Consider the following 131,462-nt stretch of genomic DNA (forward strand, 5'->3'; position numbering starts at 1 on the left):
GTGTGAACAGAATGCTGGACTAGATGAACCTTGGTCTGATGCAGCACATCTCTTCTTATGTTCTTAAATATAGCGTGCCTCTAAGCATGTGCAGAATGTTTTTATTTCACCACTGAGCACTTACATTCTCCCCCTACCAATTCTGTTCCCCTCCATGCAACCATCCCTCCTCATCCTACCATTCTCCAGCAACTCTTCATCAAAACAGATGTTTTGTGCAACTCCTTTCTACCTCCTCCTTCTTATGCACAAGCTCTCATTGTATCTTCCTCCCCATAACTTCATTTGTGCCAAGACTTCACCAGGATTCAGCCAGTGAGTCTGTTTTCAAAACTAGGGCTAAGTTATGGAGAAACTCTGAGCATGTACTAAGTGCCTTTCCCTCACCACTGAAGCTGACATTCATGAAAAAACAAACAAACCCACAAATGACAAAACATGCACAGGACTGAGCTGAAGGGGTAGTCGATCCATTATCTACCGAGAGTCCTTGGTCTTCACCAGACCCCCTCTCCGGGAGACCAAGGTTGTTGAGTGCATGTACTGGAGGTTGGGCCCGAAGGGCACTCTGGGGATTCTGCTCGTGTACCGTCCACCCCGCTGCACGACTGACTCCCTGGCCGAGGTGCTTGAGGTGGTCTCTGATGTGCGTGTACAGTCCCCTAACTTACTGGTGTTGGGGGACTTCAACGTACATTCGGAGGCCATCCTCACAGGAGCAACTCGGGACTTCATGGAGACCATGGCCTCCTGGGAGCTGCACCATATTCTAACTGGGCCCACCCATGTAGCCGGTCATGCACTAGACCTTGTGTTTGTTTCTGGAGAAGCGGGGAGTGATCTGGAAGTCGGGGGTATATCCACCACCCCCTTGTCATGGTCAGATCACTATCTGGTGATGTTGGACTTCTCGGTTCCACAACCCCTCCGCAGGGGTGGAGGACCCATTAAAATGGTCCGCCCCAGGCGTCTTATGGATCCAAATGGATTCCTGCACGCGCTTGGGGATTCTCTGGGGCATGCCAACGGCCACTCGGTCGAGACCCTGGTGGGTGGCTGGAATGCCGCAATCACTGGGGCATTAGATCGGGTGGCTCCGAAACGCCCTCTCCCCCTGAACAGGGCTCAGACTGCACCATGGTTCAATCCGCGGTTATGAGCTCTGAAACAGGAGGTGAGACGGCTAGAGCGCCGGTGGCGGAAGTCTCGCTCCAAAGACGATCAGACACGGGCTAGAGCTATATCTTCAGCCTATCACGTGGCGGTGAAGGCAGCAAAAAAGGAATATTATGCTGCCTCCATCGCGTCTGCAGAGTGCTGCCCCAGGAGGCTGTTCCAAGTGGTCCGGAGCCTGGTTGGTCCTGTGGCTCCGGAACCACTGGAGCATTCTAAGGCCTCCTGTGAGGCTTTGGCAAGGCACTTTGCAGATAAAATTGATCAGATTAGGTGTGTTACTCTGCACACTGTGGATACAGTTAGTGAGCAAGAGGCGGCCTGTGGCAAACGGGTTTTGTGGGATCGGTTCCAGCTTCTTCCTCCTGATGAAGTGGACAAGGTGCTTTCATCTGTAAGGCCGACCACCTGCTTACTTGATCCTTGCCCATCTTGGCTCATTATGAGCTTCAGAGAGAGACTGGGTGAGGGGATCAAGGCAGTGGTGAACGCCTCCCTTGAGGAGGGAGTGATGCCATCAGCCCTCAAGGAGGCAGTGATAAGACCGCTCTTAAAGAAGCCCTCCTTGGATCCTCAAGTTCTGAACAACTTTCGCCCAGTCTCAAATCTGCCATTTTTGGGCAAGGTGATTGAGTGGGTGGTGGCGGTGCAGTTGAAGGCACACTTGGAAGAAACTGATTATCTAGATCCATTTCAGTCGGGCTTCAGGCCTGGGCATGGGACAGAAACGGCCTTGGTCGCCTTGGTGGATGATATGAGGAGGGCTCTGGATAGGGGTGAATGCTCCTTCCTTGTTCTCCTCGACCTCTCAGCGGCTTTTGATACCGTTGACCACGGTATCCTCCTGGACTGCCTGGAGGGGTTGGGCATTGGAAACACTGTATTGCGGTGGTTCCGGTCCTTCCTCTCCGGCAGGTACCAGAGGGTAGCACTGGGAGAGGAGGTTTCGGACCCGTGGCCACTTACTTGTGGGGTGCCACAGGGTTCCATTCTCTCCCCGATGCTATTTAACATCTATGTGAAGCCACTGGGGGCTATCATCAGGAGGTTTGGGGTGCAGTGTCATCAATATGCGGATGACACGCAGCTCTACCTCTCATTCAAATCTTCACCAAGGTTGGCCGTAGAATCCCTGTCCAAATGTCTGGAGACGGTGAGTGGCTGGATGGGGAGGAATAAGCTGAAGCTCAACCCTGACAAGACCGAGGTACTTTTGGTGGGAGACAAGAGGAGGCTGGGGGATGTTGAATGGGGTACAGCTACCCTTGAAAGACCAGGTCCGCAGCCAGGGGGTCATTTTGGACTCCCAGCTGTCCATGGAGGCTCAGGTGTCAGCTGTGAGCCGGACAGCGCTGTATCAACTCCATCTGATACGGCGGCTGCGCCCCTTCCTTCCCGACCATCTGCTCCCATCGGTAGTACATGCCCTGGTCTCCTCTCATTTAGACTACTGTAATGCGCTCTACGTGGGGTTACCCTTGAAGATGGTTCGGAAACTGCAGCTGGTACAGAACGCGGCGGCTCGCCTGATTAAAGGCAGCCGCCGGCGAGATCACATCACTCCAGTGCTGAAGGAGTTGCACTGGTTACCAGTTGTTTTCCGGGCCAAATTCAAGGTGTTGGTTTTGACCTTTAAAACCCTATATGGTTCCGGCCCAGCCTATCTTAAGGAGCGCCTCCAGCAACACCAGACAGGCCGCTTAACAAGATCAGCCTCGGATGGCCTTCTCTCTGTCCCATCAGCCAGGACAGCTAGACTGGTGGGGACGAGGGAGAGGGCCTTCTCTGTGGTGGCCCCCACTCTGTGGAACTCCCTCCCTAGGGAACTCCGTCATGCCCCCTCTTTAATGAGCTTCCGTCGTGCATTAAAAACGTGGTTGTTCAGGCAGGCATTTGGGGTGGGTTAGGGTATTTAAAAAAAAAATATGGTAAAATTTTATTGTTTTAAATTGTTTTATGGTGGGTTGTACATCGCCCAGAGTGGCTGGGTGACCAGTCAGATGGGCGATTAATAAATTTAATAAATAAATAAATAAATAAATTAGACAGAATTGGGTAGGCACTGTATTAAGCCTTCAGAACCATGCTCACAACTCAGGACTTATTTCTGAGTAAACATGCAGAACATCAGTGTGCAAACCTCCCTGCAAAAGTAACTTGTGCTGGAATCTTTTGCACACTTTCCTGAGGGTAAGCCTCATTAAACATAATGGGACTTCTGAGTAGGCATACATAGGATTGCATAAATTAGCAATATTTGTGTCCTCTCCACTTAAAAAACAAACCAAAAACTCCTATTCTACTAAAGCTTTCTGTTCATAGGAACATAGGAAGCTGCCTTATAATGAGTGAGACCCTGGGTCCATCTAGCGCAGTATTGCTGACACTGACTGGCAGCAGTGGCTCTCCAGAGTTTCAGGCAGGATTCTTTCCTAGCCTTAACTGGAGATGTTGGGGATTGAACCCGGGACCTTCCGCATGCCAAGCATGTGCTCTACCACTGAGCTACAGCCCTTCCCATTGCTGGATGATGGCAACGGACAAACAAAACAGCCCCAGATTTGTTTCTCTGCAACCATGTGAACCCACTCTTCTCAAAGACTTGAGTGAGGAGAAGGAGAAAAAAAAACCCTCTTTTCTGTTTGTACAAAGTCAAATACAGTTCAGAACTTCTCTTGCCCACCAAAAATAATTCTCTTTAAGAATTCCCCAAGATATGCTCTGGGTGGCATAAAGAAGAGAAAGAAAGAACAGGATAGGGGAGGGAAGAAAAGAATGGTGATTGGAAATGCATGGGGTGGGGTGGGGGTAGAGAGAATCCCCTAAGCCAAGTGGCTCTTTCAGAGAGGTAGTACTTTAGAGGAATTTAGGAGACTGTGGAGGGCTTGTAAGGATTGCATGTACTTACATTAACTTTATGAGGTGAGGTGGCTGAGGGCTTTTTCTAGCTTTTTAGAAAAACTGTAGACCCTATTTAAAACCCTAGCAGTTTCTTGATCATGATGCCACATAGTTCTAACCCTCCCTTTGGAATAATTTGAGTTCTACAGCTATTTAGGAGAAATGAAAGTAGAGGGGGAGAAAGGAGTTTGTGGAGGCTGATTGGATCCTTTGCTGTACTGAAGCTACTAAACTTCTGCTGAATCCAAAGGTTCCAGTTTGGGGCAGTAAAATCAGATGCTGTGTGAAATACCAGTATCTCACATGGAGCACTTCCTTCCCTTCCTTCTCCGTCTTCAAAAGTTCATTGCAGGCAAGCTCCCAACAGTGGGCATGTAAGAGCAGAAAAGTAGGGGGAGGGAGGTTTTTTGCACCTCAGAAACAAAAACAAACAAACAAACAAAACCTACACCAGAGATTAGGAATAGTGACCTCTTAATGGTCACCTTAAACACCTTCTGATTAGGATCTCTAATCCCCATGTGGCTTGATAGATTTTACTTTTTGTTTTAGTCTTTGAGAAAAGGAAACTTGACACATGGCTAGCACAAAAGCCACTGGACCTAACTGTCTGAAATTTGGCATGTTCAGTCATCTCCATAGGGGCTTCCAGGTCCACAAATTCCATGAAATTATGTGGAAGCACACACACACAAAATAGCTCTTTGCTTTGACAGTTTTTCTTGAAAATAGCAAATTTTACCTGTGACTAGCACAAAAGTCACTGGCATCTAACTGCCAGAAATTGGGTAGGTTCAATCAGCACCATGGGGGCTACCAGGTCTCCAAATGTCATGTATTTATCATACCAACTAAAAACGTTATGGCTGTTTCTGTTTTCCAATGCAAGTCGATGGCAAAACGTAAAAAAAAACCCAAAAGGCAATTTTGGGCAGCTCAAAAGATCCGGGGCACAGCTCAAAAAAAGATCTGGGGCCTGTGCCCAGGTGGGCCTTTTTGTAACGACGCCCCTGCTCCCAGTCCAATATTCTAATGATTGCACCTCATGGGCTCTCAGTGTGCACGGCAGACCTAGCTATCCTGACTAGCTATGGCAACTTCGGGGGGGGGGGGAACGCAGTGGAGTGGGGAAGGAAGGCTTTTCTGACCACAGCCAGCCAAGAGAAAAATCAGATGTCCTGGTTCAGGTGCCCAAGGCTGCCTCAAGCCCACAGCTGTTGTGGGAATTCCATTTCCCATCATGCACCATGTTTCCTGGGTCTTTTTCAGCCTTCTGGGCACATGTCACCAGAATACACCTGCATCCATTGTAATGGAGCCCTAAACAAATACATATTATTTTTAATGAGTCTGCTGTAATGGTGTGACAGGTGGTGTGAGACAGAGTGGCAAAGATGAGAACCTCCAAGGAACGTCGACACAATAAAGTCCCTGGCTGCTGCAGGTGGCTGGACCAGCAACGACCAGTTCCCAAAAGCCACAGGGGGAGCTTGTGTTTCCTTCCATGTCCAGGAACCGACTGCTGGGCGGGGGCGGGGTGTGGGCAGGCAGCAGGGGGAACCTGGCACCAAGACACTCCAATGTTCAGTGCTCTTGGACTGGATTTATTTAGCAACCATCATTCTTCCAGTACTTAGTGCCAATCGCTAAGCCACCTAGCACCAGTGAGGACAGCTAGCAGGGAAACATTTGGGACGCAGGCCTCCTTTTGCAGCACGTGGATTTTGCAAACACCTCCCAGATAGGGCAGCTGCTTGCACATCACCAAAAAGGAAAAGAGGTGATGCATCCCCCCCACCCGCCCCGAAGACAAAGTGGACACAGATTTGCCTAAACATTATATATGCTTATTTGATCTATAGATTACGGTGGCCCCCCACATTGCCCCCCAAAGAGGAAATGCATTACCCAAAAGGAGGAAACCAACGTGCATAACAGTTGCATGTCTAGATGCACATTTAGAAATAATTGCTATAATTTAAATAGAAATACAAGGCATCTCATCACAGCGGGGAAGACAAGTGACCTGTTGTGCCTGCCCAGGCTGCTGTCCAGGTGCTGATGATAGCAGCAACTGCAAAGCCCTGACTGCTCTCCCGTCTTGTGGTTCTCCATCTTTTTAAACTGGACTTGTACTAGACAAACGGAGGCTGCCTTCAATTAGAGGACTCTCCTCTGCGAAATGGGACAAGCCAGTCACTGCACCACTGCCAGGTTTTCACTGTTGACAGGAACTTCAAGGCCCCTGTTCGCTCTCCGTCCTTATCTGTAAAGGGGACTTGGACTGGGCCGTCCTTCAAACAGAGGATGGCGTCAAACAGAGGACTGTCCTCTGTAAAGTAAAACACATGGCCGCCCTGCTCCCAGCATAGCCTTTCTCTAAAACTAAGCAGTGGATATGGGCTGAGGCTTGTGTCTCATTTCCCACCAGTGTTGGCTGAGAATTACGTCTCATGTTCCACCAGTGTTGTTTTCCAAGGCCAGCTCCAGCTTTCAGGGACCCCTGGGCAATGTGCTCTCCGGTGGGAGCCCTCCACCCTCAGAGAGGCCTAGCAGGCCTAGCTGCTGGTGGCACCACTCTGAGCAGCTGGATCTCGCTGCCCGTTGAATCTTCCACAATGCCCCGGAGCAACGCCACGTTGGGGGATTTCAGGAAATCACAATGGCGGCTATCGCAGGAACACATTCTGGAAGGGAAGGCTGCCGCTAAGCCGCGCTATAATGCTGACAGTGATGCCAGCACAGTGGTGCAGTCAAAACAGGACGTTGGGGCCAAAGTCCACAGCCTACCACCAGCGGCAGATGATGGGGGCAGGCCTGGTGTCAGCACCTGGGCCAGCAGCGGGCTGACCCTGGTTGCCACAGCATCCTTTCTTTCTGTTTCTTTTTAAAACATTTTCTAGTTAGGAGGCAGCCAGCTGGGCATGTGTATGGCTACAAAAGCCCATGTTATTATTTTTACTTTAAACACGTATCCCTTTCTGCAACAAAAAGGTGCTCATTCCCAAGGAAACGTGTTTAGCAATATCCTACCTTTACAAGAACCTCTGTATATATGTCCCTGGCAGGTTATGCACCCCAGTTCTCTCCAGTAGAGACACATTGCTTTTGGGAAAAAAGTGCCCAGTGCCATTCTCCCCCTGACCCCAGCTACTCAAATGCAGTTGCAGCACACTCCGGCTGCTTGTCTAAATATGAAGTTATAGGTTGCGTTGAAATTCGAACCCAGGTCCTCAATCCCAAACCAACGCTATATGCAAGAAAAGAAGGGCCAGCGATGCAGCGTACTTTCCGCTCTTCCTGGTCCAAGGGGAGAAGCTGTAGTAAGCATAGGAACTAATGAAGAGTGTGTGTTTAGGGGGCGGGGAGAAAAGAGGGAAATGTTTTCCAAAGTGCTCTCTCTCTCTCTCTCTCTCTCTCTCTCTCTCTCTCTCTCTCAGGAGACCTGTTAAACAGGATAGCTCGTTTGAATTAAGTGATGTGTAGATTTCACCTGCAGATGCAGTTAAGCATTTTTATTTTTATTTTTTAAGAAGGGCATCCGGAAGATAGCAAAGCCACCGTCCATTTCCAGAACAGAAACGGGAAACAGCCACCGCTTCAGAGAGCTTATAAATAAAATTACAGCCCTTGAAAGATTGATTAGCAGAGTCCCAGCTGTCCCATTATCACTAACGCTGGGATGGATGATGCCCTTAAAAGCAAATCAGCACGAGTGGAAGGCGCCTGTCAGGAGGTCTCCGAGAACATCGCGTGTGCTGAATCTCTCTACATGACTGCATCGGGAACACAAAGCCAGAAACTCCATGCCAGCCTTCCTCCAACCCGGCGCCCTCCAGTTGTGTTGGACTACAATTCCCATCACCCCCAGCCACTGGGGCCAATCAGGCATGGTGAAAACGGGAGCGCAAAACGTTTTGAGGGCGCCAGCTTGCAGGTGGCTCCCCCACAATGTCACGCCAGCAACTTCTGCTCTGATTATTCTGAAGCGGGGTCGGGGGGAACAGTGGCCAGGTTTGGTCAAAAGTAGTATTTTTTCTTCTTTTTGACCCAATGTGGACACCGTACATCCCCCCTCCCATACACACACCCACACCTTCAAAGAGAGGAAAGCAGACCTTCCTAGGATTCTGCCCACAACAGGGCAGTACTAAAACATACTCCTTCCCCTACAGCATTCGGGAGGACTGACTGGCCCAAAAGCATGTTTGTTGCCTGAGGCAGAATAGTAACTGACCCCTTGTCAAGGTGCCTAGCACTCAAGGCTGGTCCAGTTATTCTAGAAAATGCCACAGCCATCTCACCCCCTCTTTGGCAATAAGAATGCCACAATAATAATTTAAATAGTTAAAGATTTGGTGCCCTTCCACAACACCCATGATCAGCTGCCCAGGCCAGCCGCCTCACTCTACCTAACGTTCGGGCTGGCCCAGCATCTTTTTTATTTGCCTTACTTGGTCACCTGAGCAGATCTGTTTTGCAGGCATTCCTTTGCTGTACAGAAGCATACTCTGTTTGCAGCACATCTGGCGGGCAGAGGTACAAGACGGATCACCCGGCTGTTGCCGAGAAGCTCAGCCCTTGACGGCTTTTGCACGTGTCTTTTGCTGGGATCACCCTGTCACTTTGTCAATCCCTTCCAGCCCATGGGCCAAACTCAGTTCTGGAGAAGCTCATGGGGACCACATTCCAGTGGTGGGCGGGGCTGAAGGCAAAAGGGGCGGGGCCAAAACACCCAGCCTACCGGCATACTTTAGCTTAAAGCTCTTGCTGCCCAGTAACTAAGGTTCGATCTACACTGTAGCAGTATTTATAGCTGAATTGAGGTGCACCAGTAACTGTTGGGGCACATTAAACATTCGATATGCCGCTGTCATGGCATTATGTCCTGCTTTTTATTCCACGTTGTCCCAAATACGGCAGAAGATGTCACTGTGTGTCCTGCGAGGTATAAATGCGCAAGAGCGATATAGCGTTACCATGATAGGATCTTAATGATATGACACAACATGTAGATCTGGCCTAAGTGTCAGGAGAGGCATTTCAGCCTTTTAGAATGGAGGAAAAAAACAGTGTAAAAGCTGGAAAACCACCAAACTATCAGTGGTCACGGGAAAGGAGGCATGGCCAAGAAAAGAGGGTGTGGCCATCTGGGGAACCCCAGAGGGCTGGATTGGGGCCCCAGGAGGACTGGGTTTAGTCTGAGGTTGCCCAGCCCTGGTCTAATATGTATTTAATTCTGGAAAAGATTGCACGAGCAAAGGACTCAGAGCGGCTGCTGTGGGCCTGTGGCGCTCCCTGCCGAGGGAGGCGAGGTTTGTGCCTCGCTGTCCTTCCGCCAACGATCGCATAATTCAAATGGGCCTTTGGTGTGTAAGTGGGTCTGTTGAGTTGGATGCTGTTTTTAGTCGTTGTTGTTGTTGTTGTCATGCTTTTAATGGTGTTTTAATGGTGTTTTCATGCATTTGCTTATTGTTGTATAGATCAGTGATTGTAAGCCACCTTGAGTGCCATTTTTGATCGAAAGGTGGGATACAAATAAAATAAAATAAATAATAAACCATTAGCAAAAGCATCCTGCTGGTAGTATGCTAATAGCTACCCACCTTTATTGTCTTTATTGTAATAGACGTTTATGACCCGTGTGCGTCCACTACCTTAACTGAATTATTAGAGCCCTTGGGCATTCAAAAGCTGGCTACCTTATCCCATGAGCAGGGCATTTACGAGCAGGGCGTTTATGGCCTGTGTGTGTCCACTATCATGAGCAGGGTATTTATGAGCAGGGCATTTATGAGCAGGGCGTTTATGACCCGTGTGCATCCACTACCTTAAATGAATTATTAGAGCCCTATTTGGGCATTCAAAAGCTGGTTACCTTATCCCATGAGCAGGGCCCTGCCATGTAGTCCCACCCTCCGATGAGACACGCCCCCCCACATGTCTTTAGAAGGGAGGCCTGTGCACATAGAGCTGTACACATGTAAGCCTCCCTTCTACACAAGTGGATGCCTGGGTGGGATCCTACATCATGTGTGTGATGTTAGGGGATGATGCCTGGGGGTGAGGGACCCTACATCACTTCCATTATATTGGGGGAGATGCTTGGGGGGAGCCCTATGTCATGTGGCGTGGCCCTGCTCCCCACTCCCATGATAAAGTAAACCAGCTTTTGAACGTCCAGATAGGGCATAGGAGTTGTCATCTTGTGAGTAAGCACAAACAATGGAACTCTAGCTAAATGCAAATGCCTTACACCAGATCACCACCTGGTTCAAACGACCCATGATGGTAACTTTAATTGGCCAATCTAGAGCCTTGGCGGAAAATATGGTCCAATCCTGAAGTGTCCTCAGCCCCAGGACAGATCAAAACACCACCTGATGCCCTCAGTGGTACCCTTTGTTCTGGGACCCTTTGTCTGTCCCTTGGAAGGAAGAATGGCCTTTGTAATGCTATATCAGCCAGCCCAAATTCAGTCAACAAGCCAGAAGACTTCCATGCATTCTAGAAGCCAAGCTATGGATTCTTTGTTTAACTTCATCCTGAGGGCTCCCAAAGTCAGCCCGATGATCAAGGAGCTGGAACGAGGCCCCTAGGAAGAAAGGCAGTGGTGCAGCTAGGCAATTTTAGACCCTGGACATATTGGCCTTATAGGGGATGTTCTGGTAGGTTTAGGGGAACCCCAAGGTGTGCATAAGTACAACCCCCCCATCTTTAATAAGCTGGAGGGAGGGACCCAAAGCTCAGTGTTCATGCTCATAGCCATACTATGTGGAGTGTCTTGCAAGGTGGGGGGCGGGGTGGGTGGGGGAGAAACAGAAAACCGTGATGGAGAACAAGGGGAATGGAATGGAGTATCTGAGAAAGGGGTATGGCTGCCTGGCTGGCACCCTGAATAGGACTCCACACTGTAACATTTTGTTGCAGCTCTCCCATAAGTAGTAGAATGAGGGAAAGTGCATTGTTCCCCATTTTTATATGGTTACTGCATATCACACTTTTCTACTTTTATCTCAGCTAATTAGACCTTGTTCTTTCCCTCTCTCCTCACTTTTGTGGCTTTCCTCCAAATCCTTTTCATCTTCTTAAAATGGAAACGAACCCCGAGATGCTCACGCACTCTATTATTCATTGTCTTCGCTCTCTCCCCCTGCTCTCTTTTTCTCTTAACCCTTCAGACCAGTTCCTTGATCTGCCTTTTCTTCAACGGATATATTGATGTGTGGAAAAAGCCCCATGATTATTTTTTTTAAAAAAGCCACCACACAAAACAGTGAAAGGAACTTGTCACAAATAAATGACTGCCCAAGGTCAGGCTACCCAGAATGCCACGAAAGCCATTGTTGGATGCTTACCTCAAGACCCACGTCCAAGAAGGGCCGCTTTGTTCTGGACAGAGAGGACAAACTGTCTTTGGTTTTGTCCTGGATTAGTCATTGTTTCCACATTGGTAGCACCATCCATTTATTCTGTGGCACTGATAGAAATGAAAATGCTGCTCGCTCTCTCCCCCGCCCCACTTCCCATCCATTCCCTCCTCCTGATTCGCATCAAACTCTGAAGTTATTCCATCTTTATAAAGCACCGAAAATCTAGCAGAAATTTCATTTGGAGCAATGCAAAACTGGGGAGGTCATGAAGCCTAGGCCAGAATCAATGTTAGACCTCGAAGTGCCAGAAGACAATGTTATGCCTTGAGACTGTTTTGGTTTGTAAGAGCAGAAATCTGCATTTCACAGCTTTCATTTGGTTTCCCTGTAAGAATTATGTGGATACAAACTAGACCTAATAAAGATGGAGCGGGGGGGGGGAGCCCCATATTCTTAAATTGCGCTTGGAAATCATCAACATCATCATAAGCATAAAGCAAACATATGGACGCCAGAGGAGGCTGGAGAGCTCATGGTGGAGAAACCTGTCTAAAACACTGCAGGGTTCATGCTGGCCAGGATGGAAGGAGCGCCATTTCACATCATCATCACCAGCACTATCATCATCTTGCTTGCTGGTTTTTCTCTCCACCTCTCCTTTCCCATTGGTTCCAGTGGGAGAGAAAATAAATACACCAGCTCCATTCTAACATTTTTGCAACCCCTTGCTGATGTGGGGAGGCTGTAGCTCAGTGGTAGAGCATCTGCTTTGCATGCAGAAGGTTCCAGGTTCAATTCCCAGCATCCTCAGGGAGGGTTGGGAAAGAGCCTTACCTGAAACCCTGGCGAGCTGCCACCAGTCAGCCTGTCCCAACCTGGTGCTATCCAGATGTTTTAGACTTCAGCTCTGATCAGCCCCAGCCAGCATGGGCAATGGTCAGGAATGCTGGGAGTTCTAGTCTAAAACATCTGGAAGGTACCAGGTTGGGGCAGGCTGCTGTAGTATGACCACTTTGGGGTGCTACTTTTTAAAAGAAGGACATTGATGCACTGGAGCATGTCCAGAGGAGAGCAACCAGGATGGTGAGGGGTCTGGAAACCCGGTCCTATGAGGAACAATGGAAAGAGCCAAGTATGGAGAAGACGAAGGGGAGACGGGGTAGCTGCCTGTTTTATCTGAAGGGCTCCCACACACAAAACGGAGCAGACATGTTCTCTGTTGCTCCAGAGGGCTGGACTGGAACTAAAGGGTAGAAATGGCAAGGGAGCAGATTTTGGCTAAACATTAGGAGAAACTTCCTAATGGTGAGAGGTGTCCTAGACTGCTTTGGGAGGTGGTGGGCTCCCCTTTATGGGAGGCATTTAAGTCCACGCTGGAAGGCTATCTGTCAGGGATGCCTTAGGCACTAGATTGAGCAGGGGGTGGGATAGATGACCTCTAAGACCACTTCCAGTCCTATCATTCTTTGATTCTAGGGCCATATTCTTCTTTCAGTACCCTTGCTTGTCCTCTTCCCCCTCCTCTCCCAATTTCCTCACTGTCTGCTTTAGATTTTAAACTCCTTGGGAGCAGGGAACTGACCGTGTTGCCTATGTAACACTTTAGGGTGCCATATACACGGATGGCATGATACAAAAGTTAATCATACATATTGGTACAGAAGTGTAGAAGTTCCACAACATGTGAAGCAATGCCTAGTGGTGAGTGAGCAGCACTCTGTAGATGCTCAAGTTCACTATTTCAATTGAAATTTGGAGTAGGCTCTAAGGTTGGGTCATGGGTCAAATTAAGCTCAGCATCCTTTATGACATTATCTGGATTATATCTTGCCTGTTGATTTCATGTACTGAGAAATCACCAACATAGTTTGCAGTTAGGGATGTGCAAATCAGCAAAACTCAAGCTCGCCAAAGTCCTCCAAATTCCATCTCGACGCTCATTCCAACTTAAGTCCGTATGAAATTGTGAGCTTTGTTTTCCTTTTGCCTGAAAATCCATGTGCATTTTTGTGAGTATTTTCCCAAATGTACACATCAATTGTGCACAGTTTTGAAATGTGGGCAATTTTCTCCCATTGATTAAAGTGCATTTGCGCACATTTTTCAAAAGTATACATTCTTCCATGCACATTTTTGAAATGTACGCATATTGTCGAACTCCTTTTTTTTTGGTCTACGAATCAAGCTTGGAAATATAGAGACTTCGACGGTAGGTTGCGTCCAAGTCCATCTTTGGTCTGGAAGGTGCGAACTGGGTAAAATCCTGATCAAAACCAAACTGAAACAAATTTCTTATACAGCCCTAACTGCAGTCCACCACTTCATCCAGAACCATGCACCAGAAAAATAGGGGGGAATACAATTCTTTCCCCAATAAGACTGCAAATATACCAGTGTGCTTAATAGTGTTTTAAGGGAGGGCTAATCTTATATTGCTTATAATGGAATATGGGTTTACATTGTAACAAATTAAAAGTCTCCTTAGCAGAAATTTTTAAAGGCTGCCTCCGAAAATGGTCCAGAAACTTCAGCTGGTCCAAATTTGAGTAGCAAGACTGTCAACAGGGACTGGCCAACGAGCTCATATTACTCCAGTACTTTTCCACCTGAACTGGCCGCCAGCCCATGTCCGGACCAGATTCAAAGTGCTGGTTTTAACATTCAAAGCCCTAAACGGCTTGGGGCCAGGTTATCTGAAGGATCATCTCCTCCCATATGTAGCTGCCCCGACCCTAAGATCATCTTCAGGGTCCTTCTCCGGGAGCCCCTGCCAAAGGAAGTGAGACGGGTAGCTACCAGGAAGAGGGCCTTTTCTGCTCTGGCACCCTGGTTGTGGAATGAGCTTTCCAGAGCGGCTCTTTCCAGTGCCAGGTGATGACCTTTTTATTTCCCCAGACGTTTTAGTCTTTTAGCTCTGCTGTTTTAAATGTTACTGTATTTTCCATCGCTAGGTTTTATTTTGGTTTGTACTTTTATACTGTAGCTTTAAGCTTTTACATTTTATATTGTATTTTAAGATGTATCTTGTAGGGATGTACGAAACTCTTACCTGGCTCCGCACCGGGCAATCTGCGGTGGGGGGGAGGCGCTCCGTCCCTCCCCCCGGAATCCTCCCCGCGGCGATTCTGTGGAGCCGCTGGCTGGGGCTGCCCGCAACCGGACATCCGGCCGCTGGGCTGTGCAGGGACGCAAATGGCAGCTGCCGTAGCCGCCGCCATTTGCGTCCGTGTCTTTAGCCGTGATAGGCTACATAAATATATATGTAGCCTATCACAGCTAAAGACACGGACGCAAATGGCAGCGGCTACGGCAGCCGCCATTTGCGTTCCTTCCTATTGCTGTGATAGGCTATGTATATATTTACGTAGCCTATCACGGCAAAAGACAGGGGTGCAAATGGCGGCTACGCCATTTGCGTCCCTGCCCTGAGCCATGATAGGCTACGTAGATACTTATGTAGCCTATCACGGCTTGCCAGGGACGCAAATGGCGTCTGGCATAGCGGCCGCCATTTGCGGCCACAGCCTGGCAGTGGCTGGAGCTGCCGCCGCTGCCGGAGCCGCCACCAGCTAGGTTCCATTTCACAGGGCTTTCACGGGGTGGTGGGGCAGGTTGCTCCGTTCCGCCACGGATTCCAGGGGGCTGAATTCACTGGAATTTGACCTCCCTGGGATCCGTGGTGGAATTCTCTAACATCCCTAGTATCTTGTGGTTTTAATGGTTGTGAACCGCCCAAGGAGCTTTGGCTATTGGGCAGTATAGAAATGTAATAAATGAATAAATAGTTAAAATAAAGGTTGCATTTGCTCAGTCCTGCAAAGCCGTAATTCCACTGCTTCTGACCAGGAGCAGAAAGGCCTCTCTCAATACTGGATAACCACCACAAGGCTAGGAAAGAAAATTCTGACGGTTGGATCCAGAAGCTACCTCCTGGGAGAGGAAGGGCTCCACTTGCGGGAAGTCCCTCCACCCGATTTGGGGGGATTCCCCCCTCCTGGACCGTAGCTCACCCTGTCCATCAGGATCTCCTGACTCTCTGTGTAGCATGTTCAGAGGGCTGCCTTGGGAAGAAGGGGATGGGGTACTGTATTCCAATCAGCATGGTTGATCCAGTGTAAATCTGGATCCAACCCCAAGTCAGAGAATCTGAGTTACAGGACAACGTGGCTCCTGCTACCTCTTTATTTTATTTAAAATATTTATAACTTCTCCATCCTGCCACTTGAGGAATGTTTATAAAATCAAAAATGTTTTAGAAATGATGAGGACTAGGAAGAACATCACCCTAAAACCAACCATCAATGAAGTGAGCGGGGCATCGAGTGTCCATTCTCTGCCATTACTTTGCATTCCAAGGTACAGCCTCAGCAGCAGAAAGCAGGCAGAAGTGCTCTATTGATTTTTTTTAGTTGAAACCCCTAAAGATGCACCATTAGGTTGTTCTTCTTTACATGTCCTAAGCCACACTGGAAAATGAAGAGCCAATCAAAGCAAGCCAAGCATGACCATTTTTGCACATTCCTTAACGACAACATCACGTGGCACATTTTCATCATGCCTCTGCCTCTTCTCGCTCTACTTGTAAATTCAAGCCTTAAAAGACTTGCAGCTGATCTCATGCAAAGCTCATTATGCCTTTGTGTATATGCTGAGAAAAGGTGGAACTACTAGGCCCAGACACCGGGGGGGGGGGGGCATATGGAAGGTAACACATGACTGCCAACAGATACTTGGTCCCCAAGTTCTGATTAAGAGCATCACCAAAGTGTGCAGTTGCTAATTACAACCAGCATTTTTTAAAAACATCAATACGCCTGAAGGCCACCAACACATGAGCTATGCAAGAGATGAGCTGGAACCAGCAGTGGGATACATTCATCATAAGAACATTTAAAGCAGGGGTGGGCAGAAAGTAGATTAGGATCTACTAGTAGATTAGGATCTACCTGGTTGATTTACAGTAGATCAGCAAGGCTTTCTCACTCCCAATTGTCTAACAACAACAACTAAGGGTGCAATCCTACGCAGATAGGTGGAACCTGAAGGCAACCACCTATCCAATGCAGGGCAGGAGAAGCACAGAGGGGATTGTTCCCTCCACGCTTCTCCTGCCCTGCATTTCTGGCTAGACAGCCAATTTCGGAGCTGGGGAGGAGGCTGCTGGACAACACATTGGATGCGTCATACCAGCATTTCCGCCCTCCCCGCCCCAAAACGCCCCCCAGAGTGCTCTGTTTTGGCCGCTCCATGCTCCTTTGCGAGCATGGAGCTGTTCTGCACTGCTTGCGAGGCAGTGTGGAAGAGGGGAAGGTCGGTTTTCTGGGAACTGGAACCTCGGCACATGGGCTTCGAGGTTGGTTCCCGGAAAACCGGGTATCCTATGGCCATCTAGGCACTGACTAGTGGCTATAGGATTGCTCTCTAAGAGACCCCACCCCCACCCCCACCCCCACCCCCACAAATTTGGCTTTTGAAATGAAGAAACATGGGGTTAACAAAGAATGGCTCTTTGTCCTGGGCTGGGCATATGCTCAGAGGCACCCTGTCATATGTCTACCTACCTAAGCTACCATTTTGAACCTAACTCTGGTCAGTTGATCTCCGCCTTCTAGCAAAAATAATACAGTAGACCCTGCAAGCCTAAAATCCGTCCACCCCTGGTCTCAGGCCCTTGTTTCTAGTACTGAACCCAACAATCGCTTTTCAGTACCATTGCTTTTCGCGCAGGAATATGTGACATTTAGATTTTAAGCAACCTGGGATCAGGGACCTTTGGTGCCTATGTTACTCTTCAGGGTGCCATATATACTGACGGCAGGATATGAATAACGGTTAATAATAAATATTGATCCAGACGCGTAAGAATTTTGCAAAATGGAAAGCAACTCCGCACATGCTGAAGTTCACTATTTCAAGTTCACAGGTCCCTGGTAAACAGAATAGGCTCCATGTGTCAGGCTCTGCTCAGCCTGGGAAGCTCTTCACCTCCATCTAGTGGCCAGATATAGAAGGCAGCCTGGTCCACACTGCAGGATTTGCAGGATTAGGCCCTGCAGGTGCTTGCAGGTCTTCTAATGCAGACCAGCTTGCGCCTCAGGAAGCCCTACAATGAGCTTCCTCTTCCTTCCAAGCTTTGCCATAGCAACACAGGTCGGCACGGTGGCAGCACTGTATTTCAGCCACTCGTTCCTGACCTTTGCTATGCCTTGCCAGTTCTCAACCTCTGCCTGTTCCTGACAACACCTTTGCCTCTGGCCCTGCTGCAAGCTGCTGGTAACTGACCCGCCTGTTCGGCCCCTGCTTTTGCCTCTGGCCCTGCCATGCCCTGTTTGCGTCTGACCCTTGCCCAAGGAACCCCAGCTCTCCGCCCATCGCCATCACTCCTGGTCCCGGTCAAGGCCGCCTGCTGCCCACGTCCCAGACCTGACACTGTGCTATAGGAATCTCTGAATATAGACCACACCCAGTGCCCAGTAATAAGCAGTCTACAGCAGGGTTGAGGAACCTTGGCCCTGGGGGCCAAATCAACCCCTAGTGTGGTCCCAATCCAGCCTCCAGAGCTTCCCAGATGGCCACACCCCTTCCCCTGGCCCCACCCACTTTCCCAGCAGCTACCCATCTCTTGCTGTTTTCCAGGCTTTTGTGCAGTTTTTCCTCCATTCTAAAAGGTTGACATGCCTCTCCTAAGGCTGTGTTCCTGGCAGTGAGTGCTTAAAGCTACAATATGCTAGCACTTTGGCCTCATGACTTTGCCCCTGCCCATGGGGCCCTGGAGAACTACTCTGAAATGCTGGGTGGCTCTTGGGCTGAGAGAGGTTCTCCACCCCCACTCTACAGTAACAAAGCAGTCTTCCCCAGTCTGGTGCCCTGCAGATGTGTTGGACTGCAATTCCCATCATCCTCAACCAGCATGCTGGCTCAGAATGATGGAGGCTGCAGGGCAACGCATATGGAGGGTACCAGGCGGGGGGGGGGGGGCTGTAATAGAGTATCTCCGAATACACATGGGGCAGAATCGGGCAATGCAAGATCCCAGCTTGTCTTTCCCATTCCATTGACAGCATCCAAAATACGATTGCTGCAGAAACGCCCACAGGAGCATTGCAGCAACCTCAAACTCGCCGGTCCATGCAGCCTCACTAATTCTTGGCCTGTTGGTTTTTATCAAAGTACAAAACAATGTTTGGAATGGAACAAAGTGACAAGCACCAAAAAACCTCCACAAGAATACAAAGTGAGAGAGACTGAAAAGTGTTTATTCCCTTTTAAATCCTTCCAACACACAAAATGGTTCAGGAAAGGTGCAGCAAAGCAGAAATACTTGCTGGCAAGAGAAAGAGGGAGTGCAGGGCACTGTGTTTCAACAGCCTCCGATTCCAGAACATCGGCACCTCCTAAGGGCCGGTTCAGTTCCCATGTGCCCCCGCTGGAGTGGAATACACATGAAAAATCCATTGCGCACGCTGACCACGGGGCTGGCGTTTTCAAGAGCGACTCCCGAGAGATATGCCATGTTTTGGCCAGCATCTGCCTCGGCTGAACACACACTCTGCAGCCCCACACCTCAGTGGGTACATGGAAATCCAACTCAACATTCAACTCAGACAAGGATTTTCTCACAGGTGCCCAGAAAAGGCAGCACTCCTAGCGCATTCTGCCTGGAAATGCAATCAGATCATAACTACAGAAGCGGGAGAAGGCTGTGTGCACGCCTGCGTGCACTCAGACACACTGCAGTTAGCTTGTGCATGGGCAGCAAGATAGGGAACCAGAGTAGGTGCCCGGGGAGGCAAGGTGGTGGAACGTGTGCGTAATGGCAGCCTGATGTCCCATCCCACCCACAGCACCCCTTGTACTCCTAACAGAGCAATCCACCCATGTGGTGCTTTTGCTGCATGGCGGCCCACCTCCAAAGACAAGAAGTTTGAATATACTGGAAAACCCTTCCCCCATTTTCCCTTAGTTCTTTTCAGGAGAAAAAGAAATATAGGAATTTGGGGAGGGAACGCTATGCTTTCAGCAATTAGTTCTCAATACCAAGCCTTTTACCATAATTTGGGTGCAGAGATTATAAGTAAAAATGATCCAAGCATGGTCTGGCAAATAGAAAAAATCCTTTACAGCCTGTTTTGTCGCTTTGGTGTCGCAGAGGTCTATAGTTGCAGAGCCCTGTCAGCTGCGTCAGGAACCCGTTTCCCTAAGCTTCCACGCCCACTCCAGAGAGAACAACGTTTTACCCAGCTGATCACAGCTTCACTTCACACCTGCTTGGAAGAGCATTACATAGCTTCGCAAAACCATTGGTCAAGAGGCAGCCAGCCCATGCAAATAAAGGTTCTGTGACTCATGTCAACTTCTTGGAGAATTTTCAAAGGCCCAGGCCTGCTCGATATAAAGGTCTGCATGATCTCTGCCCATCTAGATACTCCTGAATATAAAACATACAAGAGTTAAAACCTCCGTATCTTTGGCTACCCAAGCCAGGGGTGGGGTTCAGCCCCAGCAGCTTTTAATGTGGTAACACACCCAGTTACCTTTGTCAAGTCATCTTTAAACCACTGAACAGACTGGAAGCAAACATCCAACCCATCCCTGTGGCTGGAGAAACCCCCCCAAAGCCTTCATCATGAAGACAAGTGCCTTTACCTCTTGTGTTCTCAGCTACGGCACAGGAGGGCTGCTGGACTGTCCATGATAAAGAATATAGGAGTGAGTCTGGATTTTGAAGAAACCCACTAGTTCATTTAGCTGCCAATGGGAAGGAACAAAGAATTTTTAAGATGCTGTAAAACCAAAAATAAATAAGCGGCTTTAAAAAAATAATAATAATCCCGAATCCCTTCTCTGCAATCCCCCTCTCCCCTGCCCCCAACTCAGGCATCACGCTCCAAAGTCTTGCAGGTCTCATCTCAGCCATCAGTGGCCAAAATTATGGAGGCCCCAAAGATCCCAACATTCTGTCCTATCAGCTTCATTTGGTTCCAGAATTCAACTCGGCGGGAATCGTGCCAGTATCCCAAGTTGCCATCGATGAAGAGAACGACCAGGGGGAGAATGACCGACAGGATTTGAGCAGCTGTAGTGATGTAATAGCCAGACAAGAAGGAGAGGGCGAGGACACCGTAGAGGACGAAGAGGAGCTGCAAGGCAAGTTCCCCGCCTGGGATGCCACTGAGGTGGGCCAGGCGGTCTTCCTTGCTGTGCTGGAGGGAGTAGGCCTGGAAAGGAAGGGAGACAAATGTAAAGGTGAAAAATGCTGGACCTTCTGCTTACACAGGAAGGAAAGGAAAGGAAGTGTTCCCCCTGTGCAAGCACCGAGTCATTGCTGACCCCTAGAGGGATGCTGCTTGCACTGGCGTTTTCATGGCAGACTATAGTGGGGCGGTTTGCCAGTGGCTTCCGCAGTCGTGACTACCTTTCCCCCAGCAAGCTGGGTGCTCATTTTACAGCTGCTACATAATTTCCACCTCCCTTGTTTCTTCCCACCTCCGTCCAAACAGCTAGTATTGTGGCTGGTTATGGGGACTCTGCACAAAACCCACGTGGGCTTCTCCCCTTTATTTTTATTCCATGTGGATCTTTGGTCATATGTAATGAAATCCAAGTGAGCAAAAGCTGTCTCCTTCCACGATTTGCATCAGTTCTTTCTCTTTCAGCCATCTGCGGTTGCACTCCAGATGTGTTGGACTACCACTGCCAGCATGCTCCAGCCAGAAAAGGACCATCTGGGATTCTTCAGTGTACATAAGAACACAAGAAGAGCCCTGCTGGATCAGACCAAGGGTCCATCTAGTCCAGCATTCTGTTCACACAGTGGCCAACCAGTTGTCGACCAGGAATCCACAAGCAGGGCATGAGTGCAACAGCACCCTCCCACCCATGCTCCCCAGCAACTGGCATACACAGGCTCACTGCCTCTGGTACTGGAGGGAGCACATCGCCATCAAGACTAGTAGCCATTGATACATACCACACAAATGAGGTAGATGCCAATGAAAACCTGCCCAGTGGACTGCAGCGACCGGTTCCGTGGTTTCTGGCGGTAGATCTCCCCAGCGCCGCTTGCCAAGACCAAGAAGCCACCGATGATGGCTATCGTTCGCGAATACATCCTAACCTATGTGTGTGCCACAAGACAGACACACAAGTTGATGAAAACTAAACAAAACATGTGAACTACAACAATAACCAGGAATGCTGGTTTACTGCCTCATTGGCACCATAAACATTTGGCTTCCAGCGCAGCATCTTGCACAGCCAGATTCCCAAGTAGCCAAACTTACATTACCATGAAGGGAGAGATTCTGTAGTCCCCTGTCAATGGTATTTTCAGATCCCGGTGTAATAAGCGGAGATATGCACCAGTCTTGTTAAACTCCACGCATATGCCTCCCCTTCCCTCCTCAGCAGTGAGATTAACCCAGGAATTCTCCCATTAACCATAGTTTCCCATTATGTCTGAACCACTAAACTATAGTTACACAGTTCAGCCATAACAGGAAGCTATGGATAATGGAAGACTTCCTGTGTTAATCTTGGTACATGGAAGAGCAAAGGGCTGGTGTGAGGATGAAGCAGGTGAATGCATGGTTTCTGCATATTTCAGCTTATTAGGCCAAGATTTGTTCACTTGAACCTCATCGATGTCTGAAGGGAGCAGGGGGGGAAAAGGAGAACTAGGGATGAAAACTAAAACTGGAATTGCCCAATTCATTCACTTATTTAGACCTATAATCACAGCCATCCCTGATCCAAAGATGCACAGAGCAGGGAGAAACCCTGTAAAGCAAGGATGGAGAGCCTGAGGCCTTCCAGATGTCGCTGGACTACAACTCCCATCAACCCTCAGCACTGGCCATGCTGGCTAGGGAAGATGGAAGCTGTAGTCCAATGACATCTGGACGGCCACAGGCTGCCCAGCCCTACTGGAAAGAGCAATGCCAGCATCAAACATTTTAACTCTACAGTTACAAACACTTTAGAAGATAACCTTTCCTCACCCCTAGGCATGGTGTCCACAGACAAAAGCATCTCCTATTGCTCACCTCTGTAAGATCCTCAGGGAATCTGACCAGAGGAGGAAAGTTCAGTGCAGACACATTCTTATCCCAGGAGGCAGTTGTTAGCCTGTGAGCCAGATCACACTCACACATAAACCTTCCATCCGTCTGTCACTCTCACCTATGTCCTTCTGAAGGCTAAAAGGAGCCCTTCCTAAAGTATCTCCTTTTCTGCCCAGAAAAGATAGCACTCCCAGGGCTTTTTGTCTACAAGCATCCATTCCTGGCATCAGAAAGGTTGAAGATAAAAGCAGCTTCTCCCCAGATCAGACCACTGATGAATCTAATTTCCAACTGCTGAAGTCACAAAATACCAACACATCCCCATGCTCTATGCCACCCTTCTCGTCCTCTAGCATTTTATTGCAAAGTTCTGTTGAACATTTTCCCTGCATGCCAGAAACTGGATCTTTTAGCTACTGTGGCACAAACAAAAGCCCATGCCATGGTCCATAGCATCTCCCCCAAACCCGGTGCCTTCCAGATTCATGAAAAGACAACTCTCAACATCCTAAGCCAACACGGCTGGGGATGGGGGCGGGGTTGTAGCCCAAGACATCTGGAGGGCAGGTTGGGGAAGGGTGGTCCATAGGATCAAACCATAAGTCTCCTAAAGTGAGCTGCGGGATGGAGCATCTTTTTGCGAAGAAAGGCTTATACAGTTATGCAGGTTTTTAAAGCTAAGCTTTGAGAGGGAGACGGCCAAGGAGACTGGGATGTGGGGTGGGGGACTCATTCTTGCTCAACACCCTAGAATTTGGGGATTAAAAGGAATTTCTAGGATTTGGTTCAGGTCAGGCAAAAACAACAACCATAAATAACTTGTGCAATTCACTGCCACAGGATGCCGTACTAGTTTCAATACTGAATAAATCACAGGCGGGGAAACTGTGGTCCTCCAGAGGTTGTTGGACTCCCACCATCCCTGATCACTGTCCATGATGCGGAGGCTGATGGGAATTGGAGTCCAACAACCCCCGAAGTGCCAAATGTTCCCCACCCCTGGTATAAATGATTATGCATTCATACAGGGTAGATCTGTTAAAATTTGTTCTCTACCACGATAAAGTGGAAATGAAACTTCCATATCACTCTGCTCACTCGGGGGTGGGGGGCAGGGAGAGACAAACAACAGGGATGAACTCCCTTTATCACATCCTAATGGCAATTATATCAGAGGGATCCAGCTAGAAATGGACTTTTGATCTGATTCAGCAAGGCTGTTTTTACAGTCAAGGATAAAAGAGAGGACCTTTGCTTCTCAGATTAGAGCATTTCTACACAAGGCTGTTAATCTGCTGCATTTACTTTTGGTTTCGTCGCAGAACTGAGATCCGAGCACTACACAAAGAACATTTCCTTTCCTTCTTTTCCACTACATAACCTCTAGGTGGCACTGTGGTATTGCAGAACAGTGCAAATACTCCAGGAAATGGTGCTTTCTTTTGCTTTCACACTTAAATGCCGCATTCTCCCTGCTCTAAAAAAAACTGGCTGAAAGTGCTGGTTAGACCCAGAAGCAAAACTGGAGGGTCACGATGTCATCTAAAGGTCCCGTAAACAACTGTGAGTAGGGAATGATGAGCACACGATGAATGCCTCATTTGGAAAAGCCCCAGAGGTGGGGGGAAATCACAGGAAAAGGGTGGGAGCAAAGGTTATGCAGGACCTAAATGTGCTTTGACATGAGAAGGACAAAGGTTTTAGGGGAATAAAATTTAGAAAGCTGTTAAATTGATTTCTGGCATTGAAAATACAGAAACTGAAACACTGAATTCTGGCGAAATCAAGAAAGTCCAGAGGAAGGTCAGGCATGGGGTCTAGGAACATGGAAAGCTGCTTTGCATCAGGGTCAGACTATTTGTCCACCTACCCCAGTGTTGTCTACTCTGACTGGCAGCAGCTCTCCAGGTTCTCAGGCAGAGGCCTTTCCCATCACCCTGGGGATTGAACCTGGGACCTTCTGCATGAGAAGCAAGTGCTTCCCCGCATAGCCATGGTTCCTTCCCTCTCTCATATACCAGCCTTTGAGAACCCACGAGCCAAGGCTGTTCTCACCTTCAACCAGTCTCCGTAGTGCGCATAGCCTCCAATGTATGCTGCGTATGTGCTGATCGCCAACTGTAGGGCAGCCCCCAGGGCAAACCACCGGCGCTTCACCCCAAAGGACATGAAACTGGCGCACAGCACTGCCGCACCCATGTCGAAGTAGAGAAATGGGACAGGGATGTCAGGTTTTCTGGGCAAGGAAATAAATGCAGAAAATCAATCCACAAGGGCACTTCAAGAAAAAAATACAGCACAAGGGGAGGGGGGGAGGGAGGGGGGGAGGGAGAGAGAAATAGGCCACTATGTCTTTTAGTCCCAAGAAATATTATCCCACCTGGTTACCAATCCATTTGAAGGTAACTTTTTCTTAACAGCTGAAAAGCTACACAGCTCTGAGTCCTAAACGCAACATTTTAAAACCACTGGAAATTCAACACCAAGCTGCAGAGACTGTGGAATTCACTGCCACAAAATGCCATCTTGAAGCTCTGAACTCAGAGAGATTTTAAGAAGAGATGTCATCAGTAATGCCCGGGTCCTCTGGACCTCTACTTCAAACACTGCTACATAGGATACTTCATCCGCTTTGCTTTCTTTTCTCAGAGTTATACAATCATCTCTCTCCCTAACACCCCAGTTAAATTCAGTGATACACAGTAGGCATGACAAAAAATGCACAAACTTGCCAATACGCTTGGAAAACTATTTGTTCAGGTATCTGTCATGCAAGCTTGTAAACAAGCAGCAGTGTGGTTGCCTTTGGCAAATAAGAACCATTTCCAGGCAACCTAGAGTGGAAGTCTTTGGAAAATGGAAGGAATGCCGTGCTGTTTTCCCTTTTGGATATCCCATGACCGCTAGCTAACAAACAAACAAAATCAAAATTATAATTATAATAAAACCAAACAGACACACACAGTAAAGACAACAACAAACTAAGCAGCAGTTTAAAAAGCAATAATGTGCCAGTTACTAAAATTCCATAAAACGGCAGTCAATCCCTCAAAGGGAGGGGGCGTATTTATCATAAAAGCCACCATATAGCATTACAAGCCTGGGAGAACAGGATGGATTTTGCCTGGCAGCTAAAAGATCATAAAGTCAATATCAAACAAATATGCCTAGGGAAAATGTTCCACAATTTGGGAGCCACTACAGAAAAGGTTCTCCAGTAGTCACCAGCCTAAACCCCGAAGATCTTAACTCATGCAAGTTCATGCGAGGTCCTTCTGACACCCTAGACCAGGGAAGGGGAAGGTGTGACCCTCCAGATGTTGCTGGACTGGAACTCCCATCATCCTGCGCCACTGGCTATGTTGGCCAGGACTGATGGAGCTGGCAGTCAAACAACGTCTGGAGGGCTACACGTTCATTCCCCACCGCTGCCCTAGTCTCACAACTGGCCCTCCCCTACCTATCCACTCTAAGACCCCATCACTCTCCCAGCCCGACACAGCTCCTCACGAGGTATCCCCACATCCCGCTTCAATATCCTCTGTAACCAGCCACGACATCTTCCCTCATGTTTTTGCAGCCTCCTTAATACCCAGCCCTGCCATCCCTCACCCTCAAAAGCACCCAAACTCTTCTGTCATTGCACGCCACACTGCTATGCCCCCACGCAGTTGGGGACCCCTCGATCCATAACACACACGCTCTCTCTCTCTCTTCCCATGCAGACCACCACCACTCCAAGCACTACCCCACCCCTCAATGTTGCAACCCCCAAGGACGCCCCCCCCCCCGCTCTCTCTCCTCCCACCCCATGAGAGGTCATGGGGCTTACGGCCTCCTGGAAGGCATCCCCTTCCCCCGACTTGCGCTCCTTCCTCCAGTCACCAATGTACGGGCGCTGAAGGCCGAAGCATCCCTCTGCACACGCTCAGAGGCGCCCTCCATCCCCCGCAAGCGCGCTGGCTTTCGAGGAGCCCCCACTCACCGGCGGGCCTCGGCGCGCTCGGCGTTGAGGAGCAGCCCGCTGAGGCAGTGCCAGAAGGGGAAGCGCGTGAGCAGCACCGAGCCGACCCGCATCAGCAGCCGCAGCGCCCCGCGCCGCCCGGAACCCCCGCTGCCCGCCGCCATCTTGTCGTAGGGCGGAACTCCTGGCGTGCCCCGCTACCGGCAGCAGGCCCGCTCTCGGTCCGACAGAGCGTCGCTCCCATCGGGGCCCGTTCTCGAAAGCTTTCCGAACGGGAGCTGATCTCACAGCGTGAATGGTTCCTACCTTCCCTGTATTTCGGGCTGAACACCGTGTAGCTCGGCATCCAACACGCCACCCTTTCCCACAAAGTTTGAGGTTGCCGCCTCATATTTTATTTTACACCCCTCGCAGAGCTTCTACGTTATTTACAGCTGCAGGGCAGGCAGAAATTCAGCAGGTGAAGCTCCTCCCCCCAACACACACACACACACACACACTCTGCAACATTGCACCTCTACGCCGGGAAGACTGCACCAGCTGAATTTGCACCAATTACACAACCTTCTGTTACTTATTATAATATCACCAAGGCCGTCTTTGAGGAGCTTCCATCTAACATTTGACACCGTGGAGACAATAGACTACAGGCAGGGGCAGAGGATGGAAGTTTTAACAGGGCAGCCTTCCCCAACCTGGTTCCCTCCGGATGTTTTGGACTTCAACTCCCATCATCCCCAGCTAGCACAGCCAATAGTCAGGAACGCTGGCATTGTAGTCTAAAACATCTGGAAGGAACCAGGTTGGGGAAGGCGGCCATAGGGGATGAAGAGGAAAGTTGTACCAAAAGCTTCACAGAACTATAAGAACATAAGAAGAGCCATGCTGGATCAGACCAAGGGTCCATATAGTCCAGCATTCTGTTCACACAGTGGCCAACCAGGTATGGACTGGGAACCCATAAGCAGGTCACGAGTGCATCAGTACCCTCCCACCCATGTTCCCCAGCAACTGGTACACATAGGCTTACTGCCTCTGATACTGGTAGTAGCATATAGCCATCCAGACTAGTAGCCATTGATAGCCTCCTCCAGGAATTTGTCTAACCCCTTATTAAAGTTATCCCAATTGGTGGCCATCACTACGTCCTGTGGTAGCAAATTCCATAGTTTAACTCTGCGCTGTGTGAAGAAGTCCTTCCTTTCATCTGTCCTGAACCTCCCACCAATCAGCTTCATAGGGTGACCCCATTAGAAGAGACGGAGAAAAATATTTCCCTATCCACGTTCTCCACACCTTGCATAGTTCTGAACACCTCTATCACGTCTTCTCTTACCCTCCTTTTTTCCAAGCTAAACAATCCCAGCGGTTGTTACCTTCCCTCATAGGGGAGTTGCTCCAGCCCCTTGATCATTTTACTTGCCCTTTTTCTGCATTTTTCCCAGCTCTACAATATCCTTTTTTAGGTACAGTGACCAGAAGTGCACACATTATTCTAAGTGTGGTTGCACCATAGGTTTATATAAAAGCAGTATGATATTGGCAGTTTTATTCTCAATTCCTTTTCTAATTATGCCTAACATGGAGTTTGCCTTTTTTACAGCAGCCACACACTGGGTTTTTCCTCGAGCTGTCCACCTTTTATTTTAAAAAAATAAAAGTCCAGGACACTTGGTTCCAAGGTATCCTCCCAAAATCAAATTGAGATGTCTCATGGGACAAGGTGAGATAAAAGAGTTAAGAGAGACTTCACACTGACAACAGAGGTCTGCATAGTTAAAGCAATGGTGTAGTAACCTATGGCTCCGAGAGCTGGACCATAAGGAAGGCTGAGCGAAGGAAGATAGATGCTTTTGAACTGTGGTGCTGGAGGAAAATTCTGAGAGTGCCTTGGACTGCAAGAAGATCAAACCAGTCCATACTCCAGGAAATAAAGCCAGACTGCTCACTTGAGGGAAGGATATTAAAGGCAAAACTGAAGTCCTTTGGCCACATCATGAGAAGACAGGACACCCCGGAGAAGATGCTGATGCTAGGGAAAGTGGAAGGCAAAAGGAAGAGGGGCCGACCAAGGGCAAGAAGATGGATGGATGATATTCTGGAGGTGACGGACTCGACCTTGAAGGTGCTGGGCGTGGCGCCAGCCGACAGAAAGCTCTGGCGTGGGCTGGTCCATGAAGTCATGAAGAGTCGGAAGCGACTGACCGAATAAACAACAACAAAAATCGATCCCCAAAGAATCTGACTTCAAGTCCCTGTTCTGACAGTAAATGATGTTGAGAACAAGACCCAAATAAATTATGCAAAATAAAAGAAAGAAAAGGAAATGCAGAAGAAACCATGCAAATGACAGAAATGCTGCAAACATGTGTAGTATATACACGTTACATCATTCAGCTTTTCTTGTAACAGAATGGATAATCCTGTTGGTCACATTGATACCATGAATTATTTCAGTTTAACTAGTACATGTTAATAGTCTTAACTCCTGTACCACTCACATCAATAAGAGGAGTGAAAATAAAGCAGGAACCAAGGTCCAGATTCTGCTTGAGAGAGGCTGGCAGCCCGATCAGCTGGATTTTTATGCAGAAACAAGTGTCACAGTTCAATGGGACCTCCTCCCAAATATGTGTGCACACAGAATTGCGGCCTGAATACCCCACAACCTGCTCGCTTCTATGTACAGGAATAAAATAAAACAAAACAACCCCCCCCCCCCTTTCACAGGGCACCTCTGTGCACCACCAAGTGAGGCTTTATATATGATCTTCCTGTATTTGCTGGTCATAAAAGGGAAGCACTCTTCCTGTATTCCTATGTGAGTAACATCTGAAACCAGTACTTGGGACCAAGGAGCAAGTCAGAACCAAAGGACAATCCAGGAGGCAGGATTAAGGAGCAAGCCAGGAGCAAGGCCTGAAAAGCAGCTCAGGCTCAAGGAGTACGCTGGAAGTCAGGACCAAAGACCATGTCACAACCAGAAACAAACCAGGAGACAGAACCAAGGAACACACTAGAACTCAGGAAGACCTTGGTGCTCAAGCAAGATTCAACTGCAATCCCTTTTATACCCGTTCCTGTCCAGGAGGAGCCAATGGCCAGCCTAGGTGGGCAGAGTCAGTCCAGGACACCGAGAAGCTGCTACCAGAAGTTCAGTGGCTTGCCACACAGAGCACCTGTCCACAGAACCCAGCAGCTCCTGTCACATGGCTGGCTGCATGCTAAGAAACCAGGGCACAAGGAATTCTGGGGGATCAGCACTGGCTTTCCCTTCTGGGGAAAAGTCACTCCTGTTCTTGAGTAGTGAGTAAACAGTACAGGAGTAAGGTGCATCCTCCTGAATAACCCTCCACAGAAGTACTTTTTTTCTGATTAATATGCACAAACACACAAAATGACGTACACACTTACGCACGCTCCTTTTATATGTTGTAGAACTTGTATTTTTATTTTCATTAGATATTGAGCTCCTACTTAGATGATTTTATTGTAGATGTTCCATAAGCATATCTGATATAGACTAAGATGTATAATTAGTGAATTCCTTTGTTTTAGTGGTTTTGATTTATTATTATGTACATTCTTCTTCCTTTTGTTGCCTTTGTTTTGTTAACCTTATTTCAAAATAAAATAAAATTTCATGAGAAAAAAAAGAAGTATCCATCACTGTTCATATTCAGATGAGTATGGGAAATATGATTAATTCAGGAGAGTGATCTTTTGGGGCTGGAGAGGAAAAAATAAGGTTGAAATGAATTTGGAGAAAATTCAGATTCTAACTAAAATTCATGAGGTTTAGATTCTCCACCCTTCATTAGAAGTGTGATTCCCTTGAGGAGTTGAAGATGATGTTTAACATGTTAATACCTGTTGAATGTCGAGGGTTTTGTGGGTTTAAAAAAAACGCACTAGAGCCAAATTTCCAGTGTTAAGTGTGAGCATTTTTTAAAAATTCAAATTTCCGAAATGTCGCTGAACATTGAATTGGTGGAACAGATGTCATATCAGCTTCTCTGTGCAATCTGGAAGATGTTAAATGGTGGTTTAAGGTAGGGGTGGGGACCTTAGGCCCAGCAGCCAAAACTGGACTACCTGGAGTCCAAATCTGGCCCTCCAGGGTTGCCCAGATGTCTATACCTCCTTCTCCTGGCCCCATTCCCTTTCCCCCAACCACTGATTATTTGGTGGTTTTGTGCAGTTTCCAAACACATGAAGAGGGAAGGCACCAGAACGCTGTGCAGACTGAACGAGGGAACCCCCAGGTGCCTGAACATAAAAGCACTGAAAGCTGGATAATTGTGGAGACGTCTAACTGCAGCCCAATGTGTTTCAGGTTTTAAAAACCCTTTTTCAAGGGCACTCTAGTTCAACAACAAAAAAGAAGCATAAATAGCGCCCATTAAAATATTCTACACTCATCAAAACCCATAGACTGCTGTACAATTTTAGATTTCTGTCAGTATTACTCATTTGTCCTTTCCGCATTATGTATTTGCACTGCTTTGATTGGAAAAAAGCTTGGAAAAAAGGAGGGTAAGGGGAGACATGACAGAGGTCTACAAAATTATGCATGGTGTTGAGAATGTGGATAGGGAGACCTTTTTCTCCCTCTCTCAAAAATACTAGAACCCGGGGTCATCCCATGAAGCTGATTGGTGGGAGATTCAGGACAGGTAAAAGGGAGGACTTCTTCACACAGCGCATAGTTAAACTATGGATTTCGCTACCAAAGGATGTAGTGATGGCCACCCATTTGGATGGCTTTCAAAGGGGGTTGGACAAATTCCTGGAGAAGGCTATCAATGGCTACTAGTCTTGATGGCTCTGTGCTACCCTCAGTACCAGAGGCAATGAACCTATGGACACCCGTTGCTGGGGAACATGGGCAGGAGGATGCTGTTGCACTCATGCCCTGCTTGTGAGTTCCTGGTCGGCAGCTGGTTGGCCACTGTGTGAAGAGAATGCTGGACTAGAGGGACCCTTGGTCTGATCCAGCAGGGCTCTTCTTATGTTCTTATGATTACAAATCATGTAAAATAGGCTTTTGATGAGTGTAGAATATTTTAATGTGTGCTGTTTACATTTCTTTTTTGTTTTTGAGCTAGAGTGCCCTTGAAAAGGGGGTTATAAAACCTGAAATGTGTTGGCCTTCAATTAGATGTCTTCATAACTATCCAACTTGCAGTGCTTTTTTGTTCAGGCGCCTGGGGGTTCCCTCCTCCAGTCTGCACTTTCTGCCGTTTCCCCCATTCTAAAAGGTTGAAATGCCACTCCCAAGGCTTAGTTCCTGGCAGGAAGAGCTTTCAGCTGAAATAGGCTGGCATTTTTGATATTGGCCTTTCGCTCTAGGCACCACTGGAATCCCCCCCTCCTCGCCCCCAGCTTCTCTGAAATGGAATTCAGCCCTCAGGCTGAAAGAGGTTCAACTCTCCTGCTCTAGAGTAGGCCTCCCTCTGTCTCAGATATACTTAACAGTATAGCTAGCTATGGTTTCCTTGTCTTGACACGAGGCATGCTTCCAGACAAGGCTTTTTATCCTGCCCTCATCCTGCCTCGTTCCTGGAATTTTACAGGGCTCCAGACAATGTTGTCTTCCATGTGTAACCCTCCCATGTTTCCCCACCCCTTCTTCCATCTCCCCGCCCCCCTTACCAGAAGAAAGCTGTTAAGGAGGAAAAGACGGGAGAGGTGCCTAATGCCTTTTGATTGGTAGCGTTAGGAGCCACTGTCTGGAAGCACCCAAAGGCACAGAAAATCTGGGATGTGCTACAGAGGTGGTTCAAGAACTAAGAGCTTCTCAGCTCTTCTCTGCTGAGTGCTTAAACATGGTGACAGGTCGCTCTGTCCGGTTTGTATAACTCCCACTCCTCCCTCCAGTAGAGCCTGTAATCCATGCAACAGACACCCATTCAGCCAGAAAGGGCTTCTCCAGATCAGGTTTTTTATCCCGCAACTTTGCCGGGGCTTGTTTTCGGATTCTTTGCGGGATTAAGATGGGCTCCGTCACATACACTTCCTGGGTCCCCGTCCCCCCCCGAGGACTGGCTTTATCTGCAAGTTCTATATGTTTCATTGTAAAGGCACTAGATGGTGCTGTTATAGCACCACTTCCTCTTTACATGCTCAAATTCAAACCGATTCAAGCCGCTTCTTTTTTATTAGCTCATTATTTCTGTTTCAAATTAAGCCGCAGAAATGGTTGGAAACCACAGGAGAGGTGCTGGAGGTCGATGACGCCATGTCAAGGACCCGCACACCTCCGTGACTAACCAATCTCAATCGCAGGATAAAAGCCCCATGTGGAGAAGCCCAAAGAAGCTGTTTTGAATTTCTGCATATTCCAACAGCCGTCGCCTGGCAGAATCCCATTTAATCAGACAGCTCTTGCCTCTCTCCCTGATTCAGGCTTAGCATCATTCTTGTTTAATCACCAAGACAGCACTTTAAAAAAACAAATGTACAAAGCGCTTTGCAATTTTTATCTGGTCTGTCCTCACAACATCCCTGTGAGGTAGGCAACTACTCCTTGGGGAAGCTAAAAGAAGCGACTTGCCCAAAAGTTCACCCAGTGGGTCTGTGGCTAAGTTGGGACTGGAACCCAGGTCTGAGCCCTGCTCCCCAGGTACTGGACCACACGGCCTCTCTCTTCAAAAGGCAGCCCCCACCGTACATCCTGATTCAGTCTTAGGAGAGCCAAGGCCATAATCTACATGGGTGATTACTGACAAGCATCTTCATATATACAACTCGCCCATTTCCGATCAGTCCCTTCTGCGACCAGTTAGTAGGTGTAGCCTTTCCCATAAGGCTGTCCCCCCAGATCCTGCAAGTAGGCAACACCCTCGTCCAGGTGGGAGAGAGGCACTGTGTCTTCCTCGCTGACGTGCCACTCAAACTCGGCCTTTAGGGACGGGCGCTGATTGTCGGGGAAGGCGAGGGAGAACAGTGCTTCAGGCTCGCAGACAAATTTGTACACGTAACGCTCGCCAGCCACCTATTTGGGGGAAAAGAGAGAGAAATACAAGCACTACAGCAGTTGCTTCTTGGCAAACCCCCACATGGATGACCCCAGGACCAGGGCTGCCTGGATTCTACATCGTTGTGCTACATAAGTATGGAAGCTGGTGCTGAAAGCAAGTTTCTAGGCCTCAAGAGCTTTAAAGATAGAACTGAAGTGTGTGGGCAAAACAAGAGTGACGGGCTGGGCAGGATTGCTAGCAGCACCAGCCCAAGACATTTTGCTGCCTGGAGCAGACCCCAAACGGTGCCCACCTCCAATAGGGCTGACGCATTTGCTGCACCACTTGGAGAGAAATTCCTGCCTTCCTCTATCCCTCGCTTCCTGGTGCTGCCCTAAAGCAGGTCGCTTCACCCTGCCACATGGCAGGGCCGGCCCTAATTGCTAGGGGTCAGGAGGCAAGGTTGCAGGCTTCTGCACAGCTCTTCCCCAGGCCTCCATGCAGCAGAGCAAATTATTCAAAAGGCAGAACCCAACGTAGCTGCAGACTGCGGAATCCAGCTTTTCTGGGCATGGAATGCACAGCTCTGCCAATCACTGGCCATCGTTTCCTGCAGTTATGAATAATTCCACACTGACAACAATGGCAACAACAGAAGATGCCAGCAATTGAACCGGGGGTCTTCTATATCAGGGGTGCAGAACCCAGCCTGGGGTCCAAATCCAGCCCTCCAGGGTCTTGTGGAGGGCCACACCCCCTTTCCCCTTGGCCCTCGATTGTTTGATGGTTTCCTGGCTTTGGTGGAGTGTTTCCCGCTTCTGAAAAGTTGGAATGCCTCTCTGAAGGCTCAGTTACTGGCAGTAAGACCATTAAGCTAATGCGATCTGGCAATTTTGGCCTCGCCCCTTTTGCCTTCAGTCCCCCCACCACCACTGCAATGCTCCCCCCCCCCCAAGAACTTCTCCAAAACAGAATTCAGCCCTTGGGCTGAAAGAGGTTAATAACATAAAAGAGCCATACCGGATCAGACTAAGGGTCCATCTAGTTCAACATTTTGTTCATACAGTGGATAGCCAGATGCCCGCGGGAAACCCACAAGCAGGGCATGAGGGCAACAGCACCCTCCCGCCCATGTTCCCCAGCAACTGGTGTCCATAGGCTCACTGCCTCTGGTACTGGAAGTAGCACATAGCCATCAGATCTAGTCACCATTGATAGCCTTTTCTTCCAGGAATTTGTCCAACCTCCTTTTAAAGCCATCCAAATTGGTGGCCATCGCTACGTCTTGTGGTAGCGGATTCCATAGTTCGACTATCTGTTGTGTGTAGAAGTCCTTACTTTTATCTGTCCTGATTTATTTTTTTATTTATTTATCGTATGGCACATTTACATCGCATTACAATAAAAACATAGAGCATAATAAATATGAAATGTAAAATATAAAATATAGACAGGAATATTGCAAACGTATGTCTAGGTTAGAGATATAGTTTTTTACTTCAGTTGTCACAGCCAGGAAATCAGCAAAGTCTCCACTGTAGGCTCGGTTTTGACACTCTGTCACTATATGTTGGATAGTTTGTTTTTCAACCCCACAATCACAATTTGGTGATGTTGTTTTGCCCCATTTATAAAGGGCATCTGCACATCTACCATGACCTGTGCAAATTCGGTTCAAGGTTGTCCACATCGCACAGGGCTGGTCAAATCCAGGTGGTTTTTCCAAGATGCAGGGCAAGCTTCAGCATTGTGGAGGGCAATTTCCTAGCCAATGTTGTTTCCATGTATTGTGGATATTCAAATCATCTTCTAGAAGAGCTTTAGCAGTAGAAATGGCTGGATGTCTCAATCTTAACCTGTTTCGCTCCAAGTAGGTTACGTCATTTAATATTGGTAGCTGGAGATTGTCAATAATCTTCTGGTATTCTTGAAGAAGAGCGCTCTTTCATCTTGCATCCGGAGGTGGTACATGGCTCAAAACAGGCAGCCAGTATGTGGGAGTAGAATGTATCGTCCCACTAACAATACGCATTGACTCATGCAGTTGTGTATCGATTTTTCTCGTGTGCAGACTATTAAGCCACACTGGGGCACAGTACTCTGCTGCTGAATAAACCAGACTGAGTGCGGTCGTTCTTAGCATATCCGCCATCGAGCCCCAGCTAGTGCCGCATAGTTTGTGCAGAATGTTATTTCTACTTCTCAGTTTGGCAGCAGTCTTCATCAAGTGTTCTTAATAGGAAAGTGTCCTATCCAGTTTGACCCCAAGATATTTGGGATGCATGTTGTGACTGAGCCGGTTTCCCTTAAATTGAACATTGAGCTCTCTGCCTGCTGATCTATTACAAAGGTGGAAGCATGTTACTTCCGTCTTTGTTGGATTTGGCTGTAACCTCCACTTACAGAAATATTTATCCAGTGTGTCTAGATCGGAAGTGAGGACATCTTCAGTTGTCTCAAAGGATTTATGTTGTGTGGCTATAGCCCAATCATCCACGTAGCCAAACTTCCTAGACTTTGTGTGTGGTATGTCAGCTATGTATAGATTGAAAAGGAGAGGTGCAAGAACCGAGCCTTGTGGTAGTCCGTTGTTTAAAATTTTAGGGACACTAGTATTCTCTCCTATAGTCACAGAGAAAGTTCTTCCAGCAAGCATATTATCAATAAGTTGGGTAGTTTTTCGGCATGAGGTTACTTGTATTAAAAGCAAGAGAATTCCAGAAAAACGTCTATTTCTGCTTCATTGACTACGCTAAAGCTTTTGATTGTGTGGATCACAACAAACTGTGGCCAATTCTTAAAGAGATGGGAGTACCAGACCACCTTACCTGTCTCCTGAGAAACCTGTACGAGGGTCAAGAAGCAACAGTAAGAACCCGACATGGAACAACTGATTGGTTCAAAATTGGGAAAGGAGTACGACAAGGCTGTATATTGTCGCCCTGCTTATTTAATTTATATGCAGAGTACATCATGAGAAATGCCGTCTCGGATGAATCACAGGTCGGAATTAAGATTGCCGGGAGAATTATCAACAACCTCAGATACATAGACGATACCACCCTAATGGCAGAAAGCGAAGAGGATCTCAAGAGCCTCTTGTTGAGGGTGAAAGTGGAGAGTGCAAAAGCTGGTTTGAAACTCAGCATTAAAAAAACGAAGATCATGGCATCTGGCCCCATCACTTCCTGGCATATAGAAGGGGAAGAAATGGAAGCAGTGACAGATTTTATTTTCTTGGGCTCCAAGATCACCGCAGACGGTGACTGTAGCCATGAAATTAAAAGACGCTTGCTCCTTGGGAGGAAAGCTATGGCAAACCTAGACAGCATAGTAAGAAGCAGAGACATCACCTTGCCAACAAAGGTCCGTCTAATCAAAGCTATGGTTTTCCCAGTAGTAATGTATGGCTGTGAGAGCTGGACAATAAGGAAGGCTGAGCGCTGAAGAATTGATGCTTTCCAACTGTGGTGCTGGAGAAGACCCTTACAAGTCCCCTGAACTGCAAGGAGGTCAAATCAGTCCATCCTAAAGGAAATCAACCCTGAGTGCTCATTGGAAGGACAGATACTGAAGCTGAAGCTCAAATATTTTGGCCACCTAATGCGAAGAGAAAACTCCCTGGAAAAGACCCTGATGCTGGGAAAGACTGAAGGCAAAAGGAGAAGGGGACGGCAGAGGATGAGATGGCTAGATAGCATCACCGATGCAATGAATATGAACTTGAGCACACTCCGGGAGAGAGCGGAGGACAGGAAGGCCTGGAGTGCTATGGTCCATGGGGTCACAAAGAGTCGGACACGACTTAAAGACTGAACAACAACAACCATGTCTCCACACTGTATCATATGCTGCACTTAAATCTATAAAAGCAACTGATGTTTTTTGCTTCACCTGATATCCTGCTTCCATATAGGTTGTTAGTGAAAGCACTTGGTCAGCGCAGCTTCGTGCGGGGTGAAATCCAGCTTGTTCCACTGGAATTATCTGGAGTATCTTCTGGCTGATTCTATTATGTAGAAGCCCTTTGAGAAGCTTATAGACAGTGCTTAGCAGTGCGATTGGTCGATAGTTCCTTAGTTGGTCATTTGTTTTTCCCGGTTTGAGTATTGTGATGATTTTTGCTTGCTTCATCTTGTCTGGTATTATACCTGTTTCCATAATAACCGAAAAGAATTCTGCCAACCTCCTTTTTGCATATTTTCCACAATGCAGGAGGAATTCAGGATGTATACCATCATGTCCAAGTGCCTTGCCAGCTTTTATATCCTTGAGTGCGTTTGTAATTTCAAAGGGGGAAAAAGGGTGTGAATATTCAGATTGTTCAGATTGTTCAGGACAAGTAGTTTTAAGAGCGCTAAATTTTTGTCTAATTTGTCTTGTATGGACTTTGTCCCTTGTAGCTCTAGATGTAGACAATATGTGTGCCGCGATCTTATTGGCTGAAATGTGTGTCTTATCATTTATTTTCTTCTTACTTTCCCCTAATTTCCGTAGCAAAGACCATGCTTCTCTACTAGACGTTTTAAAATTGAGCAATTCTACGATCTCCATCCATTTCTCTCGCTGTGCTATATCGAGGCTATGTAACAAGTAATCTGCAATATCATGGTCTCCATTTTTAAAAAATTCTTGATACAGGTTCTCGCAGGTATCATTCCACCCCGGAATATATTGCTTGCGGTCTCCTCTAGGAATAGCCTTTCTTGCTGCACATATAAACGCGCTTGTAAGTCCCTCATAATTGTTGGATTTAGGGGAGATCCAGCCCAAGCATTTGTCTAGATTTTCAGTAAAGACATCCCATTTCCCCTTCTTGAAATTCCACCTTGGGCAGGGAAAGGATGAGATCAGAGGTATACTTGTGCCAATTTCAATCAGAATTGGGCGGTGCTGGCTATGGGGGAAGTCTGCTAGTACCAGTCGAGAGGTTTTCACTGGCAGTTTTTCCTCGTTGGTGGTCACAAAACACAAATCAGGGTTGTATTCCTTTCTCCAAGCTGCTGACTTATATGTTCCTCTGTCCTTTACATAAAATATCAAATACAAGCTGTTATCTTCTGCCCAGTTTACAAGTGCCTCCCCATTTTCATCAGTTTCACTGTACTTCCACTGAGTATGATGACTATTAAAATCTCCAAGGTAAACAGCTGTATGTGGGGACAGAGGTATAACTTGTAGGGGCCAATTAATAGCCGGGGGTTTATATATGTTAGTTATTGTTAATTCCCCTATTCTTACAGTTACCTCACGTATACTGTTGAGATTAGAGGCTGAGCACAGTTGGGCATTTTCAGTTGACGACCTCACATACGTTGCCACTCCATAAGCATGGTGGTATGTGTCAGGGTGGACACTGAGCCCATAGAACCTCAGAGCAGTTCTGATTCTGAGGAGGAACAGCCGTCCGTGGGAGAGGAGCGCGCTCATCCCTCCCAGGCCCTGCAGCTGGCAGAGATTCCTCCTGCCGGCATTCCAGAGATAGATAGCGGTCCTGGGAGTGAAAGAGTGCAGGAGGAGGGCTGGCTGGATGCTCGACGCAGATGCAAAGAGTGACAAGCTATGGAGGGCGCGGAAAGGAGCCGTAGCGCCCATTTGGAGCGCAAGCAACGGTCATGTCCAAAGGACCCAAGGGAAAGGGGGAGGGACTCTCCCTAGCCCATAAGTTCAGGGTCTGCAAGTGATTCTCGTTCAAATGGGGACCAACTGTTTCCAACCCAGGGCATAGGTTACTCTGCTGTTCATAGCTTAGTCGCTGGTGATAGAGTTATTAAGTTGTAAAAGGAATAAAGTAGGGATGTCAGAGAATTTCGCCACGAATCTCGGGGAGGTCGAATGCTAGCGCATTCGGCCCCCCAAAATCAGTGGTGGAACGGTCTGCCCCCCCCGCCCCCCCCGGGAACTTACCTTGGGCGGATCTTCCTGGCGGCGGTGGCTCCGGTGGCAGTTCGGCAGCGGCGGCAGCCGGTCTTCCGGGCGGCGGTGGCGGCTCCGGCGGCAGTTCGGCGCCGCCGGCGGCTGGTCTTCCAACCGGCTGCCGCCGCCGCTGCCACCATTTCCAGTTAAAAAAAAAAAATGTGATAGGCTACGTAAAGATTTACGTAGCCTATCATGGCTAGATTTTTAAAAAGCACCTTTTTCATGGCTGATTTAAAAGAAAAAAAAAATATGGGCGCCGCCATTTGCGTTCCTTATTTTGGCACGTCTTAGTCTATGTAAACATTTAGGTAGACTAAGGCGGCGAAAATAAGGGGAACGCAAATAGTGTAGACGCTACGCTATTTGCGTTCCCCTTATTTTCGCCGCCTTAGTCTACCTAAATGTTTACGTAGACTAAGACGTGCCAAAATAAGGAACGCAAATGGCGGCGCCCATGGGCACCGCCATTTGCGTATGCGCGTTTTTTTTCTTTTCTTTTAAATCAGCCGTGATAGGCTATGTAAACATTTATGTAGCCTATCACGGCTGACTGCAGGGACGCAAACGGCGGTGGCTACAGCTGCCGCCATTTGTGTCCCTGCTAGCCAGCCGGCGGCTCCGCAGAATCCTTGCGAAGCGGAGCCGGCCAGCCAGAATTTCGGGGGGGAGGGACGGAGCGCCTCCCTCCCCGGCCAGAATTTCGGGGGGAGGGACGGAGCACCTCCCCCCCACCACGAATGTCACCCTTCGAAAAGGTAAGTGACTTTTGTACATCCCTAGAATAAAACCTTGAAAAGAATCCTTTGTCTGTGTCTGGAGTTGGCTACTGGAGTAGACTGAAAGAGGCCGGCTAGGGCCCCCTGACAGTATTTTGCTCCCAGCAAGTCATAGCCAGGGATCCTGCCTCTCTGTCTGATTTGGTCCTCATTTTCAGCATGAGTTTCCTGGACTGCAACTACGTCAATGTCGTTATCTGCTAAAATCCGTTGTAGGACTTGGCACTTAGACCTACTTATTCCTTCTATATTGATCTGGCAAATCTTGGTAACAGGACCAAGATTCTTTGTCATGGTGTCCTGAGAAGGACCGTTTATGTTCATGCCTTGAGGCATAATTTGATGCGATGTAATATAGCCAGGAGATCACTAGGATTGACTGGCTGCCGTAACTTCGAAGCTTCATTGGGTTCTAGTACTGTGAGAGAGGGAGAAAAAGGTCTCCCTGTCCACATTCTCCACACCAGGCAGTTGTCTCACTGAGCTATGGCCCTTCCCTTAGAATGGAAAGAAGTCTTGGGGAGACTGTTCCGTAATGCCTCCACCCCACACCGCCACCAAGCATAAACTGCACAAGACTAGCAGTCTAACCCTAAACCCCACTTCCGACTGGTGAAACCAACCTTTTGCATGATGCCTTTTTCATAGTAGTAACGAAGGGAGCGGCTCAGTTTGTCGTAGTTCATGGCCGGGCGGTTCTTCTGGATGCCCCAGAGTCGTGCCACCTGCGGGACCAATCCAGGGTGGGGAGAAGAGGAGGAGGAAACAAATCAGCGCCAGATTTAAAATGCAAGGCAGCCAGGTCAAGATCCTGGAACCTCAGAAAAGAACCCTCAATCATTATCGATCTTTTTCAGAGCCTACAAGTTAGGCTGGTGAGGAGACGGCCTCTAAGTATGTGCTGGTGAGGAGATAGCCTCTGAATATGTGCGGAGTGCCCTTTCCTTTTCAACAATGGCCAGTTGCAAATTTATGCAGTTCTGGAGCTGGTCCGGGAAGGGGAAGAAATGAATTTTATTTAATTCTTGCAAATCAAAATCCATGAAGGGTAGTATAAAATATTTCACTAAAAGAAGGGAAACTCACCTCCTCTGGTTCAATGAGTTTGAACTCCATCCCCCGGCCTGTCCAGGCAATAAAATGGGAATTGCTGGGGTCATCCAGCAAAGCCACCAGGAACTGCCAAAGTTGCAGGGAGCCCCGCCGTTGATAAGGGGGTCCTTCACGGAACCCACCACCTTCGTGCTTGACGTCCCCTGCCAAGTACAGCAAATACAATGAAAAAGAGAAACACCTCCACTTCTTTGTATTTTTTTTAACAATTCTTCCCAGCACTTAATTTGTGAGAAGAGATATGTTTGTCATTCAGTCACATCTGGGAATTCAAAACCTAATTTCTAGGCCTTGCTTTCCCCTTGGTAGCTGAGTGAAAGGCCCTCTGTACATGCTCAAAAGATTGCCCCTTTATTGTTGCTCCTTCTAATAGCATACTCAGGTGGTGAGTGCCAATGGCTACGAAGCCGAAAGGGGGCCATTGAGAAACAAGAGGGAGGGGTTTCGGCATGCTCTGTAACTTTGCACAAGTACAAAGAAAGCTTTTTAAAAATCCTAAGGGGACAAAAGATACCACCACCACAGGAAAAAACCCTCAGTAGCCACAGAATGTTGAGTGTCCATTAGAAAAGGAAAACATAAAACTGGTGGGGCCTGGGGGCAGATGGAGTATCCAGGAGAACAGCATCAATAGCTGGAAAGACCACTGTCTCCCATACAAGCCTGCCCAGGTTTTAAGGTCTTTGGAGGAGGCCAGTCTCTTGGTCCGACCACTGTCAGAGCCACATTTGATGAGGGTGCAAAAGACGGCCTTCTCGGTGGCTGCTCCCACACTCTAGAACTCTCCGCCAAGGGAAGCTATGTTACTCCCCTCTCTGTTGTCCTTCCACCGACAAGCAAAGACATTTTTATTTGTCTTTGGCACATGGGCTAGTCTGTTGCTGAAGCCCAGTAGGGGGTAAGTAAAAAAATCACTATTTTAAAAAATTATTTTTAATTATGTTTTTAATTGAAGAGAAAGAAGAGATCAGAAAAGAACTGCAAATTGACTTCCGGTAAGGAGCCATGTCGTTCTGGTAGTGACTTGCGGGGCTCCGCAGGCCGCTTCTTTCAAACAGCTGTGAAAAGGTTGAGAAACTCCCCCCCCCCCCCGGAAAATAAAGGGGAAGCCTGCAGTACCATCCGGATGAAATCTTAGAAGAACAGCTGCCTTTGCGGAGCATGCAAAGGGGCTCAAAACTAGGGTCAGTTGCCGGAGATAAACACCTACTGAAATGCTGTTTTGAAACTCTTAATTAATTAAGAGAATATATGGAGGGCGTGCTCCAATCTTAGATCATATTTGGAAATTTAAACTACCAGCAAGCACCACCTGCACAGCAAAAAGCGAAAGTATGGCAGTTGTATAAATCTAACCTGAATTAAAATCCAGGAGTTGCAGACTTTTACAAAGTGAATTTAGTTCAAGAGGTCTTTTCAAAAGAAGAAGAAAAAAAGAAAGAGTACTAAGACTGTTTGCATTTTTGAATAAGTATTACAATCTAATTAACTTTCTATTGCTTTAAATCATTGTTTGAAGGTTTTAACGTTTGAATTTATATGGCTGAAAGCTGTGTTTTTGCCCAGTTCCCCCTATCTTCTGCATGACCTTGAGAAAACAAAGCCAAAATAAATAAATCTTTGAAAGAAAGCCTCAAATACGCTGGAACAATAACAATAACAAAACTGAATAAAGAAGGAGTATGGCTGGAGGTGACGGGCTCGACCTTGGGGGAGCTGGGGGTGGCGACAGCCGACAGGAAGCTCTGGCGTGGGCTGGTCCGTGAGGTCACGAAGAGTCGGAAGCGACTGACCGAATAAACAACAACAACATGGCTGACACCAGTTGGATGCTAAAAGATCAGCAGCTTATGAAAAATCTTTCTTTTCATTTTTTTTTAATCTCCTTTTCTCCTTTTGATACTGAGAAAGAACTCTTTTGGCATTGGAGGATCAACAGCTTACTGGATATCCAGACAGACTAATTTATAAAGGAAATAATGAAGAAGATAATTGAATGAGTGCTATGAATTTGGATAAACCAGCAAAGGATATCAGAATAACACGTAGTAGAGCGAATACCTGGGAGATGCCTACAGAACAATCAAGTAGAAATATGAAATCCAGGAAAGGCTTTCTAAAAGAGACTCTGACAGGAGCTACAAAATTATCAGTGAAAGCAACATCTATAAGCAAGGAAGAGGTACCTGAGCAGAAGCAAGATATACAAAAGATGGCCTTGGATGAACAAACACAAAATATTATAGATAATATAAGCAAAAAGATGGAGGCTTTTGAACTACGCATAGAACAAAGGATGGGCACTTTTGAACAACCTATAGAACAAAGGATGGGCACCTTTGAACAACATACAGAAAAATGGAAGGAAAGGCAAGTATTGGAAGTAAAGGAGGAGATTAAAGACATGAAGGAAGAATTTAGACAATAATTTAGGAAACTAGATGATGCATTAAATCAAAGAACAGAAGAATTTGAAATAATGACAAACAGAGTGGAAGTACTGGAAATTATGCAGAAATTGTAACTATGGAGTGAGAACGTGAGCAGGATGCCTTAGCTTGGCTTGAGCTTAAAGACAAGGAACGCTCATTATGTTTTAGAGGGGTCATGGAAAGTTATGGCAGTGTAGAACCTGACCTCAGAACGGAATTGGTAAAGACTATAGCAGCCTTTTTGAGTAAAGAAGAGAAAACCATGGAAATGGAAATAGATCGAACTTACAGACTGAATTCGACATATGCAAAAACAAAAGGTCTACCCAGAGATATTATTGTCCATTTTGTAAAGAAAACTACAAGGGATTCAATTCTCCAGAAACACTATAAAACTAAATTGAAGAAGGTGGGCAAAGATATTATCGTCATGAAAGGAATTCCTGGAAGATTTCTGAGGAAAAGGAGAGATTATGCATTTTTAACAACAATCCTGAAACAGAAAAAGATCATGTTTAGATGGGAATTCCCAGAAAGTGTGGTCTTCTCTTACAGAGATCAGAGATTTAAGATGAACTCAGTTCAAAAAGCAAGAGAGTTCCTTCGAATTTATGGAAAAGATTGGACAGACCTACAGCCTGATGTACAAGAAGAGGACAGCACTCAGGGTGCAACAGGTTGAAATTAAGAAAGTACCTTAATCTTATATTTTCTAAAAAATGGATTATAAATTTTTAACTTGGAACATTAATGGGGCGAATGCTCCTCAAAAGAGAAAGAAAATATTTTACTGTTTACAAAAATTGAAACAAGATATAATATGCTTACAAGAAACCCATATTAAGAAAGAAGATACCAAATATTTAATTAATAAAAAACTAGGTGAAGAGTTTATAACTGCAAGCCGAAAAAAGAAAAATGGAGTAGTTTTATATTTAAGCCACATTTGGGACCGGAATTAGTATTGTCAGATGAACAAGGTTGTTTTGTGGGAGTTAAAATTACACTGAATGGTGTATCAACATTGATTTTGGCCCCCACTCTGTGGAACTCCCTCCCTAGGGAACTCCGCCGTGCCCCCTCTTTAATGAGCTTCCGTCATGCATTAAAAATGTGGTTGTTCATTTGGGGTGGGTTAGGGTATTTTAGAAAATGTTTTTATTGTAGAATTTTATTGTTTTAAACTGTTTTACTGTATGCTGTACATCGCCCAGAGTGGCTGGGTGACCAGCCAGATGGGCGATTAATAAATTTAATAATAAATAAATGAAATAAAATTTTAGGGATTTATGCACCTAAGGACCACAAAGCGGAATTTTATGAGGATCTCTTATCCAAACTCATGGATCTAACTTTTGATAATTTGTGTTTAATGGGAGATTGGAATGGGGTGATTGCACCTCAAATGGATAGAATATCAGAGAAAAAAAATAAAGCATAATCAAGGGAAATTACCTAAAAGTTTCTTTGAACTGATGGACAATTTGGCTTTAGTAGATGTATGGAGAGATAAAAATGGAAACTCAAAAGAATATACATATTTTTCAGAAAGACATAAATCTTTTTCAAGGACTGATATGATTTTGACAACTAAAGTGCTTGCTACAAAGATTGGCAAAATACAAGTTCTACCAAGATCATTTTCGGACCATAACCCTATATCTATGTCATTTGTGAAAAGAAGCACTACTTTTAGATGGAGACTGAATGAAATGATAATTCAAAATAAAAGTATTGTGGATGACACTAAAAAGAAACTGAGAGAATTTTTTGAATTGAATCTGGACAAGGGAACAAATATCTGAACAGTATGGGATGCAAGTAAGGCCTATATGAGAGGTTATTTTATACAACAAAACACACAACTGGAGAAGAGAAGAGAAGAGAAGAGAAGAGAAGAGAAGAGAAGAGACAAAATATTCTAAAACAGATAAAGGAGAAAGAAGAAAGAAGAATTCCTAAAGAAAAAAACAGGAAAGGCAAGTGTCCTACAACAGATTAAATTACTCCAACAACAATTGTCGATGTTAACAGTCCAGGATATGCAAAAAAAAGTAAACTTTGTAAAACAAAGAAATTTTGAATTTGCTAATAAACCAGGAAGATGGTTGGCCTATAAACTTAGAAAGGAAAAAGAAAACAATGGTGAAAATAAGTGAAAGCAGATTAGAATTAACCGATAATGTGGCAATTCAGAAAGCCTTTTATCAATATTATTCAAATTTGTATAAAGGACAGGATATATCCCCAGAATTAATGGATAAATATATTCATAAACAAAATTTACCAAAAATTACTAAGGACAAAAACAAATGATGAACGGCCCAGTAATAGTAAAAGAAATGGTGGAAGCAATGAAAAAAATTAAAATGGGAAAAACTCTGGGACCAGATGGAATAACAGGGTTATATTATAAGAAGCGTGAAGAAGAAATTTTACAACCATTGAAAAATATGATGAACAGTATTTTAGAAAAGGGGAAGATACTGGAAACATGGAAAACAGCATATATAATGGTTTTATGTTCTATGTATTTTAAATTGTTTTATTGTGTGCTGTTTGGTTTTAATTTTTGTGAACTGCTCAGAGAGCTTCGGCTATTGGGCGGTATAGAAATGAAATAAATAAATAAATAAATAAATAAAACATTAATACCTAAAAAAGGACAGGATTTAACCTCGACAAAAAACTACAGACCAATCTCATTATTAAACAATGACTATAAGATATTTGCAACAATTTTGGCAGACGGGCTCAAGAAAATATTGCAGGAGTTTGTATATGAGGACCAAAGTGGTTTCTTACCAAGGAGACAGATGAGAGATAATGTAAGAACGGTCCTGAATGTGGTGGAATATTTGGAAAAACACTAGGGATGTACGAAAGTCACTTACCTTTTCACAGGGGTGATTCGCGGTGGGGGGAGGCGCTTCGCTTCTCCCCCTGAAGTTCAGGCGAGGGGGGGAGGAGTCCCGCCTCGCCCGGCCGAAATTCAGGCAGGGGAGAAGCGCCCCGTCTCCCCGGCCGCGAAAGAAAAAGTAAAAAGTAAAAAAAAACAACAAAACCCCGTGATAGGCTACGTAACGATTAACATAGCCTATCACGGCTAGATTTCCAAAGTCAGCCGTGATAGGCTACGTTAATCGTCACATAGCCTATCACGGGTGACTTTGGGGGAAAAAAAAAGTGCGTACGCAAATGGCGGCGGCCCATGGGCGCCGCCATTTGCGTTCCTTATTTTGGCACGTCTAGTCTACGTAAAGATTTACGTAGACTACGGTGAAAATAACGGAACGCTATTTGCGTTGCCCTTATTTTCGCCGTAGTCTACGTAAATCTTTACGTAGACTAGACGTGCCAAAATAAGGAACGCAAATGGCGGCGCCCATGGGCCGCCGCCATTTGCGTATGCGCTTTTTTTTTTCCAAAGTCACCCGGCCGTGATAGACGACGTGACGATTTACGTAGCCTATCACGGCTGACTTTGGAAATCTAGCCGTGATAGGCTACGTAAATCGTCACGTAGCCTATCACGGGTGTGTGTGTTTGTTTGTTTTTTACTTTTTTATTTTGTAATGGTGGTGGTGGCAGCCGGTCAGGAGACCGGCCGCCGCCCCCGACGAAACGCCGCCGGGACCCGCCGCCGAGAGGGACATTCACTGAAGGTAAGTCCCATCCCGGGGGGGGCAGCGGAGAATTTCCCCAACACTTTCGGGGGGCCGAATGCCTCGGTGCTCGGCCTCCCGAAGATTCATGGAGAAATTCTCTGTCATCCCTAAAAAACACCCAGAAAAACAAGCGGCTCTGATCTTTTTAAATGCGGAGAAAGCATTTGATAATCTCAACTGGAAATTTTTAATTAAGACTTTAGAAGAACTGGAGTTTGGAGAAAACTTTATAAAATTGGTGAAATCGGTATATACCAATCAAAAGGCTCAAATAATTATAAATGGGGATCTGACTAAACCTTGTGAGATATAGAGAAGAACAAGACAAGGCTGCTCATTGTCACCGCTACTGTTTATATTGGTTCTAGAATTATTGAACAGAGACATAAGACAAGATGATCGAATTACAGGAATAAAGATTAAAAAGGAGAAATATAAGCTAAGGGCTTTTGCAGATGACTTGGTGTTTATGTTGGAAGAATCTTTAAAGGGAATTGAAATTTTAATGAAAAAATTAAAAGAATTTGGAGCAGTGGCAGGGTTCAAAGTTAATAAACAGAAAACTAAAATTTTAACAAAGAATATGAATGTTCAAGAAAAAAAAAGGTGATGGATAAGACTGTCTTCCAAACTGAAAAGAAAGTAAAAAATTTGGGAGTCCTTTTGACAAATATGAATTGTATGCTTTTTCAAAATAATTATGTTAAAGTGTGGAATGAAATTAAACAAGGCCCATTAAAATGGGGAAAATTACAACTATCACTTTTGGGAAGAATTGCAACAATGTTATTTTTGTTTCAAATGATACCCATTATTACATCAGATTTACCTTTTAAGCAGTGGCAGAGAGATATAATGAAGTTTATATGGCAAGCAAAAAAACTAAGAGTTAAAATAAAAATTTTACAAGATGCAAAGGAAAGAGGTGGCTTGGGATTACCAGATTTTAAAACCTATTTTTCTGCCTGCTGCTTGATGTGGATGAAGGAATGGGTGACGCTGAAAAATAGAAGACTTTTAGAACTAGAAGGACACGAATTGAGATACGGGTGGCATGGTTATTTGTGGTACGATAAAACAAAAATGAATGTAGATTTTAATAATCACTATTTAAGAAGGGCTGTATTAAGAATTTGGAATAAATACAAATTAAAATCCTATAAAAAAATACCACGTTGGATATCTTCACAAGAAGCAATGCATAGAAGAGAATTTGATAGCACGCATAAATGGATAAGATATAATGATTTACTGGAACGTCACAAGGGGAATATAAGTTAAAATCAAGGGAAAGCTTATTGGAAGAAGGTCATGTATGTCATTTTGGAACTTAAAGAAAGGTTTAAAATAGATGAGAAAAATGGTGGATTTGAACAAACAGAATCTGAGTTTGAAGCAGCGCTGTGTACAAATGATGAACATGTTATTGCTAAACTGTATAAATGACTGTTAAGGTATGAGACAGAGGATGAACAAGTAAAAGTTTGTATGATAAAATGGGCACAAAATGTTGGTCATAATATATCAATGGAAGAGTGGGAAAGTATGTGGGGAAAAGATTTAAAATTTACTTTATGTACAAGTCTTATAGAGAGTTTTTATAAGATGATGTGTAGATGGTATATGTCACCGTTTAAACTGTCTAAAATGTATAAAGGTGTTTCTGGAAAATATTGGAAATGTAAAGACCAAGAGGGAACGTTTTATCATTTATGGTGGACTTGTAAAAAAGCTAAAACATTTTGGAAATGAATACAGTCTTTAGCTCAAAGAATATTAAAGACTACTATAGAACTAAAGCCAGAAACTTTTTTATTGGGACTAACAGATAAACACGTAAAAGAGAAGAGGGGAACCCTCTTTCTCTACATGACAACAGCTGCAAGGTTATTGTATGCACAAAAGTGGAAGAATGAAACCATACCAACTGTGAGCGAGTGGATCATGAAAATGATGGAGCTGGCAGAGATGGCAAAACTTACTATTATAATTAAAGAAGGATCAACAACTAAATTTATGTTAGATTGGAAACCTTTTATAGAAGTTGTACAAGAAATAGAGAAAAATGATATCTATGTATGTGGATTTTGAACTTTGAGATGGTTGATTCTCTTTTTTCTGTTGTTAAAATTAGGAGAAAGGAGATAATGTCTGTGAACTCAATGTATGCTATACAACTAAGACAAGAACTAGAGAATAATAATAAGCATTTGTTGTGTAAGGGGAGCCAAAGGTAGGTATTTTACAATCTTAAGAGATATTTTAGTGTATGTGTATTGTTGTTGTGTTTCTGTTGTTGTTTTGTTTTTCTTTAAAAAAAAATAATAAAAGAAAAGAACTGCAAATTTTACACAGAGATATCAGTACTGTAACAATAAAATAAGTGATAAAACACAGCTAAAATGCACAACAAAAGGTGCAGGTAAAAGGCAATTAGTGAACAGAAATCGAACCATCTTCACAATAATATCAAAGGGTTACAAGGGCCAGATCTACACCTTGTGTCATATCATCACAATCCCATCATGGTAGCGCTATATCCCTCTTGCGCATTTATACCATGTAGGACACCCAGTGACATTTGCTGCAGTATTTTGGATAACGTGGTATAAAATACAGGAAATAATGCTACAATAGCAGTATATCAAATATGTAATGTTCCCCAGCAGTTATCAGTACCGCTATAAAGCAGTAGTGTAGAGCTAGCCAGAGACAGACAAAACATGTCACAGTCCTGTTACAAACTTTACAGCCTCAAATTACAAGGGCAATCTGTTGAATTTAATGTTGTTGTCAGATGCATTTCGACTTGATAGTCTTCTTCAGTGGCAGATTTAGGGTGCAATGCCTGTTTACATAGAAAAAAAACAAGTCCTACAACTCCCAGCATGCCCCAGCCAGCATGGCTGGCTGTGGAATGCTGGGAGTTGTAGTACTTCTTTTCTGTCTAAACATGTATAGGATTGTACCCCTGCAAAGCTTCTGATGTCTGCTTCAGCATGGATCCCCCAAAATCCAGTATCCAAAACAGAACCACTCAGGACAACTGCTTTTGGGGGGTAAAGTAACGAAATAGTATTTGTTTTACATCTTGGTCTTCCCCATTATTTGCAAAAATTATTTTAAAGTATATTTTTAATTCGTTTGCATGTATGTTACATTTTAATTAAGATTTTGTCTTAATCTGTATTTTATTGTTAGCTGCCCTCAGTGCCGCTTTTTGGCGGAAAGGTAGGATATAAATGACATAAAACAAATAGACAATGTTCAGCTGAAAGACTCCTGTTAGAAAGTGAAGACACTTTGGAACACTCTGTTACGTGCTCCACTTTTTACTTCACATATCCCAGGGCAGAATTCTAGCATTCAAAACAGATTCCCGAGTTAACGCTTACTTCAAATTAAGCCACCTGGGAGTCAGGGGTGAGAAGAATTTTACCTTCTGTAAAATAACAGCAGGGAAGAGTATCTTCACTAGAGCAGGTCCGGGCAACTTATAGCCCTCCAGCTGTGTTGGCCTACAACTCCCATCAGCCCTAACCAGCATAGCCAATGGTGAGGGATGAATCATAGAATCATAGAACAGTAGGGTTGGAAGGGGCCTACAAGGCCATAGAGTCCAACCCCCTGCTCAGTGCAGGAATCCAAGTCAGAGCATCCCTGACAGATGGCTGTCCAGCCTCGGATGCTGGAAGTTGTAGGCCAAAACACCTCAAGAGCCATAAGGTGCGCACCCCTGGCCTAAGTAACCCTATCAGTTTTGTTTCCCATTGTCTACTATTGCCATGCTGACTGGGAATTATGGGAGTTGCTGCCCACCACATCTGGAGGGCCACAATTTGCCCACCCCTGCACAAGAGCCCAAACTAGTGAAGTGATGCTGTTGAGAGACATCTCCCAGATTTGGAATTGGCAGGTGGAAGTTCTCTGGAAAGTCACATAGGTTATGGAGTCACCCACTCTGCTCCTAAGCCTTTAAAAAAATGCAGTAGTAAGGAATTACCATTTACCTGTAGTCTGCTTCCTGTTCCTGGCATGAATTGTGCATTTATGAACCTTCCACTAGGGCGCAGCAGAGGGACAGACAGGGAAGTGCCCCCCCCATCAACTCAGCTGAGAAACCAACGCCATTTGGCATCTCCATCCTCTCTGAACAGTTTCCATTCAAGCTGACCGTAATAAGAACTTTGTATAGGCTGCAGTCCTTTACATACTTACTTGGGAGTAAGCCCCATCAAACTCAATAGGGTTACATATGTGTAGACATGCACAAGATTGAGCTGTAAGAATGGGTGCCTGAGCTGGCTTGTTTTTCCTCTTCCCTCCCTATCCCGTTTTTCCTTTTGTGTCGTGACTTTTAGATTGTAAGTCTGCAGGCAATGACTGTGTCTCATTTGTTATTGATCTTATGTAAGCCGCTCTAGGAGCCTTTATGGCGGAAGAGCAGGCTTTTAAAAAATAATGTTTAAAATAAAATACAAACACATAATTAATGTAGCAAATTCACAACCACAAGGTATGGGTTTGGACACCAGATAGCATTTTAAAAAAAGGGTTAGACAAATTCATGGAAGATTGGTCTATAAGAACATAAGAAGAGCTCTGTTTGGAGGGTCTCTCTAGTCTAGCATTCTCTTTACACAGTGGCCAACCAGCTGCCCACAGGAAACGCACAAGCAGGACACGAGTGCCACAGCACCCTCCTGCCCATGTTCCCCAGCAACTGGTGTGCATATGGAAGGTAGCATATAGCCATCAGGACTAGTAGTAATTGATAGCCTTCACCTCCAGGAATGTGTTCAAGCCCATTTTCAAGCCATCCAAATTGGTGGCCATCACTACATCCTGCGGTAGCGAGTTCCATAGTTTAACTCTGCGCTGTGTGAAGAAGTCCTTCCTTTTATCTGTCCTGAATCTCCCACCAATCAGCTTCATGGGATGACCCCGGGTTCTAGTATTATGAGAGAGGGAGAAAAAGGTCTCCCTATCCACATTCTCAACACCATGCATAATTTTGTACCTCACTATGAACATCTATTTGTCACGATCACTTTATTGAAACCCAAGGGTGCCATCAGGGCAGGACTTTGGGGAAGAAGTCCAAGGCCCCACTCAGCAGAATGAACCGGAGGGCCCCCAAATGCAGCAGGGTTGGCTTTCCACATTTGTGAAGGAAGCAAAATTATACACATCACTATATAAAGGGGCTCCTCCCATAAGACCACTAAGTCCAGAGACTAAATCTCCCCAGCTGCACTACTGCTGAAATCTTCACGGTTGCAGTCGTTGGGAGATGACATGGGCTTACAGCCGGGAGAACGAGGCTGTTGTTACCTTGATGTCCTACTTGTGGGCTTATTGAAAGCATCTGCCTGGCCACCGTGGGAAACAGGGTGCTGAATTAGAGCAGAGGTGGGGAGTATGTGGCCATCCAGGAGCTGCTGGACTACAACTCCCATCATCCCTGACAATTGGCCGTGCTGGCTGGCACTAATGGGAGTCAAATATCATATAGACGGCCCCAGGTTTTTCATGCCTAGACTAGATGGGCCCTTGATGGCTGGGGATTTTGGGAGCTGTAGTCCAACACATCTAGAGGGAACCAGCTTGGGAAAGGCTGTTCTATGCTTTTTAATAAACACACACACACTCATCACAATCTGGATTTCAGATGTAGCATTTGAATTTCTGATTCCATGTGAATTTTGAGATGCTGGGGAGAGACGGATTTCAGCTTTGGGCGAGATGGAGCCCCCAGGTTCTGATGAGAAGACTTGATTTCCTTCCTAATGCCATAAGATCCCTACTCTTAAATACCATGTATTTCCTGGGCATAAGATTGGGAAATATGGTGGGCTCTTCTTCATATGGCGGGAAGGTATTATGAACTGTGTCTGATATCTAGACATTCTGGCTCAAATTCAGAATTTGTTTTTCTGTTGTAGTTTTTTTTTAAAAAAACAGAATACGGCATCTATGCAAAATGTGTTCTTAGCTCAAACATCCCAGCCCGTGGACAGGACAGGATGGCCACTGAGGCAACTTAAAACCTAGTGCAATTTTGTCTCTGACCTTCAAACTTCTCAGGGACAACGCAAACGTCGTCGGTGAACGGCCGCACCTGTTTCTCATAACTGTACCCTGCAAAAAGGAGAAACAGTCAGAGATTGGACCTGCAGCAGGAATCCATCATTATCTCTTCATCATCACCATCATCATCCAGGATTAGTGGTCAGAACGCCCTCCCAATGGCCTGGATTGGTCAGGACTGGCCACGTGACAACCACGCCTCCCAATGCTCCAGATTGGCTAGGACTGGTCACGTGACAACTTCTCTTCCCTACAAAAGCTTCTGTTGTTAGATACATTCCACTGGGGCAAGCAAGTGGGGTGGCTGTGCTTCCTCATGACCGCCTTACACTGGGTCTGAGGATGGGCCATAATGACACCAGGAGGGAATCATTTTTATTACTACTTCTTGTGTGCTGTGGCTGAACCCTGGACATGAAAACAAGTGCGGGGGCAGAGTGTTCTACCCTAAACATATCAGCCTGCCTTTTATTAGTCTGAGCATAGGTCTATCTCAGCCAGCGTTGTCTACTTTGAGTAGCAGCAGGATTCAGATCTGCACCAAGCACTTTTAACTAGTGAAACCAGGGATTGAACCAGGGATCTTCAACATAAAAAGCAGGCGCTGTACCACTGAACTATGCTCCCCTTTCCCTAGAATCCCATCTTCTGGGCAAGCGGAATCCAGCCACGCCCCTCCCAGTAGTCCCATATTCAGGACCAACTAAGAGTTCAAGCCTGACACCTGCAGCCACCAAAACATACAAAGCCCTAAATAACTTAGGACCAGGATACTTCGCTGACTGCCTTCCCCTATGTAAGTCAACCCCTAACATCTTCAGAGGAGGCCTTACAGGTCACTTTGCAACCACCAGAATGTCACCAGGTGACAGGACCTAAGCGGGCCTTCTCAGTAGTGGCACCCACCCCCTGGAACACACTCCCACGTGTTGTTTGAGAGGCAGAAACCGTGGCAAGTTTAAAATGCCTCTTGAAAACGTATTTGTTTACACAAGCTTTCACTGACTTCTAAGAGACTATGATACTGCCCTCTTTTATTGCTGTCTTTGCAGTAATTCTTTATTATTATGTATTGTTTTTATATGGTATTATATATGCATTGTAGCATGAACCACTTAGAGATTTCATTAAATTAAGTGGTACAGAAGTATGATAAACAAACAAACCCAAACTGGTTTTTCTGGGTTGGATCCAGATTTAGGCACATAGGACTGGGCTGGTGAGAGTGGACTTCCTTGCCCTCTCCTCCCCACGGCAGCCCCTCCAGACCCCTGAAAATGCTACACAGAGAGTTGGAGGGGGGCATATTGAATGGGGTAGGCTGCGTTGCAGGGGCTGAATGGGAAATCCCTGAAAACTGGGTGGAGTCCACTTCTGTGAGTGGAGCGCCACTCACAGAAGGCACCTCTGCCTGATTTTTGGGAGATCCCTTTTCCTCCAATCAAAGCCCATTCAGCACGTTCCCCTTCCCCTCTATGTAACATTTTCAGGGGGCTGGAGGGGATGTCGGGGGGAGGAGGGGAAGTTCGCTTTGGCCAGCCCAGTTGCACATGCCTAAGAACCTTTCGACATGAGGCATGCATTGTGCACTCATGATTCCTCACTCACGGAAGTTTGTGAGTGCTTTACACAACATGGTCATCCTCCAGGGCCTCTCCCATGCTTTGCAACCATTTTCATGGTTTTTTTTTCCCCTAACAAAGAAAGTCTGGTACTTTTGTGAATGGTGGCATGAAACCCTGTATATTTGCTCAATTCTACTATGCTACATCGCCACCTAGTGGAACATATAGAAAGGCATAGAAAGAAAACCCCCACATACGCGTCACCCTGGATATACGATGTATATCGGCCCAGTGCATAGGAGACATGAGCTGTCGGACAAAGAAACCGCCCCCCAAGGGGGTTCTTACCTAATGAGCCATCCGGGTTGGAATGACCTGGGAATCCCTCCAAGTTCACATACACTGAATGGCAGCTCGGGATATCTACAAGACAGACACAAACAGAAAAACTGAGTAGGCAGGATTTTGCATCCTCTCTCCAGAGGCATCAGTGCTAAAGCTGTTCTGACCTTTTATATTGAAGTCCTTCGATTTTATGCCAAAGCATTTAATTTGACCTCTGCTTGGGTCTTAAATCTCTTAATTGATAATTGTTGTCAATGCTGCGTTTGGAAGCCACCTTGGGGGAGGGGAGATTTTTATTTTTTAAAGATGGGATTGAAAAAAAAATGATTAAAACATCAGGAAGAAGTGGGCTCTCCCTCCTTCCTACTAGGACCCCCCCCACACACACACACACACTTGGATCCTGAAGTGCGTGCCCCACTGAGCAAAAGTTCTATTCACCACACAAGCCTCCCTTACTCCCATACTCTCTCATTAGCACTCAACACTGAAACATAGAAACAAGCAGATATTTATTTCATATTCATCGGTTAAATAAGAACATCAGAAGAGCCCTGCTGGAACAGCATTCCGTTCACACAGTGGCCAACCAGCTGCCCACCAGAAATCCACAAGCAGGACATGAGTGCAACAGCACCCTCTCGCCCATGTTCCCCAGCAACTGGTGTACATGGGCACACTGCCTCTGGTACTGGAGGTAGCACATAGTCATCAGGACTAGTAGCCAGTGATAGCCTTCTCCTCCAGGAATTTGTCTCACCCCCTTTTAAAGCCATCCAAATGGGTGGCCATCACTACATCCTGCGGTAGCGAGTTCCATAGTTTAACTCTGCGCTGTGTGAAGAAGGACTTCCTTTTATCTGTCCTGAATCTCCCACCAGTCAGCTTCATGGGGTGACCCCGGGCTCTAGTATTGTGAGAGAGGGAGAAAAAGGTCTCCCTATCCACATTCTCCACACTATGGATAATGTTGTACACCTCTGTCATGTCCCCCCCCCCCCGCCCTTTTGCTCACAGGGGAGTTGCTCCAGGCTGTTGAACATTTTATGTTTATAAAGTCAGTGGAGCCATCACAGATAGCCCAACACACATTTTCCAAGCAGTTTACAGATTATGGGGTTTACTGAACAGGAGGGGGCAGGACTGGAAAGGCCTTTGCCTCTGGGGAAAATTATGGGATGGAGGACGGGGGCTGGTTTTCTGCTTGGGCATCCCAGTTTCAACACGGATTTTGATTTCCTTCCTTCCTTCCCTCCCTCCCGAAGCTCAGGAGTTGTCACTTCTTCCACATGCCCTGACTTTCTCTGGGCGGTGAGCCAAGGCGGTGAGCACAATGGCTCATGTTACCAGCCTGCCTGCTGATCTCAGCTGTCCCATAAGGAGAGCATGAGCAGTGGTAATATGATGCCTGGTTCCTGAGCCTCCATTTTGTGAATGAAATTCCTTTCTATTCCATTCAGAAACAAGCGGGCATGGTGCCAAAACAGAAGGGAGGGCAGAGGTTCAAGGTTAGCCTGTGCCAAGGCAGGCTCCGGGGAACAGAGCAGCGCTCCGCTCCGCTCCGCTCGCTCGCTCTGCTAGCCTCTGAAGGTCACCAAATGGGCACAAATTCCCCCCTTTCTCCCCATAGCAGTAGCCCTGAATCCAACTGGGGGTTGAGGGGCAGAAAAGGGAAGGCGCAACTTGAGCAGGGAGTGGATTGGAAGGAAACGGAAAAATCCACACATCCAAGAAAAAGTCTCTAACAAGCTGCAGGAGTGTTAAATTCCTCACACACGCACACCCTTTCCTGGTAAGCCACATAGAAAAGTCTGAACAAATGTTGGTTGGCTGTTGCTGGGACTCGGGATGAACGGACTGTGTAAAATCCTCTCCGTCTGTGTTTCACAGATTGTCCGGCGCCGTTCATTCTATCATCCGCCCACAGACGGATGCGAATATTTTTTTCCGTCATGTGGAAAAATACGGAAATAATTACATAAATATTTCCGTAAGCATTTACATAATTTACCCCAGTACGTAACATTTAGTGTATTGTCTCCCACTGCATTCAACGTTTCCTCAGCAGAAACTTATGGATTTTTCTATGGATTTATATGCATAAATTTCGGGAAAGTAAAAAACAAAAAGTCCAAGGACAAGTAAAAAACAAAAAGTCCACGCGGCCTGAGGGGGTCGCTCCGTAGTTGATTCCGCAGGTTGGATTCTTAGAAATCCGAGCTCATTTTAATCCATCTCAAATTTCTCCAGCATCCCTAGCTGGGACTCCTGGACAGTTGAATGGCTACACAAAATACGACAGCACAACTCTATTCGAGCCCCATGCGAGCACTGTCTCTGCTGGTCATGGGGGTTAGCAGGGGTTAGAGGCTAAATATTGTAGAACTGGATGAGAGGAGAATTCCCCCTGGAGGGTAGGTGGAGGTCTTTTTTTCCTTAGTATCTTTTTACTCAGGGCAGGGAGGGAAAGAGGTTTGCGGCAGGGTACCACAGACTTCATCTGGGCCCCCACAAATGCCTGGAGCTGGCCTTGAATAAGATCCGAGGGAACTTGCAATATTTCAGATGAGCTACTGCTCCATAGAGAGATGTGGAAAAGTAGGGCAGGCTGACCTAAAAAACACACGTAGCCCTTTGATCACATCTCCCAGACACACTAACTTGCAAACTATGGAGCTGAGCACAGAATCCTTCCCCATTTTGGATGTCTCCAAGCTGAGAAATGGAGCAAGTGGAGAAGGAAGGTTGCCTCTCAAACCAAAATTAAATAAGTGACCCCTTTTTTTCCTCTTAAACACTATTAGACATTGTATAGACCTCTTGTTTATCTGTTTACTTTTGTTTGTTTACAAAATGCTTTCTGAATTGCATTTTGCCCTCAAAAGGGCCCCAAAGGCGACTTTCAGTTTAAGAGTTTAATCTTTTGCCATTGTTGTCCCAAAGGAGAAATATATAGAGGGGATTAGAACACTGACTTTGGGGAAATAACTGAGGTTGCGTTGGAAGTCCACAAGTGTCCGCAATTCACAGAACCAATTGTGCTGGATGAAGTAGTCTGTGAACCCCCAAATCTTGCATATTCCTACACCATCCCAACTTGGGCCAGTAAAAAGCTGCTGCTTTAAAATTAAAAACAAACGTACTGTGCATTTTCTAACACGAGATTACAAAATAACGGTTTATTTTGGCTTGACTGAGTACACGCGCACACACAGCATTTAAAGTTGCTAAGAGTTTGACCGGCACTGTTTCTGGCTCACGCTCGAGGCATATATGTTAAGAATAACATCTGGTGGTAACATTTCTAAAATGGGAGGGACAAGGATTAAATCCCATTACAAGTGATGCCTATCCGTAGGTAAACATTAAACCCACTTAACTATCGTAGCCTCTCTCCTCCAACTCCCACCCCACCCCTTCCAAAATGCTAGCTAAGAATTCTCTAAGAAAATCCATTTCCTGTCCATCTCCGTAATGCCGTAGGCATTTTAGTTCCAGCCACTGCCTTATTTCCTTTCAATCAGTGGTGTAGTGGCAAATTTTGGAGTGCAGGTGCTCATCGTGACAGTCCTCATAGCCATGCCCCAAAGAGAGTCCAGTCACTGAAGCAACGACGCTGATGTACAACAACTAGGGTTCTTTAGCTTGAAGAAAAGGCAAGTGAGGAGAGACATAATAGAGGTGTATAAAATTATGCATGGTGTGGAGAAAGTGGATAGGGAGGCATTTTTCTCCCTCTCTCACAATCCTAGAACCTGGGGTCAATCCATAAAGATGATTGGTGGGAGATTCAGGACAGAAAAAAAAGGAAGGACTTCTTCACACAGTGCATAGTTAAACTATGGAACTCACTACGGCAGGATGTAGTGATGGTCACCAATTTGGATGGCTTTAAAAGAGGGGGGGACAAATTCCTGGAGGAGAAGGCTATCAATGGCTACTAGTCTTCATGGCTATGTGCTACCTCCAGTACCAGAGGCAGTGAGCTTATGGACACCAGTTGCTGGGGAACATGGGCTGGAGGGTGCTGTTGCACTCACATCCTACTTGTGGGTTTCCCATGGGCAGCTGGTTGGCCACCGTGTGAAGAGAATGCTGGACTAGAGGGACCCTTGGTCTGATCCAGCAGGGCTCCTCTTATGTTCTTATCCATATCAACAAACCCAGCAGTTGTCATCTCCACCAGGAGCCAGTCTTTTGTAAAGCTCATGGGTCTTATGAATTGCCTATCCAAGACCAAGACACTGAAAAATATTTTGCATTACAACAGGGAACAATATATTGTTGCAGGGAAAATCCATCCCTACTCAGCTACTGTGAGGATTGCAGCTAAGCTCAGAAGGAACAGGGAAGTCGATGGGGTGGGGGTGGCAGATGTGATCAGCACCCCTGCTAATAAAAAAGTGCGGTGCTGCGTCCCTGTGAGCCCTGGATCCACTACGCCACTGCTTATGGTGTGCATTTGGAAAGGCTGCCATGTCTGACTACACAGACTCGCCCTCATCAGAATGAGAGGGGATGGGAAATCCTAGCCAAGATTGTGTTGAGTGGCAGTCACCAAGCCCAGCAGCAGAAATTAGCATGGCGATGGGAAAGGAAAACTCCCAGTGAGTTAAGCTGGAAGAACACTCAATGTATTAGAGTTGCCAACTACTTTCTTTTTAAACAACTTCTGCATCTCAGGCTGTGTGCCCTTGAGCATGTGCAGAGGGTTTTTTTTTTCCAAACTCGTTAACCTGAGGACAGAGGGCTTCTGAGAATGTTCAAAGGGAGAGGGAGAGAGAGTCAGATTACGGTGCGTGTCATGTCAGGTCTTTCTAGGGTTGTAAGCCTGTAGGCAGGGACTCCCGTTTTCCTGATTGCATGTAAGCTGCTTGGGGGGGGGGGCCTTTGGGGCTGAGGAGTGGGCGGGGGGGATACTTCAAATAATAAATAAATCTATCTTCTGCCCAGACACCAGAGGACACTTTGCCCAAAGCACCCTCAAACCTTGAGCTGGCCGTGCACATGCCACAGTCAAGAGGACAAGGGCTGGTCCATCTCATCACATACATACAGAGATGCACCCAGTGGAGGCTGGTGGCTCCAATGTCGGAGGGGCTACGAATCCACTCTGGGTTTTAGTCAGAACCAGTCAGCACTCCAAGGAGCTCAAGCCAATCCCCCAAATGGATGCAGCACCTTGGATAGCTCCTTTGGAGTGCTGACTGGTTCTGACTGAAACCAAGAGCGGATTGGCTGCCCCACCGACATTGGAGCCACCAGCCTCCACTGCACCCCCAAAGCCGACTCTCTCTCCTGCCCGACCTGTGTCAAAGGCGTAGTCCATCTGCTCTTGCTTGATCACCACTCCTGCCGTGTACCGGGAGCTGCCAGGGGCCCCGAGCGCGTTTGCCTGCTCGTACATGGGGTCGTGGAATTCCTGCTTGAAGCCTTGCGCTGGGTACCGCAGGCATGGGGCAGAGAGGGGGCGCTGATACACAGGCGAGGCATCGGATCCCAGGGGTTGAGAGGCAGAGAAGGACTGGCTCAGTTCAGCATGCGGCTGGTACAAGGAGCTAGAAGGAGTACAGAAAGACAGCAAGGTTGCAGGGGAGCTGAACACTGAAGAACTGTCCAGCAGCCTGGCTATCCCGCATCCCTGGGGTGGGGTTGCAGCCAGCACCCTCTGTTTCCAAGTAGGTTCCTGGGCTGGTGAAGGACAGGACCCCGGAGTGCCAGGTAAATTCAGCGGAGTTGATGGACAGCTGGATTGGGACCACATCTGGGCCAGATGGGCCTCCAGGACTGAGGTTCTGCCCGTCCCCTGCCCCCTGCTCCAGTTACATTCTAATATTAAACACATTTTAGGAGGTATCCATGTTGCAGTGTCTGGTGGCACCTCAAAGACAAGCAAATTTATCATGGCATAAGCCAAGCTGGCGCCACCCAGATGTGTTGCACTACAACTCCCATCATCCTCAGCCAGCAATGGCCATGCTAGGAGTTAGGGTGCTGTAGTCCAACGCATCTGGCAAAGGATGACTTTTTTTCTTTAAAGGAAAGGGTCAAAAGGGTCCATCATAAAAAAGGAGAGAAGATTTCCCCACCCCAGTGCCTCACCCCACCAAGACAAAACTAACGCTCAGGGCCGTTCCAAGAGGCAATTCAATCCTGCTGCTAGAGCAACGGTGCGGAACGGCGGCCCTCCGGATATTGGGCAGCATCCGACTGTGTCGTGCCGTTAGCGCAAAGGGAGTTGCGCCAGCACAAACTAGGCTCTGAGCTATGCGCAAGAGGAGAATCCAACCAAAGTTACCTTTGGCAAGCGCAGCTGCGCAAGCAGTTATGCATTACGCATGTGCATAACTTTTCCGCAACACATTCTGCGACTGCTTGTGCAATTGCTTTCACGGCCCACTGCACAAGCGTCCTGGGCAACTGTTTGCGCAACTGAAAGATTCGGCGGAGCTCCGCCAGTACGATTTGAATTTGCAGAACGACACCACTGGATACGGCCCCTTGTTGGATCTGACTCCCATCAGCCATAGCCTCTGTAGCCAATGGGGAGGAATGACGGGAAATGCAGTCCAACAATATCTGGAGGGGCAGACGTTGCCAAGCCCTGTGCGAGGGATACTGAACAGGACTTATTCTGGAGCTGGTTACAGCAACTGCACCACACTTGGGGTACCTTCTTCCCCAGAGGGTCACCAGAGTCCTAGCCTGAGCACACGTCAGAAGCGGCATTCAAGCCTTTTACGTTCAGCAGCTGGAGGTCATGCCTGTGGTGTAGTGGCAAATTCTGAAGTACAGGCATTGTCACAGGCAGTCCCCATAGCCACACGCATGAGGAGGGTCCAAAAATTCAATCCCCTGTGTTGATCCATATCGACAAACCAGTTCTAGCAGTTTTCATCTCCACCAGGATCAGGGCTTTTGTAAAGCGATTGGGTCTCGTCTAGATGGCCCATCCGGCCACGGCAGGGCAGCATACTTTGCATTACAACAGGGAACAATATATTGTTGTTGGGAAAATCCATTTCCCCCCAGCCACTGTGAGGATCACAGCAAAGCTCAGAGGGAACAGGGAAGTCTGAGGCAGAGGAGGCAAATGACGTCAGCATCACTGCTAATAAAAAAGCACCAGCGTTGCATCCCTGTGCACCCTGGCTCCACTTCACCCCAGCTTGAGGAGCAGTTTCTTGGGGGAGGCGGCACAATCTTCCTATGTTAAATCATTGCCTCGTAACCTGCTCCGAGCCTTCAGGATAGGGTGGGATACATTTCAAAATTATTATTATTTTTTAAATTAATTTTTAATTGTAAATTTTAACAAAACAAAACCATGAAAGAAAACAAAGGGGGGGAAGTATCAATATGATTGAATGTGTCCATTTCAATGAATACAGCTTTCTAGAATATAAAATAAATTATACATACACTTCAACAGAGTCAGACCAAATATCCATACATGCATCCATTTGTGAGTGGTGCCTATATACATTTCAAAATCATGCTTACGCACTGCAATGGCTCACCTGTGTTCCATCAGGTATGCCCGGCCGGGTGGAGCCTGGGGTGGGCCGTGAGGGCTCACGAAGTTGGAATCTTGCCTAGAAAAATGTGCAAGCATCAAATGTAGCAGGATGTACAGTTCTCTTGCTCTCACAGTATCCTATGCTTAACCCAGCATAATAACCCTGATGCACAATAACAGTTGGATTCTGAACTGGTTATGTGTTATAATTCATATACAATAGCAGAGTCATTCTCTGGGTGTGGATCCTTCGATAGCCAGAACAGCACCATCCATGCCCAAGACAGAAGAATCACCAGGCTTGGGAGAACCGCAGGGTTTGCAGAAGTACAACCCCCGCCCCCCCGGCTCAATGAGGGCTGAGCATGCTCAGTGGGCACAGAATCAGACCAAGGCAGGAATGGAACGGAGCATCTTTGGAAAGGGCTGGCACCCTGAGCAGGGTAACTCCACACTGCAATTTTTTATAGTAGGTCCCACTTATTATGATTTATTATAGAGGGCCATCAACAGACCTAGTGCTTTGTAGAGTTTCATAAGGAATACAGATGGGTCCCTGCCCCAGGGAACTTACACTCCAAATTCTAATAAGTGGGTGGAAACAAGAGGGAAATGAGTACAAAGGAGGAAGAAAAGGGTAACAAGGGGTGACAGCGAGAATATGGAATTGCACATATGTACAGCGCCATCCTATACACACAAGTCCCGCTGAGTTCAGTGGGACTTACTCCCTGGTAAGAATGTATAGGACTGTATCCTTAGTCTTCGTTCCTATTTGTGGCAAGGGACTAAGAGCCAACAGAGGCATAAAAAGGGGAGATTGGAATAGGTTTTGTGGTTGTTTTACACACCCCAAAGCATCCACCAGAGGCTCAGATTTTTATTAGAGCAGCAACACTGGGGGAAGATGTGTTTAACGGTTCTCTCTCTCTCTCACTCACTAACTCATTCACTCACACACACACACGTTTCCTGATCTAAATCCTCCTATTAACAACCCTCTACAGTGGGGAAAAAAATACAGGTGGGGAAGAGGCTAATAGCAGCTTTGGGAGGGATTTAAATCGAGGAAATGTTGCAGTTTTTTTAAAACACCTCTTCTGCCACTGCCACTGGGGACCCCACTCCCCACCCCCACCCCATTGTGTGTTGTTTGGCCTTAAGGGTTAAGCTTTCACGTGAAAGAAGGATTTTAAGGAGTCATTCCTTCAGATGCTGGAGCTAGTTTGGCCTTAAGGGTTAAGCTTTCACGTGAAAGAAGGATTTTAAGGAGTCATTCCTTCAGATGCTGGAGCTAGCCCTGAACACAGCACTTCCTTTTCTCTCTCTTTTTTGCCACCTCCTTTTCTCTCTGCTATCCCCTCTTCTCATTCTCTCTCTCCCCGCCCCTTTCTCTCTCTCTTTTCACCATCTGCATTCTCCCCCGGCTTGCCACCTTCACGAAATTAGGCCAAAGGCTGCCGGCTGACCACCCCTGTTCTAAAGCGAGTGCTAAGCAAAAGACTCAGCAAGGGAAAATAGGTGGGTGCTTAAAAGAGCAGGAGACCCCGAAGGGGGAGCGTTAGAGCGGCAAAACTGAAGAAGGCGGCAGCAGGTTGGGGTATATTGGGGAAGTGGCAGAAAGAGTGTGGGGGGAGGCGAAGGTGCCACAGGGAGCTTTGAAGGCAAACATGGGGAATGGGTAAGAAGCCAGAATGGGGTAGTGAGGCCTCGCACGTTCCAACCCATGGGAGAGATGAAGGATTTGGGAAGCAGAAGTCTGGATATAACACTGGGGCCAGAAAAAAGAAGGCTGCGAACAGTCAAGATGAAAGAGAGTTTTAGCTGAGTGGACGGACAGGAAGGGCCAGATTTTTGCAATGTTGTACAGGGAGCAGCAACACAGATTGTCCCAGGTATTCATTAGGAGATGTAGGAATCCAAGATAAAGCCAAGACAGCACATCTGGTTGATAAGGAGGGCAATGACATGGATCAGGGGCATTGTTAGTTGAAGGCCTATCTGGGCACGGGCCCCGGAACTTTTTTGAGCTGTGCCCCAGTTCTTTTGTGCTGTCCTAACTGCCTTTTTTTTTTATTATTACATTTTCCCATTGATTTGCATTGGAAAATAGAAATGGCCATACCTTTTTTAGTTTCTATGATAAATACATGAAATTTGGAGACCTGGTAGCCCCCATGGAGCTGATTAAACCTGTCCAATTTCAGGCAGTTAGGTGCAGTTGTTTTTGTGCTAGTCACAGGTACAATTCGCTATTTTCAAGAAAAACTATCAAAGCAAAGAGCTATAATTTTTTTGTGCTTCCACATAAGTGCATGGAATTTGGGGACCTGGCAGCCCCTATGGAGCTGACTGAGCCTGTTAAGGTTCAGACAGTTAGGCCCAGAGGCTTTGGTGTTAGCCATGCATAAAGTTTCCTTTTCTCAAAGAGCAAAATAAAAAGTAAAAACTGTCAAGCCACGCAGGGGATTAGAGATCCTAATAAGAAGGTGTTTAAGGAGACTGTTAGGTGGTCACTATCCCTAATCTCTGGTGGGGGGCCCCATGAGGTACAAAAAACCTCTGTCCCTCTACTTTTCTGCTCTTACATGCCCACTGTTGTGAGCTTGCTTGCAATGAAATTTTGAAGAGGGAGATGAAAGGGAAGAAAGAGCTCCAAGTGAAATACTGGTATTTCACACAGCATCTGATTTCACTGCCCCAAACTGGAACCTTTGGATTCTGCAGAAGTTTAGTAGCTTCAGTACAGCAAAGGATCCAATCAGCCTCCACAAACTCCTTTCTCCCCCTCCACTTTCATTTCTCCTAAATAGCTGTAGGACTCAAATTATTCCAAAAGGAGGGTTAGGACTATGTGGCATCATGATTAAGGAACTGCTGATGCTTTTAAATCAGTTCTAGAGTTTTAAAAAAAGCTAGGAAAAGCTCTCAGCCACCTCACTTCATAAAATTAATGTAAGTATGTACAATCCTTACAAACCCTCCACAGCCTCCTAAATTCCTCTGAATTACTACCTCTCTGAAAGGAGCCACTTAGCTTAGGGAATTCTCTCTAACCTCCACCCCCACACACATTTCCAATCACCATTCTTCTTTACTTCTTCCCTCCCCTATCTTGTTCTTTTGTTCTCTTCTTTATTCCACCCAGGGCATACCTTGAGGAATTCTTAAAGAGAATTCTCTTCAGTGGGCAAGAGAAGTTCTGAACTGTATTTGATTTTATACAAACAGACAAGAGGGGTGGTTTTTCTCCTTCTTACTCAAGCGTTTGAGAAAAATGGGTTCACATGGTTGCAGAGAAACAAATCTGGGGCTGTTTTGTTTGCCAGTTGCCATTATCCAGCAATAGGGAGGGCTGTAGTTCAGTGGTAGAGCACATGCTTGGCATGCAGAAGGTCCCGGGTTCAATCCCCAGCATCTCCAGGAAGGGCTAGGAAAGAATCCTGCCTGAAACTCTGGAGAGCCGCTGCTGCCAGTCAGCATCAACAATTCTGGGCTAGATGGACCCAGGGTCTGACTCAGTACAAGGCAGCTTCCTATGTTCCTATGAACAGAAAGCTTTAATAAAAAACAGAAGTTTTTGGTTTGTTTTATAAGTGGAGGAGTAAATAATAAATACTGCTCATTTATACAATCCTATGTATGCTTACTCAGAAGCCCCATTATGTTTAATGAGGTTTACTCTCAGGAAAGTGTGCATAGCATTCCAGCACAAGTTACTTTTGCAGGGAGGATTGCACCCTGATGTTCAGCATGTTTACTCAGAAATAAGTCCTGAGTTGTGAGCATGGTACTGCAGGCTTAATACAGTGCCTATCCAATTCCATCTAATGGATTGACTAGCCTTTCAGCTCAGTCCTGTGCATGTTCTGTCATTTGTGGGTGGGTGGTTTTGCATGAACTCTAGCTTCAGTGGTGAGGGAAAGGCACTTAGTACATGCTCAGAGTTTTTCCATAACTTAGCTGTAGTTTTGAAAACAAACTCATTGGCTGAATCCTGGTGAAGTCTTGGTACAAATGACACTATGGGGAGGAAGATACAATGAGAGCTTGTGCGTAACAAGGAGGAGGTAGAAGAGATTTGCACAGAACAAAAGATCTGTTTTGATGAAGAGTTGCTGGAGGATGGTAGGATGAGGAGGGATGGTTGCATGGAGGGGAATAGAATTGGTAGGGGGAGAATGTAAGTGCTCAGTGGTGAAAGAAAAGCATCCTCCATATGCTCAGAGGCACTCTATATTTAAGAACATAAGAAGAGCCATGCTGCATCAGACCAAGTTCCATCTAGTCCAGCATTCTGTTCACACAGTGGCCAACCAGATGCCCATGGGAAACTCACAAGTAGGACATGAGTGCAATAACACCTTCTCACCCATGTTCCCCTGCTGCTAACATTGGTGAAATGTAAATAAATTCTAGTAATTCCAAATTTGCAGGCATGTATATGGTTCAGAAACTCTGCAGGTTTCTTGCCTGGGGGACACCTCTAATGACCGGTGCATTTTCATACAAAATCTACCCAAAAAATATTAGGGAGGGGGGGAAGGGAAGGGAAGGGAAGGGAAGGGAAAGCAAATCACTCCCTCCTTCAAATTGGAAAACTCCCCTTCCACATGACCTGCTGCCCCTATCCTTCTGAAACTTTGCTGGTTTCTTACTTAGGGGCACTTCTAGACCATCTGTGATTTTCAGAACAATGGTCCACAAGGAACATAGAGAGAGAAATATGTCCTCTTTTGGAGACCTTAAAATGTCAAGGCCACCCTTGCACAAAAACCCTTGTAGCTATCATTCTGAAATTTGGTAGGCATCATCTCCTCTGATGGGGCAATGAATCTTGAAATTTTTATCTTATTCTTCCAAGGAATAACAATGCTATTGGCAGTTCCCTTTAAAAGAAAATCAAAACACAAATCCTACACCTATTTTTTCTGACATTGGGCAGGTGTAATCCCCTTCAAGGGGGCTACTATGCCTGAAATTACCATCCAGCTCTGACCAAGAGAAAAAAGTTACAGGTTTTTTTTTTTCTAATTTCCCATGGTAGTCAACAGGAAGCATAAAGACTCATTTTTCCAAACCTTGACTCAGGTCTGGTGCTGAGCTGAAGCGGACTGACTACAAACTGGCCCGAGCAGAAGTGGGATGTTTTCCAAAACGCTGAATCAGGGTCTGAGTTGGTGGGGTGGGGGGGTAGTGCACACTTCTTATGTATGTATGTATGTAATCTATGCACACACATAAGCACACCACATGCACACACACACAAACACACACACAAACACACACACACACACATTAGAGGTCCATTTAGACTCGGGGGGAGAGAGAGAGAGAGAGAGAGAGAGAGAGAGATGCACGTGCAGATTTGTGTTATGGGCCTGTGCCCCGGATCTTTTAAGAACCTAGCAACTCCCCTGACGTCAATGGATGTGAAAAATGATCAAGGGGACAAAAGTTTGGGAGATTAATAAGAGACGTTTGATAAATCAACTATATACACACACAGCACTACAACCACAGTCTCAGCACAAATATTTAGGATCATCCACTGAAACTGACAGCGGGCCTGTTTGAAACAAACCAAGAGGAAGTCCTTTGCGCAAATATTTATTTATTTATTTATTTATTGCATTTATACCCCGCCTTTCTCCCTCTCGCAAGGAACTCAAGGCGGCTTACATTATCCTCCTCCTCACCATTGTATCCTCACAACAACAACCCTGTGAGGTAGGTTGGGCTGAGAGTCTGTGACTGGCCCAAAGTCACCCAGTGAGCTTCCATGGCCAAGTGGGGACTAGAACCCGGATCTCCCGGCTCCCAGTCCGTCACCCTCACCACTACACTACACTGGCTCTCAAATATATAAATATATAAATAGCCTGTGGAAGTCAGTGCTGCAGGATGTTAAGATGGCCTCTGTGTTCAAGACTTGAGGCTAGGTTTCTCCAGTGACAGACCTAGTGGATTCAGCTAAGCCGTTCAGCTGGCTAGCTAGCTAGCACGCCCACCCACCCACCGGCCACAACAGCTGAACATGAAGATGGAGTGTGTGCAAAGACAAGACTCGCTTGCCTCTGCCTAGTGGCACTCAGGTGTGCTCACCGCATCCAGGCCGGGCAGTGCAGAGTCCTGATTTAGCTGGAGCTAGTGATGCATGGAAATTTCATTTTGTTTCATTTTTTAAAACTTGGATTTGCCCTGTTCACATCCCTGACGCAAATGTGAATGGGAGCACAGTTTGTGAAGAAAGTTCACATGGTCCTGAGTTTGCAATCGTGCTTGCAAAAGGTCTACTTTAGAAAAATGTGTGCTTTAAAAATGCTCATTTTAAACACACACACACACACACACACACACTTTCACATCTGTGGAGGGGGGAATACCATTTGGGTACACATTTTTTTTTTTAAAAAAACTTGTACCCAAATGCACAGTTATTTATTTATTTATTTATTTATTTATTACATTTCTATCCCACCTTTCTTCCATCCTGGAACTCCAGGTGGCTACATGTGGTCCCCAGGTGGTCTCCCCTCCAAGCACTGACCAGACGTATCACTCATCCTCCAATCCGTAGCTAGAGCAAGAAGGGACAGCAGGCCAGATATAGAGGCTTGCAGTGGCTGGAAAGAAGCCAGGATGTGCATCAGATGGATCTGGGCTCCTTGGGTTGGGGGGAGGTGAAGCAGCAGATTCTAGAGAGCAGCGAATGATCAGGATTCTTGAGTCAGAGTTAGTCAAGTTCCTCCTGTCACCCCACACAGACATACGCAATCCAATTTTGCTTGTGCCAAATGGTCACTAGTCCTCAGGAAAGCTTCCCTGTCCAGAAGCAGGATACTTCTGACTGTCTTCATAGAATCAGAGAATTTGAAGAGACCTTGGAAGTCATCTAAACCAGCCCCCCAGCCCCCTGCCCCACTCAATGCAGGAGTCTTGCAAGCACAGCATCCCTGACAGGTGGCCTCTGCTTAAATGCCTCTGGCAAACGAGAGCCCATAACCTCCCCAGGCGGTCTGTTCCATTGCTGAACAGCCCTCACTGTTAGGAATTTTCTCCCAATGCTTATCCAAATCTGCTTCCATGCAATTTCCACCCCTTGGTTCTAGGGGCAACTCTAGAGCAACAGAGAACAAGTCTGCTCCACAGGGGTGTTGCTAGGCAGTTAAAAGATCTGGGGCCTAGGCCCACAGATCTGCATAAAATCTACATATGCTTATTTATATCTATCTGTTCAAATGTATAAATAATTGCTAGGATTTATTTAAATTTCGCAGTAGGCCAAGCCAGCCAATTCACTTCTCATCCAAATCATCTCAAATAAAATGAATTGTTCAATGAATTTTCACCCTGCCCCAAATCATCCCAAACCAATGAAAAAGGTTTTTTTCAAAGCTTAATTGCCATAAAGGGAAATATATTTTTGGTGGGAGAGTGAGAAGGGGAGAGTTAACCCTTCCCTCCCAGGGCACAATCCCCCTTGAAAATTGCCCCCTGAGGCCATTAAGCTGAGGGGGGGAAACTATCATCAGCAGCGGTGGACACTCAGGGCTCTGGGGAACAGATCCAGGCCATAGGATGTAGCATCAGGGCTGGAGGCCCAGGGGACCAGGCCTAGCAATGCCCCTGCTGCTCCATCTTCTGCGCAACAGCCTTCAGGTAAAACAGTCAGGCTATCCTGTCTCCCCTTAATATTTCCTTCTCCATCCCCAGCTCTTTCAACGGTACCTCACTGGACTCGGTTTCCACAACTTCTCATCATCCTGGTTGCTCTTCTCTGGACATGCCCACACTTGCCAATGTCCTCCTTAAAAGGTGGTGGCCAGAGCTGGATGCAGGACTCCCAATGTGGCCTGAACAGCTCAGAAGAGGGTGGAACTGTAGCCCTTTGCAGGCATTCATCCTGCACACGTGAGAACTAAAGGCAAAGGGGGCAAAACCTCTTTCAGCCTGAGGGCCAAATTCCATTTCAGAGAAGCTCTCAGGGGCTGCATTCCAGTGGTGGGCGGAGCCAAAGGAAAGGGGGCAGGGCCAAAATCCCTTTGTCCTCTCCCTTCGCAATCAACATACTCCAGGAAACAAGGCTTCAGGCTAACTCCACTTCATTAGCTAAGGACTAGCTTCTTTACAAATACAGATTCTAGGAAACTCTCAGACTGCATAGAACCAGCTAATCCACAGATCTACGAACATCAATAGAGGAGATGGAAGTGGAAGTTAGAGAAGTTGCCAGCAATCTGGGCATGAACGTCACGGCCGGACTTGCTTGGCAGCGATGCCCCTCCCTTATGGTGGCTCCCTCCTACCACGGCTTCCATGAGTGGTCAACCTGGCAGAGTGTCTGAGCCCTGCCCCCAACTTTTCCCGCTTCGCTCTGCGATGGACCCTAGCTTCCCTCAAGTCATGCCCCTCACCCTCCATCTCCTCCTCCAAAACTTGCGTTCTCATGGTGGAGGAAGGGGGGAGCCGCCCAGGCTGGACCATCTGTGGGTCAAGGCCTTGGGAAGAAAGTCTTGCCATATCTGGGCTCACTGCGGAGGGTGCCTCCCTCTGTTCTGGCCGTTCCCTTCCCAATTCCAAATCTGAGCCGCCAGACATCTCCACACAGATTCATTCCTGACAATACCAGTGTGGTGTAGAGCCAGTGTGGTGTAGTAGTGAAAGTGTTAGACTGGGAACCAGGAGATCCGGGTTCTAGTCCCCACTCGACCATGGAAGCTCACTGGGTGACTTGGGGCCAGTCACAGACTCTCAGCCCAACCCACCTCACAGGGTTGTTGTTGTGAGGATAAATGGAGGAGGACTACATACACCACCTTGAGTTCCTTAATGAGGAAAAAAGGCGGGATATAAATGTAATAAATAAATAAATAAACAAACAAACCAGCCTATTTTAGCTTAAAGCTCAGACTGACAGTAACTGAGCCTTAGGGGAGGCATTGCAACCTTTTAGAATGGGGAACAAAACTTGCAAAAACTGGAAACCACCCAACTGACAATCAAGGGAAAGGGGTAGGGCTTGAGGAAGTGGGTGGCCATCTGGGGAACCCTGGAGGGCCAAATTTGGCCCCCAAGCCTGAGCTTCCGCACCCCTCACTAAAAAGATGAAGAGGATGAAGGTGCACACACAAACCCCACCCCCAACATCCCCACATGGGCTGCCCCCAAACAGCCTGTTCCAACTTTGCTGCGTCGAGTGGGGTTCCCAACTGCGTAGAGCAACCTTTCCCCAACCTGGTGCCCTCCAGATGTTTTGGACTTCTGCTCCCATCAGCCCCAGCCAGCATACCTAATGATCAGGAATGTTGGGAGTTGTGGGCCAAAACGTCTGGAAGGCACCAGGTTGAAGAGAACATGAGTAGAAGCCCCTGAGGAACAATGCAAGAAGGTTTGGGGACTCATGTTCCCAGAACCATTGTGTGTGCAGCCCCAGCTCACCGCACAGCTTTTTAGCCCTGTGAAGGCTGAACACAGGTTGTTGCTTCTTGTGATCTGAGGATGGGTGAGAAATTCCCTCTGTCAAGGAATTTTTTGATGGATTTACCCAGTTTGCACCTCCTGAGAAAAAACGGAGCACTTCGTCTCAGGCTAAATGTGCACATAGAAAAACACACGTGCAACGGGGAGAAATGCATGCAGAACAGCTTCGCAGCAGTATTAAGTACCTGGGGGGAAAATGTGTACCTTTTAAAATGTGCAAAGAAATATGTAAAATAGGGGCAACGCACACACAAAAACTACGCATTTCCATACAGATTTTTTAAAAACACACTAGCTCATGCAGAAATGGGATGGAATGGGCTTAACCTCAAAATCCCGATAACCTTGAGGTGACCGAGCCTGAAGGATCGATTTACAGATGTTAAGGCTTGCGGGGGGGAACCCGGGGGAAAATCTTACAACTTTTGGGGGGTCAAACTTTCCTAAAAAAAAAATCCCTGGGGAAAAAATGGTGGGGCTTGGAATATTTCCAGTCCCCCCCTCATTTTTTCTGGGCTTTTCTCCCCTAGGCCTTCACATCCCTAGATCCGTCCATCCCTAATAATAGGAACATAGGAAGCTGCTTTATCCTGAACCAGACCACTGGTCTATCTAGCCCAGTATTGTCAACACTGACTGGGAGCAGCTCTCCAGGGTTTCAGGCAGGATTCTTTCCTAGCCCTTCCTGGAGTTGCCGGGGATCGAACCTGGGACCTCCTGCATGCAAAGCCGGTGCTCTACCACTGAGCCACGGCCCCTCCCTAAATAGAACCATAGGAAGTGGCCTTATACTGAGTCAGACCCTGGGGCCATCTAGCCTAGTATTGTCGACACTGACAGGCAGCAGAGGCTCTCCAGGGTTTCAGGCAGGATTCTTTCCTAGCCCTTCCTGGAGATGCCGAGGATTGAACCTGGGACCTCCTGCATGCAAAGCGGGGGCTCTTCCACTGAGCCACGGCCCCTGGATATTTTGCTTCAAGCTTATCAACAGGGGGTAGATGCTGCCGCACATATGGCTCTAGAAGCACGGCTTGGCATCTCAGCTGGCCACTGGTTGAGCAAGGCAGAGTAGATGGAGGACCCTGCTTCTGGTCCAGCGCGGCCATTCTCAACGCCCGGTTGCGAACACTGGGAAAGCCACTCAGAATGGGAGACACGCCTCATGTGAAACGAGCACGATCGGACAGCCTTACCTGGCATAGAGGCATTGCTCTCCGTTGCGGTACTGGAACGGCTGCCTGTGTCTGCAGGACCCGGATGCTTCTGAACACGGGCTCTGGGGTTCCTTTTTGATTTTAGCTGGCGGACTGTGCAAGGCTACTGGAAAAAAGCGGGGGAGAACCTTAGACGTCGAGGCCGCCCACGTTCCACTACCGACAGAGACAGGCAAGAGTTGCTCAGAGGCAAGCTTGAAAAAGGTGAGCGAGGGTTCCCCCTCCCTCCCACCCAGCTCCAAATGGGTGGATGGGGGCAATATTTGCCCCAGATGCTGCATTTAGAATAATAAAGCAAAATTATTGTGGGGGGCTGGGGGCTCTGGTGCCAGTGGGGCTGTGAATACCCTCTGGGTTTCAGTCAGAGTCAGCCAGAGCTATCCAAGGTGCTGGACCTAGTTTGGGGATTGGGTTCAGCACCTCAGATAGCTCCTTTAGAGCTCTGACTGAGACACAGAACGGATTCACAGCCCCACTGATATCGGAGCCACCAGCCTCCACTGGTGCTAGGACTCCATGGGACCAGAACGCGGCTCGAGCCTCCCCAGGCCAAGTCTTGGCAGCTTGGGTTGGTGCATGCACACAGAACAGAGGTGGCAACTTTTTTGGCTGTTGAAGGCCACCGGTAGTGGGCAGGGCAAAAGCCAAAAGTGGGTCCTCTTTCTTCCACCTCCATTTCTCTGCTGCCAGGGAAGGGGGAGATTGCTCCTGCCAGGGGTCTGAACCAATGCAGCGAGATTTTTAAATTAGGCCGAGGGCTACAGGATACCTACCCTGGCACAGAGTGCCCTTTGCATGCATGCACACATGCCTTTGGTGCCTGTACCAGTCCAGGGGTTAGATCTGGACTTAGCCATACTGAGAGTATTGCTTTATTTTTCATACATGTACTGCTGCATTTTAAAATCATGTTCTCTGTTTTTAGCTGTTCAGTTATTTGTCTCTTTTAGGGCGCAATCCTATGCACGTTTAGACAGAAAAAAGTCCTACAACTCCCAACATGCCCCTGCCAGTATGACTAGCTGTGGAATGCTGGGAGTTGTAGGACCTTTTCCTGTCTAAACGTGCATAGGATTGCGCCCTTAAATGCTGAAATTTTGTTGCTGCTTTTAAAGTAATTCTTCTTGATGTGCTGTATTATTGGTTTTTATCATTGATTGTAGTGGCTTTGCTTTTATTACGTATGTCACCTTGACAGCTTCAGCTATCTGGCAATTCATAAACCATGTTATTTATAATAAAATAATAATAATAATTTTATTATTATTTGCCAGTCAGAACAGTCTACTGTATTTGACCTACAGCCATTTTGAACAACATAACTGAATACATCATGCAATGCCAGAACATAAACATGAATCAAGTTAACAAATCACCCACACCGTCAACTGAAGTAGTATTCAGAGTGACTGCGCAAACATGTTTTGACGCCTTAGCAAATAGGGCTGTTTTGTGTGTGACATGAGGGTTGCAATCTGACAGTAACCAGCAAATCTTCACGTAGATAAAATGATAATAATAACAACAATAACAATAATGAGTTGACCCACTGAAATCAATGGGACTTATGTTATTCATGACTAATCTAAGCCCCACTGATTTCAGAGGGTGCACTTTAAGTTTGACTCCATCAGGAGCCAACCCCATCTGCACACACAAGAAACACTCCTAGCAAAAGTAGGGTTCCCACATTATTGTAAGTACGTGCGCAACAGCACGAGGGAGGCTTGACTGCTAACCGGCGTTGCTCATATGTGGAAGAGCTGAGAACAACCTACGATTGGTAAAGGCAGGGCTGTGGCCAGAAATTGCGTGACACAACGGATAGGAGCACATACGGGGGTGTGGAGCTGGGGTACACCACACAGCGACAGCAAGGCCAGTTGGGTGGGGTGGAATCAGTGCAGCACAGCCAGAAATTGTACAGCAGCTTTCCCCAGGCTCCTCCTGGTATGCTGGACTAAAATTCCCATCATCCCCAGCCAGCATGGCTGCCGTAGGGGCAGCTGAATGTGTTTAAGTGATTTGAAATTGCATTGAATAGTAAGGTAAAGGTGTCCCCAACCAGTCGTGTCCGACTCTAGGGTGTGGTGCTCATCTCCATTTCTAAGCTGAAGAGCCAGCGCTGTCTGAAGACGCTTCCGTGGTCATGTGGCCGGCATGACTGAACACCGAGGTGCACGGAATGCTGTTACCTTTCCTGCCGAGGCAGTACCTATTTATCTACTTGCAATTTCTTGCTTTCGAACTGCTAGGTTGGCAGGAGCTGGGACTGAAGACGGGAGCTCACTCCGTCACGCAGCACTTGGGTCTCGAACTGCTGTCCTGCCGACCTTCCGGTCTGCAGTTCAGTGCCTTAACCACTAAGCCACCGCAGCCCCATTGAATAGTAAATAAGTATAAATAGCATTTTAGAGACCTAGTTCTAAATCGTTATGGTTGCTTTATCGATTCCTGTGCTGTTTATTGTTTTGCATTGCACTGCATTTTATTCTTTTAAATATTTGCATTGTATGTTATATTTCTAACCGCTTTATGGCATTTTGATTATTTAACTGTTTGTAATCAGCCCAGAAAACACTAGTTACTGGGCAGATTAGAAATGTAATAAATCAAATAAATAATTGTAGAATTAAAAATGAAGGCCTAGGGCCGGGCAGTTATACCAGCCCCTTTGCAGGTGGCCAGAACAATGGGAGCTGGGAACAAGTTTCCTCCTTACCAATCATTTGACCTTTTCACTGCTACAAGCAGAAAGATTAATTAAAAAAGAAGTTCGCTAACATTCTGGGAAAGGGCCTGGAATATCCCATGCAGTGCAATCTCATACATGTCTACTCAGACATTAAGCTCCGTTGGGATCCATGGGAATTACTCCCAGGTAAGCAAACCTAGGATTGCAGCCTGGAGAAGTCAAGTCCTCACCACCCTTCCCTCTTGCCCAGTGACTACAGCTCTGGGTGAACGGCTAAAAAAGGAAAGTGTTTTGAAGTGATCAAGATATATTACTAAGGACGTTTACAAGCTCATAGCTTTCTGGTTGCCAGAGGAGTCCTCGAGAGCAGGGGATCCCTGGAGGAGGAACTGCCACTTCCTTAGGCCCGAAGGCAAAAGATTGGGGTGGGGCAGTTTTACCTTTCCCCTTCCCTTCTGCACACAGGTGTTTTTCTGCCTTCCCATCGACCCCAATGGAAGGAAAATGAACGATGCCAGCTTCAGGGCTGGCATAGTTCAGCCCTTGTTTTGGGTGTGTCAGGGGAATGGGGGAAGAATAAGAACCTGCAGAGTCATATCCTCCCCCAACACAATGCAGGAACACCCTGTTTTCCTGGCTCAACTAATGCAGCAGCAAAGCAGGAACAGTGGCAAAAAAGAGGAGACCTATGATCTCTCCGCCACCCGTTCACGGATCCCAGGACCAGCACCCTAAGCGGTCTGCATTTGTTACCTTTTAGAATTCCAAACATTTTAATCGATTTTCACCAACATTCACATGGGGTGGGGGGTCAGAAGAAGCATCCATCATTCTAAATATAAATCGGCCACAAAACCTACTCTTTGAAATATTTGAGAGCTGCTCCCCTTCTACGATCCCAAATCCAATTCCCAAAGGATAGTTGTTGTTTTTTAAAAGACAGAGAAAATAACAATTGGTCTGAAGCAGCCTTCCCTAATCGGATCCTTTCCAGATGTGCTGGATGGCAACTCCCAGAATTCCCAGCCAAGCTGGCTGGGAATTCTGGGAGTTGCGGTCCAGCACATCTGGAGGGCACCAGTGTGGGGAAGGCTGGTCTGAAGGGATCAATCAACATTTGTAAGAAGTAGCAGCGGCAGCAGCAAAAATAACAGCAAGTTAGCAAAGTTAAATATACAGCGGTAAGTAAGACCCGTCATCTGAAAAGCACTGAAGTTTAGAACAGAGTTTATTCTTATAGCCTGATCCTATGCAGAGACAGATGAACCCATCATTTTCAGCGGAAAGTATCGGGCTGCTGGCGTTTCAGACTCTCGCATCCTATTTCAGTAGCTCATCTCCTTCTGGTCTTTCCCACCACAGCCCTGCCTTCCCCTCCTCTCTTCCAGGTCACAGTACTTACAGTTTTCTGAATGGAAGTCAGGCACAAATTGCTCATCGCTGTCCGGAACTTGAGCTGCAAAGTGGGAGAAAGAAGGACGAGTGATATTTGGCATTCTGCTCAAGGCCTTATTAAAACCAGGCACTAGGAGAAGGAGAAGAAGAGACTATATATGAGATGGGAATGCATCACTGCCAGGAGACAAAAGCTGGTTTCACCCTTGGGACTCAATCACTTCTACGTAATCTTTTCCCCAGTAGATTTGCCCATTAGCAGGGCTGGCTCTTTCCTTTTTTCTTTAGAGCATCAAGAACCCAGGGTTTATTTTTCCTTCTTCTTTGTCACCATGCAGTACTGATTGCCGAATGCTTCAGACCAAGTTGAAACAGAAGCAGAAGCCCATCTAGTGCAAAGTCCAGGTCGAAAGCCAGGCTAGCTAAGCCATCAGTCCTCACTGATCAAGCCAGACCGCAGCTAGGCACAAGCAGAGAGAAAGACAAACTGGACCAAGAGGAGCCTGTAGGTTAAAGAGCTCCAGATAACTTGAGCAAGCCAGCTGAACAACAACGTTCAACTTTTAGCACCGTGTGATGTATGTTCTAGGACTTTTATCATCCTTGAAGCGTTCATCTGAATCCCTTGCAGAGTGCCTAGACTTCTCCTGTCTTACAAATCCTGACAGAGCAATTACTCTCGGGGTGCCATCTGCACTGGCTGTCTTTGGTCAGCACAGAACAGGGGTCCCAAATCTTTTTGGGCTGGTGGCCACATTTGGAATTTTGAAAGCGTGTTGTGGGTGCTCTCACAAAATGGCTGCCCTGAGGTGGCTTGCCTGCCATGAGGCTGTTACTGGTGGTGGGGAGACAGTCACAAAACACCTATTTCCCAGGTGGCAAACTGTTGTGTCTAAATGAAAAGTAACTTGCCCAAGAACTTAAGTAGAAGTCAGAGGTGAGGTCTGAGTTCCAAAACACAAAAACACTCTTGGACCCACAATTTCTGCTCCAACACCCATTCCACAGAAGGCAAACCCACCATTTTTATTTGGCGAATCTCTCCGTGTCAGCTGTGCTTTACCGTGGCTATTCTTTCAGCACATTCAGGAGGCCCATCAGCCAACGAAGGAAATCTTAACAGTGCAATCCCGCGCATGCTCACGCATAAGACAGTGCCACTATGTGTAATGGGCCTTACTCCCAAGAAATCCTATGCAACACTTTCTTGGGAGTAAGCTCCACTGAACGCAACAACCATTACCACTGAGTACCTCTGAATAAACATATACAGCATTGTGCCGTGTTGTTAAGCAATCAGTTAAAATGTGCACAGAAATCAAATAAAAGCAATAGTCCTGAAACAAAAAGCATATTTTATTTTTAGGCGAATCACACCTGCATGTTGTAATAGCAGCTAACTTTTCTTCCTGTGTGAAAGAGGAGGGGGAATGCCTTATCTAAGATGGTGCAAAGATTTATGATGGTCATAGACTGGCATAAATACAGCTAAAACCCCAATTTTAAATTTAAAGAGTTTAAATTACTTAAATTGTACTACCCAATAGCCCAAGATCTTTGGGTGGTTCACAAAATAAACCTTAAAACACACACATACAAAATTATAAGATCATAAAACATAATGTAAAAAATCCAAACAGATTTCACGCAGCAACATAATAAAACCAAAGCAAAATAAAAACCAAACTAAAAACAGCAGCAGGGCAAGAATCTTAAAAGTGTAAGAACCTATGAAGAGCCTATCAAGTCCTGCAATGTGTTTGTAGAGTGGCCAACCAGCTGCCCAAGGGAAGCCCACAAGCAGGACATGAGTGCAACAGCACCCTCCCGCCCATTTTCCTCCGCAGGCAGTATCAGAGACATACTGCCCCTGATCTTGGAAGTGATATATAGCCATCAGGACTAGTAGCGATTGACAGCCTTCTCCTCCATGAATTTCCTAATCCCCTTTTAAAGCCTTCCAAGTTGGTGGCCATCACTGACATGGTTTTTAAAAGCTTAAGGACCAAAAAGCCTGGAAGAACAAAAAGGTCTTCACCTGGCACCTAAAGGACCGCAATGCAGGCAGCTGGTGAGCCTCTCTAGGGAAGGGATTCCACAACCGGGGTGCTACCACTGAAAAGGCCCTTTCCTTTGCAGCCATCCACCTAATCTCATTAAAACTAATGTTTTAGGTTAGTTTTAGGTAGGTTAGGCCGAGGTGCAATCTTATGCATGTTTAGAGAGAAAAAAACTCTTACAACTCCCAGCATCCCTTCAGCCAGCCATGCTGGCTGGGGCATGCTGAGAATTGTAGGAGTTTTTTTCATGGAATCATAGAACAGTAGGGTTGGAAGGGGCCTACAAGACCATCAAGTCCAACCTGCTGCTCAGTGCAGGAATCCAAGTCAGAGCATCCCTGACAGAGGGCTGTCCAGCCTCGTCTTGAATGCCTCCAGTGTGGGAGAGCCCACCACCTCCCTAGGTCATTGGTTCCATTGTCGTATTGCTCTAACAGTCATGATGCAATCTTATGCATGTTTAGAGAGACAAAAGTCAGCTGGGGAATGCTGGGAGCTGTAGGACTTCTGTCTGTCTAAACATGCATAGGATTGTAACCCATGTCAGTATTTCTTCAGTCTTATTCTCATTGCATTCTTCTTCTTCTTCTTTTCCTCCTCCTCCTTCTTTTCCTCCTCCTTCTTTTCCTCCTTTTCCTCTTTTCCTTCTTCTCCTCCTTCTCCTCCTCCTCCTCCTCCTCCTTGCAAAACCTCAACCTTATTGACAGTGACCACACATTTCTGGAACTCTGTTCTAGCGGAGGTACATCCCGCCCTGTCACTGCAAGCCTTTAACCTGCCCTTAGAGATCCACATAATTATTACAGCTCTCTCTTAATAAGGTTGCTGTATATGTGATGCGGTTTTACATGTAATTATTTGTTTAATCTTAATTGTTTGTACTGGGCCATAAGTTAGTTGTTATGTTATTTAGAGGTTGTTATTCCCATAAAAGGGAGCCTACAGATACTTTCAAATATATTTACAGAAATAAAACATTGAATCACCTTGCTCAAAGATTTCGTTAAATCTGACAATAATATCAACCTGGTCTCCGCAAAAAAGGGCAGTATAAGTAAGACATGTGCAATAGATTTAACTTCTCCAGTCCCACAAGGCCATAAACCATGTGCAGCAAAAGGAATACCCCGAAATCTTCCTTGTAGCAGTACAGAGGATAAAGCATGGAACCTAGCAAACTTTAGAGCATGCCGATAGTTAGGAAGATTTAACATCTGTAGTTTCTGTAAGCCTTTGTATTAAAAACAGTATTAAAATAAAATCAGTCTCCTACCTGATTAATTCAGGTACCTTTCCAGTCAAACGTAATTTTTAAAATGAGTAAATTTGACCCAACCTCTCCCAACCTAGTGCCTTCCAGATGTTGCGGACTACAATTCCCACCATCCTCAGCCAGTGTGGCCAAATTTATTTTAAAGGACAATATTATTTTTTGCATCAGTACATTCATATAACTGTGCTGATCCAAATGGCCATGCTGGCTGGGATGATGGACACTGTATTCCACCACATCTGGAGGGTACCCAGTTGGGGAAGGCTGATCTAACCAATTATCAGTTAATAAGGTGGCAACATTTACTAATTCCTTATTATTTAGAGAGCATCATCCACAGACATCAGTATTTATTTATTTCATTTATATCCCACCTTCCTTCCATTGTGGAACTCAAGGTGGCTACATGTGGTTCCCAGGTGGTCTCCCCTCCACGCACTGACCAGACCCAGTCCTGCTTAAGCTTCAGCAAGGCGGCTGCCTCATGTGCCTTCAGACCACGCCTGGAAGTAGCACATAACCCAAAGAGCTTACAACCTAAATGTAGACACAATGGCACAAAACAGTTGGGAATGAAGCATCCTCGTCTCTCTCTCTCTCACCCCCCCCCCCACACACAAAGTTACTAGCCTGCAAAAAGATGTATTCACCCTTCTTATGAAGAAAAAGCAGACAAGTGATAAAAACAATTGCAGTCTAGAAGCGCAATGGACTGTGGAAGGGAAAGCAGGGAATCTTCGCTAACCCGCTTAGCTTCATTTCTTCCACTGCCAGTACTGAAGCCAAGGGAACTGCCAAAGGAGGGACACATCATTCACTCAGCTAGAGGGAATTCCATGCATTCGCCAGCATGGAATTCCTGGTCGCCAATGGCGACCAGGTGAGTGATTAAATACAACACTGGAATAAAGGGCTACGAGGTTAGGGCTCCATGAGACAGGTAGATTTGGGGGAGAAACAGAGAGAGAGAGAGAGAGTGAGGTGGTACCATATAAGGCAGGTTTCTCCAGTCTGGTGAGAGTCTTTCTCCCTTGCACCACCTCCACCTACTCCATCCTTTGACCATTCATAGTTTCGATGTTTTGTTTTTAATACGTATGTTAGGTTTCCTGCATCTGTAGTATAAATAGAATCTTTCAGCTACTACAAGAGGCTGGTGGTTTTTAATGCCTTCCACATGGCCCTGACTGAAAGGGATATGCTGGCCTTCCTTCGACCTGGCTTGGAATACCGAGAGAAAAAGTTGGAGAATGTATCTTAAAGGGAACCAGGCAAACAAACAGCAACTCTCTCTTCCTGGAACTGAAGGTGGCAGAGGGCTATAGGGCAAAAATAGGCAAGATGCAAAAGACCCAGGACTAAATTTCCCAATGGTTTTTTCCTGCCTTCCCCAACCCTGGTGCCTTCCAGATGTGTCGGTGCTGGTTGGGGATGGTGGGTGTTGTAGTCAGGCGCCCTTGGAGGGCACCAGGTAGACAAAATGCATGGAGGAAAAGTCTACCAATGGTGACTAGTCATGAAATTTCCAGGTTCTGAGGCAGTATATCATGGAACGCCTGTGGTGGGAGAACACCAACAGGAGAGGGCGACTGCCTTCATGCCGGGCCAGCCCAAGACATTTTGCCGCCTGAAGCAAAGAAAAAGATGGCACCCCTCCCATTCCATGTATGAAAGCCAGCTGGCCTGCCAGATGAATCTGTCTTCAACACCGACAATGGTACAGCATCCTCCACTGCACCTGAAGGCAGCAGGCTAACTTAAGGAGCACACAGCAGACTGCATGGCACACAGGTTTTTCCTTCAACACCTTCCTGCCACCTCCCAAGATCTGCCGCCTGAGGCAACTGCCTCATTCTGCCTAATGGTAGGGCTGGCCCTGCCTTCACATCATGCTTGTGTAGGTATCTGGTTGGCCTCTCTAGAAAATAGAATGCTGGACTCAATACATAGGTCCCATTCCCCCAAGCTGGTGCCCTCCAGATGCTACAAACTACGACTCCCAGTATTCCTGACCATTGGCTGGGGTTGATGGGAACTGAAGTCCAAAACATCGGGAGGCCACCAGCTTGGGGGAAGGCTAAGAGAGGCCTATTCGTTCAGTTCTTATGTGGCATACACAAGCCTCTGCCACAACTTTGCGAGGTAGGTTAGACTGAGAGATGGAGCCTTGCCCCAGCTCACCCCGTGGGTTGAGTGGGGATCTGAACCAGGGTCTCCCTGACCTAAGGCCAACACTATGCTGGCCCCCATATTAGTGTGAGGAAGGGGCGCAACCCACACAATCATCTCATTATCTGTTACAGTCCAATGCTCTACTCCTTTCCCCACACAAAAATGTGTACTTTGTTAAATAAATAGACCAGGGATTAGGAACCTCCAGCCCGTGGGCCGCATCCAGCCCACAGGGGTTTCCCATCCTACCCCGCAAGCTTCTTTTGCCATTATCTCCGATCACTGAGGATATTTAAAGGCAATTAACCTTAAATACCCTGCAAAGAACAGAGCTGTTGCACAGAACTGAGGTGTACATTTTGCAAGCAGGCAGAGCTGCTTACTTGCGAGTAGACATGCAGAGGTTTGGTATTTGGGATGCTATTTGAAAGAACTACTGAGTGATTCAGTCCTGCCTACGTCTGAGTAGACATGCAGAAGCCTTGTCCTGCTTTACTTCAACGTGGGCTTAAAATGGTAATAATCCCATTTTGGCTCCGCCCACTCTGCTTTGGCCCCACCTACAGATGGGAAAAGTCTTGGGGGCCGCATTCCATCTGCAATCCATCTTGGGCTGAGAAAGGTTCCCCACCCCTGTGGTAGAGACAGGCAGACCTTCCTGCAGCAACAGAAGCCTCATGCCGCCCTCACCTCCTGATTACGATCCTGCACCTCCTCCGTAATCTAGGCTTTTATCTTTATTTTCTTTTTTAATGCTGAATTCGGGCAACTGTACCTGTTCCTCCCACTTCCCCACAACACACCCATTTGCTCAAGCCTTCTGAGTGGAAGCTGATGACTTCACTGTCACCATTTGCTGGAAGCCTGGAGATATGCAACTTCAGCATTCTTGGAAGAGAAAGTGGTTTTAAAAACACAGGCTGCAATTTCAGGGGGCGGGGGGAAGCAGAAGTGCATGGAAGACACCAGAGGAGAATGGGGAGTGCAAGAGAGGTGGAGAGAACGAAAATGAAACCCAGCAAGATCGCAGGCCGCAATGAACTTCCAAGGAGCAATCCTGTGGCCTCTAGACAGAGTTGGGGAGGCGCGGCACTCGGATATTTCAGATTCCTGGATCTGAGGTCAGAGACAGCCCTCCAAGCTCCAATCTGAGCTCCCCGCCCCCTTGCCCTCCCCATCACAACTGGCACAGAGAGAACCACAGCGGCTGCCTCTCCAAAGTTGCAAAAGCAACCTTGGAGAGTCAGCAAAGGGGGTGTTTCTGTGGGCGGGGAGGCGACAGGACTGGAGAGGCAGGCTTACAAAGCATCCCCAGGCCTTTCCAGCCTCTTTCCCTCCCACTCTGTGACCCCTCAGCTAGATGGGTGAAAAACTCAAATGTAGAGTGGGAGGTGCGGTGGAGGATGCTCATAATAAGCCTCCACATTCTGCACTGGCTACTCATCTGCCTCCGTGTTCTGCACTGGCTACTCATCCGTCTCCATGTTCGGAGGCTGATGAGTATCAAGGACAGATCTCATAGGACTGCACCCTCAATAGGATGCATTACAGCAGGGATTGAGAGGCAGTGAGGCAAAGCAGACGGAGCCCCCTTGTCCAACCAGGGGCCTTCCAGATGTGTTGGACTGCAACTCCCATCATTCCCATCACTGGCTATGTTGGCTGGGAATGATGGGAGATGTAGTCCAACACATCTGGAGGGCATCAGGGCAGGGAAAGCAGTGATAAAGTGTTGAATTTAGATTGGGGAGACCCAGGTTCAAATCCCCACTATATGATGAAGGTCACTGGCTGACCTCAGCCCAGTCATCCTCTCACAGCCTAACCTAACCTCGCAGGGTTGTTGTGAGGATAAAATTGAGGGGAGAGAGACTTATGTATCTATTTGCTGAATATCTTGGAACAAGGGCAGGATCAAAATGGAATTAATACAGAGACAACTCTGAAATCTTTTGGAGGAAAGGCAGGATGAAAATGTTTTAAATAAAACAAATAAACAAACAAACACTCTGAAGGTCCAGGAGCAAAGACCTCAGCCACCCCATCCCCTTCAGCATAGCAGAATCAAAGAGACATTTCCCAAAACGAAACCACAATCATCTCCCTTATGTCCTAGCTGGCAGGACAATTCTGAATGTTGTGAAGAGTGATCTATATGCTAGGTGGGAAAGAGCCATTTTTTTAAAAAGCAGTGCAATCCTATACATGTCTGCTGTCAAGAAGACAAGTCTGTCACCAGTGTTGATCTGAGCTGCCCCTGGGTTGGCAGAGCTGCCTTCGTTGTACACAAATAAACTTGTGTTGGATCTTACCCGCGTGTCCAGAGCTTAATTGGCGGGCAGCTGGGCACAGACCTCCAAGTCCAGTTTTGGACTTTTACCACACTACTCAGAAGTAAGCCCTACTGAGTAAGGTGGGACTTATTCCCAGGTAAGTGAGTACAGGTTTGCAGCCAAAATGTACCTACTGACAGATGTGGTTTCTTTTACATCAGAGGTGGGGAACCTCTTTCAGCCCAAGGCCCAAATTCATTTCTGGAAAAGCTCTCAGAGGCTACAATCCCATGGTGGGCGGAGCCAAATGCAAAGGGGGCAGGGCTGAGTGCGAGAGTGGTGGAGCCAAAAATACAAAAACTACCAGCATATTTCAGCTTAAAGCAGTTACTGCCAGTAATTAAGCCTTTGGAGAGGCACTTCAACCTTTTAGACTGGGAAAAAAGACCTTGGATTTGGCCCCTGAGGCATGAGGTTCCCCATGCATTTAACATGCATTTTACAAGATGGGGGGGGGGTATTTTAAAAGCCCGTATGAAAAATACCAAAACCCTTCAATACCTTTTATGCAATATTGTATTATTACCATCGGTTCTGAAAAGACAAAAACAAAGGTAGCCATTTGGGCTGTAAGGGAAGGAAATCCAAAATGTATATCAGGGCTATACCTCTTTATTAGGCGAACCAAAATATCACAATTTAGGATGCAATCTTATGCATGCTGAGACAGAAAAACGTCCTACAACTCCCAGCATTCCTTCAGCCAGCCACACTGTGCAAACCTTTGAGTTCTCCAAAGGTTTTTTTTTTGGGGGGGGGGGGAATGACTGGCTGATGTTGAAGCCATGGAGTTTGCGTTTAATTACAGTCTTAAGATGGAATGTGGGAGGAGGTTGCGGACATTCGAGACTCTACCAGGTGCTACAATAGTTTCAGGTTGCGCCTAGAACTGCTCCTCGGACTCTTAGGATGAACAAACGCACAATGGTTGAGCCCCCATTTTTGAAACTATAAAATCCAGCTGTTACCCAGATCTGTCTATAACCTTACGTGAAAACACACAGGTTCCTTGGTAGGTAGAAAGCATCCTGAATTATAAGAATGAATTTTGACCAAAAAAGTGACACTCTAAAGAGGAGCTAGAAATATGTTTACCCTCTTGATGCAGTCTTTTCCTTAGTGGGATCTGCTTTTGGTAGGAGTCTGGAGCAGGAATAAATAATGGAAAAGATCTCAACAAAAGAAAGGATCTTTTTTTTGATCCAAAAAGGATCAATCTGCGAACAGAGACTGGGAGGCTCTTATATCCCGCTTCCGTGACTGTTTCTAAAAGAAACCTGCATGGGCTTTCAATCCTGCCAGTTTTTTCCATGCATATTTCATCATAAGAACTCTTCCAAATGCAGAACACCTGGAGCAAATACTTGCCCCAAACCATATCGTCTTCATGGAGCTCCTTAAAAATCATCCAGTCAGAGGATTTTCAGTGCATTCCTAACTAAGCATCTTTACTCAGAAGTCCCACTGAGTTCAAGAGGGCTTATTTCTAAGCAGTGATGTGCTTAATGTTTCTACTGAAAAATTTCCATTTCATAAGTTCATTAGTAATGATGAATGGATGCCAATTGCAAATACAATATTAGGTAAGCTTGGCAGTTTCAAAGTTGTATGAGTGGTTGTCAGTGTATCACAAACAGTAAAATTAATGTTAATAGTTTTCAGTATCTGGTGTGTGCGTTTTTTCCTAAATTAAAAAAAAAATTGAAGGGAAGAACTTGCCATTGTCTTTAATTTTTTACAAGTATTCCAATAAAAATTCTACATAATGTAACGTTTAAAGCACCTGCTTTAATTTTTTCTTCATATATTTCAGGTCTAATACTTGCAGATTGGGACAAAAAAATAACATGGGATACCTTTAAAAGCTTTGTTTACTAAATACAAGTAAAATAAATATGCTAATTTAGATTGCTTTCTTCAGCATCTGAAAATTTTCAGATGCAAAGCCAAAATTCTCCAATGCAAAACTCACTATGCAAATTAAACTAATTTGCTTAGGAAATTTTTCCATTTCAACCTTTCCCAGAAAACCAACATCACTGCTTCTAAGAAAGCACGCATAGCAACACAGCCTTAAAGTCCACAATTGCAAAATCAAACTGGTTCCTCTAAATAATTTTTTTAAAAGGTAGTTGATTTTGTTCCAGAACTCACCATCTCTGGACATCCTTAAGCCAAACCTGGAGAGAGAGCTACATGCGATGTTTTAATCTAGCCTGGATGAAACATCTGAATGAGGGTAGCCAAGGAGAGCTCAACAGTTCCTCCTGGAGACAATGGATGTCCTCCCCTAGTGGACATTTCACACTCTCCGGGTTGGTTGGTTGTCAGGCAACCAGCCAAGAATCTCAGAATCTCCCTTTTTGGTTAATGCTGGATGGGAAGTAGATAAGTAGGCTGATTTGGGGAGGCTGTGGCACAGTCGTAGCATAACAAGCTGCCTTCTAGCAGGTGAAACTGTTCATCCACCCAGGCATGGCCAACTTTGGTGGGTCGGGGGGGGGGGCAATTCCCACACCCAGAACCCACCAACGGCTGCTCCCCTCCCCACTGAAATTGCCACCGCACCACTGATTTTGCTGCCAAAATGCGTTGGTGTGGGGTCAGACTTGGAGGCGGTAGTGGGAGTGACATGGCCCGCAAAAGTGGTCAGGGGGCACATGCCACCCATATGTTGCCCACCTCTGATTAGCCCATTGCTGCTCACTCTGACTGGCAACTGTTCTCCAGGATCTCAGAGAGGAAGGTCTTTCTTACCACCTGATCCTTTTAACTGGAGATGCTGGCAGTTGAAACTGGACAGGCTGTGTGCAAAGACACTTGCTCAAGTCACGGAGCTATGGCCCCTCCCCCGCACTGCATCCTGTCACATGTTTATTGACACACAACCCCTCCACCCTCCAAAATATAAAATGAAACAGCGGGAAAGGTGGAGGGAGAACCCACACATCCCTCCAGCATCCACACCCCTGAGGAGCTCAAGAAAATGACAGAAGTGGGGCCCAATGCCCAGGAAGCGAACACCAAACGACGTCTCCGCCAAGTGTTCAGAACGAAGGAAAGGATCCCGCTGCTTTCAAATATGTGAATGAAGAGTCCAGGAGCTCAAGCAAAGCAGGTATAAATCACCCTCTGTGGATGCAACTGGTATTTGCAAAAAAATCTGCATGGTAGCTGCAAAGTCTTATTTAACTGTCAAGCCTATTTTGGCTTCTGTGTGTTCCGCCTCAGCTGGCGCCAAGCTCCTTTTCCAAGACAAAGAACAGGACTAATTACTATTTTCACACAAGGAGCTCACCTAAGTATCTTTACTCACATACACATACACTAGCTAGATTCATCCTCTCCTACTCAAATGTGGGAGACATCAGTGGATTTCTGAGAGAAGCAGAGTTCTATACACCCGCATTCATGGGTGTTGCTAGGCCTGGGCCCTGGATTTATTTCCCAGTGCCCCGAGTGATGATTGGTGCCAATGGAAGGGAGTCTTTTCTCAGCTCACTTGCCATGCAGGGGGCAGTTTTCAAGGGGATTGCAACTGTGGTGGGAAGGAGTAACTCTCCCCTTCCCACATGCTGCAACACCCCCCTCCCAATGTCTCCCCCTGTGTGGGAAGTAAGCTGAGAAAAGGAGACTTTTTTCTTTTGGTTTGGGATGAATCGGTCGGGGTGCAAATTAACTGAAGAATTTATGTTATTTGAGATGATAAGGATGAGAAATTAATTGGCTGGCTTCACCTCCTGTGAAAATTTAAATAAATCCTTGCAATTATTTGCATATAAAGATTTAAATTAGCATATGCAGATTTTATGCAGATATGTGTCCTATGGGCCTGGGTACCAAATCTTTTAAGTGCCTAGCAATGTCCCTGCTTGCCAGCACCCCCCCCCCAAATTTTGTTCTCTCATAGATGTACAACTACTTCCAAATACAAGCAAGCAATCACCCCCAGATCCATCCAGCCTGAAGGAGAAAATGTGCTATACCACACATGCAAAAAACCCTCACAAAGGCAATGAGAACACTACAGTCCAAGCCCAGACATGCGATAACCTATGCCTAGGGCATGCGTTATCTCCAACGGATCCTCGCGCATGCCAAGCTTGCACAGCAGGCATCGTTTGTTCTTCTGCTGCGGTTCTCTGGAATTAGGGCCAATGTCCGCAGGATCACAGAGAACCTACAGCAGCCTTCCCCAACCTGGCACCCTCCAGATGTGTTGGACTACAACTCCCAGCATCCCTGTCTTTTTTCCTACCTAAACATGCAAAGGATCGCACCCCAACCTAGTCTGGATACAACACAATTGTTCTGCACAATAACTACCAGTCTGAGACCATGTGGAATAATCTTATGCATGTCTACTCAGAAGTAGTCCCCACTAAGTTAAATGGGACTTACTCCCAGGTAAGTGTGTATAGTATCGTGTGTATAACATTCCCCAACGCGATGCCCTCCACATGTTGGACTGCAACTTCCATCATCCCTGACCATTGGTCATGCTGGCTGTGGCTGATGGGAGCTGTAGTCCATAACAACTGGAGGGGGTACATTGGGGAAGGCTGGTGTATAGAACAGCTGCTTTCACCTTCAGATGGGTAATCTTGCTTTACTATGCTTAGGAACATACAGAAAGCCCAACAAAAATCTTTCATTTCACAATTGCTCCCCTAAACAGATAGAAATTACATAGTGCTAAAAAAAAAACAACCCCAAAACCATGAGCTAGATGAGGTTTTGAATTATGATCCTGGACAGGATACAAAGGCTCTATTTTGGTGAAAACAAATATCATTTCATTGTTATAGCAATCTACCAGCACAGGCTTGTAAACATCCCCACAAAATTTGCTAGCCTTTACTCGAGTTCTAAGAAATGAGAACCCTGTTTTTCCATGCTGGCTGCACCAGCGCCTGCATACAGCTGTTATGGAAACACAGGCTAGTGCTGGCAGAGGAGGGACAGATCGCTCAACCCCCCCTTCGGCTGGCCCACGGCATTTCCGTGCAGGTCGCAGAGGAAGAGGCTTCCCTTCCTCCAAGGAAACCTAGCAGGCTGATGGAGGAAGGACAGAGCAAGCCAGCCTTCCTTCGCTTGCCTGCATGGAATTCCTAGTCACTTGTGGTGACCAGGTGAGTTGCGAAATACAAGTCTCAACTAGAGTGCATACCGGTTCAGGAAATGAATGTGATTTAAAATCGGTTCTTTTCCTTGGTGACTTAAGTCAATTATTTAAGTTGCCTTGATTTAAAGATCAATCCAACATGCATTACAAATGTATTTCATGAACAGCCCGAAGGCATCATTTAGTGCTTAGCAGAAACAGAACACCGGGAACCTTCCATACAGGATGCTTGAGAAATGCCAACAGTCCCAAGTCCTGATCAGCAGAGAAAACCCCATTCCGAAGGCTGCTGCCTCTTCCGATACCCCCTGCTCCACTGCAATTTTGGCTCTATCCGGTTTTCTCCTTGAAATCTACCCATACCAGCCTTTCCCAATCTGGTGCCCTCCAGATGTAGTTGGACTACAACTCCCAGCATGCCCCAGCCAGCATGACTAAAAACCCATGGGAGGAGTAGTAGTAAAGGTTGCACATTTACTTTGGAGTAAGCCCCACTGAACACAATGGAACGTGCTTCCGAGTAAGAATGCATAGAATCCCACTGCAAGTTTTAAAACGTCCTGAAAGCTTGGTCCTTTCCAATCAGGGACAAACTACATTACAATGCAGCCACAGGCAACCAGTCCCAGATAGCTCCTTTCACTCATGCCCAGTGCCCTTGGCAGGGGTGGGGAGATTTGCATCAGAGAAGCGGTGGGAGGGAAATTGATTGAACTAATTAATTTATACAGTGCCACCCATGTTCATGTCCGTTTATGCAACTGTGGGGAACACGTGGTACTGCAGTTGTTGTGGGGCTCCCATCATCGCTGACCATTGCCCATGCTAACTGGGGCTGATGAGAATTGGAGTCTGGAGGGCCACAGGTTTCACATCTCTGCTTCATAGAGAAAAGGACAGGTCTCTGCCCTGAGGAACTTACAATCTAAAATTCAACACCGGGTAGACAACAGAGGAAGGATATGAAGGCAGGGTTTAACCAGGGAAGAAGATGTATTTATTTCATTTAAACATACTGAGGCTTGGTTACAATAATGCCTTCTTCCTACATCTGGTGCCCACCAGATGTTGCCGGGCTGTAACTCGGATCATCCCTGATCACTGACCATGTTGGGGAAAGGCTGTAGTACGGGATGTGGGCCAGAGAGTTGAACCAAAGCCTCATAGAAAAAGGTGGATTTTTAAGGAGGGATTTGAAGGATGTGAAAGGGGGGGGAACCTGTTCCCCTGCCAGTAGCATGCTCCCCATTCCCAGCTGTTTTTATCCCCACTGGGTTTCAGGCCCACGTTTGTGAGGTAAGAGCTCCAGAATGCAGGCAGGGATAAAAGTACCTGCAGGGAGGAGGGGCCATGCAGAGAAGAGAAGAAACACCGTTAGGAAAGGGTTAAGTGATCCCTTTCCCTCCTGCCCCTTCCCCAGTGCAAAGCCATCCCCTCTCAAGGGAATTGTGCAAGGGAGAAAAGGCTCTCAGGGTTTCCTTATGTGAAGAGTCACGTCTAATTTGCCCCATAAATGCAATTTCTCACAGATTAAAATTATCAGAGGGGTGGGTTATTTAATTTTTTTTTAGGGGATGGGGGAGAAACAGTGTTCTGTTTCCGCTAAGCACTAAAGACTGAGGGGAGATATGATAGCGCTCTTCAAGTACTTGAAAGGTTGTCACAGAGAGGAAGGCCAGGATCTCTTCTCGATCATCCCAGAGTGCAGGACACGGAATAATGGGCTCAAGTGACAGGAAGCCAGATTCCGGCTGAACATCAGGAAAAACGTCCTGACTGTTAGAGCAATACGACAATGGAACCAATGACCTAGGGAGGTGGTGGGCTCTCCCACACTGGAGGCATTCAAGATGAGGCTGGACAGCCATCTGTCAGGGATGCTCTGACTTGGATTCTTGCATTGAGCAGGGGGTTGGACCCGATGGTCTTGTAGGCCCCTTCCAACCCTACTATTCTATGATTCTATGAGATTGAGAAGTTGGGTCTTTGGATTTGGAGAGGGGGAGCCATTCATAATAAAATTATGAATGATTTGGACGGCGCAAGATTATTCTCTTGCTTAAAACACGAAAAATCAGAATGATCAGCAAAACCAACTGAAGTTCAAGAGGTACTCCTTCACCCACAACACATACATTCTGTCTAAACATCCATAGGATTGTGTCCTAAATGGCTTAAGGAAAAAAGGTTAGACACATTAACAGAGAATAGGTCCAGGGGCAGTGGTCACATTTGGAATTTTGAGAGAGCGTCATGAGTGATGGCACAAAATAGCTGCCGTGGGGGAGGCTTGCCCATTCATAAAATGGCTACCAAGGTGGGCATGGCCAGCCTCAAAACTTGCATTTCCCAGAAGCAAAACTGGTGAGACTAAAAGGAAAGTAACTTGCCCAAGAACCTAAGTACAAGGCAGAAGTGGGATCCGAGCTCCAAAACACAAAAACCACTCACTTGAACCCAAATAAAGATGGCACGGAGGGCAGCACTTTGCTTTGCAGCATGCTGGTCTCCCAGTAAAAAAAATTAAAAATCTTAAGAAGTACAATAAAAATCAGGAGGGGCAGGGAGCCTTGCAGGAACCAAGTGAGGTGTCTGCAGCACATTAGAGACCCCAAGGTAGATCAATGACTACTGGCAATATAACTAAATGGAACATCCCTAATCAAAGGCAGTGCACCAAATACTGGAAGCTTCCTGGGGGATATGACTGGCCACTGTTGGAGGACGTACTGGACAGGTAGGACTTTGCCCCAATCCAACAAGATGATTATATGTTCTCCTGTATTCCTTTTGTTGTTCCCTGCTATAGCCAATCGTCCTTTGGTTTTCATACAGGGATAGGAGTACATCGCACACCCACAACATTCAAAGAAAGAATGCAACATCTGTCATGCAATATCTTTTACGATTAGAAGCAATTACGATCTCAGATAAAGGTTCCCATAGGTTCTACTGCCCATCCTGGAGGTAAACCTGGACCACACAATTCACCTCGGCAACTTGCTTAGCTCAGCTTGGAAGGGAAATGAGTCGCGTTCGAAGAGGAGCTAAACAGCAGCCAATGTTTGAGTCACTGCATTCCCCAAACCAGCTCCCAGCATTCTCTCTGTTGGCATTGTCAAGGCATAATGGAACAGAGTGTGACAAAGAGACGAAGCTGCCCATTCCCTAGTTCAATATACATACACACTGTACATATATATATATATATATATACATATACATATACATATACATATATATATATATATATATACACACATACACACACACACACACACACACACATATATACATATCCAAAGAAAGATAAGCGATCACATAGTCTATATAGAAAGAGAGACAGAAAAAAGACAATGCTGAACCATTAGGTTTGGGGGTTGTAGACTGGGGCCTTGGCTCACCACGCCCACCCACCTCTTCTCTCAGTGACCTTCTTCTGACACAACAATGCTAAGCAGGCTCCCAAACTTGCTACAGATTGATCAAGAGTTCAGCTCCTCCCCACTAGCAATTTTCCAGGAGGGACAGTATGTTTCTAAACCAGCCTTGTACTGAACAACTTGCCTGGTCGCCACAGGTGACTGAGAATTCTACGCAGGCGAGCGCATGGAATTTTACACAGGTGGGTGGAGGAAGGATGGATCTGCCTGTTTTTCACACTTGCCACAAGGGGAAGCCTGTGCCTGTTCCTTCACAGCCGACATAGAAATCAAGTGGAGTGGCAGAGGAGGAACAGATTGCTCCATCACTCCTCCACCAGTCTGCTTGATAGAAGATAATTTTCTTCTCAGTAGCCTGCATTTCCATGCTGGCTATCGAGGAGAGGGCTTCCCTTCTTCTGCAGCCAGCACAGAAACACAGGCTAGCAATATATATTGCAGGCTAGTAATTTTTGTGGGCTTATTCACAAAACTGTCCTAAACACAGTTCTGAATACACTCCAGTTGTCCCCATTTTACCCAGGACAGTCCCAATTTTCCAGAACCTGTATCTGATGATAAAGTCAGCATGTCTTGTTTTGTGTCGCTATTTTGCCTGCTGGGAAATTCCGGTCCTGGAAATGCCTTTGAAAAGTTTGGCTACAATGAGCTGAGAAAGAGTTGCAACTCTTCAGAAGTTTTAGTTGCCTCCTTCAGGTCTCTAGACATTTAATATCCAAGTGGTGGTGTGTGTGGTGGTGCGGGAGGTGGGTGGGGAGGAACTGGAGAAAAATTATAACTAGTGCACACATGCATGTAAATGGACATGCATGAACTCCAAGACCGCCTGAAATTATGGATATCGCAAAAGATCCGTTTCTGGTGATAATGTATTACATGACAATTATGATTTTTAGTGTACCCTGAACTAAACCATCCTTCAGTGCTTTAAATCAGAGCTAGATAAGCTCCTGCAAAGAGAAAGTCCCACACAATCTCCATGCATCAATCCCCGACAGCTCCAGGTAGGGCTGGAAAAACTCTTACCTGAAAACCCTGAAGAGTGTTGCCAATACTGGATCAGATGGACCAATGGTCTAATTCAGTAGAAGGCAGCTTCCTAGGTTCCAAAGGGGGAAAGGGCCCTCCGGCATAGAGGGGCTGGTTACACATTGCCAAAGAAGAGGGCATGTATCGCCCAAAGAAATGACGCACATTTGCATATGCTAATTTATATGTGTGTGTGTGTGTGTGTGTGTGTGTGTGTGTATATATATATATATATATATATATATATATATATATATATATTTTAAAAGGTAAAGGTGTCCCCAGCCAGTCGCGTCCGACTCTAGGGGGTGGTGCTCATCTCCATTTCTAAGCCGAAGAGCCAGCGCTGTCCGAAGACGCTTCCGTGGTCATGTGGCCGGCATGACTGAACACCGAGGTGCACGGAACGCTGTTACCTTTCCTGCCGCAGCGGTACCTGTTTATCTACATGCAATTTCTTGCTTTAAGCACTGCTAGGTTGGCAGGAGCTGGGACTGAAGATGGGAGCTCACTCCGTCACGCAGCACTTGGGTCTCGAACTGCTGTCCTGCCGACCTTCCGGTCTGCAGTTCAGCGTCTTAACCACTAAGCCACCGCGGCCCCCATATATATATATATGGATAGAAACTTGAATTACTAGAATTTAACACACATCCAGAAATTCTGAAATTAATCTGCACACCACCCCAGGTCACCCAAATCAGTTCTCTTGCTCAATTAGTTTACCCCAGACAATTCAGATCCTGCTTGAAAATTCATTCCCCTTTAATAAATGACTTCCATTCAGTTCAGTCATTCACATCATGATCCTACCCACCACCCAAGTCAAACCAGTTTCATGATAAATGGGGTCTGCATTGCAATGCCTTTCTGCTGTGGGATTCTTACTCTGAGATGAGGACATGAGGTGGTCCACTTGATCTTTCTCTTCTTTTTCAAAACCAGACACTTTCCTGGGCAGCTCCAGTAGCAAAAAAAAAAAGGGACACGCTACTTTGGCAACAGCGAACAGCAAGAACGGAGGCACTCTGGGCAAGAACAGGTGTCTCACAAGGTGTCTATTTGGATCTGAGAAATGTTGGAGGGTCTAATTACTTGGGAAGATAAGAAAAGCCCTGCTGGATCAGACCAAAGGCCTATTTCATCCGGCAACCTATTTCCAGAGTGACCAGCCAGATGCCTCCGGAAAGCACACAAGTAGGACATGATGCAATAGCCCCTCCTGCTCATGTTCCCCAGCAACTGCTATCCTGCCACTGATACTGGAGGTAAGATATAGTCATCATAACTAGTAGCCTTATTGAGAGTAGACTAGTAGCCTACATTGAGAGCCTTATCTTCCCTGAATATGTCTAATTCCCATTTTAAAGGCATCATCACATCCTGTAGTAGCAAATTCCTTAGGACAAGCCTCACTGATTTCCACAGAGGCTACTTTCAAGTTCAGGATCCCAGTCGCTCGGCACCTCTCCTTGCTTGCTCGGTGATAACGTGATGTGTTTTCTACATCAACTCAACTTTGCAGCCCTGATCCCTTAACTGTAGCTTGCACAGTACAATCCTATGCATGTCTACTCAGAAGTAAGCCCCTCCCTGTGTTTGGTGGGGCTTACTCCCACATAAGGACAGATAGGATCACAGCCTTAATTAGGTACAGCTTCACTCTCTCAGCAGACATACTAGGTGCTGGTTTGCCTCTGAATTCTTGGGCAGATCCTCCCACTATGAATCCTTTTCAGTTGCCAGATTTCAAACTCTCTCACTTGGGTTCCACACTGCTGACCTGTGCTAGTATAAGATGGGCTCTGGGGGAAAAATACCATTTTAGAACCTAAATTCTAAACCAAAATATAGAGTTTGCAATACCCAAACCTGATAGTATGCACTCTCAAGATTAAGGAAATTCATGCTTTGACTGTTTCCAAAATTCATTTCCTCCCTCTCTTTTTTTTGTAAGATAGGTCAGCTAAGAGTCCACAAGCTGCAGATTATTTTTACTGTGAACTCTCCCTAAGAAGCTCTCCACTTTCACAGAACACAAAGCAAGGACACAATATTTATTCTCACCCCCCCAATCTTTGCCAGCCCTATCACCAAATCTTAGAGCACAGAGTTCCAAGTCTGATCCAGCAACTGAAGTCCTGACAAAAGAGCATTCTTTAAAACACACACACACAAAGCCTCTAGTCCTCATGGTTATCACAATATATCTGATAACCCCATTCCATATCTCCAGCACTCATGCTACCAATAGGACTGGTGTGTCTGTTAGACCAAATTGAAACTGAAAAATAGAATCCTATATCCAGAATACATTATGTAAATTAAATATCGGTGCACGTATTGGCTCAATTTTGCATAATCTTTTCTGCTTCTAAGATTCAGACCCCAAAGTAAAACTGTTTGAAAATTGTTTCCAAAAATAATTCAGCTTTAGAGGAAAACAGACAGACTACGGTTATGGAGAAATTTCCAAGCTTTTCTCTGAAGCCATGAAATCCAACAACTTGCTTTTTAAAAGAAACCAAAGAAAACTGGAAGCCATGTCTCAAGACACTCAATTCTAACAGCAAATTCATTTTCTTTGCAGTTATTAAGCACCTGGACAGCAGGAAGAGAGGCAACCGACTGCTTGATTGGAGCTGAACGCCAAATTGCATTGTAGCACCTAGTTGAGCCGACAAATTTCCAGTTAAAATAAAAAGCCTACTCTGACACCATCGGGTTTCTGAGTCATCTTGATGGAATTCCCCCTTCAGCTTACGATGCACTTTCTTTTTTAAAAAATGCCATCAATGCTGATATTACTTAATCTTTGCTAATCTTAATCTTCGCCAGAGCACTCCACCAACTTCCAGCTAAACACGAGTAACAATACAAGTTAAGCAAACAAGACAGATCGCCTTTTTAACCTTTTCAAAATGCCAGGTCCCTAGATCCAGGACTGCCAGAACAAAATACAAGACCCACTTCAAACCTGCAATTAACTACCATTTGCTTTAATTGGCCTCTCGGGAAGAGAAAGCTTCCCTTCCCAGGTTGACACTGGAGGGAGGGAAGCGGAGAAACCGACAAGAGAGACACCAAAAACCAATCAAGCCACCAGGAAAAGAAACTCAACACTTCTTTTTCTTTCATGTGCCGCTTCCAAAAGAGGAGGCGGTGAATCTTCAGATTCGCAAAGGGGATCAACGCCCCTCTCAAATGGTTCAGAAGTCACCAGTTTACCCTGATGGGGAGGGGGAAATGGTTGGGGGGGGCATGCCAAGTTGCTCTCATAAGCCAGTTGCTTTCATAAGCAATAAGCAAGTTGCTCTCACAAGCAACCAAGTTGCTCTTATAAACTCGACACTTCTTTTTCTTTCATGTGCTGCTTCCAAAAGCTTAAAGAGGAGGCGGTGAATCCTCAGATTCGTAAAGGGGATCAACGCCCCTCTCAAACAGTTCAGGAGTCACCAGTCTACCCTGATGGGGAGGGGAAATGGTTTGGGGGGGGCATGCTAAGTTGCTCTCATAAGCAAATACCAACACAGTGATGCAATTCATATCCCTGAGTTTACCCAAGCCCAGAGAGTCAGCTACATATGCCAAAGGTCTAGAAGAAGGCGGCAGCAGCAAAAAGCAAGAACTCAGTCCAAAAGGAAAAAGAGCGAGGGCAATGAAAGGAAGTCACTGGCTGGCTAATGGGAGAAATCGAAAAGCTAGCCTTACCTTCGGTCAGCCAAGTCTCCTGAAACAGGTTCAAGTCATGGAAGAGATCTGCAAAGGAACGGGACAGGACAGGATGATCACAGACCCACAGTGGCTGGAGCAACAGAGAGAGCTGAAGGGGAGTGAAGAGTGGTTGAAGAGCATCAACAGAGTGCAGCTGGGGTCAAACCCCAGCAGAAGCACCCTCAACCTCAATGGTATGAGCTTCATCTCCGTCCCCTGCAAATATATATACACACACACCCAGCAGGGACAGAAGAACCCCAGATGTCATCAGACTACCACTCCCATCATCCCTGATCACTGGCCATGCTGGTTGGGGCTGATGGGGGTGGGAGTTCAACCCATCCAGAGGGCTGCGGGTTTGCTGGAAGGCAGTATCCTTTTGATTTCAACCTCCCTAACCTGCCCCACCCCAAGCGTTGAAATGTTTGTCCCGTCTACCTATCTCCTGTGCGTAAAGACAAGATGCTTGAGACATCCAAAGGAGAAGCACAAGGTTGTATCAGAGTAGAAGGAAGGGTGTGTGTGTGTGTGTGTGTCTCATGGAGCGGAAGAGGGTTCAATGTAAACTACCCAGATTATGAAGGAAGGAGATTCCCAAGAGCAAACCCAGAGGAACCCTGCCTGCACTCTCATTCCCATGTGGACAGCCAGTGTAGTGCTGTGGTTAAGGATGCTGGCGAGATCCGGGTTCAAATCCCCATTCAGCCATGAATGTCAGTCACTCTCTCCATCTCTCTCAGCCTGACCTGCCTCACAGGGTATTGTGAGGATAAAAGGGGGTGAGGAAGACTCTTTGGATTCGTTAGCTCCCCTGACAGCAACTTGGGATAAAAATTAATTAAATTAACTAAACACTGAGCTGTTGCTGCCAAGGGCGCCCCACACTAAAGCAGGCAGCCCGCCCTCCAGGCCCCGTCAGCCTCAGGTCAGAGCAGCTGGCTCACACAGGTGGTGGGATTCGGAGAGAGCGCCACCGACAGAGGCACATCAAGCTGTACAAGAAGTGTCAGTACTCAAAGACAAAGAGGTCGGGGTGCAATCTAGAGTCATTCCAATCCACACGTGGCCGGTCAGGGAATCACAGCTACCATCCACAGCTTTGCATCCTGGCATCGCACAAAGGAAATCGGACTTGTCTTCTTCTTTTAAGTATTTGACAGAGAACAGCAGGTCCTTCTGAAAGAACTGCCCGTGTATAGGGCAACTTTCCCCAACCTGTCGCCCTCCAGCTGTGTTGGGACTATGACTCCCATCATCCCCAGACTGGTGGTGATGGGAGTTGTGGTCCCAACACAGCCTCCCCCAACCTGTCGCCCTCCAGCTGTGTTGGGACCACAACTCCCATCACCCCAGTCTGGGGATGATGGGGGTCAGAGTCCCAACACAGCTGGAGGGCGACAGGTTGGGGAAAGTTGCCCTATACACGTGCAGTTCTTTCCAAAGGACCTGCTGTTCTCTGTCAAATACTTAAAAGAAGTATTTAAGTACTTTAGTATTTAGTAGGGGCTAGAGAGGTTGTGATCCATGGACTTCATGGGGCAGAGCAGGGATGGGCAACCTCAGGCCTGCAGGTCAAATCCACCCCTCCTGAGGTCCCAATCTGGCCCTTCAGAGTTACCCAGATAGCCACGCCCCCTCTTCCTGGACGGACACACCCCTTTCCCCTCATCACCAATCGCTGGGTGGTTTTCCAGCTTTTGCACGGGTTCCCCCCCATTTTAAAAGACCGAATCGCTACTTGTAAGCCTTAGTTACTGACTGTAAAAGCTTTAGGGAGCCATCCTATAGCCACTAGATACTGTCTAGGGGGCCACTGGATTTCTCAGTTTCTGGGAACTGAGGTCAGAGCCAGGGCTCCAAACGCAGTTCCCAGAAGCCGCGCTCCCTGCCCCCGCCCTCTCGTAGCCGGTGCGGTTCTCTCCGCACCAGCTACATCTCCACGCTCGGAAACGGAGAGCAGAGACGGGGAAAAGGGGGCAGTCCCGGGGGAAGGGAGGGGAGGAGACCACGGAAGCAGCATTATTCAGCTTCCAATGCACCGCACGGCCGCCTTCCCTCCTCTGCCCCGAAGCTGTGGCTAGATAGTCAAAATCAGCCGTCTAGCAAAAGATGTAGTGTGCTTGAGCACCTAGGTGAGGAGGCCGTACCACGGCCACCCTGCCTAGGATAATCGGCAGCCTCCGCCCTTAAGCAGCAATATGCTGGTTTTTTGGCCCCGCCTCTTTTGCCTTTGGCCCCGCCCACCACTGGAACGCAGCCCTGAGAGCATCTCCAAAGCTGAATTTGGCTGGGAAAAAGTTTCCCCATTCCTGGGGCGGAGAGATCCATTTTGGGGCAAGCACATTCTAGGAGGAGATCCATTTCCTTGCTCTATCCCCCTTCCTGGACAAAAGACATGACAGCAAAATACTGCTTAACCTGTTCACTGAGTAAACGCTGCAGCCGCCTCGAGCGCCCCCCCAGGCAGGGCTGCAGAGGACATTAGCAGCAAGGCAAGGGCAGCAAAAGGAGCACGACCTTCAATCAATCAGGGCCGCTTGACAGGTGTCAAAAAGAAGAGAACCTATGCATTCTAGAGTCGCCTTTCCCAGCCTGGTGCCTTCTGGGTATGTTGTACCACAAGGCCATGCTGGTTGGGGATGATGGGAGTTATAGTCCAACATATCTGGAGGGGAGCGGGTTGGGAAAGGCTGATCTAGCGGATGGAGCACTGGACACTGAATTCAGGAAAACTTAACCCCTGGCAAGTGACGTGACCGTATGGAGAAGGATTCTCTCTCAGCCTCAGTTTGTAAAATAAGAACAACGGCTGCACTGAAACGTCATTATGCTCAAGCTTCCAGTCAAGGTATCACATTAGGATCTTATCATTCAGGCACAAGAAGCTTCATGGCCGATCTGTCCAAGTGATCCCTACAGATTGCCCCACCCATCTGTTTCAGATGCCCACCCCCCCCACACACACCTTCGCCATCTGGGACATGTGGCACACCTGGGTCCATAGATTTCCTCCGCGCAGCCATCACAACTCTGCCCTCCGGGGTCCCATTTCCTGATGGTTTCTGTAAGAAAAACATGAAAACCAACATAAGACAAGGCTTCTGCATTAAGAGATGGCCGGATAGGCCAGCAAAATTAAAGGCAAAGCTAACGAGCGGCAGAAGCATCAAGGTGGTTTGTCTCTGCTAAATCACCCACCTGTGCAGAAGTGTAAGGCACTTGCTGGTCCAAATATCCTTTCATCCTGCCATCAGTCATGGGTGCGAATTCCCCACAGGCATGGAGAGCAGGCAGCCGACCCTGCAAGGAGAACCACCCCCAAAAAAGGGGGAACAGAAAATCACTCAGGGATGTTTCACGGCACTCGTTGCAGGGGTACGGCACTAAACACAGAATTATATGCAAGACATCAATCTCAGGTCAATGGTCTAGGGGAGGAGGTGGTTTAAAGCCCCAGCCCATATTGCTGACTCTCCCTTAGTTGCTTCAAGCAGGAATACCAAATCTGAGTGCTTCCCTCCCATCCCCTTAAGAAGATGCTCAATTAAAGGGGAACAGGTCTTTCTCCCACGGTCCTCCGCACACTCACCCTGCCTAGCCCCAAATCCCCTTTCAGTTCAGACCCTATATGGGCCCTTGGTCCCCTTCTACTCCACTGCAGGCTTCCTGGCCCCTCTCTGTCTGGTTTTCCCCATCCTCTCTTGGATCTTGGCTTCTATTGCCCCTGCAATCCTTCCCAACCCCTTCCTCAGCCTCTTCTCTTTGAGCACTCTAGGGTGCAATCCTATACATATTTAGACAGAAAAGAAGTCCTACAACTCCCAGCTTTCCCCAGCTGGGAGTTGTAGGACTTTTTTCCCCTCCTGTCTAAATAAGCATAGGATTGCATCCCTAGTCAGTGTAGTGTAGTGGTGAGAGTGACGGACTGGGAGCCAGGAGATCCGGGTTCTAGTCCCCACTTGGCCATGGAAGCTCACTGGGTGACTTTGGGCCAGTCACAGACTCTCAGCCCAGCCTACCTCACAGGGTTGTTGTTGTGAGGATACAACGGTGAGGAGGAGGATAATGTAAGCCGCCTTGAGTTCCTTGCGAGAGGGAAGCGGCCTTATAGTTAGTCAGGCCACTTGTCCATCTCACCCAGTGTTGTCGATGGTGGCCGGCAGCCATGGCTTTCCAGATAGGAGCTTTTCCAGCCCTACCTGGAGATGCCAGGGATCGAACCTGAGCCCTGGCTTCTTCAGGCAAAGCATATGCTCTGCCACTGAGCTAAGGGCGCCTCCCCTCCGTCGGACTTGCCCCCCCCCCCCGGCTCACACGACCTGGCCTCCAAAATCCATTTTTCCTTAACTCCACTTTCTTATTCCCACCCCCCGCCCTACCCTTTTTAAGGCTGCAATCCTAGACGCCAAGGAGACTTACTTCCGAGTAGACACGACTAGGATTGGGCTGTAAAGGGCTCCCGCGCCGGAGAATGAGCTCTTCGTTTCTATTTGGCTCGCTTGTGACCCCTCCCCCTCCCCCAATCCACCCAACTTCAGCCCTTTGACCTCTCCCCGCTTCCCTTCTATTCCCCATCTTTTCTATGTCCTGACTCTATCTAGAATCAGCTTCTCCCCCCTCCTCGCTCCCCACCCATCCCGATTAGACCACATAGGTCCCTTTCATGTCCTTTCCCTCCCCCGTATATTCGCTGAAACTTCTGCAACGATGCATGAAATTATCGTCCCATTTCCATGAAAACTTATCCTTCCTACTCACCTGAAAGTGTGGGGGCTGGGGGAAGGTGCGGTCAGTTCAGCGATTCCCGCTCGGACCCCGCCGCAAGGCGGCTGATCCGGGATAACAGGGAGACGCTAATTCTCGTGGGACGGAGCCAAGGAAGGTTCCTCCCGCCCGGGCTCGTTTCCCCTTCCACAGAAACAGACTCTTTTCTGTTTCTCTTTGTTTCATTGACTTTGTGAATGGAGGCAAAGGAGGGGAGGGGGAATTCCCTCGGCTCGCTGGGACACGCCCAACCAATCAGGGCTCGGCGTGGCCCTCACCCAGTCGGGATAAGGCGTGGCTTGAGTGCTCTGAGCCAATCGGCGCAAGGTGTACTAAGATACATTCACCAGTGGAACTCCCATTCATAAAAAAACACATACACGAGCGCCTAAAGTTCATTCATAAAAGGCTTCCAAGGGAGGGAACATGTCACGAGTCGTAGACACGATGGCTCGTTTCTACTCCCTCCTTTCCTTCAGGCCTCAAACTGGTTATGCTGCTACGTTTACAAGGGCGTTCATACTGTTTACCTTCCCTTCTACTCCCGCCATCAGCATCGCAGGAGGGGGTGGGAATGGCGTACACGCAAAACCAATCTTCATGGGTTGTACTTCGGAATATTGTTGAAATGTGTCTAGAACTTGATTCCATTTTTAAAAAATGGATTTTATTTAGAGGCCCCATTTCAGATGGGGGGGGGGATTTCCTTAGGGAAGGTGCTAGATCCTGAACAAGGTTTAAGGGATACATCCATTTTTTATGCATATATAAAGGATTGTATTTATTATTGTTCCTGCAGTATGTTAAGACCCTTTCTTGCAGTTATGCTGAATGCATCATAATATAGCAATGCTCTCCACAATGGTCACTTTTTTAAAGGGCTTCCCAATTTTTGCATGCCTGATATACAAGACCCATATTGAACTGTTTTGAACAATGGCGTCCGGTGGAGGTTGATGGCTCCGATTTCAGTGGGGCTATAAATCCGCTCTGGGTTTCAGTCAGAACCAATCAGAACTCTAAAGAAGCTATCCAAGGTGCTGAACCCATTTGGGGCCTAGGGTTCAGCACCTTGGATAGCTCCTTTAGAGTTCTGACTGAAACTCAGAAAAGATTTACAGCCCCACTGAAATCAGAGCCACCAGCCTCCACTGATAGCATCTGTGTGCAGACCAATGAGTTGGCAAGAGAAATAATCACGGGGTCTCGAAACACAGGAGGGAGGGAGAACACCCCCTCCAGGCTCCCTAAATAGTGCCCTCCCCCAGTTTGATTTGGCATTTTATCACATAAGCAAACAAAGAGACAAACACCTGGAAGGCCGCTTTAGTTTGGGCAAAGCCAGGGTTGAAGATGATGGATGTGAGCTTTCAAGTCACACAGGCCTCATCCACAGGCTGGATGTTCAGAGAGAGGGGGGAAAGAACATCCAGATGGAGACTGTACATGTAAGCTTGCACACAAGAACTGAAATGCTTAGAAGAGCCTTTCCTGACCTGGTGTTCTCGAGATGTGTTGGCCTGCAACTCCTATAATTCCCAGCCAGCATGGCCTTTGGCCATGCTTATGGGAGTTGGAGGCCAACACATCTTGAGAGCACCAGATCAGGAAAGGCTGGTATAGGTCATGGAATTCTCTTCCCAACCATTCTGCATAGCAGCTTGTTACTTTAAATCCAGACTATGGTGGTTGGTTCTTTTCCTTCTCATAGAATCATAGAATCACAGGGTTGGAAGGGGCCTCCAAGACCATCAAGTCCAACCCCCTGCTCAGTACAGGAAGCCTGATTCCCAGGCAGAATCCCATCCAAATACTAACAAGGGCTGACCCTGCTTAGCTTCTGAGATCAGACGAGATCGGGCACAGCCAGCCCTTATTTGGGGTCCACGTCATTGCCAGTGTGGTGTAGTGGTTAGAGTGCTGGACTGGGACTCAGGAGATCGGGGTTCTCATCCCCACTTGGCCATGAAACTCACTGGGTGACTTTGGGCCAGTCGGTGAGTCTCCTCAGCCTAACCTACCTCACAGGGTTGTTGTGAGGATAAAATAGAGAGGAGGAAAATCGGACATGCTGGGCTCTTTGGAGGGAAGGCAGGATATAAATATAACAAGTAAATACATAAGATGAATGTATTGCTACACAGGGAAGCCAGGAATTTTCCCTGAAGCCAGATTGGCGGCTGACCAGGTGGTTTCTGTTTGTAGGTTTTCCCTGAAGCGTGTGGCAGGAAGGCCCCTGTCCTTGAGTGTCCTGGAGGTTTTTACAGTGAAGGAACCTTCCAGCAATGCATGCAGCTGATATTGGCCTGAGGAGCCACGTGGAGAGCCGTGGAGTTCAGTGGAGGCTGGTGGCTCTGATTTCAGTGGGGCTGCGAATCCACTCTGGTTTTCAGTCAGAACCAGTCAGAACTCTAAAGGTGCAAACCCAGTTCCCCAAATGGCTTCGGCATCTACAATAGCACCTTTAGAGTTCGGACTGAAACCCAGAACGGAATCACAGCCCCACTGAAATCGGAGCCACCAGCCTCCACTGGTGGAGTTTATGTGTTGATCTGGTGGGGCAATGGGTGACTAGATGAATAGCAGGGGGTGGACGGGATACCCTGTTGGTGTCTCCTCCCCAGCTTTATTGTTATTTCATAACAGAGGGGTGTTCTGTAAGCAATCCATTCCTCCCTGTTTCCTTTCACATGCATTAGATCACAGCTCTATTTCCCCCCACAAACATGAGAGGGGACCATACCACAGCAATCAAGTCACTCATGGAAGGGTTAGTCTAGAACCCTTCCTGGCCTGGCTTTTTTATGACTGCATGTAAGACTCAAAGTTGACATGAAAGTCTTGATATGAGTCCCTGCTGATGCGAAGTAACAAAGGCAAGGCTGCTTCCGAGCATGCGAAGAGTGCCTTTCTCTCAACACAGGAACAACCAACACACACACATCTGCGATCAGGAGGCAGAGAGAGCAGCTAGGTCAGAGGCAGTGGAGGCGGGTGGCTCTGCTTTTCGGTGGGGCTGGGAATCCATGCCGGGTTTCAGTCAGAACCAGCCAGAACTCCAAAGGAGCTATCCAAGGTGCTGAACCTATTTGGGAGCAGGATCCAGCACCTTGGATAGCTCCTTTGGAGATCTGGCTGAAACCCAGAATGGATTCACAGGCCCGCCGAAAACAGAGCCACCTGCCTCCGCTGGTCAGAGGGTGTGAGTTCCAGATGGCCTCGTGTTCTACCACCTCTCCAGCACCAACTCCAGGTTTTCCAGGGCTCTTGGGCAAGATACCCCTTTCTTCCCTGAGTCCACCTTCTCACTGCCATTGTGACCAGCTGCTATTGCTCCTCGTCCTCTTTCTCATCACTGCGACCGCTTGCTTGCTTGAGGGGCGGTGGGTAAGTAGGAAGTAGCACTGTCTGCTCCATCTTCTCACCACCAGTATTGTCTAGATGCGAGACAGGTGAACAAGCAGGATGCTATTGTGATGGGGAAGAGAAGTCAGTGGGCCCCAGCAAGGGTGCGGGCTCCTGGCAAGTGCCCAGTCATGCCTACTCTTGGAGCCAGACCTGCACACACACACACCCTCCCTCTCTGTCTGTAATAGGGGCACATTGCTGGACAAAAAGGAAGCTTTGTAGAGCTCCAACGGGGTGGAGGCCAAGCAAAGGCCCTGCTTGTGATCTAAAGAATATCTTGCACCATGCCGCATTCTGTGGTGTCCGTTTCAGCGGTGTAGTGGAGCTGCAGCTGTAACAGACACAGCACCGGCACTTTTTGATTAGCAAGGACACTGCCATCCAGTGGAGGCTGGTGGCTCTGATGTCAGTGGGGCAGCTAATCCATTCTGGGTTTCAGTCAGAACCAGTCAGAACTCTACAAAGCTTGCAAAGCAGCTTGGATAGTACCTTTAGAGTTCTGAGTGCTCCAAATGGAAACCCGGAGGAGATTCGCTGCCCCATGGACATCAGAGCCACCAGCCTCCACTGCTGCCATCAACTGCCACCCCAAACCCAGGGGGGTTCCTCTGGGCTTAGCTGCAATTCTCACAGTGACTGTGAGCAGAGACGAATTTTCCCAGCAACAATATATTGTTCCCTGTTGCGTGATGCAGTTTATTTTGGGGTAGTTTAGGGAATCTCTGCACCAGCCTAAAATCCTGCATTTAAAACGGGGCTTTCTGCTTCCATTTTAAATGCAGGATCACCACTGACTCCCTTTACATGTGCTTCCTTTCCCCCTCCCCGTTCCCCCTCCTCCCCGTATCTGAGCCTTCCATTATCTTTCCTTGATCTCGCTCCTCTTCTTGCCTCTTTAACTCTTTCCACTGAGGAAACTGAAGCGGAACACAGCGGGGTAATTTGATAGCTCATGATCTGCGATCTATTTAAAAGCAAGCAGGACAAAGGGCATTTAGTGCAGGAGACGCTCTGGAGGGTCAGGGCAGGGTCATGTCCTTGTGTAAAGAGCCGGTAAACCTCCGTGAGGGAGAAATCTCAGTCGCAGGATAAAAGCTCCATGTGAAGGAGCCCTTGGTCTTGGTCATCCACTTTGCAAAAGACCTGCTCCCTGAGGAGATGGGAAATTGCTAGAACCGGTTGGTTGGTTGGTTGGTTGCTGTTGTTGTTGTCGTCGTCGTCATTATCATCATCATCATTTCTATACCACCCCATAGCCTAAGCTCTCTGGGCAGTTTACAGAAGTTAAAACATTAAAATATAATATACAAGAGGAAACCCCCTGGGTGTGGGGTGGCAGTTGATGGTGGCAGTGGAGGCTGGTGGCTCCAATGTCAGTGGAGCGGTGAATCTGCTCCGGGTTTCAGTCAGGAGCAGTCAGAACCCTAAAGGAGCTCTCCAAGGTGCTTTGATACGGATCTGCACAGCTACTTGAATTTTTGGACTCTCCTTGGAGGCGTGGCTGCGGGGACTGTCACAACAAGCACCTGTACTTCAAAATTTGCCGCTACCCCCATCTCACTCTGATGCATAAATAAAAGTGACTTCTCAGGGTTTCACTTGGAGCGAGTCTCAGCAGGGCTTCGTGCTCCAGAACCTGCTCCCAGTGCCATAGCTCAGCCCTGCAAGGTGAGAAGTAGTGAGTGCTTTTAAGCATGTTCGCAGTGCATCCCCTTGACTGCAGCAATGCCTACATCACACATGGCCTGAGCCTGTCTCCCAGTTGCACTGAGTCTGTCTCCCAGTTCAGGAAACTTTGGTTGCTTCGGGCGCAATCCTATGCATGTTTAGACAGAAAGAAGTCCTACAACTCCCTACAGAATGCCGGGAGTTGTAAGACTTTTTCCAGTCTAAACATGCTGTCAGGGTTGGATCGGAGCCCATAGAGCCCCAAAGCAGTTCTGATTCTGAGGAAGAGATAGAAACTGTGGGAGAGGAACCTGCACGCTGTTCAGAGGCACCGCCGGAGGGAGAGTCCCTTCCTGCTCACATTCCTGAGAGTGGTAGTGACCCTGGCAGGCAGGGGGAGGAACAATTGGAGCTTCAGGACGCTAGGCGCCGGTGCAGGGACAAGCGGGAGATGGAGGGCGCCGAGAGGAGGTGCTCAGCCCACTTGGTGCGACATCAACAGCTGCTCCCCAATGCCCCATGGGAAAGGGGTGGACTTTCGCCTCCTAACCCTGAAGTTCAGAGGCTTCCCGCCTTTACCCTCCAAACGGAGATCAACTGATTCACTAAGGCTAGAAACCCCTAGTAGGCAGCTCTCTTAAGTTTCCCTGATTAGGCTCATGCAATTAGCATCTGTAAGCATCGTTAGGCTGAATGGAAATAAAGCCTTGGAAAAGAGCCCTATTGTCTGTGTGTTGATTCTGGCTACTTGAGGATTTCAGAAGGCAGCAAGGGCGCTCCTGACACATGCATAGGATTGCACCTTTAGCCAATCAAGTAAATTTTGCAAAGATCTGCCTATGGGTAAAACAATAGTTTTTTTGGGGGGAAAACCCCCAACCCACATTCTTTCTTTCTCTGTACATAATGTATGCATGTGTCATTGTGGCAGGTGGCATCTTAGAAAAGACATTCCCTATTATGTCTGAGCAAAGGGGGAATTTGTCTTTTAAGATGGTGCACTCTATCTGCTAGGATTGTACAGATTTTGCAAAATCCATTCTATCTGCATTTTGCAAATTGTCAGGTGCCATCATCTGTACATTGATGAAATCAGATTTTTCCCAATTTCCTTTGTGCAAATTTGTGCCTGCAGAAATGCTCAAATCCCCCCAAATGCGCAAATCTCCTCAAAATGTGCATTTTCATATATTTTTTTTAGCCTATGGGGGAAATGCACATTTTTGACTTTTTTTAAACTTATTTTTCTACAACTAAATTTTCCTAAAATTCCAGAAAGTCTAAAAAAAATGGTCCACAAGTCTATGGAATCTGTGCAACTCAGGAAAAGCCGGTCTGCTGCAGAATCCATGGGTTGGATTCATAGAAATCCAAACTCATTTGATTCCATTGTGGATGTCTCCAACATTCCTGCTATCTGCACTTTGTATAAGCATTTGTACTAGGATTAATTCAGTTGGGGGGGGGTTAAGCATATGATGGTTGATTACTTGGGACATCTTTTTAGTCAGTCGCAGATTTAATCTCTAACTGATTAAACATTGCAGCCCTGGCAGACGCAAGGACCAAAGGTGGCATACAAACAAAAGCCCATCATCTCCAGCAGGTCTGTAAGTAAGTAACCAAGAAGAAAATGATGGAGTATATCTAAATTTTCTGCTGATGGACACTTTTGTTCGAAAATATTGCTGAATGTCCCATGCCTGGGATTGTACACCAGTGTCAGACGAAGCTTTGAATGAAATGTAATGTAGGGGGGTGCAAAATGGTGCAGCCATGCATGCAAGAGGGAGAGATGTGTCATCATGCCAAAAAAATATCCGGCAGGCGCCTATTTTACTTGGGCAGCCACATTCCATGTGGCAATTGCAATTGAAACGGATGGTCCAGCTGAGACAAGGACGGCACATTCCCAGGCACAAAATGTGGTTGTTGGGGAGGGGGCTCCTAAAATGCAACATCTCCCCCCCCCCCGCCCCATGACAGAAGTGCAACCTCGAGGGAGGGTGGGCAGGCTGCACACAAGAAGTTACAAACAAATTTATTGTATTTATATATTTATTTATGTCCTTACTTCCTAACTGCTTGGAGATGATGAGAGTTGTAGTCCAAGACACCTGGAGGGCACCATGTTGGGAAAAGCTGAAATGCACTAACTGGCTGGAGATGATGGGAGTTGTAGTCCAAGACACCTGGAGGGCACCATGTTGGGGGAAAGCTGAAATGCACTAACTGGCTGGAGATGATGGGAGCTGTAGTCCAAGACACCTGGAGGGCACCATGTTGAGGAATAGCTGGAATGCACTAACTGGCTGGAGATGATGGGAGTTGTAATCCAAGACACCTGGAGGGCACCACACTGGGGACAAGCTGAAATGCACTAACTGGCTGGAGATGATAGGAATTCCAGCCCAACGCATCTGGAGGACACCACATTGGGGAAAAGCCGAAGCACAGACGCCTGAACATTACTATGCTGTATAATGTGCAGCCCATCATTTCACATGCTGCCAGGGTCCCTCTGAACTGATAACGTATTGTAGAAGGACAGTGATGTTTTCCACCTTAGCATATCTTTAATATGCTGTTGCAGTAGTAGTTGCAGGATAAAATGAATGCAATGGACAGTGGACAGGGTCACAGCCTTCGTCAGCTTGGCACCCTCCAGATGTGTTGGGCTACAACTCCCATCATCCCCCAGCCAATATCTGCCACACTGGCTGCAGATGATGGGAGTTACAGGAGATGGGAGTCTGGCCCAACCGGAGGGCACCAGGTTGATGAAGGCTGGGGTAGACCTTTCAGCAACGGGGCGGGGTAGCTCAGCCAGCAATCCTTTGTATGCCATCAGGGGCTCTTACAAGGACATTCCGACTTGCATCTCTGAAATATTGGAAACTATCTAGGAAAATGCCTAATGCCATATGTGACTATTGGCCTGTCTAGCCCAGTGTTCCCTGCTCTAGTTTGGTGGCAGCTCTCCAGGGTTTAAGATGGGGTCTTTCCCATTGCCTACTACCGGATCCTTTTGCTGGAGATAAGGACTCAGGTAGCTGCCTTATACTGAGTCAGTCCTTTGGTCTGTCTAGCTCAACATTGTCTACGACAGGGTGAGCAACCCGCAGCTCGAGGGCCAAATGCAGCCCTCAGCCTCAGGCCTCTGTGAGAAATCAGTTCAGACCTCTGGCAAGAACAGTTTGTCCCTCTCCTGACAACCTGGTAGACAGGAAGGGAGAGGGAGAGAGAGAAGGGAGAGAGAGAGAGAGGGAGTGGCAGTAAGAGAGAGAAAGGGGTGGGAGAAAGAGAGAGAAAGGGGGTGGCAGAAAGAGAGAAAGAGAAAAGGGGGTGGCAGAATGAGAAAGGGATGGCTCCACCCACTTTTGACTCTGGCCCCACCCACCACTGGCTTCAGCTTCACCCACAACTGGCACGAAGTCCCCAACAGATTATCTCTGAGGGAGCGCACCCCTTGGCTGAAAAGGGTTGCTCACTACTGGTCTACACTGACTAGTCATGTCTCTCCAGAGTTTGAGGTGGTGGGGGGACTGGTCTTTCCCAGTCTTTTCTGGACCTGCCGAGGATTGAACCTGGGACCTTCTGAATGCAAAGCCTGCGTTTTACCACTGAATGACAGTCCCTTCACCCCCAATAAAGGGGGCTGACAGCTCTTCCTCATTGCCACCATGAGACTCAGAAGTCTGCCACCCTGCAAGTGACCCAGCTTCAGTGGCACTTCCTAGTCAATGCCCCCCCCCCCCGCCCCGCTTCACTGCAGGGCATCTTCTTTTGGTATTCCTTCCAAGTCCTTTTTCATAATTTTCTGAGTGGGAGAAGGGAGTCGGGGGGCACTTTGCATGCAGGAAGGAAGCCATTAAATTCTTAGCACTTTGAGAGATTAAATGCCATAACTTACAGCCACTGAAGTTTCTGCAAAATGTTATAATGTAGGAAAACAATTAAAAAGAGTTATCTAAAGGGTGGGCAATGGTTTTATTGTGATCGAGTGCGTCGTTAATTGATTGCCACCTTGTAAGATTGGACCGGGGCAGCAGCAGTGCAGGAGTAAATGGCGGTGGCTCAGGAAGCACTAAGGCGGGGAACCGCAAAATCGCCATGGCTGGATGGAGCCGGGGAAGGGTGTGTGTGTCACAAACTAATGTACACCCTGAGGAAGAAAGAGGACCATCTTGTCCAAAAGCCATGAACACATAGGCTGGGCAGAGAACAAGTCAAACCCACGCCAGTAGAAGAGGGTTACATCCAGGACTTGGCCCCAGAACCTTCCTCCATTCCTGCAGTCAGGGGAAGTAATAATGGTTCCTCTGCACGTGTGGAAAAGGAGTCCATCACAGCACAACTACCGCTCCTTCCCCTTTAACTCCCTTCCCCTTCTCTATGCATTTAAGCATGCTTTGAAAACATGCTTCGAAAGCCCTTTTATTTAGGAAGGTCTTTTCTGATTAGTTTTGACCTGCATGTGCTGGCATGATATCTGCGCTGTTCATTTATTATGTTGTGATTTTATCACTTGTACTGATCAGGTGATGTATGTTATTGCTTTTGCGTCTTGGAAGCCACCTTTTACTTATTTTATTTATTTTTTATTTAGCTATACTGCCCCATAGCTGAAGCTCTCTTGTGAGGAGTTGTCCAAGAACAGGGGTGGGGAACCTGTGGTCCTCCAGAAGTTGTTGGACTGCAACTCCCATTATCCCTGAGCATTGGCTGGCTGGGGCTGATGGGAACTGGAGTCCAACAACATTTGGAAGGCCGCAGGTTTCCCTCCCACTCCTGCTTTAAATGCTGCAGCAGCAGCATACACCCAGAAAAAGAGCTCTCACAGCCCTGCTGCTGTACTGGGCATCACAGACAGGTGCGTCACTAGGGATGGCGGAGGATTCCGCCATGGTCTCCATTGAGGCCAGCCCCGCGGGGTCCATGGCAGAACATGCCACCCCACCCCACCACCCCACAAAGTCTGACCCGGCCGGATCCTACCTGGCAGGCTGGCACCACTGGCTCTGGATCCAGCCGGGTCCATCCGCTGCCCCATGCGGATGCAAAATGGTGTCCGGCATAGCGGACGCCATTCGCGTGCCTCCCTTTTTGCCCTGATAGGCTACGTAAATCTTTACGTAACCTATCATGGCCAAAGGGAGGCACGCGAATGGCGTCCGCTATGCCGGACGCCATTTGCATCTGTAGACCAGCCGTGACTGGAAGTCCAGCAGCGGCCGACCCTGGCTAGCAGCTTTGCGGACTCGCCGTGGAGCGGAGCTGGCCAGGGAGGATTCTGGGGGGGAGGAAGACTAGATCGCCTCCCCCCCGTGGACCCCCCAGCGGACCCAGGTAGGTGGGGTCCGTACACCCCTATGTGTCACTGACAGCTGATATGATACAGAGTTTTTCTACATGAGACTGTTAATCGCTGTTAATCCACTGTATCTACTTCCAGTTTTGTCACAGAATTGAGACCCGAGCACTACATGAAGAGCATTTCCTTTCCTGCCTTTCCACGACATAACCTCTAGGTGGCACTGTGGTATAGCAGAGTAGCATAAATAGAGAAGTGAAAAAAGCATTTTCTTTTACTTTTACAATGAAATGCCACATTTTCCTGCTCTAAAAAAGCCCTCGCTGAATGTGCTGTTTAGACACAGAAGTGAAAGTGCTCTTTAGACACAGAAGCGATGTCATCTAAAGAACCCATAAGTAACCTTGAGCAGGGAATGATGAGCGCATGATAAATCCCTTGTGTAGAAAAGCCCATATTAGTGTGTAGAGCGTTGGAGCTAGACTGGAGAGATCCAAGTACAAATCCTCAGTCACTAACAAAGCTCACTAAGTGGCCTTAGGGCAGCCTGACCTACCTCACAGGGTTGTACAGTACTGACGATTCAGGATATACTTTAGAATTCTACAGGGTGTGAAATGGCAGGCTTTGCAAACTGCAATATATCTTAATGTCCATGAGCATTTACACAAAGACAAGAGGCATCCACCCCACCCACTCAGAGATTTAAATTCTGGAGACATGGAGATGGAGCTAAAACCTAGCAGCAAATCATAGTAATACAAACTTTATGGGGTATCTCCACAATGCAAAAATAATTAGATAGGGTGTAGTTGATTGTATTTATTTTTAAGAAGTCTGATCAATTAAAAAGGTATCCTCAATTAATCAGGCAGCCAATTTCTAAACAACTATTATAATGCAAAAAACTGCCAGCGCCATCTTAGAAGAGGCTTTCCTCGGTCTCAAAACTGGAACGAAATGCTTTTTCTAAGATGGTGCCTGCTGGGCCTCCACAGGCAGGGCTGGCCGCCCGGCCCTGCCATTATACAGAGTGAGGCAGCTGCCGCAGGGAGCAGCAGCAAGGCAAGACAGAGCGGAGTCTGCCAAGCGGTCTACTCTGTGCCCCCAAAGTTAGCCTGCTTCCCTCAGGTGCTGTGGATGATGCTGTCCCATGAGTGCTGAAGTCAGAGTCAACTGCTAATCTGCTCAGTTTCTGAACATGGAATGGGGTCTGTACCGGGAGCACCTTCTCTTTCACTTCAGGTCGCAAAATGCCTTGGGCCAACCTGGACCACATGCATTCATCTTCTAAAAACAAAGAGCAAATGCTTACCCACTCTCCTGCCTGCAAACCTTTGTATTATTCACACATGAATTTATTCAGGTTTAGGGCGTAATCCTTAGACAGAAAAAAGTTCTACAGCTTCCAGCATGCCCCAGCGAGCATGGCTGGCAGGGCATGCTGGGAGTTGTAGGGCTTTTCTCTGTCTAAACATGCATAGGATTGCACCCAAACTCGGAGGTGACTGCCTATCCAATGCAGGGCAGGAGAAGCACGGCAGGGATCGTTCCCTCCGCACTTCTCCTGCCCTGCATTTGTGGCTAGACAGCAAATTTCAGTTGCCTATCCGTGGGAAGGCAGAGCAGGGCAGGAGGCTGCTGGACGACACATAGGATGTGTCATACTGGCATTTCTGCCTTCCCCGCCCTGGAATGCCCCACAGAACACCTGGTTTTGGCCGCTCTCTGCTCCTCTTTGGAGGCAGCGTGGAAGGGGGGAAGGTGGGTTCTCCGGGAACCAACCTCGGAATGTGGGCTCTGAGGTTGGTTCCCAGAAAATCAGATATCCTATGGCTGTCTAGCCACTCACTAGCCGCCATAGGGCTGCTCCCTTAATCAACTAATTAAAAAAAGAAAACCACTCACAGCGCAATCCAAAGGAAGTCTGCTCAGAATTAAGTTCTACTGAGTTCAGTAGGACTTACACCCAGGTAGGTGCATATAGAATTGCAGCCTCATTGTATTATTAAACAGCCCTTAGTTTCTTTAGTGATCTTGATCTTCTATTATTATGTGTCGTCTTCTTTTTGTTGCCTTTATTTTGTTAACTTTATTTTGAAATAAAATAAAAATAAATAACTTTTCATGATAAAACAGCCCTACATAGAAGCAGTCCAGGTAGCCCACATGATTGGGAAGAAGAGAAAGAAAGATCCAGCCAAGACCAAAAGTACAGGTTGTGAAAGTACAGGTTGGTATTGAAATAAAGTCCTTTCTGAAACTGAGCCTTGGCTTGAATTAAGCACTGCCCAGAGTCTCACTGCCTAATTAAACAGGAGGAAATTGAACTAAGAACAGTGACTTAATTTTTGAAAAACTTCTTGGATCATTACCCAGCTGTTGGAGTTGGGGCAGTAGCAGGAGATGGCAAAGGTGATCCATTCCTTCCCAACATCAACCTTTATGTACAGGTTTCACATTTCTAGTTTTACAGCCTGATCAATTTCACCTGAAGCAGAACAGCAAGAAAGGGGCAATGTGAGACTGCTGTCTGGTAAATCTGAGTCACCTTCCCTGCCTTGTAAGAATTCAGTGAGACCCTACGAATGCAATCCTATGCATGTTTACACATGCTGGCTGGGGAATGCCGGGAGTTGTAAAACTTTGTTTTGTCTAAACATGCATGGGATTGTGCCAGCAGCAGTCCCAAGGGGCAGAAATACCTAATCCAGCCTTCCAGATGTGTTGGACTGCAACTCCCATCATTCTCAGCCAGCATGGGCATTGCACCAGGTTGGAGAAGTCTGGCCTAATCTGTTCGTTGTTATAAATCCAGACATGCAGAGATGCCTGCCTGCCTGCCTGCCTGCCTGTCTGCCTGCCTTCGACTGGAGGGACCACATAACTTACATCCACTCAGCAACATCATGTTTTTCATTGCTACCTTGAGAGGGTTCCTTCCTTAAGGGCGGCCTAGAAATAATAGTTGCCTCCTTTGGGGAGGAAGTTATCATATGGAAAAACGTTGTATTGGAAAACTCTTTAAAATTTACTGATGTACATGTTCCTTAAACTATTTACCTACTTTTTGGAACGTAACACACCGTCAGTGTAAATGGATTTTTCGTGCCCTCTTGGCTGCTGAAAGACTGATACTACAATACTGGAAGGATAAAAGCTCACTGCCTATAATTAAATGGATTGAAGACTTAATAACACTAGCAACATTTGAAAGAGTGGTATATAGTCGTCACTTACGAATGGACTTATATTTGGATATCTGGTCTGCTTTTACTGAAGTTTATGTGTAATCTATTCTTTTTTTCTGTTTTTTCTCTCTAGAATGTTGTAATATTTGAAACTGAGGACTTTAGATTATGTTGTTATATTTTCAATTTTTTGGTTTTGTTATGTGTTTGTTTGTTTGTTTTGTCCAAACTCAAAATAAAAAATTGATTAAAAATAATAATTTTAGATTAAATTAGATTTCTAATGTAAGTGACATATTTCTGCCCCACCAGGACTGTTGGGGGTCTGTCCCTTAGGTCAGGGGTGGAGAACTGGTGGACCTCCAGAGGTTGCTGGGCTACAACTCCCATCAGCCCCAGCCAGCCTGACCAACAGATGATGGGAGGTGTAGTCCAGCAACATCTGGAGGGCCAAGGTCCCCCACCCCTGTGGCCCTCCAGATGTTGCTGGACTACAACTCCCCTCATCTGTGACCATCTGAGGTGGTATCCTGTCCTTCGAGGGACCTGTTCTCATCTGTGGACTGCAGCACAAACCTTGCTGTGATGCTAAGGAAGCACTTCTCCAACTGTGCACCATCCCTCCTATTGAGACGACGACACCCTTGTGCCATAGTCAGGGATGGTGACTTGTGATTTTAAAAATGCCTGGTCAGTGGGAGGAGCCAGGGACCCCTATTGACTGGTCAGTGGGTGGGCCTTGGCAAGTTATTTGGTGGGTCAAGACATAGGGTGGTCGTGTGTCTTGCTCTACAGACGACAGTCCTCTACTTGAAGGTGTCCTCTGTTGGAAGGGCTGTCCGGTCCAAGTCCAGTTCAAAGATCAACAAACATGAGAAGGGTGAGCAGCCAGGGGCCGGGAAGTTGCCCATTGCCAACAGTTAGTACCTGGACAGCAGACTGAGCAGGCAGGTGCACAGGTCACCTGGTCACATAGGTTCACCTGGTCAAATTGCGCAGTTCACACAGGTCACCTGGTCACAGTCTTCCCATTATGGTGGTGAGATGTATTATTGCATTTCTATTGAAAATATAATCATTGTTTCCAAAGATGCACCCATACCCATCAATTAGCATATGCAGATTTATGCATACTGACATCCCCTTTCATCCTCTTTTGTTGGGCAATGTGTAAGTGGCTGCACTATATTGGGGGTAGAATCTGGATATATATTTTTGGTGAGGGGAGTCCAAATCAGGGGGCATAATCCACATTCTGGTACAATCCAGGGCCAGGAATTTTGGCATACTAAGGATGGGATGCAGTAAGAGGGAAGCACCCAGAATGAGGGCAGCTCAAGAACAGGCCATCAGAGAGCCCAGAAACAGATGTCTTCAAAGGGGACAAATCAGGACCCAAATTCCATCACATTTAAGGACACAGTTTTGTTTGTTTTCCAGATTTATTCTGCGGTATGCAAGTATTGGGAAGATGCAGACTTTGAATGAACAAAAACACTGTGTGTGTGTGTGTGTGTTTTAAAGGGATGTATATTCTCAGTTTACATTTTCTTAACACACGCAATTCTCCTGGCAATGAAGGGGACCTCTGTAGCCTCCAACGAGCTCGGCTTTGGGGGCCACTTTGTCTGGAGGCCTACTGCATCTAGGCATGTCAGAAGGTGGGACATGACAAAAGAGGACGTGGGTCCCATAGGGGAATACTGTGTAAATGTTCTGGCTCAAAACATGTGGTTTATTTTACAAAACACTATACCGGCCTTCCCAAACCTGGGACCCTCCAGATGTTTTGGACGTCAACTCCCATCATCCCCAACCACCATGGCTGATGGTCAGGCATGGTGGGTGTTGTAGTCTGGAGAGCACCAGGTTGGGGAAAGCTGCATTGGACCAATCCTGTGGAGCACTGGATGCTGCCTTACATGAGGTCAGACTATTTGTCCATTTAGCCAAGTAGAGTCTACTACAGGGCAGTGAAGGCTGGTTTCTCCAGTTTCGGTGGGGTCATGAATCCATTCTGGGTTTCAGCCAGAACCAGCCAGAACTCTAAAGGGGCTATCCAAGGTGCTGAGCCCTATCCCCAAAATAGCTTCAGCACTGTGGATAGCTCCTTTAGAGTTCTGGCTGGTTCTGGCTGAAACCCAGAACGGATTCACTGCCCCACCGAAATCAGAGCCACCAGCCTCCACTGCTACAGGGGTAGGCGCCCTGGTGTCTTCCAGCTGTTGCTGAACTACAGCTCCCATCAGCCCCAGACAGCATGGCCAATGGTCATGGATTATGAGAGCTGTAGTCCAAAAGGTCTGGAGGGCCCCAGGTTGCCACCCCCTCATATACCCTGACTAGCAGTGGCTCTCCTGGGTCCCATAACCCTGCTACCTGCTACTTTGAGCTAGGGATGTCAGGAGTTGAACCCGGGATCAGGGCCAGCATCAAGGGCAGGCATGGCTGGGCACCTGTCAAGGGCCCACATCCTAGCAGGGGCCCATTGGCAAAAGCCTCCTGGATTTGCTCCACCTCTTTGCCATTGCAAACTGCTTGTTCACCTGCCTCTCGCTCCGGCCCAGACTACGGTGGTGGTGAGAAGGAGGAGCGGCAAATGCCACTGTCTGCTTGCTCATTGGCTCTCTGCCTGTCAATAAGCAAGCAAGAGCAATCATGAGAGAGAGGAGGAGGCGCAAGAGCAGCTGGTGACAATGGCGGTGAGAAGGTGGACTCACTGAGGGAGGGGGCCATGGAGGGGGCCTTGCCCAAGGGCCCTCCCAAACCTAGCCTTGCCTGGGGCTTCTGCATGCAACTAGATGCTCTTCCACAGAGCTGGAGGTCCATCCACCAGTATCAAATAGGCAGATAGAATACCTTATGACTGGCAAACCCACCTTCGTTGCTGTCCCCCCTGGGGCTTTGAGACGGTGATGATGATGATCATTTCTATACTGCCCGAGAGCCAAAGACCTCTGGGCCCTTTACAAAGATGAGCCTCCCTAACAGGTCCATCAATATACAGCTCTCCTGGCCTTCCAGGGGAAAACACACACATCCCACTTACATTGTAGAGGAAGGCTGGGCAGGACAGGAGGCAGACTGAGCTCTACTGACAGATCTCTGGGGGGGTTGCGGTAGATCAGTGCGGGGTTCTGACTCTCAACTGTCCAACAATAACAACTAAAAATACTTTCCCAGCTAAGTTACACTGCTGAAAAAGAACACGTGGGGGGAAACCAGGAGTAGATTTTTGTGTGAAGGGACTGGGGAGCTTGGCTCCAGGGCTGATCACAAATTCCTGGGCTGAGCATGTGCTTATTGGCACCCTGTTCCTTACTGCTTAGCCCTGTACATACCTGCCCAAGCCACCATTTTGTACCTGGCTCTGGTTGGTGAACCTCACAGTTCTAGACCTGGTCCACACATAATGGGCAATTGTATGTTAATTAGCCCACGAATTGCTGATATCAAGCAGGAGCGAGCACGCATGTTGCCTCTGGCCTGTTTGTCACATCTGCATTCAATTAACAACCTAAGATAACCCCATGTGTAGGTTGTTAGTGTGACTTCTGAATCCAGACACTCTGGGTTGTTTAGGTGTTAAAGAAACCAGAATTAACCTACAATTTGTTGTTGGTATAACTCTGGGTTGTTTAACCCCCAAACAACCCAGAGTCTGGGTTCAGATGTCATGCTAACAACCTCCAAATGGGGCAATCGTAGGTTGTTAATTGAAAGCAGAAATGACAAATATCCTGGAGTCAGTGTGCTCACTCACTCCCACTCCTCCAAATTAGTAATTCGTGGGTTAATTAATCCACAATTGTTGTTATGTGGGAAGTGGGTGCTGGTCAAATGCAAAGTAGATCTTGCAAGTCTGAAGTCTGCCCACCCGCATTGTAGAACATTTGAGCAATAGGGATAAGTTCACTTCTTAGGATGTTGAATGTTTAGTATTTTTGCTGCCATTGTTCAATAGTTTTAGGTCCCATCCCCCTGTAAGTGTTATACTGTATTCGTTGGATAGTGTAAGCAGCCTTAAGCTGATGGAAGGGTGAACAGGCTACAAATGTTTTAATTAATAAATTAAAATTAATAAATGTATGAAACAGCCATCACAAATCAAACAGCACAGATAGATTTCGAGGCGGCATGCATCACATTAATTTGAAGCAGCACAAACAAACACAAAGAACCATGTGGCATTTTAAAGACTCACAGATTTATGGTAGCATCAAGTGTATGCCACAATAAATCTGTTCGCCTTTAAGGTGCCACAAGATTAAAAATGTGAGATTTGGATACAAGTACGTAAGAAATGGTGCATTTTTAATCACAGCCAAGAATGGTGTGATTTTAACTGTGTCCAGTTCTGGTTATCACATTTTAAGAGGGACATTAACAAGCTGGACCATGTCCAGACCAGGGTGACCAAAATGGTGAGAGGATCTGGAAACCAAGCCCTTTGAGGAACAGTTGAATGAGCTGGGTATGTTTAGCCTGGAGAAGAGAAGGTTAAGAGGAAACATGAAAGCAGTCCACAGATATCTGAATGGCCGTCACTCAAAAGATGGTGCAGGCAATCTTTTGCTCCAGAGGGCAGGTCTAGAACAATGGATGGAAATTACTCAGAGTTCAGTTAAAAATCAGGAGAAAAGTCATCATGGTGAGAGGTAATCCTAACCGGCTGAAGGGGAGCAGGAGCAGAGGAGAGCTTCCACTGATGGAAAGGATCTCTACCAGTGGGGCAGAGCATTTGCCCTGGAAAAACCTCAGCACACCCATGGAAATCTCTGTGGGTGTAGGAGTAAAGTAGGTGGTGTTTCTGCTGCCTGTTCGGCCCAACCCAGGGCGTTCTGAGTGTGTTGTGGGGTGGGGACTAGGGATGTACGGACTGTGTAAAATCCGCTCCGTCTGTGTTCCACGGATCATCAGGCACATTTTCTTCCATCATCCGCCCACAAACGGATGTGGATATTTTTTTTTTGTCATGTGGAAAAATACGCAAATATTGCCATAAGCATTTCCGTAAGCATTTACATAATTTACCTCAGTATGTAACATTTAGTGTATTGTCCCCCATTCCATTCAACGTTTCCTCAGCGGAAACGTACATATTTTCCTACGGATTTATGTGCGTAAATTTCAGGGAAGTAAAAAAATCATCTGAAAGTTGGCGGACTCCAAACGGCCTGAGGGGGGAGCTCCACAGTAGCTTCCACAGGTCAGATTCTTAGAAATCCAAGCTCCTTTTAATCTGTCTCAAATTTCTCCAGCATCCCTAGTGGGGACAGGGTGACGTGGCTTTGGATCTGGCACTTTGCTCCCACAATACACCCCTGGATTGAGCCCAACTTTCACCAGCTCCAGAGAGCGCTACAAGCCAGCTGTGGGGGTGTGGGATAGGGTGGCCCCTTACACATCACATCCCCCCACCAAAAGGCAAAGCAAAACGAACAGACGAAAAAGGAGACAGGTCGACATAAAGTTTGCACATCCTGATTTATACGTATAGATGGAAGGTTAGAAAACATGAGTCCTCATCTTTAAAGCAGACTCAGACGGGGTAGGCTTTCAAATAGAGGGTGGTTTGAAAAAGAGGAGCATCTTTCGGTAGCCCTTCAAAGAGAGGACTGTCTGCTGTACCCTCCTCCCTAGTGGGGCGGGGGGAGATCCCAGCAGGAGCCAAGCGTGGTCTGGTGCGAAGCTTCCCCTCCCATCTGGAGGAGGCACTGATAAAACCTAATCAATGGGCCGCCTTTCAAGTTGCAACGGATCAGTGACCCTGCTAATAGCTCCCCTGCAGAAAGAGGAAGTGATAGTCAATAAAGAGAGAAATCAATGGGAAAAATCTATTAACGAGAGTGAGCAATGGGGGGACCTTTGGTTTAACAGCAACCTCTTTTTGGAAAGGAGCCACCGTGGCACGGCGTGCAGGCTTTTAACCCTCCGAGGCCCAGGGAGCTGCCAGCCCATGTGGCTGCGTAGGAAAGCTGCTGTCCTTCTTCTCTGTCCTTTCTGAGGACAACACTTGAATACCTTTGATCTCCAGCCTGCAGGGCCTAGGGGGTGTTCACCGTATAATCCTCAATGTTGCTTTCAATTCCAGTGATGGCATTCCTCTCATTTGAGCGAATCTAAGGTTAAAATCAGAGTTTGGTTCTATTCACAGGATGCTAAGAAAGATGCACTCTGTGGAACTCCCTCCCTAGGGAACGCTGCCATGCCCCCTCTTTAATAAGCTTCCGCCACGCATTAAAAACGTGGTTGTTCAGGCAGGCGTTTAGGGTGGGTTAGGGTAATTTTAGAAATATGATGTTCTTAATGTAGAATTTCATTGTTTTAAACTGTTTTTACTATTGTACATTGCCCAGAGTGGCTGGGTGACCAGCCAGATGGGGGATTAATAAATAAAATAAATAAATAAATGTGGAAACCATCCAACAAACAGGATTTAGTAAATGGTACTATCTATATAAGGGTGAATGATTTTTCTTTCCTTATTTTAATTCCTTCACTCAATCTGAGTTAAAGAAGGGATGAACGGAATTATACTTCCAGACCATGCCTTCTTCATATCTGGATGGGACGGAAGGTTTACAAATGTTCCCATTTTTCAATGTTTTTGTATATGCGGGGCCTCCACAGCTAGAGGATATGATTCATGATGTATTCTTCTGTGAAATGTACACCAGTCCCAGGAAAAGATTTTTTGCCCCTTTTTTGGGAGGGATGTCTGGTAGAACTTTGGCTGAGCAAACTGTGTAAATTCCTTGTAGATACAGATCTTTGTGTAACCAGTCAAGTTAATTTATTCACGGTGGCTGCTAAAAAGACCAGAGCAAGCGTCCTAAAAGCTCTCTCTGCAAATTGTGCACCTGATGGATTGCTTTGATTAGCTTGTTCAATTGTGTGTGGTTTTTGTGTGTGTGTGTGACTGTCTCTTTTCTAGTAAAATTGTAAGTGGTAGTGTTGTGGCAAATTCAGAAGGGCAGGGTCCCTTCATGACAGTCACAGCCATGCCCCTCATGGCCATGGCCCCTTCTAAGATTAGACAACCTTGTAAGATATACAGCCTTCAACTGGGATCCAAAAACAGTGCAGCTGAGAGTAAGGCAGGGGTGTTTCAATTAGACATCTAAGAAAAAAATGCAGGGGTGTTAAAATCTTTTTCACTCACTCACTCACTCACTCAAACACAAACATTTTAGGTTTTCAAAATATGATGCTCTATGGAAGCTTCACCCTCTCAGCTCAGCCCTCATGCACAGATCCCTTCTCATTTAAACAGCTGCCTTGCACACTTCCTTAGTACCCCAACATTTTGCATTAGCCTTCCCTAAGCTCCTTCATTATATCTCCCACTCCAACAGAAATGTCCACACACCCAGCTGGATTGAACTACATGCATGCACGCACGCACGCACACACAGAGTGTTGTAGTGGTAAATTTGGAAATGCAGGAGCTCATTGTGACAGTCTCCAAGGGCAGTCCAAACATTTCAGGCAGCTTTGTCAATCCATATCGACAAACCAGTTTTAGGAGTTTTCTTCTCCACCAGGAGCATGTCTTTGGTAAAGCGAATAGGTCTTAATTGCCCATTCCAGACCAAGTCATCCCAAAGACTTTGCATTCCAACACAGAACAATAGAATGTTGCTTGGAAAATTCATCCCCCCCCCCCGACAGCTACAGTGAAGATCGCAGCTAAGCTCAGAGGGAACAGGGAATTCCAAGGGGGTGACAGATGACATCAGAGTCCCTGCTAATGAAAAAGTGCCGGGGCTGCGTCCCTGCAAGCCCTGCCTCCGCTACACCACTGACTGTAAGAACCTAGGGCGATATGCAGGAAAACTGACTGACTGAATAACATTCCAAACTTGGAACTTGCTGATTTTGAAAGATTTCTTTTCACAAACTTGAACAATGAAAAGACACTCCTCATCTTGAGCATGGAGCAGGCTGAAAGCACAGCAGGCTGCTCAAGACCTTTACGGATCCCAAAGTGCACATAGGGCTGATGCCGCCCTCTCCATTGGGAAATTGACCTGATGTCTTGTGGCTTGCTCTGTACTTCCTTCCACGTGTCTCCTATTACATGTCTCCAAAAAACCAAGCAAATGCATCAGCAAACAACAACAAACAAGAGGACAAAAGAGGGCACAGGTTTGCTCACAATTCGCATATGTTAATTTACATGTACAGATGCAAATTTAAATCGAAATATAGTGCATGTTACCATAGTGGGGAAGACAGTGACCTGGTGAGCTGTGTGTCTGCTCAGTCTGCTGTCCAGATGCTAAGAGTTGATGGGCAACTTCACAGTCCCTGGTGATCTGCCTTTTTAGGATTTCTTTGTCTTTAACCTGGACTTGGACAGAGCTGCAAAAGGAGAACACCTTCAACCAGAGGACTGTCCTCTGTAAAAGAGGACACATGGTCACTCTACATGGTCCTACTAAAACTGGGCCACAAGGTTGATTTTTAAAAAATCTTTCAGCCCAAATTGGGCGCGTGTGAAGAATCTCACCCTTTCTGCCTTTCTTCGCCACTGCCACCTGTTTTTCATGGCGTAGCCCTCAGTGATATTTCCACAAACGGTGACCCAATCTTTCAATAATATATTGCTTTTCCTATGTTCAGTTCATTAGTTTTCCCACAGAGTGCCATTGTTCTGTTTTCCCTTTACCAGTTTTGTACAGGATCCCCTTTCTTGTATCAAACTCTTACTTACTAGTATCACAGGCCAAAGAACATGATGCTTTTTTTTTTGCCAGAAAGAACGCTGAACTGAAAAAGAGGCCCAAAGGTGGGCTCTTAAAAATAGGAGTTGCTTGTGATGATTGCATAATTGTAGCTTTACTATGGTGATATATGTGAGTGTACTTCACCATATCATATATTTACTTATTTACCCAGAGAGGATTGGAAGAAACCGGGCGTCTTCTTCTTAAAGATACAGCCACGTATCTCAAATTGCAGTGCCCCACACGATCATTTTATTCACCCCAGTGCATTTTGCCAGGAGTGCCGTAAAAACAGAGCAGTGCTTCACATTTTCCATCTGCTCTGTTACAAAGTGATTCTTGTTCACAGGGTGTTTGCTTTGTTTTAAAGTGCCCTTGCAGAAGAATGCAACTGAAATGCTGAAGAATATTATAACGTAGTGCACTTTTATTTATTTTGTATTATTTTATTTATTGAATCAATTTATATACCACTTACCATATCAAAAGCTTCCTTTAGGGCGGGGATGGGGTACCTCTAGATATTCCTGTCACCCTCTAGATGTTGTTGGACTACAATTATCATCATGGGCCACGGTGGCAGGGGCTGATGGGAGCTGTAGTCGAACAATTTCTGGAGGGCCACAGGTTCCCTGCTCCTGTCTGAGAGGTTCTCTCTTCTGGTTCCTGCATCGATGCCCCCCTTTTTTCTCCTGCATTGCTTGCCTTAGCTAGGAATGGACAAATTTGTCATTTCAATTCCTCCCACATTCATTTTAAAAAAATATATCTCAAATTCTTTTATGAAGCAATTTGTGAATTTTGGTAAGTTTTTATAAAAAAACAAAAACCAGTTGAATGACATTCTCCCCAACTGACACCACCCAAATTCAATAGGTACAACAATTCATACAGCACATAAATTATGGAATTTAATACCATGAAATGTAGTAGTGTTCACCCACTTGGGTGGGAACAGAATGCTAAACTAGAGAGGCTGATCCAACAGGGCTCTTCCTATGTTCTTATTCCCAATATGAAGAGGACATGTACCACCCTGCCATGTGGCTGTTAAAGATGAAGAGCCTGGAGAGAGAGAGAGAGAGAGAGAGAGAGAGAGAGGTGACAACCCTAAATCAGGATCATAAGCATGGTTAAATACACAGGGATTCAAAGCCAAACTTTTAAGAGCCAAGCACTCAGGTGAATCTGTTAGTTTTGTTTTCTCCCACATTCATTTTTTTTAAAACAAACAAACAAACTGAAGTTCTTTCCATCTTGATTATGAGGAAATTTTGGAAAGCACTCATCATCAACAAACGAACTGAATTAAAGTCATTCTCAGCCATCCCTGGTCTGAGCCATGCAACCTGCCTGGTGATGTAGTGAGGCAGGAAATTCCTTGGGCAAGCTATACCCACCAGGATTGGAGGGTGACTACAACACTGGAAAATCATACACTGCTGCTGAACCTGTGGGAAAGAGCTGAGGATGCTGCATTACTATGTGTTTTCCACAAGAGGACACTGTCCTAATGGCTATGGTTTCCTCCCGACCCGCTCTGGTCTGGTGTCCATTTTGCAACTTCCTTTTCTTTTTCAGCTGGAAGGAGAGGAGAGAATTCAGACTGAAAAGGAGAAGGGGTGACATTGTGTGGATGTTGTTGATTCTCAACAAGCATCTCCTGGTCTGACCTTGACGAGTCAAGGTCTCAGGTGATTCACTTAAGTCAAGGTGTTCACTTAAGCCACCAGGAGCATAATGCTCTGCAGTTCACCTGTTCTTTGCTTGTGTTACTCTGTGGGTTTAAGTTGCATAGGCTAATCAGGGGTATTTGGCTTACCAGTTCAATATTGGTGAGATATTGGGCCCTCTAGCCAATCCAGTGACATGCTCCAATGCCTACACTCCATGATTCCAAGGCCAAACAAGACAAGATGACAGGTGATTGGATCTCCTGCTTTCAGTCATTCATTCAAGAGCCAATGTGGTGCAGTGGTTATAGTGTTGGACTGAGACTTGGGAGGTCTGGGTTCTAGTACACACTTGGCCATGAAACTCACTGTGTGACTTTGGGCCAGTCACTGACTCTCAGCCTAACCTACCTCACAGGATTGTTGTGAGGTCAAAAGAAGGAGGAGGAGAATTATGTACGCTGCCTCCTTGCCCAGTTACAATGGATACTCTTCAGTCTGTACAGCCCAAAGATGTGGACAGGATCCATGGATAGGTGAGGGCTACCCTTTCTGTGCTGGACTCTTGCCTTTCCTGGCTCAGCCAGTGAAGGGCTGGCTGAGTGGACAAGGGTAGTGGTGAATGCCTCTTTATGGCAAGGTATGGTTCTGTCTCGCCTAAAAGAGGCGGTGGTAAGACCTTCATTTAAAAACAAACAAACCCTTCCTGAACCCCAGTGTACTGGATAATTTCCAGATGGTCTCTAATATTTCATTCCTGGACAAGCTGTTGGAGCGTATGGAGGCTTCCCAGCTCCAGGGATTTCTGGATGATGTGGATTATCTATTATTATTATCATCATCATTATAATCACCATCATCTCTATACCACCCCATAGCCAAAGCTCTCTGGCCAGTTTACAGAAGTTAAAACATTAACATGCAATATACAAAGTTTAAAAGCCATTTACATAAAAGCACACAGACAATATACTCAAATGACATATAACTAAAACGACTTTGAACAGTCAGTCATAACTAAAGACACATCCAGGACTGATCATATCAGTGAAGTTCTAGACCCAGTTCAATCTGGCTTCAGGCCTGATTATGGGAGAGAGACAGCTTTGGTCGTCTTGGTGGATGATCTACACTGGGAACTGGACAGGGGGTGTGGGTCCCTGTTGGTTCTGCTGGACCTCCTCTGACCATGGTATCCTTCTGCGTTGTCTGTCTGAGATGGGACTGGGAGGCACGGTTATACAGTGGCCCCCAGTTCTCCTTGGAGGGGCAATCTTAGGAGGTGATGCTGAGGGGCTCCTATTCTGCACTGCAGCTGTTGGGCTGTGGTGTCCCTCAGGGTTCCATCTTATCCCTTACGCTATTAAACGTACACATGAAACCACTGGGAGAGATTGTCTGGAGTTTGGGGGTTGGGTGTCACCAGTATGCCGATGACACCCAACTCTGTCTCTCCTTCCCATCCAAATCCAAGGAAGCTGTTCTAGTTCTAAACTGATGTCTGATGTTGCTAATGGACTAGATGAGGGCAAACAAATGGAAGCTTAATCCAGACAAGGGAGAAGCGCTCCTGGTTACTCAAAGGCAGATAAGGGAATAGGGATTCAGCTTGTGCTGGCTGGGATTACCCTGACCCTGAAGACTCTGGCTCGCCCTTCGGGGTACTTCTGGATTCAGCTCTGAGCCTGGATGCCCAGGTTGTGGCAGTGGCCAGGCATTCGTTTGCACAGCTGAGGCCAGTGCGCCAACTACGCCTGTTCCTAGAAATGTCTGATCTGGCCAGGGGCCACGCTGTAGTCACACCCCGTTTAGACTACTGTAACATGCTCTACAAGGGGCTGCCTTCGAAAACTGTTCAGAAATGTGAAGGTGAAGTTGCAGCCCGACTGTTGACCGGGGCTGGTTTACAGGGAGCACGCTGCTCCCTTCAGCTTCACTGGCTACCTGTCTGCTTCTGGGCAGAATTCAAAGTGCAGGTTATAGGGCTTTATAGGCTTGAGACCAGGCTGTCTGAGAGACCACCTTCTCCCATATGATCCTGCCCAGGTTCTATGAACTTCTGGAGAGGCTCTTCTTTTGAGGCCGCTGCCTTCAGATGTGTGTTTGGTGGGGACATGACAGAGGGCTTCTCCCTGGCTGAGGAACTCCCTGCCAAGGGAAGCTAAGTGTGCTTCCTCTCTGCTGTCCTTCCACCCGCAGGCAAACACCTTTTTATTCAAGCAGGCCTTTGGTGCATAAGCAGGTCTGTTGGGTCAGATGCTGTGTTTGCTCTGCTATTGCGTTTTTAATTGTGTTTTGATGTATTCGTTTATTATCATTTATCAAGTTGTATTTGCGATGTTGAAGCGACTTGAGTGCCATTTTTCTTGGTAGAAAAGTGGGGTACAAATCAAGTTTAAAAATAAATAAATAGGCAGATTAGTGTGGTGCAGTAGCTAGCGTGTTGGACTGGGAGTCAGGAGATCCGGGTTCTAGTCCCCACTCGGCCATGGAAGCTCACTGGGTGACTTTGAGTCAGTCACAGGCTCTCAGCCCAACCTACCTCACAGGGTTGTTGTTGTGAGGCTAAAATGGAGAGGAGGAGGATTATTGGGTTCCTTAAGGCAAAAAAAAGGCGGGATAGAAATGTAATAAATAAACAAACAAACAAATGTATATGTTTTATCTTGCCTTTCCCCCCCTTATGGCTGATCAGAAACCACCTTCCCACTTCTTTAGCCCCATTCTCAAGGTTATGAAATTAGGAGGGGGCATTTGCTTTACATTCTGGAGTGGTCTAGAGACATTCTGAAGAAACACTTTCAGGATTGGCTGGGGAGGGGACATATTTTTTAGCAGAGAGCAGCAGTCAGGGCTTTCTCTTCTTTTCTTTCTTTTTTAACTTTCTTACTTCCTTGTTTTTATTTAAAAAGTTTTTGCTGCCACTTAAGAACATAAGAAGAGCCCTGCTGGATCAGACCAAAGATCCATCCAGTCCAGCATTCTGTTCATGCAGGGGTCAACCAGCTGTCAATCAGGAACCCGCAAGCAGGACATGAGTGCAACAGCACCCTCCCGCCCATGTTCCCCAGCAACTGCTGTACACAGGCTCACTGCCTCTGCCACTGGGGGGAGCACATAGCCATCAAGACTAGTTGCCATTGACAGCCTTCCTGTCAGGTTCCTCCAGGAACCTGTCCAACCCCCTTTTAAAGCCATCCAGATTGGTGGCCATTGCTACATCCTGTGGCAGAGAATTCCCTTCTATGGAACCCCATACTAATACTATGGAATTCACTGGATAAAGAGGTCCTTCCTTTTATCTGTCCTGAATCTCCCACCAATCAGCTTCATGGGATAGCCCCAGGTTCTAGTATTTTCAGAGAGGGAGAAAAAGGTCTCCCTGTCCACATTCTCCAGATCATGCATAATCTGGTACACCCCTATCACATCTCCCCTTACGTCACACTCCTTTTTTTCCAAGCTAAACAATCCCAGCTGTTGCAACCTTCTCTCATAGGGGAGATGCACCAGCCCCTTGATCGTTTTAGTTGCCTTTTTCTGCACTTTAGTTGCTCATTTTCTGCCATTTTCATTATTGCCATTGTTGCTTATAAAAGGACTTCCGTAACTGATATAATTCTAATGGGATGCTGCTATTCAAAATGTTCCTGGGAGAGGGCTTCAAGGTCCTGAACTTTCATTTCAGATGCCTGAGGGGTAAGGTTACAAAGGAAATGTATCCTGCATATGCTCAGGAACACCTTCACCTATTTCCACCAGGTCATATATGTTCCAGGGTTGCGGGAGGCCTTTTGAGCACCTGCTTTTCTCTCCTAGAATCCCAGTGGCTTTAGCATGTGTGTGTGTTTTCTTCTCGCACACAGCCGCTGTGGGTAAATCCTCAGGGTCTCTCATCTTTTGCTCCCTC

At 46.8% G+C, this 131,462-nt stretch overlaps 2 protein-coding genes across 8 annotated transcripts; both read right to left on the reverse strand.

The window, feature by feature from the left end:
* Positions 1–18,682: 18,682 nt before the first annotated feature.
* TMEM101 (transmembrane protein 101) lies at positions 18,683–26,646 on the reverse strand. 4 transcript variants are annotated; one of them, XR_014783850.1, is made up of 5 exons: positions 26,496–26,646; positions 24,566–24,746; positions 21,418–21,564; positions 20,094–20,665; positions 18,683–19,875 (listed from the first exon to the last, which is right to left on the reverse strand). XR_014783850.1 is itself a non-coding variant. In XM_084804881.1 (4 exons), exons 1-4 carry the CDS (start codon positions 26,636–26,638, stop codon positions 20,357–20,359), a joined length of 780 nt encoding a protein of 259 aa, XP_084661007.1. In that variant the 5' UTR covers positions 26,639–26,646; the 3' UTR covers positions 18,683–20,356. The 4 variants fall into 4 exon arrangements, 3 of the variants coding, with proteins under 3 accessions (XP_084661007.1, XP_084661010.1, XP_084661009.1); XM_084804881.1 differs by having other exon boundaries at positions 18,683–20,665; XM_084804884.1 differs by lacking the exon at positions 18,683–19,875 and having other exon boundaries at positions 20,598–21,211.
* A 6,233-nt stretch (positions 26,647–32,879) lies between these two features.
* On the reverse strand, positions 32,880–103,765 carry ETV4 (ETS variant transcription factor 4). 4 transcript variants are annotated; one of them, XM_084808283.1, is made up of 13 exons: positions 103,561–103,765; positions 102,001–102,102; positions 101,768–101,864; positions 98,797–98,844; positions 77,658–77,711; positions 73,540–73,663; positions 62,865–62,939; positions 60,652–60,902; positions 55,348–55,422; positions 53,417–53,485; positions 41,218–41,387; positions 40,755–40,856; positions 32,880–33,471 (listed from the first exon to the last, which is right to left on the reverse strand). In XM_084808283.1, exons 2-13 carry the CDS (start codon positions 102,058–102,060, stop codon positions 33,259–33,261), a joined length of 1,338 nt encoding a protein of 445 aa, XP_084664409.1. In that variant the 5' UTR covers positions 102,061–102,102; positions 103,561–103,765; the 3' UTR covers positions 32,880–33,258. The 4 variants fall into 4 exon arrangements, with proteins under 4 accessions (XP_084664409.1, XP_084664408.1, XP_084664411.1 ...); XM_084808282.1 differs by having other exon boundaries at positions 73,540–73,666; XM_084808285.1 differs by lacking the exon at positions 102,001–102,102.
* Positions 103,766–131,462: the final 27,697 nt, after the last annotated feature.

The sequence above is a fragment of the Heloderma suspectum genome, chromosome 6, assembly GCF_057233095.1.
Source record: "Heloderma suspectum isolate Gila_16-S chromosome 6, 16-S_ref, whole genome shotgun sequence".
NCBI classification, from domain to species: Eukaryota; Metazoa; Chordata; class Lepidosauria; order Squamata; family Helodermatidae; genus Heloderma; species Heloderma suspectum.

Excerpts from the sequence above, each read along its gene's own strand:
- TMEM101 (XM_084804881.1), bottom strand. The coding sequence starts at position 26,638 with ATGGCGGCGGGCAGCGGGGGTTCCGGGCGGCGCGGGGCGCTGCGGCTG. Across the intron at positions 24,747-26,495 it reads GAGCGCGCCGAGGCCCGCCG|AAAACCTGACATCCCTGTCC; the intron begins GTGAGTGGGGGC and ends TTCCTTGCCCAG. Across the intron at positions 21,565-24,565 it reads ACTACGGAGACTGGTTGAAG|GTTAGGATGTATTCGCGAAC; the intron begins GTGAGAACAGCC and ends GCACACACATAG.
- ETV4 (XM_084808282.1), bottom strand. The coding sequence starts at position 102,060 with ATGACTGATGGCAGGATGAAAGGATATTTGGACCAGCAAGTGCCTTAC. Across the intron at positions 101,865-102,000 it reads TGCCTTACACTTCTGCACAG|AAACCATCAGGAAATGGGAC; the intron begins GTGGGTGATTTA and ends TTTTTCTTACAG. Across the intron at positions 55,423-60,651 it reads GGACTACGCCTTTGACACAG|ATATCCCGAGCTGCCATTCA; the intron begins GTCGGGCAGGAG and ends TCTGTCTTGTAG.